This window comes from Netta rufina (genome assembly GCF_964035555.1).
Source record: "Netta rufina genome assembly, chromosome: 7".
NCBI classification, from domain to species: domain Eukaryota; kingdom Metazoa; phylum Chordata; class Aves; order Anseriformes; family Anatidae; genus Netta; species Netta rufina.
This window is the reverse complement of record NC_140130.1, coordinates 33,613,311-33,730,138: the sequence shown is the minus strand read 5'-3', so window position 1 is coordinate 33,730,138 and position 116,828 is coordinate 33,613,311. Positions and strand designations below refer to the sequence as shown.

General features: G+C 38.4%; 1 protein-coding gene across 1 annotated transcript; it reads left to right on the top strand.

Annotated features, from left to right (window-relative positions):
- Window positions 1–36,516: 36,516 nt before the first annotated feature.
- Window positions 36,517–105,667, top strand: CPXM2 (carboxypeptidase X, M14 family member 2; the record flags this gene model as incomplete). The annotated part of the gene is given in 15 exon segments (XM_084289724.1): window positions 36,517–36,844; window positions 43,720–43,739; window positions 43,741–43,831; window positions 59,730–59,839; window positions 64,563–64,702; window positions 78,207–78,291; window positions 78,834–78,984; window positions 86,292–86,380; window positions 91,559–91,682; window positions 93,075–93,271; window positions 94,146–94,325; window positions 95,230–95,527; window positions 98,967–99,106; window positions 100,064–100,163; window positions 105,414–105,667. Coding segments are annotated over 15 exon segments (2,307 nt in total).
- Window positions 105,668–116,828: the final 11,161 nt, after the last annotated feature.

Here is a 116,828-nt window from a genome sequence, read left to right as displayed (position 1 = left end):
TATGGCTCAGGAAATAATTCTACTGGAAATCTAGTGAAAGGAATAAAATCCACTTAGCTCTCTTATGACTGCAGGTTGGCAAAATGCAGAAGGCAGAGCCAGAGGGTGGATTTCTAAGGACTTGGAGCAGGATCTATGGTGTTCCCCCATTATCATCAACTTGGATGTTTTATATGCACAAGTCCTGTGCTTAGTGAGAGACTGTGCTGCTGCATTGCTTCCCAATAGCATGTGAATCCTTCCTGGGGATAAACCCCAAATCTGCACCACAGATTATATGGGATGGTCACAGAGAGAGCAGGAGAAGGTGAGGCTGTGCCAAAGTCATCTGTGGAGAGGCCAACAGAAGCTCCTGGGAAGCTCTCCAAAGCTCTAATCTGGGCCTCCTCTGTGTACTTCTTTTGGTAAAAAGCCCTTTTCTTTAATCCCTGCTGATGTTTAGGGTCAGGATGGCACAAAGCCTGATGTCTCGTCCTGTGGGGCCTCGTGCTTTGCAGGAGCAGGAAGTCCCAGCGGTGGGAGGCGTCTCCCTGGTGCTGATCCTACCATGTGCTGAGAGAAGGACACAACTGAGCAGGCCCTGGGCAAACATATGTGCATCCAACACATCTAATGGGGGCCATTTTTGAGGGGGGGGAGGTACTGGGCCATAGCTGGAGCAAAATCCTGTTCTTCCGAGCCAGCAAGGCTGAGCAGAAAGCATCTGCTGCTGTCTCAGCCGTGTGAGTTGGCTGACATGGCCTGGTTTTAATCGGAGAGGTGCTTTCAGGTGAAATGTTGAGTCCTCCTTAGCCCTGCGAGAACACATCTGATCAAAATTTTATACAGCCTTGGGATCTTGGTGTTTTATAAACAAAGGTTTTCCAGAAGTGTAAATGAGAAAAGACTGGAGTTTCAGAAATTGCTCGTCAGGTGAAAAAATATAAAGGAAGAAAGAAAAGCATAGGAACTTACTGATTTGTTTGTATTTATTATTTGCTTCCATGGTGAAAATAATGTCTTTCCTTAATATGAAAAATAAAATAAAGCAGTAATTACTATTTGTGCTCTTTGCTTGTTTGTTTGTTTTTCAGTTTGTCTATATATAAAATCATTTTCAAAACCTACAAAATGTGTTTCAAGTCTTTAAGGAAAGAGTAAGATCTTTGGGCTGGTGTTCCCAAGGTACTCCATGGTCTTTTAAAATGGTTGGACAAGATGATCTCACAGGTCTTTTCCAACCTAATAATTCTATGACTCTGAAAATCCTCAATTAATTTATATTAATTCTATCCATCCTGGATATCCTGTAATAGTTCAGATTATTGTCTCTGCTCTTTATTTCACCTGCAGTCACAGGTAGGGATGCTGGTGAAGAAGCAAGGCCTTGCAACACCAGTTGTGTTAACATGGAGTGGTAGAGGCAGCCCTACCTAGGTGTCCCACAGCCTCTGCACACACACAAGGGGTGATAATGGAATTTCCTAGCTTCTGAGGCTTTTTAATCACAGTGTTGTTTCAGTATGGGTTTGGGGTATCATAGAGCCATATTTTCCTTGGCAGGCAGTGATCCTGATCCAAAGATCATTGCCAGTTTGGGAAGAAAATGTATTAGTTTTAAAAGAACGAGATCCTTAATTCACTGGATAATCCACTGCTAATATCTAGTGGAGAGAGGCTGCTCCCCTCTTTGTTTCTGCTTTCATAATATTTAACAGGTACAGTTGCTCTCCCTGCAGTGGTACAACAGTTCCTGGCAATATTCAGAGCCCCTGATATTCTGTTACCCACTCAGCTACTTGGTGATCCTGGAAGTTATGGAGTGCTGAAAACTGGACCACTGCTTGGAAGTGTGCTTGCTTGCAAAGCCGGTGTGATTTCCATGTCCTGTTCCCTCCGAATCCCACTTGCTATTTGAAATACATCTGATTAGGATGTTAAATCGCTCTGATGTTAATGCACTCCAGGTGGTCCTACGCTGTTGGGAGCTGACGTGTTTCATCACAGAGAGACACCGCAGTAAGTGCTTACGAAATGGAAATACTGCAAAGGCTGCCAGTTGTCATTTGTTCAGCAAGCAGAACGGTCAGCACTGATTACAATGCACCAGCGCACCTACGGTGCAATCCCTGAACCACAAGCAGAGCCTCTGCAATAAATATAAATACAGCTGAGCAAGGGCTGCCGAGACATAAATAGATAAAACCATCTGGTAAAAATTGACCTCACCTCCCTTACAAGAGCCCTTCTTAAAACTGAGGGTGGCTGCCAAATGCATGCTTGCTGCTTGTTCCTGTGCTATGAGACAGACGATGAATGTCATTTACCAACTGGAAGTGAATCCTTCTTGGTTCAGGGTTTGAGCATCAGTCATACCACACTTTTGGTAGTATGGCGGACCTCTGGCAGAAGTCTGCAAGCCAAAAAAGGGCTATGTGATACACAAGCTGGCCACAGGCTGTACGCTGTACCTGTTGCAATAGAAAGCCTGATGTTTTAACTTTTCCCTAAGATGCCTGTTGGCCACACCAAGTCTCTAGTCACTTTGCAGAAGACTGTTTTATGTAGCTATAGTGGATGCAGTGTTCCTCAAACCTGTGTTAAAATATATATATCTATATTTTTGACTAAGATTTTCAAAGACATATAGGTAACAAGGAGGATACTTGGGATTTCCAAGATGTACCAGGCAGGATAAAGAAATGAGTTTCCTATGAGTGGAGACCTAAGAAGCAAACAGATCTGACAGAGAGTAAAGAAAGTTTTAATGTGGAAAGTGTGGAGCATTTCAGCCTTTCTCCTGGCTGAGAGTTGGACCTGGAGAAGAAGGTCTACCTGGTAGAAGATCGGCTGGAGGATAAGGAGACAGAAACAGGCAATAAAAGGCTGAAGGACTCAGCACCTTGGGGCTGAAAGATGGCGTTAAGTAAAGCCTTTCAACCCTGCATCCTTTTTTATTTTTATTTAAAAAAAAAAAAAAAAGATTAAAAATAAATGAATTGAACTGATTTTTTTTTTTGGGGGGGGAGAGGGGTGGAGTGGGTGATGGGGGAGGGAGAGCTCTTCTCTTATAAAAGCAATTCCTATTGTAAACTTCTGGATGACAGAAGGTGTTATACCAATATGCCCAATATCACTTCCCTTTAATGGACAGTGCACAGCATAATTTTAATGGCAAATTTATTATAAGAGTACTCTTCTCTACTAAATCTCATACCACAATCCTAAATACCGATCTATGTTTTCAGCCTCTAAAATAATCCTTTCCTTTCTCAAAGTACTAAAAATGTCTGTTTGAGAGAATAAGTGTCCAAACATTTTCAAACTGTTTTGCTGAATTGCTCAACTTGAAGGTAATGTTTGCCGGAGTCACACTGGAAATTCATTTTTCATCATTTCCTTTATGCTTATTTCTGACATTTTGTCTACTAAATTTAAACTTCATTCCTCTGTTTGTTTGTAAGATACTCTTTCTTTTTTTTTTTTTTTTGGCTTCAAACTGTTATATTACCTAACTACTACAGCTAACTGCTATATAAACTATTGTGCTAAAACTAAAAATAATGTTTATGTAACTGACCTCAGAATTGGGAGAACTTTCAAGCAAAGGGATGTGTTTCTACTCAAATTTCACCATTGGATAAATTTGTCACTGTTTTTGTCTTTGTAAAATTACAGACAGGTTTAGTTTTCATAAGAAAGCAACTTTTTCAGGTTAATATTGTCCCATTTAGATTTGGGCTTATTTGTGTTCAACTCTGTATTATCAGATTTTAAGATTCAACTTTTGCTGTTAAGAATCTTTTTTTTTTTTTCCTTTTTTTTTTCTTTTTTTTTCCATCCATTGTGTTGTGCCTTTTCAGCAAGAAAAAGACATGTTCTGCATCAGTTGTTTTTTTTTTTTTTTTTTTTTTTTTTTTTTATGTTACCATTAATAAGAGACTTGCACTTTTATTTACAAAGACAATTTATTGTACTGTATCTACATGCTAAGTGGTTGCTAGGAAATCCAGTTTAATCCACTGCTTGTGAAAGAGAATCCATCTAGAATTTTAAATAGATGAAGCAAATGTGAATTATTTCTTTGTTTCTAAGTGCACTGCACACAGGTCCAAATTAAAAAAATGACTTTGAAAGATTTTTTGGGGACTGTTGATTCTAGATTGATTCCATCTATCCATTCAAACTACTGGATTTTATTAATGCTATCAAGTAGAAGGCTGTTGTCTCTTACTGATCCTCTGCTCCTAGCAGTCTTTACTGTCATGCACCACATCCAGGTTTGTATGTGAAAATCCAGGAAGGTATTTTAATTTCCACAAGAGACATGTTTCAGCAGGACATCTTATTTGGCAAAAATACTGCTTCAGACCTCTGATAAATATCAGTTTTACTGATCACTCTGGAGATCTCTGCTCTTGGGCAATGGTGTGTCTCATACCCATGCAAGAAAACAGAAGATTTCAAAAAAACATTCAGTCACACAAGAAATCCTGTACTTTTGGTTAATTCAGGTTTAATTAAAAGAATAAATACTATATATTGCATGTGCACTGCTGCTAATCCCATGTATTGAAAAATGCGAATCCAATCCCATGAAATGTGAGATTAATTAAAATAAAACATTTGGGCTTTTTCTGAGGCTTGCGTTTTGATCCACAGGTTTCCTATTTCATCTTCATGTTTGCCTTCCCGGCCATGTGGGCTAGAAACTAACTTTTTAAGGGAAAGTTGAGACTCTAGCACACTAAGTAAGTTTAGCTGGTGGGCCTCTAAAGAAAATATTCATTACCAGTTGACTCGTAATAACATCTTTCAGCAGCTGCACGGCGTGTGCGGTGTTCTCCATGTGCTGGCTCAAGTGCTGGGTGCACGTTGCTCTCGGGCAGCTGGCTGATCTCCAGCCCTCTGCCAGGGTCAAGGCAAACACTGAAAGCCTGCACGGGGATTGCAAGTGAGTGCGTGGACCCTGTTAGTGCTGCAGGTGAGTTGGTTGCTCTACGAGTAGTGTTCCCACAGCTTTGGGAACTCGTGTTTTTCAAAAGTCAAGAATTTGCATTCATCTGCTTATGCTTTTGACCTTAAAACAATGCCTTTCTATGCTTTTGCCATGACAAACACTATACAAATAAAAATGCATTTTTTTTCTAACACCTGAGACTGTTAGGAAATACCAAATCTATGGTGACTTAAACAAGGAGGAACTGCCTACATAAGAAAACAAAGCGGGCCTTGAACCAATTAGCACAGCATGATTTCATTTAATATATTTATTATGGTTTCTATTAAAGAGCCATTGCTTGCCTAGTTACATAATGCTATCATTTTGATAGAGTGTAACGCTCTTTATAAAATATGATATTATTTTGGCTCATGATTCCAAGAACAAATTTTTCACTTAATTTCTGCTAAGTTTAAGGAAGCAGAATGAAGCTGGTCCTGACAGTCTAGAAAGAAAGGGGTAAAAAATTTGTATAACAGTACTCGTGTACTAGCTGTCCAGGTGAAGTGAAGTGTATGGGGAAGACATAGGCACATTTCCAGTTGCCATCACATTGGCTTGGACACCACTAAAAGAAGAAATGGAACACATAGACAAATCAAACAACTTTCCTGCTGCTCAGGGTCTGCCATGGAGCCCAGGAGGGGTCCTGCAGCTGTTTTCTCTTCACACTTTGTCTCACTCCATGTGGAACAAGCTCTTCGCCTCTCAGCAAGAGTGGATTTCAGTGAAGGATGGATATTTTCCAACACTAGATGATTTCATTGAAGAAAAATTCCCTTTGTTGTGGTTGGATCTTGCAATGAGGCAATTTTCTCCAGGCTGCAAAGGTGACTGTAGTGCATTGTCCTGCAATGATAGGCTAGGTTTTCCTCAGACTCTTATAGTAACTTCCCAGACCCTCAGACGATCTAAATGAAGCACCATCCAGGGAGCTTCAAACCATTAAAATCTAAACCTTCCCTTTAATCACCTCATGTTGCTGTCACAGCTCCTTTGCTAGTGCCCTGAGGCAGTTTCCTGAAGGATGCAGGAGCTGAGGAGTGACTTGCTGAGAGTCTGAGAGCAGAATATTTAGTTATCTAAATTGGCATTGCTGAAGTGATATCAATGTACATGCACAGTTTTATGTCATGTGGAGATCAAGGTCTGGAAATGTTTCCATGTCTTAAAAAAAAACACAATACATAGCTTATTGTGCTCTTTCCCTTCTCTTCCTCTTTCCTCATACTCTTCTTTATTTATCCCAATGTTTTGTTCCACCTTCCCCTCCTTTTGACACTATTTTCTATACAAATTCTATTTTTTGTTTGTTTTGTACTGCTACTTATAATCTCACCACACGGATTTCCATATATGCTTCTAGATGACATACCACATGCATCTCTAAACCCTGGCTTTAGAACACAAAAGCACAAAGTTGTAAGTTTGGTTAAAACTTTCAAAATTTGATATAAAAATTACAGGAGGAGATCAAAAAGTAAACAAACAAACAAAAAAATAAAAACAACAGGAGTGTAAGAAATTGCATTTCAACACATCATTCTGAAATCTCTCGTCTCTTTGCCATGCATCATGGTTGAACCTTTTGCCAAGACCTTATTCAAAATGGTCTTCTGTGGATCTCACCTCTATGCAGATCAATCTGAAAACAAGAGCAAGTATTAAAGTTTGTGTTCCTGTTGAATGTAGGATCAATTTCACTGATTTCAATGGTATTACTTGAGCAATAAGCTACTACTTCGTATAAAAGAAAGAAAGAAAAAAAAAAAAGAAAGAGAGAAAGAGAGAAAGAAAGAGAGAAAAAGAGAGAAAGAGAGAAAGAGAGAAAGAGAGAAAGAGAGAAAGAGAGAGAGAGAGAGAGAGAGAAAGAAAGAAAGAAAGAAAGAAAGAAAGAAAGAAAGAAAGAAAGAAAGAAAGAAAGAAAGAAAGAAAGAAAGAAAGAAAGAAAGAAAGAAAGAAAAGGAAAATTTCAATTCTACAATCTGAAGTCTATTTTCCAATGAAAAATACTTTTAATGTCTAATGTTATTCTCCTTGATACCTGACAGTGCTATATAGTCATTATTACTGAGAAATAGTTCATTTAAGTCACCACAAAATCACAAATGTCTTCACATTTGAGATTTTTTGTTGTTCAGGACAAGGAGTATACCCACAAGCTCCTGAGTTTTGAATACACAAGTTCTTGCCCTTCTCAATCTAAGCTAGTTAAAAAGAACTATGGACTTTTCAAGATATTGCCTCTGGAAATTCCTGTGATAGTTACTGCACATGACATTACCACAGTCTTGTAACTGTTAATTGTTTTAAAAAATAGGATAAAGACTATATTCCTGACACACAACCAACTAGAAAATTACCCTTTTGTTAATGTTCTAACCTGAGAAGAAAAAACTTTGACTCAAGACTCATTAGAACATTAAGAAATATAATGGGACCTTTCCTTCTTTTTAATTTTCTCTTTCCTTCAGTAATAATAATAATAATAATAATAACGTAAGGTTAGCCATTTATAAACCTGAATATATTTTCTTGATTGTAATATAATGACTTTGCTTAGATTGCCTGGAGTCAACGAGGCATCTATTCTTCTAGTTTTTGTATGAGCAAAGAGATTTTTTTTTTTGCCTTTTTTTTTTTTTTTTCTTCCCCCCGTTAATCTGAAAAATTGATTAATTTTTCTTCTTTTCAAATGAAAGCCCTATCCAGGTTAAGTCAACGAGATGTTCTACTTACTGCAGCACTGCCATATGCACACCATGTCCAATGTGCTTGATGTGTACCGTGTGCTACACAGCAGATACAGCATGGGGAAGTGGTAACTGAGATGTCAGACACCAAACTGTCATAGGTCTTGCATCTTTGGTGACACGTGAGCTTGGTGTTAAGTGAAATCATGGACTTATTCTTCGGCAGACAGCTTCTTCTACTGGGGACCACATGACGATGGTAATGGGTTCCAAATGAAGGAAGGCTTTGGGGTAGGTCATCACCTCTGCTCCACAAAACTTGAACTCTGTGGGCACCACCATGAACTCTTCCCAAGAAACCTTCACAAAGGCCAAGTATGCATTTCCTCAGCAAGATAGTCAAAGCTGTACAGATTGATGAGTGCTGTTGAAGTCTCTGCTGGGCTGATCTTGCTTGTTTTTCTTTATTTAATTTAAATAATGTATTTGGATGTGCTCTTGTTACTGGAACAACTTCTGGAAAGCATATGATGACTGCAAGCAGTAAAACATACTTTATTGATACACCATGGGTGATTACCAAGACTTGGAAATTTGGAAAAATCTGTTCTTATTTAAGTATAATAAACAACACAGGCTTGAGAATTGCAAAAATTGTTGAATAATATTTCTCTCTCTGAGATTTGTCTGAAATGCATTTGTTCATGTTGATAGATATGAAGAATAACCTCATGCAAGTTGCACTGGAGAAAAATGAGTGTAGGAGGAAAATTAAGGAAAGGAATCTGAAGCAGAAACCACAGTTTTATGGTATACGAAAAAAAGGAAGTATTGTTGCAACTTTTAAGGGAAATGTATTTATCACACTGACATTTTAAGGCTGTAGTTGGGGGTGCTTTGAGAATAAACATTATTATACAAAGAAAAAGGAATCTGTAAGGTCCTGACGAAAGTAGATGCCAGAGACTTGATTCATTGCCTCAAGCAATTATTTCATGTAAACAGAAGCCCCCAAACCCACTCCTACATACTACTGAATATGTTCACTGTTTTGTTTTGTCAGTTGTTGAAAGTCATATTGCAGTTTGTTTAAAGAAAAAGCTTTTTGTTTCAGAAAACATATTCACCAGGAAACCACAAGAGACCAGTCTGTACAGCAGAACGTACTACAAACAGATCTAGGGTAATCCTTACCCTGAGAATATGAGGGTAAAAAAAAAAATACATTTTCCGATGTATGAAGTTTCTGGGTTCCTTGGATATATTGTGTGAGGAAGCCACAATGGTTTTAGTTTCTGAAATAAAAACAGAGTTCCTTAAGGAAAGAAAGGTTTCTATTAATTTTGGTTCTTTTGGGTGTCTCCTGGGGGTGTTATTTATTCTTTCTGTTGCTGGATCCACACCAACAGTGTTTGAATTCACTGATATTTTCACACAAAATGTACCTAACATTTCTGAGAACTCTAAAGATGTCACAAATATACTGGTGATTTTTTCTTGGGATTTGGGATATTTTTGTCTCCCTACCCTTAATATTTAAATTCACCTGCTCTGTGAGATATGCCATATACATTTCAGACCTGCTGTTTACCACTTAGTGGTGATGATAAAGAAGGTTAATCAGCCAGAGATGTCCAGCTCCTCAAAAAGAACAGTAAATAGGACAACTTAGCTTCAATTACCCTGTTCTATCTTGGCAACAGTTTGAATACTTCTGGTTTGGTATTTTTCCAAAAAGTCAAAATTGTCCAGACATGCTAATAAAAAGTTGAGAACAATATATTTCATTTCTAGCTAGAGCAGATCAGGAAATATTCTTGCATTTATTTTTCTTGTCTAAGTCCCAAACAGCCCTGTGTTTTGCTTGCATGAGACTGAAGTCAGACAAAGAATGAAAAGCAGCCAAATATTGAATAAATATTTCTCAGGGAAGGTGACCATGATAGGTCATCCATGATAACTCCCTGGGTAACTCTCCTTCTACACTAAGGGGAATACTTTTTGTTTCACAATACTTTTCTGGTATTAATATATAAAAAAATCATTAAAGAGTCAGTGAATTTTAGATTTCATTGTAAAAAATTGCTTTTTTACAACTCTATCAAAATTCCATAATTGCTAAAGGAGTCTTAAATACTCTCTGTTCAGCTGAAAATAGAGTTGTTTGAATATTATTTTTTTTTGCAGTTAAGATATGATTTTTGCTAATAAGTGGATGCTTCTGTCAAAATATTTCAGCAGCTTTCTCTCTTTCTTTAAAATTGGCTCAACATCCAAAAAGAAAACTGTGTGCCATGGGCTGCATGGTATATAACCAGGGACAGCATTCTTCCAGTTTATCATACCACTGAAGCACTTTTATTAGAGTATAAGATACAGTCAGGCAAAAAGAACTTTATTTTGATGTTAAAAAAAAAAAAAAGCCCACAGCAATTGGGACAGGTAACCCAGATCAGGAGACAATGACGTAATTGAAAACATTTTATTTTTACTCATTATCCCCTTATTTTGGAAAATTCATCCCCGTTGGAAAAATTTGGTGAATTCCATAGTTAAAGCATTGTAACAGGAAGAAAAGATAATGGAGAATAGAAGGGCAAAAACCCTTCATCTAATCCTTATTCACCAACAGAAATGCTTATTGCCTCATATGACCACACTTTCATGCCACATGGCTTGGCAAGATCACAGCCTTTCTCCCCAGCCACATCAAACATCAAAGAACATAAATGATGCCAGCACACATGGTCTCCCTCTCCATCATTGCCATCTGCGTGGCGATCATGCACTTGGATGGGTGATGGGAGACCCTGCTTCATTACACTTTGGGGTCACAAGTGAACATGCCACAAGTCTGAGAACTGCTGTGAGTGGTAAAACCATCCGGTCTTAGCTGAATCCCTGTCCTGTCCTGCAGCGTGGGAGAGGTGAGACGTGGTGTGGCATAGTGGGATGCTGCTGCAGTCCCACATTTACTCCAGCTGCCAACAGACTTGGGGCTGCTCCCCATTGCTCATCAGCTGAGCAGGAATGAAAATCACACCTTGGAAATCTGGGGAATTTTCACAAATCATGAGGAAGGAGGAATTAAGACATTGGGCAAAAACTAAGGTGGCTGCTGACAATAACCACAGCAGCACGAGGCTGGCAGTGGCTGTAAAGGAAGATTTCCTGCACATTGCAAAACCTACACCACTTTGACAGAGGTTGCTATTTTATTTCACACTGGCTGATGCTAGATGGTCCCTGGGGCCCGCTAGGTCTCCAAGTTGGTGAGCTCATGATACTTTCAATAATCAGAAGGTATTCCTACGTGGCTGCACTAATAGACAGACTGACAGGATCTACCTGCAGGGAAGAAATTGCTCTGAAACCATAACAGCAGCGTTGAGGGATTGATGGGGTGAGGTGCTGGGTTTTCACAACTCCCTGTGGGTAGGATTGCTCTGTGCTAGTGCAGGAGGATCAGTGGGCAGAGAAACTGAGCTAGAAATAAACTTGCCTTTTCTGTTCATTTTATTTATTTTATTTTATTCTATTTTTTATTCTTCTTTTTTATTTATTATTATTCTATTTTATTTTATTTTAATTTTATTTTCCCTGCAACCCCTCTTAGATTAGAGTTTTGTTTCTGTTAGTCCATGTATTTTGTGTTTTAAGTCACCTTTTCCAGATCTCTGCCCATTACAGCTATCACAGTGCCACTGTCAGGAGACAGCTCAGCAGTGACAGCCACCCTGTGGGTGCTGCCAGTGTCCTTTGGGGGTCTTCAAACTACCATGAGCTTCTTCTAGGGTGGCAGGACAGCTATCAACCCTATCTACATGCTGGGTACCATTTCAGACACTGCAAGAAGGGGAAGCCTCTGCTTTGCAGCCACTGCTGCTCATGGATGCAGATTAACAGGGGGGACTCTGCTCTTTTCCCCTTCTTCACTGCCTTTGTGCTCAGTCCTGGACGCTGGAAGCAAAAACTTTGTTTCTTCTATGTATTCCTCTTAATTTCCACCATATTTGAGATGTGGAAATTACTGTTCATCTTATTAATTCTTCAGCCATGCTGTTTTCTTCTTATCCCTTGAATTTCCAGTGCTTTGCATCCTAGAGAGGTGGCTGCACGCTTTGTTTGCGCTGGTAAACCTAAATTACATTCCTAACCCCATTTGTATGGAAGATTAGTAACAAAGCAAGCTGAAGAGAAGCGGTAAGTCAATCAATGAATTAACCTCCTGGTTAAATGCCATAGTATGTGACAGGACAAATGCATCATGATCCCTCTTTGGTTTAGAAATGCAAATTTCAACAAGGGAGATTAGTGCAGTTTATAATGACCCAGAATGTTTGCCTTAAAAAATGATATCCCAGATGTTGGCTGGCAGACAAGGATTCAGCCTCTAGAGTTTCAGCAATATGCTTGCAACATGAAAAATGTGCTCTTATCAAGGAGTGGAGACTCCAGGCTCAGTATTGATTTAAATTTATGAGCATATTTCAAAGGCAGCGCAGGGTTTATTTAGTGCAGGCAACTGGCTGAAAACAATATTTACCTTGCTTCTCAGGGCCAGCAGAGGTACCAGCTTCGTTTCCAGCTTCCCCTCGTGTTTGTGCAAAACTGCATGTCTTCCATGCTGTACAAGGGGGAAATCCAAATCTGCCCACCCAAGTGAGACAGCAGACAGATCACCCCTCATCCTTGAAGGATCAGATCTGGCACAAGGGCTTCACTTGGAGTCCACCTGAAGTGTCGGGGAATTATCTGAGGTGACAACTAGTATCTGGACTATTTCAGTTTTACATCTGGAAGGAGAGAAGACAGCTGATCCTCACTGACCCCTAGATGAGCTTTTTGCTTATTAATGAAGGCTGAGGAGGACCCCATCTCTTCCCTTGCATTCTTGCAGAAGAGGCAGTTTATGAGAATGACTAGTCAGGACTGGAGATTTACTGTAAATGTCCTAGTTTTCCTGTGGGTTGGCCAACTGTGAAACTCTTACTGAAGATGTATTCTTCTATAAATTTCCATCATGGATTGTTTTATGATATCCTCTTCATCTGGCCGATTCTGTTTACTTTAGCTGCATATAAACCATCTCACAGGTCAATGTGGCAAGAAATTAAGCTAAGACAAAACATTTAACTTAAAAAAAAAACAAAAACTTATATTTTACTGTTCACTGGCCATCACAGGCTTCTTATTTCTATTTTAAGACAAGCTTTATGTATTTTTTAGGAAGGAATATCAATTATTGGAAGCTTGCACATAGTTATATACATTTTTAAAGCTTAAGAGAATTATTAGATTTTCTGTAAGAATTAGAACTTTCCCTTTCACATTTCAAGCTCTCCAGTTATTGCTTTCCCCAAGCTCTTCATCTTTCTAGATGTTCCTTATTTGATGTGCAGCTTATCTAGATGTACCTCCACTAGATGATATGCAGGTTTATCTGTGATAAAATACTGGAGATGAGTTCTCAAGGATTAATCTGACAGAATTTTCTTTCTTTGATTTGCATTTTAATGAATTTATATAACCTTAGGGTACTTTTTAAGCATCAGCAGCATTATAAATGGTTTTAAGATATACAAAAATCTGCATTTTGTTAAATACAATGACTAAAAGTTCAGATGTCGTTAACTCTGTAGTTTGTCTATCTATATAATACACTCTGAACAACATTTAGAAAGGTGACCTTGATGTGTGAGCGTATCCATGACAGACAAATCTAGATGCAGTTTAGTCATAAAGTCTTAAATAAAGCCTCACAAGTCTTCCTCCTTCACCAAGATAACACTAAGGGAAAAGAAGAAACAAAAGATGGAAGTTATAGGAGACAACAAATATATCTCGGGGGGAAAAAGAAAAAAAAAAAGGGACAGAAACTCCATATAAACAAATTATTAACAGAACAACCTTGGAAAAAATGTATGAACTTTTAAAACCATATAATGGTTTTAAAGAACATAATATTACAGAATCACAGAATCACAGAGTAATTGAGTTTGGAAGTGACCTCCAGAGATCATCTAGTCCAACCCCACTGCTCAAGCAGGGTTGTCAGCATTTAAGTGAGATTGAATTAGTCATGCTATAAAACTGGAGATCTGTAAAAAGAGATAATTATTTAAAGGAATTCAGTTCCTAATGGAAACTTCCTGGAGAAACAAATCCCAGTTTTGCTATGGTCAGAGCCCTGATCCACACAGCCAAAATTGCCTGAAGGAGTCCAAAGCCAAAGCATAACCACTTCTGTAGGTCTGCCATTGATATTCTTCAATATCCAAAAAAAAAAAGCATCCAACCCAAATTGTAGTAAAGTAACTATATTTAGAGTTGAATTAAAATCAGAATAATAATAATAAAAAGCCATAGAGTTAGAATTAAAACAAATAAACAAACAAACAAACAAACAAAAAACATTTAGGGAGAGACTTGAAGTCACAGTGATTTGGTGTGCAAGAGTAACATGCCAGGTAGCAAGGTCAAGAAAGAAACAGAAGTGAGAAGTAATACTTTTCTACAAATTAAAACAAGGTGGACGACACTGAGTTTGTACAGAACTAAGTGGAGAGTTCCTCGCTCCATGTCTTCTGTGAGACCTCAAATGGTGAAGCTGTTATTTTGCAATCAATTCATCTGTATGTACATCGCAGAACATATTGCTACAAAGTTCTGCCTAAAGTTTTGTAGATTAAATATTTATGAGCTCTTTTGCAACTCAAAAAACACTGAATAAAATTGGACTCCTGATCTGAATGGAAATACATTGCTACTTAAAAGACTCAAGATTTGCTGGAGAAGTTGCTTTTACATTTTATTGTGAAGACTTGTACCTGTCCTATGTGTGAAAAAAATTCCAACCATCTTTATTTACATCAGAGGCAATTATTGCAAGAAAACACAGGAGAAGACTCGTGGTTTGGGTCTGAACTTACATTCAACATCTGGTACTATAATCTAAATGAAAGCTTTTTGGAAGGAAAAAAAAAAAAAAAAAAAAAAAAGCTATTGACTTCTTTAGGTTGTTCTAGATGATTTTAAAAGTTTTAGAAGTATTTGTTTCCATGACTTAAAATTAGGAAAAAAGATCTGTCATTTTTTTTAAAGACTTTTTTGTTGTTGTTGTCGCAGATGCATCTGTAGTTAATACAAACCAAAACAAATTAAACCAAACAAAGATTCCTCATGGCAGTCTAGCGGAGATTTAGAGGAATTGACAAATTGAGATTAAAAACTTTGCATAAAACATTAATCTTCTTATTTAACAATTTCATAATAAAAGTCTTGGCTACTCATATGGCGCTCATGATGGGAAAATACAACAGCTCTGTGCAGTGGTAAGTGCAAAGTGTCTGTCATTAAGCTGGGGCCATTCTCTGAACCTGAGAAGTGCTATGGGGTAAGGACGATCCAAACTGACCTATGCAGAGGTGTGTGTATTACATGCTACACTATATTTTACATATGGATCCTGAAGAAAGAATTTCTCACTTAAGGGGAGACTAATTATATGACCTTTGTAATTTGAGGATCCTTCTGGAGAATTTTAATCACTCAGACAGCATGAACGATTCAAGTCAGCTCTACTTACAATCAATTACGTGTAAGCAGATTTATCATCAGAACAAGCCATCAAAAAAGGCACCTTGATAGAAATAGTGCTGCTTACATTGCATGCTAGAATGCATGTTATGATTTCATATTTTCCTGATATTAATCAGGAAATCAGGATACCAACTCTGATGAATTTATAGCAGCAGGGACATTGCTAGGACAAGATGTGACTGATGCAATGTATTTTCCACTTTAAGAACACGAACTTCAATTTTTTATATTCATTCGTTTATTTTATGTTATGTGGGACAAGTTGTGATCTGTTATGCTGCAGTTCAGTGCCATAAACATCTTCAGCAGCTCTAGTGAAATCATCTGTAAAATCGGGCCATAAAAGCCAAAATTGCCCAGAGGAGCCAGCAATGGTAGCACACCTTACAAGTGAGGCAAATGTACTCCTCGAGTTTTGCTCAGAAGGAGCTAGAATAGGTGTTTTAAGGTCATTTGTCAGCTACAAAAGTTCTAGGCATCTTCCAGGCTCTATATTACACAGAAGCACTTCCTTTTGGTCTCTTTTGGACAGAGAAATGTAGTAAGATGAGAAAGGTAGAGAAAGAAATGAGATGTTAAGAAGAGAGGCATTGAATGGAGAAATTACAGTTGGGATAGAAATAGAAAAAGAAGATGAAGACAAAAATCTTAGTGGATGAGTTCGTCACTGAACACTTCTGTCTTAACTCTATGGAGATTTTATATGCAGCTGTACATTTCTCATAGTTATTTATAATCACCAGATTCAGAAAAAAAAGCTTTATGTCTTTTCATAGGCTTGCCAGCTCAAGAGGACAAGATCACCTATCTCCTTTCCAATGGTAGAATAGATTACAGATAACTTTACCTCTGTAACTTGCAAAGATGTTTTCACTACAAACAAGTGACTTTCAGTGTTGTGTTTAGCTGAACAAACATGAAGTTTATCATTATAAATCATCTCCTCTTATTCATCACCTTTAGATATTTGCTATTCTTTTTAAGAAGTTTTCCTTCTTTTTTCCTTCTTCCTTATTTTCTTCTTCCTCTCCTTTTTCTGTGAAGCAGTTGATTCCCAATTCCCATTACAATTAGAGCATCAAACCAATTTGAAGATCCTGATTTAAAAGCTTACATGTTTTACCAGTGACCTGTGTGTTCTTCCTGATTAATCTTTCTCTTCTGATACCTCCTTTGTAACATCTGGATACCTCAGCCAGGTGCTCTGAGATTCACTGAACAGTCACTGTTTACCTTATGGAAAGCTGTAACAGATACCATTATAGCCACTGCTTGATGATAGGCTATTATGGGTTTTCTGCTCTTCTCAGGGGTTTTGTTTCTTGCTAAAAACACCAAAAGTGGTGATCTCTACTGGGCAAAGAGCCTTTTTCACCATCAGAAATATAAATTTGACGCATTCTTGTGTTCTGGAGCACTTCTGTAATTTTCCACGAAAGATTAACTTCCCCATATTTATAAAGATGAAAAGACCTCAGTGTGATGTTCATTATCAGAGAAGCAAACATTGACTCAATACTGACTATCAGATGTAAGAAAACAACACAAAAGGACAGATAAAATCTTTGGCATGGGGGACTTCAGGCATAGAACCTATTGCATTAGTATTGCTGTATGGATGAATACAGATTTTAAGAAGCACAAGATGGGCAGGGCTGTATCTCCAGCCTGAGCAGACTGCATATTGAAGTACCGAAATTGAGGTCAGCTCATCAGCAGCAATTATCTCACCTTCCAGACACAACAGATTCTTAGACCTGAGCTCATTTGATGCCTTTTCTTCCAGGGTTAATTTGGAATAACCAGAGAGAATGTATTATTCTGCTTGCACCATGGGTCAAGAATCAAATGAATACGTCACCCTTGAGCTTTTAGTAAAATATTACTTACACAACGTGTATTACCAGATGCAAGAAGGCCTTTTTTTTTTTTTTTTTTTTAGTTTGTCCTGAAGAAACAACAAGAAAGCATTTTGGAGACACTACTATCATTAGAATCATAGAATCATTCAAGACTTAATTTTAATTCTTGGATCTCAAACTGAGCAGAAACATTTCCTTTAATTATAACTCCCATGTGAAGATATTTTATCATTCTGTAGGTAAAATAAACTGACACAGAACCAACGAGCCTCTACCTCTGAATGTCTCTACTGTTTTCTGCTTTTCTGCTGAGAAGATGATGAGAAAGTACATACATTAAGAAATACAAATACCTACAGATGGTCTCTGGAAATTCACACGAAGTTGAACTAAAAGATCATTTCGATAACTGGCTGCCCAGCAACACCTTTTCTCTAAGACAATTCTATAGCATGTAACAAGGTTTTTGCCAGCTCTGCTATGATGATGGTGCTTTTTTTATTGGTTGTGGACCCAGAACATCTTGATTCATGCAGAGTCCATAGGCTGGAAGTCTCTTGGAATCTGCTGGTCCCAGGTACTTACATAAATGCCACCAGTAAAAACAAATTTAAACATTTCATTGGTGTAGAATTTCAAAACTATTCAAATCCAAAGAGATGAAAACTTCCCCTTACTGAACAAGTGACTATGATTTGATCTGCTTCTGTATCCAGAAATACTTGTTATGAGCTTAGGGATATCTATAGTAGTAATAAAAATAGTAACACACTGCTAATTTGAAATACATTCTGATTTCCTTTCTGGAGACAGAATCTGCTGTCTGATGGCAAAAGACATGAGTGTAGCTGGTGGGGGGTTAAAAGCAACATTTGTAAGATAAGCATTACCGAGGCCTTATGCCCCTATCTTGTTGAAAAACATGCTGGTATAGCTGGAAGCCTTATAGAGATTTGAGGCTTATATTCCTATAGGGAAAATTTAAATAAATAATTTTCTCTTTCAACAGCTGTAGGAAATGCTTAGATGTACCCTTTAATTTCTCTCATCAATCAGTTCAGATTGCTTTTAAATGGGGATCATAGGGAAGCCATATGCTCAGAGATATTCTTAACACATTGTTCAGCCTAACAGAACTAAGCTTGCTCCTTAGGAGGTTAATTTTTCACTGTAATCTTGTATTCTGATCGAATTTCCTAGCAGTAGGTGGTCAGCTGCATTGTTAAAGGGCCATTTCAATGAACTCCAAAGGAACGTGGCAGAACAGCTCTCATCTCGCTTTCTTCTAATTGCTTAAAACATCTCCACGTGTGAAAGGCAGCACAAAGGCTTTGCAGCGAGCAGTGATCAAGGTGGCTGCTCAAATCAAAGCAGAAGATTGTTGTGAGATACTCTATTCATTTTGTGAGGAAAGTCTTTCCTTTTTTACACAGACTCAGAAACATGGCTTGACCTGCCTTTTGCTCTCAGGGGGACAATTGGTCCCTTTGGTTCTCACCCTCCAAGCACTCACCAAAGTCAGTGAGCTCTTTGCCTTTAATCCATAAATTCCTTTTTTTGTGGAGTACAAGCTCTGAAAAATTAATGATTTGAAAGAGATCATATGCACAGGTCCTGTCTCAGATCCTTTTCTGTGTGAAAAACTGTGTATTGAAATGGCAGAAATATACATATATGTGTATATATATATTTTTTTTTTCCCCTCAACTTCTTATTGTTTATGAAGAAGGCCCTCAAAAATAGAAGGGGAAAAATCACCGTTCAAGTCAACTGCAAAGTGCCCAGCTCTGTTCCTGAAAGCTGCTGCTTTGTCCTGGGAAGGCCGAAGACCTCCAGCCACCTCCTGCCTCAGCAGGACATGGCACAAAGGCAGCAGCTCTGCAGTACATCGAGAATGTGCCAACTGTGGAGTCAGGTCATCTATGGTGAAATGCCTTGAAATGGAAGATCTTTCAGTTTTAATGATGCTATTTCTTTGTGTGAAAACAGAAAAAATGAACTCAAGAATATATATTAAGTGGATCAGTAGCAAAGGCAAAGCTTGGGTCTCAACTTAAGGCCAATAACTTGTTCATCTGGGGAGACATGCATTTGCACCCTGTTGCCTGGGCAGGGTATTTTGGGAGAGAGGGACAGCAGTTCACTTGATGTTGCTCTTGCAAGTGAACAGCTTTTTGCATGGGCCTCAGCCCAATGGCTGGGAGCTAAAAGGTCACATTACCTCTAAGGAAGAGGAGAATGAGCAGTCTTCAAGGCTAATGGAAATGCTGGCACTGGGTGTTGCATAAAGAGAGCCTGGTTCTTCTTTCAGGCGTGTGTAAATCAATCTGAGTAAGAGATAATGCATTATAAACTGTTGCACACAGAAGGAAAAAAAAGAAAAAAACACTAAGAACACTGTTTCTTTTGCTAATGGCATGTGCTCTTTGCAGCCTCTAGTAACAGCTCTCAGCATGGGAGATATTTTATATAACAACATCTGGTTACATAGTGCAAACAAAACAACAATTTACACAAGGGCATGTGAGAAGGTTTGACATATGGTATTTATTTATGAGTTTCAAAGAGTTGCCTCTATTTAGTTTCCATTCGCATATTCCATATATCCCATGAAGAGACCCCACCTGGGTTGTATACATGATCAGATCATTTTGGTGTATTTAGGCACGATGCTGAGTTAAGGGAACCTCCAATTGGCAGGCTCAGGTGAAGCAGAGATTAATCACAGTTTCTACTGAGAGAGATGGCAGTTTTCTACGAGAAATATTAGTGAGAAATTCAGAACTGAGAAAAAAATATCACAATTCATCAATAAGGATTAGGCACCAAATATGTGTCATCTGATTTATTGCAAGAAACTTCCTGTAATGACATTGAGCATCAGCCATTAATGCCAAATTTTGATCCTGAAGTGTTGTGGAGTCTCCTGTTAAGTAGGGATACTTTTTAATGTTTAGATGGAACATATAGCAGAACATTTCAATGCTTTTCTTGCTTAGAGTGGAAAAAGTATGCTTAATAATATAGAAGTCATATCTGTGCCAGTCATTTGGTTCAGATCATGATGAACTCAGCCATGACAAGCGTATAAACTCTCTGTGTCTACATGCACATCCGCTCATTTCTGCTCTAATCTTCCAAGATCCTGAGTGCACAAAGTGGCCTCAGGACTAAAAGATGCATGACTAGATTACTATATTACAGATCTGTAATGTCAACTTCATGTCCCTATGGGAAAAAAGTATCATTTTCCAGTGACCAAGAACAGTAAGCTAGCAATTTCAACTACTTTACACACTGATTTATTTCCAAATCATATATCCAAGCCTCAGATGGGATTTCAAAATACTTTGTAAACATATCAAACCAGTAAACTTGCATAGCTAAAACCCAACCAAATGTGAAAAATCTGCAGACAACAATTCAATCAAAACAAATTTCTAGAATACCAACATATAAAGCCTAAAAATTAGAATCATGTTAGTCTCATATCCTCAGGTCACGACATTTTCCATAGAGGAATGAGAAGATGTAAATTTGGGAGGGATTTTTATGGTTACTCAGTTTGACCTACCACATGGTACAGACTAGAAAGAGAGATTTTTTCGATTATTTCTGCACCCAAATTCATATCTTTTGAAGACATTCTAAAGTCTCTATTACATCTGTCACCAGTTACGTTCCAATAAAGTTTAGCCTTGCCATTAAAAATCTGCAGCTCGTTCGTGTTCTGATTTTTATTTATTAGTTGGTTTCAGCTACCAGAGTTGATAATTCCGGAATTTGCTGAGCCAAAAGAGCCCTCTGCTGTTGGAAACCTACTTACACCCAGGGGACTTTTAGCCCACAGTCAAGTGTTCTATTGCATAGTGTAGAAAAACAGAGTTTTTTAGTTTTTGGAAGGCAGTATTTCTTATGCTGGCATCCTTCTTGCAGTTCTGTTCTGAAATGTTTCTAAAATTGCCAACATTTTTTGTGGGTTGGCATCGCAAACACTGGCATCTCGATTGTGGTGAAATTAAAAAATACTTTCTTCCCCTCTCAAGTTTTTAAGTCTCAGATTTCACCTTCAGGTAGTTATTTTTCAAAACAACATAAAGAAATACGGCTCAAATTAGACATTGTCTTTGGTGTGAGCTAGGCAACCACAAGTAAAGAGGGACGTGTGACACTGGTCAGTCTTATAGGGAAGGCGCCTGTCTGCAGTCTGTTTTGGACTATGTCTTGTGGCACAACCACTTCATCCAGCACAGAAGAAACATTTTTATAAGGCAAGATAATAGTGCCTGCAAACACAGTCAAGGCTAGCAATGGTCCAAAGACTGAAGTTTTCTACAAATGCAATTTACTTTCATGGCTTTCCTAAAAATGTGGCTCTCATTAGAGGTATGGAAGTAGACTTTTTAAAAAAGCTCTCTCTCTGCAAAGTGAAAGCAGTTGGCTTGTTAAAATGCCATGTTTTTGTCCTTTGAATGTTAGTTGTGAGAGTTATTTTTATTTGGCTGCTTCTCCTCTCACCCTGACCCAGAGCTGGGTCCCCTCTGGGCTCTCCCTTGCATCTGCAGGATGAACATGCTGTGCAGAGCAGACCTGCTGCAGCTTGCTTGTGAGGACCCTTTCTGACCAGCAGAAGATAGGTCACAGCTATGCCCTTCTACCTTCCACAAGCATAAGGGGATATCAAAGAAAAGAAAGGAAGAGAGGACAGGGCATGCAGGCTGCCACCGTGGTGGCTGCAGACACATCGTTATGGACAGGTTTTCTTCCTTGTGACAGCATAGAGTAAAATCACTCCATGGAAGCCAGGACTGGGTCATCTACTCCAGAAAACCCTAGGCTGACAGGAAGAAAAACTAATTTTCTCTGCACCAGATTTTCAGATTTTCAGTTAATCGCTTTTAAGCCAGCGTGCCCGGTGTGCGGAGCTGTGGCAGTGCTGATGGGACCCAGCATGAGCTGTGCTGGAGGCTGGGTAAATGAACCTGTACAGTTCTCACAGCTGCTTTCATTATTAATTATAGCGGGCATTTATGTACGATCTCATTTAAATACATCCATCACATATGAGATAATTTCAAGGAAATGCTCAAGAGGCTGAAAATAAATAGGGTCTCTCGAGCCAGATGAGCTGACCCTGGCTCAGTCACTGGCACTACAGATGTCTCTGTGGATTTTACCTTACAGGGCCTCCTGCATTAATTAATGCCCAAGAACCGATCTGATCAATGGCATGGTCACAAGATCTTCCTCACCTTTGCTTGACAGTCAAAGGATACCCCAAAGTTAGAAATTATTGGCCCAAATCTTCACAGCATATTAATTGTATACACATGATTAATTTTATTAGTGCTCTGGATATTGTTACCAAATCCCAGTTTGATTCTCTAATTAGCCTGCTTTGTTAATTAATTAGGCTTTTATAGCCACACTGTGAGAATGTTGCCTCCAATACTTTTTGTTCTTTTTGGACAGACTCCTTTGATTTTGACAGGGAACTTGGAGTTTGCAGATATTTAAAGTTTCTACTGACTTCCTTTCCCACATTCTTATTTTTATGAAATACAGATTGCTGATGCTCTGGGTGAGGAACAAGCCATAACCTGAACTGACTCGTTAACAAACAACAGAAGTTATCTGGAGAGGCACGTGATAAGTAGCTCGCTCCCTTCCCTCCTAGTAAATATTTATTTAATATTAAATAGTAAATATTTATTTAAATTTTATTAAGTAAATATAAGTAAATATTTATTTATTTTTTATTGCAATGGCTTATTATGTAGTGTGAACTGCCATAGCTTCTGTTCTAGTTTCGAAACAGATTTTTGGCCTTGCACTGCAGCTACTTCCTTTTTTTATGCAGCTCTATCCATTGTGGCCCATGGAACCTGAGGGAAATCAGAAAAGCTCAGACACCTGGAGAGCTCCACGCCACTGAGAGTCACATGGTGAATCCCGAGAGACCAGAGAGTTTTACACAATAACATACCGATAGAAGAGAAGGGAAAAAAAAAAAAAAAAAGTAAAAAAAAAGTATCAGAAGTCACCATTCCAGCAATATGAGGGAAATGATGGAAACCAAGTGTGTTTACCAATACAGACCTTAAACTGTTATGTTAATTGCTCTGGAAATAGTCAGGAATTGTGATGTGGTCTGAGACCCCTGGCAGTGACTGTTCATAGCACAGTCTACCCCCAGAATCCCATTTGCTGTTTAAATGAATCAGTCAGTCCTGGACTTGTCACAGCATCCAGGCTGGAGGCAGCCGGGGACTCAGGCAGGTCTGGGCAGGAGGGGTTATTTTTAGGACAGGAATCAACATGATCCAGAAACAAGAATTATAACAATTTTTACTTTCCAGATCATGAGCTTGTTCTTCAGAATTAGATGAAATTCATGATAAGTCTGGAAAAAGGAGAAGTTTTGTATCATTATCAGCTCCACATTTTTTCTGGTCAAAAATAAGTAAATAAATAAATAAAAATCACTGACACCATTTTGAAGCCCTCATTAGAAGTACCTGTAAAGCAGATCAACCTGCTCGATGCCCAGCCACAGAGCTGGCCCAGCACACCAAGGGCACACCGTGACATCCATCAGGCTCTTGGTGCAGCACCTCTCGCTGATGCTGGGCAGAGCACCATGCATCCATCTCAAGTCTAAAGTGACAGTGATTTATGACAGGTGCCTCTAAGAAATCAATGCTTAGAGAGCCAACTGCTTTTGAAAGTGCAATTTATACAAATGTGGCCCTCTTCAGATATTAATCTTAAATTCTGAAACTATGAAGCACTCTGAAAACTCCTAAGCTTTCCTTTCCCGTCCCTTTCTTGTACCCATCCCATCCCAATTTTGAGGTCAAACAACCTGTCTTATGGCAGCTCTAACATGCTGTGCTGGCAAGTACAGTCTCTGTGTGCTCCAAGCTTCACCCATACTATTTAGCACAGAAGTCTTTCCTAATAGCCTGTATTACCTAATTGTATATAGTTGCATACAGCATAAATTACAATACTAAATTTACACGTATATGAAATAAAACCACCATTACACAATTAAATAATTAAGAACACTACATTTTAACAACTTCATAACATCCTTATAAAGGTACCAACTAATTCTATACATTTCTATAAATTATATATGTATACATAGCATAATTGCTATACACAGACCATATTATGTTGAGTGTTACTCCAAAATTTGAATGCTTGTAGTTACCTATTAGGGAAATATTTTAATTTCAGTGAAAACTATTGAAAAAACAGCTTTGCCTGATTTGCTTTGAAAAGTGTCATTTGTAGGAATCAGCTGTTAATATAGTTTATATCTTACCTCTTGCTTTTTCCTTCTGTGGCAAAGAAAACACATGATTAAGCTTTATCACCTTTTTAGCCAGGACATCTTATTTGAGATGAGACCTTAAAAGTCTTACTCACAGGAGGGAGACTCTTACAATCCCTTTTATAAATGGCTTGTTTGTAAAACTGGTAGCTTACAAGCTGTAGGTTCTTTAAGAAATAGTTTGGAGAACTGACTGCAACCAAGTAACCCTTTTTAAACAGATGCCAAGGTTTTTCCATCATCCTGCCTCCTCCTTGCTAGGATGGTGGAGCACCCTTCATAGTCAGCCTATTAATGAATCCTATCTGCATGAATTTCCAAACAAAGTTATGCGGTCATACTAAACATGTGTGTTCAATACACACAAGCACATGTAAGTACAAGCAAATTAAACTTGCAGCTCTTATCAGCTGCACAAGGCTTTTTCCAGAGAAGACTAAATGGAGAAAGTGAGTCACAGAAAGCTGGAGCAGCATGGTCAGATTGACAGAATATTGAAGAACTGAAGGTAAATCTTGGCTCTGCTACTCCTCAGCTTTCTGTGCTCATGGCTGGAACATGTGTGGCTGCCTGTACAAAGAAACTGGACAGAGAGAAAATATGCGAGAAGGGCCTCCGTGCTTGGGGGAAAGGGAGAAATGTAAAGAAAAAGTTTTTCTCTCTCTGAGATCCTAAATCTAATCTTGAAAGAGCGTGGTACTGTTGTTTATATGTTTAAACATGAATATGCACTGCTGATTCTCTGGGATGAATAGCTTTTGATTTTTTATTTGTAGAAACACAATTACAGTCCACTCCGAAGGGTCCAGAATCACAACTATCCCATTGTGAACCTTTCTTTATAGCACAGACATCTACTTTCTGACACAGAAATGAAAGAGACTGACAGGCCAAGCAGAAAGATCCGCCTGTAAAGACAGTGTTACCTCAACAGATTGCTGTTGGGCTGGTAATAAAACCTGCTTGCACCCTCTGGTTGTTTTCTCAGCAAAACCGGCTATTTGAAAAATCAAGGTGGTGAAAACACCAACTCTGTAAAGAGTAAGGAGTTATATGAAATGATGTCATTAAGGACCAAGCAACAAAATAACCGGGTTGCCTGATGGGGAGCTGAGGCAGAATGCAGGGGACCATTAATTGCCTGGCCTGGATAAAGGCTTTTTGGCCTGAGCTGGCTGCACGGCACGGCCAGCCGTGGGGCTCCCACCGCTGCTGACACGCACAAGCAGGGCTCTGTAAACACCATCTCATTAGGGCTTTCAGAAAGGGAATTGTTATGAGCTGGGTCTGGGAGCGAAGCCTGCACGAGGCAGGTCACGGGCAGGATGGGGCTGAGGGCTGCATCCCAGCCTTTGCATGGGGCTCATGCCTGGGTGACTGCAGTAGAGGAGCAAGGGTGAAGTATTTAATGCTAGAAAGACTGATATCAAAATCCACCACCTCCACCACGCTTCCAATAATCCTAGAAATTGCAAGGGATTTTTTCCCAGATTAATGAATGTCCATGGAATTGGGCTGTCTGTCTGGAATGCGGTGTGTCTTGCTTTGCCTTTCTCCATCCTACTGTTTTTGTTTTAAACTTCTGGTGTTTTCCAGGGCATTTTCAACATTGCCTTATAAGTATTTTTTTTCTTTCATGACAGCCCTAGACAAGTAGGCAGGAGGAATTTACACATGATTGGGTGAAATAACACGAAACAAATATTTTCCATTGCAATTACAAGGTTGGCCTCCTCACATAAATTATTTATGGAAAAGTGTGCTTAATACTGTTACCCAGATTTTCCAAGATAAAAGAGGATGAAGCTAAAGTTGCTACACTGTAATCCATTAGTCTGGTATGTATGATGGATCACAGCTAGATGGGAACCATTTACAGAGTAGCTACAAGTGATCCTCCAGCTGACCCTGACTTTTGAAGCTGATTTTCCACTACCAAGGTGAAGATATATCTGCAGCAGCACAACAAAACTTTCTAGGCACGTTGCATCCATCTTTCTGGCCATGCTGGCCCTCGGCTTGTTCAGCATCACTTCACTGTGCAGCCCTGGACGCAACAGATACGTGTGGATATGGGAAGGTTAATGACATGAGGCATTTCACACTGGAAAATATGATACTGGGGAACGTTTAGTTTGTCTGAGTGGATTCCTGAGTGACTTGACTCACTAATGCTGCCCTGCAGTAAATTGCTGAACGTGCGAGGAGGTGTACAGACATGCAGGGGAGATGACCATGGCTGAGCAGACCGCTCATGTCTACCAGAGCCTTCTCCTAATTCCCATGGCTCAGGGCCCTGCCACATGGCTCAGGATGAGGCAAAACATTCTCATGCAAACTGGACTCACCAAGGGCTCAAAGCACCTGCTGAATCACGAGGCAGAATTGCTGTAATTCTGGGATTAAAGAAAGAAGTGGCTGACAGCTCAGCTCATCATAAAAATTCAGAGAATACAATCTGCTGCCAAAGACTGTATTCATATTAGTTGATGAAACTAATCACTGTGCATACTCATAGCTGCGAGAAAGCCCAGAAATTCTTAGCTGCAACCTGAGTTCCACATATGGCAATTTCATTGGCAGGACAAACATTGTGAGTGAAGTTTCTTTCTTCCTCTGTGTTTAAGATGAATATGTGTGATTTAAAACAAATGTGCTATAAAACTCCCCGCCATTTGGTGATGTGTTGCCCCCTGCCATTTGGTAATTTGGCCAGGCGGGAGCAGGACTGGAAGGTCATTGCAGCCTTTGGGACAAGGAGGGCTGGTGGAGAAGCAAGAAGAAATGCTGAGCTTGCAGCAAGTGTCCTGGAGGGACTGGAGGTACCAGCATTGCATGCAGGCAAGAAGGAAACCGAGCGTGATTTCCTCTGGACCTCCATCCTGTGTCTCTCTGTAATGACTTGATGCGTCTGATTGCTCATCACAGCCAGTCCAGCTTTTCTTCATGTCTCCTGCTCCCTCATCCAGAGTGAATACCCTTGGCTCTCTTCCATACCCCCTAATTGCCATCTTGGCAAGAGGATTCATGTGCTTGGGTTGGTCTGAAGCTGTCTGTATGTTGGTATAACAGCTAGCTAAACATAACAGAAAATCATTAAATTCACAGAGCAATTTTCTTCTCGAGTTACTAGTTTAGCTGTCTTTTCACTATTCAGCCAATTTTCATGCTATGTGAGTGGATTTTTTTTTGTCATCTTGACTTTAATGTTGAGTTGAAATGAAATCCATCGGGGACTCAAACATCACAAGAGATGAAGGCACTGCAGATGGATGAATTTTGGGAAGACCAGTGGACAGACAGCTTGGTGACAATGCAACACAATGGGACAGGCATTTCCAGATACCCTACTACAAAAATTACCTTCTGTGGGGCTTCGGGGTGTAAAGAAGGACTAGTGATGCTTCTGTAACACCTTAGGCAGCTTGAATTTATCAGAGATAAAATAATGCATGGGAAGGGTGTGACATTATTGGTAAAATCACAGTTTTCAGATGAGTGTTTGCAAGTGACTTCTACCATTTGTGAAAAATCATGACCTTACATGACTGTAACCTCAGTTAAAATACAAAGTGCCCTTGAAACATAAAGCTGTCACTCAGCATTAAATAATCAAAATATCTGAGTACATGACAGAGTTCTCTGGAGAGAGAGAAGCTAAGTTTTCATTTTTCCTCATTTGCTGGCAAAGAAGCCTTCAGTAATGTTCTCTGTAAATGATCGGAAGTCTCTGGTGAATTTCTGCTGGGATTTTGTCCGAAGTGAATGAAACCTGGATGATGAATGGGTTTGAAAATGCTTGTTTATATTCAGAAAAAGCATCACATTTAATATCACTTCAAACCACCTGTGAAACTAAGCAGGAAAGATAATCATGGTGTAGTGTTACACCTATTTAAATAAGAAGACAGCCTGAAGGCTCAGAAAATGTACAGGTCCCATTCCCAGGTCTTCCAGCCTTGCTGCTGGTTTGGTCCAGAGGTCTAATATCTCATTTTAAAATTTCTGCAAATCCTCTCAGCTTTCTTCTGAAATGGATCCCCAAGAAGCAGACAAGACCAATGAAGCAGAACACAAACTCAAGTCTTGGTAGCAAAGTTTGTGTTCAAATTTGGAATATTTGAAAATTTTACGTCTGAGGAAAAGGAGGCTCATCTCAAGGCAGATGTGCAGAAAATATGGATGGGAGAGGAAGAGAAGGTCATAGGCAATAGCTGCATCTCTAAAAACCCCAGGAGAATGCAGAAATTGCTTTGTGCCAGTTTGGTTATCAATCTAGATATAGCAGTAACCAAGAAATATGAAACTCACTTGTCTGGATACTGTTGCAAAGGACGCGGTAGTTCTTGACTTTATTCACCAATAATTTCCTTTAAAAATATTATTATTGTTTTTATTACCATTTTTTAATGACATAAGATGTTATATCCTGATGGATGCTTCTGGAAATGATTATCTGTTCAGCTGACAAGCTTATCTGGCCTCAAGTGAAGCTGAGGTATTTTACTTGAGTGTGTTTGCCATACCCAGTATGAAGGAAGCAAAACTAATCTGAACCGCACTGTGGGGTGTATTTGGCTACGTTTCAATATTTCTGAAATTCAAATTCAGTAACCCAAATGTTAAAGACTGTCTGAATGATATAACTTAACTGAAGTCAAGAACATCTCTAATAGTGATGATTCGATTAATAAGTGTGACTGTATAAGCATACTGTGAGAAATAACCCACTTCTTAGAAATCTTAGTCTAAATATTCAGAGGGCACAAAAAAGGGGGAAGCTGATCTCTCAAAGATCCCTTTCAACCTAAATTGTTCTGTGACTTTAGGAACCAAAATACTCAAGATAGATTAAAAAAATGAAGGCATCAATGATTGCTATATCAGACCCCTGACCTTTTAACCATCCTGCTTCCTTGACAGTGTGCATTTCATTCTCCACTGCTGTGGAGAAATGCGTTAATGAATTTCTCATAGTCAGGTATTTGTGATTTGAGGTAATTTACATTATGCCATATATTAGTAAACATCTGCACAGCCTTAAAGCTTCACTGTATTTTTAGAGCCCCTCTGGCCACCTTTTGACTAGCTTTATCCAACAGGCTGGCACAAGTACTTTTTTAACAGCTATAAGTCAGGTTCAAATGAGTTTATTACACAGCTGTGAAACTCTACTGCCATATCCAGTAATGTAAGTCTGACATGAATCTTTGATGCCTACTGCATGACAAGTGAAGACTCATTTTGGAACTTATCTTTACCATAAATTCTTGCATTTTCACTGTTTTAATAAGTGAATGCATTATGGAAGGTATCTCCAGCATTTTGTCAAAAACATGTGATTATTACAATTAACAAAATCAGTTCTTCCAAACTTTAAACAAATACATTAGCTGTAATTAATGAAATGTCTCTAAATTAATGTTGAGTCTGTTCAGATTTGGATATAAACTATGTAGGAACGTAGTTATTATGGAAGTACCACATTATTTATGAACCACAACCATGAATACTACTTTAGTCTGAAAGGAATCACTCCTTGCTATTGTCTTTAAAAAGCTCTTAAATATAATAATTTTGATGACTGCTTTATGGTGTCACATTTACCCACTCTACTGCATTTGGCATGGCAAAGACTGCTACATTTATGTGTCGTCTTCAGTCCCACCAGATTTCTGTCTGTGACTTCTCACGCTACACTTAGGCTGTGGATATTGAAGAAATCGTATAAAGAAAAAAAAAGGCTTTTGAGTTTCATCAATCTCCGCATTGCATTTCCCTGCTGCTGCCTGGGATGTGTTAAACATACTGCTCACACTCCACATGGCACATGTACAGCAATTTTGGTCCAGGAAATACCAGACAGAAATGTGAGAGTCATTACTTTTTGAAATTCAAATGTTGGCAGGTAGGTGATGTCCATGGGAATTTGCTGGAAGTGGCTGTTTTTGTACAAGTAAAGCGAAAAGGCCGCTCCTGCCGCACATCACCCATAGCCTGTCTGCCTGCAAAGCTGGGGCATTTCTTCCCATTTTCTCCAACTATTCCATAAAACCACCATCACCCAGTCATCTCTGTAGCCCTAATGCTAGCTTGGCCTTACAGTTAAAATGAAAGGCACACAAAATTGATCAATGCAAAAAACTCTACTTTCAACTATTGACTAATGCAGACCCCCAGTCTTTCAAATGCTGATTAATCAGCCAAAGGAAAATAATATTAGGAAAAAAAATATTGGATCTTCTTTCTCTAGTGCTAGCATTACAGACTTTTGAATCACATGGCAGCTTCTTCCGTCCCCTTTCTGGTGATAATCCTGCTGGCGCTGATCCAGCAATGACTGCCAAATGCCAGGGCAATGTGTTGTCAACATTAATTCTACAAGCATTCTGGGGCATGAAGAAATGTAGTTCCCATCATAAAAAAATAGAACTATTACATTCTTTGCAAAAATGCCTGAAATTCTTTTTGGCTTTGTTTATGTCATGGGTTAATGTTGTCTTTCTCAAAATTCTGCTTCTTCTCATCTGTTCAGCATGGTAGGGAAAAGAAAACTTTGGAAAAGAGGATGCAGAGATTTTTCACTTCTCCAGCACAAATGGAGTGAAACAAATTTCTCTGAGCTAAGTATCCCTAAATAATAAGGATGATGTGTGAAGCCTCTGATCCACATTCAAAGCATTTCTGCCATGAACTGAGCCATCACCTAAGATGACTTTGGGATGCTCAAAACACAAAAATCCCACAGTTCCATTTCTTGCTAAGAAAAGGGTTCATACAGCAAAAATGATATCATAGCACAGGGAAGTATAAGAGAACAAGGAACTTTTGTTTCCATGGCAATCTGAGCTCCTTCTTCAGAGAGAAACACAAAGGCAATATGCTGAATGATTATCTGAAGGTCATGTTGTTCTTACCAGAAAAGTTAAAGACAATACACTGGGCTAATTTCCCCAGGCAGAATGCATGCTGTATTTCTAACCAGTTAAAATAAACAATTTCTAAAGGAAATAACTGCTATCATTGATGTCATGTGTTTATTTTAAAATCTATTTTCAAAAAAGAATACCAGCCTGCTCATGAGGGAGGGGAGCATAAGTGACTGTTCTTCAGACTCACGCATATTTTTTGTCATTATTTGATGTCCTCAGAAGACAAAAGTTGAGATCCTGCACATTTTTGACATCCCACACCTGGTAATATAATCTTATTCCCCTTTAGGTCAAACATCTCTTAACAATGAATTAAACGTCTCCCTATCAGAGCTTGAGTTTGCATCCAGTCAGATCTTGGAGGAAGAGTGACACTTGTAAGCAAGTGCAAATAGGTTTTTAAGAGCCTGGGTACCACAGGGGTGCACGCAGTAAACACAGGTATGCCATGGAAAAGCAGCTAGCTGTTATTCTCCTCAGTTACATACATAAGAACCAGCACTTAAGTGACATATAAATGTTAAATGCAGTTTACTTTGTGTTTCCCAGTGTTAGTTTTAGGTTTCCATTTCCTCTGATATGTTTTGACCTTGTTGACAGCAGGAGTAAAATGATTTATGAAGAGAAAAAGAAGACTGCTTAAAAACTAATTCTATTTTCTTGCTCCACTCTCTGCTCTGTGATTTACTACAGATCTAAAGTACAAAGGGAGAAAAAACTTTTCTGGTGTTCAGAAGAAAAGTTATTTTTAGTGTTGTTTTGTTGCCAAGACATATAGAAACCTTATGTGCTACCTCAGAAAGTTACCGAGGAATGGGAACAAGAGGGATGCCTATTTCTTGATCTTTTCCTTCCCACCACTTAGCTTTTCTCCAATTAAAAATTGCACATGTTCAAAAAGAGAAATTGCAGGAGTCACTGACCATTTTGAAGTAGAATTAAGTAAGAAATTTGTGATCATGCATTGTGTAAATATAAAGGAAGATTTTGAAGCAGGACATACTTACACATACAACCCTACCTATCTTCAGTAAAAACACCTTCCTGAATCAGAACTCCTAGAAGGTAGGGTTGTTGACATCCAGGTAGGGACAAACAAGGTTGCAGGTGCTGGAGAATGTGATGGAGCCCAGTTCTTCGAGACTTTAACCAGTAGTTCCAACAAAGCTATATAATTCCAAACTGAAATAAGAGCTGGAAAAACAAACAAACAAACAAAAAACATCTCAAGGGACAGGAAAGGTGGGAAAGGGCAATGCTATTTGACTGCAGCTGGGGTGAGGAGGAGCTGGAAGTGTCTCTTTTTCCACAGGTGTTGATGAAGCTGGCTCAAAGAACATGGCTTGAAAAATGTTAACTCGACTTGGAGGGTAAGCCATAATCTTGCAAATAAATAATTCTCAGGAACAGAGGAGGAAACCCCTGCTCATTTGCTGATAACAGCATGCAGTGTTTCACTTCAGCAGAACAAAAATTTATGTAGAATGACTTCTACATTGTCATGGGCTTTGTTCCAGGAGGGAGGATATGGCTAGCTACAGTCGTTCTACAGAAATATTAGTTTGCTTAATCTCCTTTCACATCAACTGCAAGTTTTTAAAAGCTTTTGTGATACTTTACAGGCAAAAATAAGGAACAGCCCTTCTTATGCCAAAAACATCTCTCAGTTCAACTAATGAGACTTCAGTGAGGTTAATACTCCCATGGTACTCTAAGAAGAAAAAAACATCTCCCTTTCTGTAAGTTGTATATTGCTAGGATGCTGACTTAGAGAAAAAAGGGTAAAGACTTCTTATACTTAGGGAGACCTAAATTCTACCCACAGACAGGCTTTGCCATGGCTGGAGCTGGCTGGACGCATGCATACCCTGAAAGCAGAGGTGGGTCCACTAGGAACAGCAATGCTTGCAGATGGAAACCCACAGGAGGAACAGCCATTTCTTAGGAGTGCTCCCTCTGTGCATTCTGACCAAGCTGTAGGAAATACAAACTAGCAGAAAGTATTAAAGTTCAATAGAAAGAAATGTAGGCAAGCTAGGTGCAGACATGGGCAGGGACGTAGGAATAGATGTTGGTGGGTATAAACATGTTTGCGAGTGAGTCTCTCTGGGCGGCTAGGAGTCAGTGATTGCTGTCGAGAGAAGGAAGGTATGGATACATGGAGAAAAGGGATAGAGTTATCTGTGCTGGCTCTGAGAGGTGAGGAATGATTGGGGCCCATCCTGAAGTTCTGCAAGACTGTTACTTGCAGAAATGGAGGTGTGCAAGCAAACCTGCAGCTCCTTGAATCTCTTAATGTATCCTGCTGGATGTATCCTCATGGCTGACCATGAATTCCTAACCAAGACTCTCTTTGGGCTTGAATGTCCCCAGAGGCATGCTTGGGCATGGCTTCTCCTGTTTCCTGCAATGTGCAAGCTCGTGTTGTGGCCTCTCACCACAGATCATTTGTGATGAGGCCCTTGCAGGGACTCTCAGATAGCCGCAATGCATAGAAACTTTGTTCAGACCTTCACTGCTTTGATGAACTTACTTGTAATTTGCCAGAGAATTCAGAAATTATTAGGGGCAAGAAGAAAACACACAGACACTTCTTGGAGAAGATTTTTCCTGCTCTACTAGAAGTAGCTATAGTCATGCATCTACTTATATATAGACAATGCGTGATTATCTATTAAAGAGGTCCAAATCATATGTGACACATTGCTGTAATATATAATAAATATATGCTATATAACATATAACACATAATATATAATATATAATATACATAATATATAGTATAATATAACATATACAAATATAATTAATATAATATAAAGTAGGATGAATTAAAATAAAAAAGTTGACTCTTTACAAGAAGGTACTATTTTATAGAGCAGCTGTTGTGTACAAAAGGATATGCATGGTGTTTACATGCATACATTATTGAAATGTGCATTTATAAAGTTGACAAAAGCAAATAATTCAAAATTCCCCTGAATCACATTCCTCAGACTTTAATGAATGTACACATGACTCTACATTGCATTAAAATACTTTGTTTTGCTTGGAAATGTAAATCCTCTTCTGTTTCTATGGAACATTTTTGACCACTGCAATGACTTTAAGAATTTGCAGCTAGGGCTCCCTTAGTTACCAAAAATGTAGGTCATTAATGATGACATGGAAAAGTCAACTCTACAATGACTTCTGTAGACATGAAAATGTCCACAATATTCACAAAAATTGTCTGTGCTGCAAATAGTAACAAAAGTATGCAAATCTTCTGTACCTCGTGCTCTGTCCTTGGAAGTTAGGATGAAGGGAGAAGAGGACTGAATAGTTTGGAAAGGGAAAACAAAGTATGAACATCTGTGAAATCACTAAATTGGGATATCCAGGATATTCAGCCTGCCACTGAATACATAGGACAAGCAGCCTGTTTTGCACACTGTGCTTGGTGTGTCTGAGCTCCCACATTTCCCCCATCACTGCACGAACTGTGCCAAACGTCACAAAACCTCATATTGCAGATAAAACTATATGAAAATCTTAATTTTTAACATTAAACGCTTTTTTTTTTTTAATTATAATTTAGTAAAGCAGTGGAAAAGCAAAACATCTTTAATTCTAGTTTCAGAAAATGAAACTCTCTATCTTCAAAAGAGAAACATTCGCAGTTTTGAGTTTTAAAAACATGTAAAATATAAAAATCGGACTGAAAATAAAATCAATGGTGAAATCATGTTTTCATTTGTTTGTGTGTCAGTAAAAGGGAGGACCATAAACACAATGTATTCACTAAATTGCTATTGGAATAGTGATTAAGAAAGCAATGGCAATAATTAAATACAGGGGACTGGATCACCCAGCGTCTGGAAACCAAATATTCCAAAAGATATAGGTACTGAGATGTGAAATTGTGTTTATTATGTTATTAAAGTTATGAGAAACACACACAAAATGTGATTGCAAAGGCAGAATGAAGAGCGGAGTAACAGATGTAGTACTTTTTCCTAGGTGACTGGACAATGGCAAGAAATTCAATATACATGATGAAAATATAAGCTGGTATTTTCAACACAGGAGTGAGGATTCATATTTCATGTGGGCCAATGGCTGCACATTTCCTTCAGCACTGAAGATTATTTTGGAGGTAAGAAGAAGATGAAAGACAAGATTTTATCCCCAGACAAATTGATTCCATTAACGACACTGGGTTGCACGTGTGCTGCTGCTAGCACAGTGCAACCTAATCTGCTTGGAAGATGTTTCAGAGAGAACAAAAGTCAGGATCTTTCCAAAAGGAGTGAGAAAAAGAGCTTCCTGATGTTTTGTTGGGCCATGTTCAGTGAGCACCCCTATGTCCTAGGAGAAGCCTGTAAAAAATTGGTGCAAGTTATGTATTTAGTTATATTGTTTGGGGCAACCAGGGAAGCTGAGATCGATGCTGGAGAGGGATGCTACTGTTGTAAAAGCTAGAAAAGAAAAAATAAAAAGCTTTATAATACATCATAAATGGCATGAGGACTCTTCGACACTGACTGATCACACATACGTGTGCACGCTGAGTGTCAGAGCAGGCAGGTTCGCCCAGGGCTGTGTGTGCCCACCCCCATCCCGCACAGCATCTCCCAGGGGAGGGAAACACTTTTACACGCAAGCTGGGAGGCGAAGGCTTGCTGCCAATTTTACTTTTCTCCGACTAAACGCTCACTTGGATCGGCTGTATGTGGGAAGACTAAAGAAACTCTTAGGGGATTTAGCCAGAGCTGCCTCCTAGCTGTGTTTTTGGAAGAAAGTGACAACAACGGAAGGAAAAGCTGCAAGAGAGTTGTGCTGGAGATCACACCTGCCAGGCGCCGGCAGAGCGAGCACACTGCCTTCCTCGCGTGCGCTTGTCCGTCTGTCTGGCTGGTAAGCCCAGCGATCACATGCATCCCGCTCCTGCCCCCTCCCTCCGCAGCCCTCTGTCCCGCTGCACGCCTCGCAACTTCTGCAAACTAGCCCAGAGCAGAGGCACTTTCCGCAGACGGGCTCCCTTATCCCCCTGCCAGGGCTTTCTGCTTCCCCTTCTTCCCAAATAAAGTTCAGGGGCTTGCAGAGGAGGAAGCAAACACTAATGATCGCCCTTGGCAAGGAAAGCTCATGTTCGTCTCAGCTCTGCCTCGCTCTCTGTGCCTTTGGGCTCCTATTGCTGGGGGATCTGTCCCAGGCTGTACCCATGGACGATCAGGATTATTATCTGCAGGAGATTAGCAACAGGGATCATTATTACTCCTTTCCGTACCCCGGTGAAGAGTATTTTCCTTTCACGGAGCAACCTGGAGAGGAGGGAACTATCCGTGCTGCACAGCCAGAGGAGCACCCAGGGTTCAAACCGAGCAGGAAAGAGTTAAAACCGAAGAAAAGCAGCAAAAAAGGAAAATCCATTCTTGAAACTCCACCAGGTAACTTTCCACCTCCTCCTCCAGAGCTTGGAGTCTGCTGAATCTCATGCTGACTGTGACTTTTAACATTAATGAATATCCAGTTAATGGGAGTCTTGGTAATAATAACAATAACCATGCTCGCGGTGATGATGATGAAAACACATTAATTTTTAATATCCTGCAGAAAAAGTCGTCAGAACTTTTACAGGCTTTTTAACCCCCTCCTCATCAAGTAAAGAGCTTTAGGAGTGCTAATGTACTAATTATGCTGCACTGTAGTTAGTGCATGGACTTTTCCTTCTTAATTACACTTGACAGCTGGATTGTTGTTAAAGTTGCAGTTCTAATAACAAATGAAGGGAGACAGATTCTGAAGTACAAGCGGGTTGTAAATGCTAACACCTTACTTTGTCCCTGGTAATTTTAGCGGAAGAGAGACTCCTGAATTGATTGTACTTACAAATATGAATATCATTTGAGATTTCACTTTAAAGCCCTCCAGAGGAAGATATGTAGACAAAGATCTTCACTATAAGAGGCAGCCATAGCAAACTCAGTGTAATCATTGGCCTGTAAAATAAAGAAATTAAGTGACAACAAAAAATCCTTATAAAAAAAAGGTAACTTGTTATTTTATTTTCTGTTTTCTGCATGCGATTTAATGAAAATATGCAAATATTAAAATTTACAGAATCTCAGTTAGCAATTGTCATCCAGTTGTTCCCATTGAGAGCTAGTTGCACCAGCCTGAAGGAAAAGTTTATTCTTGTGTTTTCTGCATGTATAGTAGTTATTTTTGGTAGGTTTGGGGCACACTCGAACTGAATTTAGCCCATGAGATGAACTTCAGATTTATACAGTTAGGGACCAAATCCTACTCACTTAAAAATGAACTCCTCTTTACTTCAGAAGGAAACTTTTAATGATAAAAAACAGAGTACAGGGCACAAAGTGTGCAATCCAAAGACATTACTATGTGCAATGTAGCTAAACAGCTTCAAAGGTTGTATAGAGACATTATTTTTCTCCGTTTACATCTAGCCAGTAGCAAACATAGAATTTTCAATTTAAGACTAAGACTGATAGAAATCAATTAGTCGTTGATTAGAAAAGTTCTTAGCTGTTATAATAATAAACAGTGGTAAGGAAATACCATTTCTGAAATCTTGAAAATCCTTTGTGGGGCAGCCAGTTTGGACTGCCAGTGTAAATCAAGGCAGAAACCACAGATGAGAACAAGATCCATCAGGGGCCAGAAGTAGGCAACAGTTTCCAGGTCTCAAGTACTGCCCCATTTGTTATCTAACCATGGGCTTTTAAGTTGCCTCATTAGGTCCCAGGTTTTCCTTATTCAAAGTGGTAGATGCAGCACAGGATTCCCACTTGTAGTGGGGTGTTGTGCAGTTCAGCTCTGCTTTCACCTTTTTGGTTGGCTTTTTTCCCAGTTTCCCTGGCACCATGATTTCACACATGCTCCAGAAAGCACAGAAGCACAGGAAGAGGAATGACTTCTAGTCTTGAAGGGCAATGTTCATTTACTTTGGCAGACAAGCATCATTCTTGTTCCCCACCTGGTGTGCTGAGCACCTTGCAGGTGCAGAGGAAGCAGCAGCTGTATTGATGTCAACCTTCTTCGTTGCACAGCACTCTTCCCTTCCCAGCCTGGTTTGTTTTATGCACTGTGCATGTGCAGCACAAAATTCCAGCTATGCTGGGAGAGCAAACTGAGTTCTTACAGGCATTTCCTAAAAATGTTTGATTTTGCAAGTAGAATTGCATTCCTTTTCTACATAGGAAATTATGGAATTAGATAAGAAAAACAAACAAACAAGCAAAACTCTTCCTTAAACTCTCCCCCAAACATACTCCATTTTGTGCCAAACAGTATACTAGTACAAGATTTATCTTCATTTCTAATTTACTGCTTCTTGATTTCCACCCTACCTGACTCTTTTATTTCTGTGTTCAGCCTGGCGAGCTCCTCCTCAGTCTCCTCCTCTTCCTCAGTATGGCCAAGCACAAGGCCAAGGGAAGCATGGGTAAAACTTATGACACACAACCAAAAGCAGCTGGAAATAGCTCTGTTGCAGCTTTCACAGCAGGCATGTACTCTTTTGACACAGCTACCAGCTTCCAAGCTTCCACCAGCCACCTGCAGTAAGAGTCTATGACTCTTACAGACTTTTAAAGTCTATGAGCTTTGTGAGGTTAGCCAGAGGTAACCCAAACTGATTTCCTCCACCAAACCTTTGCTCCTTGCTCCAGCGTGTGGAGGCTTGACACCTACTCAGTAAGGTGGTTGTTAGATCTACTTTAATATGGTGAAATGCAATGCGTTTCCTCGGGAGAAGTTGAACTATATTAATGGAAATAGCCATAACAAAACCTAGGGCAGACACACAGAAAATGGAATGGTTACCATTTGTTGAAGATGCAAATAACTGAAAACAGGAGTCATTTAAAAGGAAGTGTCAGGCAATTTTAACTAGAGACAGTGATAAAAATTCTGGCTCTAACATATGAAATCTCTCCTTTTCCCTCTCCCAAAGGCAGCCAGTTACAACAGGCAGCAGCAGTCTAACAACGGCATGGAGTAGATGTCCAGATCCCAGTAATGCAGTGCAGTGCAGTGACACCAAAGCCTAGTGCCATGTCATTGGGTTTGAAATGAATAGCTGAACATCTGGCCCCACACAGAGGTGCCTAAATAATAATCCATAATTATAATTTCTCACATTTGGCCAATTAGGAGGACAACTAGAAATAATAATGGTGGTTACCAAATAGCCAAGAACAATAACTACGTCTGATTGTAAATACATGTGTGTGTTGTACATATGTGTATACATCCATGTGCTTATACATGTATCCAGAACTGGAAATAATTTACTGGACATGCAGTAAATACAAAAATCTGCTTTTTGTGAGGCTCATTGGAAGCCGGGGCATGTGGGATTAATTAGTTGTAACAAACAATAGGCTGGCTCGGAGCTGGGATGAAGAAGGCGGAGGACCGGGAAAATGTGATCTGCCCTTTGGCTGAGCAGCTGGTACTGATCACTTCTAGCTTTGAATCAAAGCTGAAATCAAACTTAGCAGTCTGAAGGATGCAGCACATAACAGATGACACGGGCTCAATTTATTTAAGCTAATTACTAAAGGTGGTGAGAATATAAATGTTTTCAATCTGTGAAATATAATTGTAGGAAGAAATCCTATTGATGTCAGTGGGGTTGCAATATATGTATATATTTGAAAAAGTGTTGTTGGAATCAGTATTTGTAAATATTCAGGTAGCAGCAAAAAATACCAGCCTGCCTTCTTGCCTTTAAATGAAGGGCAAGAAGGCAGAATGACTTCTAAATGAAATGGTACTAAGTCATCGTTGAAAGGTAAACGGTCAGATTGACGGGTTTCTGTATATACAAATTTCCCTTTTCTAATTCCATCCTTGCTTATTTAGGCCTTGATCCAAAGCCCATTCAAATCAGTGGAAAGAGTCTCATTAACATCAGTGTTTTTCTTTTATGAGTTCTTTAATGGAGTTTAATAAATGCTGCCTCAGCTACCACCTGTGTGGCAGACCCCCACAGATGGTTTGGGGCTTTGTCTGCCTAGAGACCAAAACTCACCTCAGAGAGGTTTATGGGCTGAGGTGCCCATGAACACTGCTTAATATTGCCTATTGCTCAGGGTCACGGTTAAACCTTCATTCCTATTGTGCCTGAATATGCCATAATTATATTTGTAATTATATATTCTTTTTTACTTTTGCTGTTTTTCAGCATAGCTATGAAATATCTTCAGAAAGGCAGTGCAAAAGATACTCTATTCCATATTGCCTTTCATGTCTAACATGATATCATTCTTTCCAAAGTGCCATCTACACAGCTTTTTTTAATCTGAGGCTATCAGGTTCGTGGAAAGTAGAGAAAGGTGGAACTTACCAAACATTAGGTGGAACTTACTAAACATTAGCAAAAATTCTTACTAGGAAACAAATCTGACTTACAAAATTGCATGTGTTATAGTGGTTCTTGTTCTGTCACCACAATTCTGACTGCCACTGGAAAATAAAGGAGCTGTGTTTGGGTTTTAGTCTAATTTTTACACTAGGTTTCCAGCTAGAACAGAAGGAAAGGCAGAAGAAAGTGGTAGCCTGTGAATTAGCATTACTTGCCAAAATTGGGTGGGATTATCTAGAGAAAAGATGGAAAGGGAGCAGACAGGGAAGAGATTGACAATAGGCAGACATGCTGGATGCATACCTAGAGAGCTTGGAGGAAGGCTGGGAGCAAAGGGAGTCATCAAAGTCAGTTTTCTGAAGGCATTTGAAATCCAGCATGTTGAACTTTGCTGGCACGTTGAAGATGGGGTAATGTCTCAGAGCTCCAGCTAGGAAGAAGTCATTAGAAAGATTGGCAAGAAATGTTTTTGTGGAATGCAAGGGCTGAAAGCCAGATGGGGCGGGAGGCTGGTGAGGGTCTGGCAGAGAACTGTGCCAGCAGCAGCTTTAGGCAATGCATCAGGGAGCTTAGAGGGGATGGTGTGAAGGGAGATGGGGCAGTGGCTAGTAATACAGCAATTCAGAGGAGCCAAGAAACAGGTTTTGGTGTTAAAGAACTGAATCAGAAGGTAAAGTGAAATTTGGGCATAACTGCATAGAGAAACTGATATCTAAGTGAAGACTATTCAGTTGTAAATGACCAATATAGCAACCAAGAATATTATCGGTGTTGCTGTTATCTAATCCACTGATATCTTGTCTTCAGCCTGGCTCCCATTCCTGAGAAGCCCAGAGAAAATGGAGCACTCCTGTGACCTAGGATGTAGATTGTAATTTTAAAACTTTTGCTTAAACTTCTTATACTGGCACCTTCTGTGAATGAACTCATTGGCCCTACATGCTCTTTGGAATATCTCCCATGAATTTTAATACGACCTGTATCATGTCCTAATTGCCAGATGTGACAAGCAAAGATGAAAACAACTGGCTTTTAATGAGCTTTCTTTCATCTACCAGCTTCTATTTTCTCCTCAGCATTTCTACAAATATGTAGAATAATAAGCCATAACACAACCATTCTGTTTAAGAGCCCATCCTTTAAAGAAAGTCACAACAAAAGAGGAAAGAGATGACTAAGAATAAATAATGGGCAATGCTTTCAAAATCATCCAACCCTTTTTGATTAGCTATGTCTTCAATGAATAATATAACATGAGAAAAAATTTAGAATAAACACATTTGATTATGCTAGAGAACACCATTTTCTACGACAATTCTCCTAGCAAGCTTCTCTGAATTCAAACTAATTTTTAAGGTGAGAAAAATACCTTTTTAAAAAAGGGAATGATTTCACTGAATAGATTTTAATAATATGAATCTGAGCCTAGACCCGTCCCTGAAATGCCAGCATATTCTGAGTCAGTCATTATTTGAACTCATTCTTGTTTTTTAATGTTATTCTCTGTTCAGTGAGCTGGTTAGAGAGGTCATTCCGATGGTTCACAATCAAATTTCAATTATTTCTTTTGGGTTTGGCAGGAAGACTTCTATCAGCTATGTGAACTTAGAGTCTATCAAAAAGATGAAGTATTGGAAGTTGAAGATATGGTGCAGAAGAAGCAATTTCTTGAATTTTTTAAATATGAGCCTTTTCCTCCAGGGATTTTTTGAGCCTTGTCCAATTCATTGTCTATGTAAAAAGCAGACTTCTGAAAAAATTATTGTCTGGATACAGAGATGAAATTTGATTGTCATATTCACACAAAATAGCTGCTTGTGATTGTATTATCAAAAGGCGGGGAAAGAGAGGGCTGCACTGCCACATTATTATGCAAAGTATGCAATAAATCTGAATAAATCTGGCCTTCTTGTCAGGCCTCCGGTGAGGTTATGTCTTGTGGTACCGCCTGTCTTAGAAAGTAGGGCTTTTTGAAACAAACATACAGCTATGTGCCCTCAACACTCATTGCTGGTTACCTGTGGAAAAAGGAAACAAGCAAAACTGTGATGCAGCTGAAATGTAAAAACAAGTGATTACACATGCAAAACACTCCCACAGCATTTTCTCAGCTCAAACAAACATTCCCCAAGAGAAAACAGAGGTGATAGTAACAATCAGTCATGCTAGGAGCAGGCAATCACCTTTAAGCTTTCTGTCCCTGGGAACTACCTTAATGGATGGCTTGGTCCTTCTTAATTCAATAAGCCATGGATCAAAGAGGGCATTAGAGTCTCTTTGCAAGGGATTTCATTTGAGGCTGATCACTGCCATCATATCTGTGCAGTTATGTCTCTGATGCAGAAGCTACTTCTCTGTAACCTGCTTGAACACACTGTCCATGTCCTGACAAGAATAAAGCACATTGACAGTGGGTTAAGGGTCTTTAGATGCCACCATGACCATGGCCATCTAACACTGCTGCTCTCTGATTACTTTGTTGATGGGAGCATCATTTCCTGAGCCATGGAGGATGCTGATCACTGAACACCTCAGCTCTCTCTTTCAGGGGTTTACCCAGCCTCCCTGGAAGTTTTTCTCTGGCTTTCTCTTTACTTCAAGAGGTGTTAGATGCTTTTTATTTATTTATATATTTTACATATTACTCTCAGTGAAATGCACTGAAATGCTGACTTATTACTTTGGAATTAAATACATTTCTAATTTCCTTGTAGTACAGCAAAAGGAACATTTATGATTCTGTCACCTTGTGGTTTTATAGACACATTTTGGGGAATAATAGGATGCTCTGGGTGTCTGCTGTGTGCAGGAAGGGCTGGAGCCCAACCAGAGATGAGCAAGGCATTTTGTTCTCCATGCAGTCAACAGGCAGTGCTAAATCAACTTGACAGGTGTAAAAGAGAAACTGTTTCTCTTTTTTACCCATAGCTAAAAATGGCAACAACAAAAAAAAAAGGTGAGAAAAACAAGAGGGGGAATGAAAAGATGCCAGATGGTGACTCTGAGAGTCAGAGTGCCTATGAAGACATCAGAGAAGCATGTGAGGATCATTTAAAGCATCTTTGGAATACTTGGGCTTAGTTAACAATCTCTCTAGCCCTGTTTGAATTAAATTAAAAAGGAGATTCTGGAGAGTCTGTTGATAGATATCTGAGTCCTCTTATGGATATCAAACAGTTCCTTTCTGCTGGGTAACATACTGATATTGGCAAGCAAGGATTTGTACCATGTTATTAGAGGTTAAATGGAGACGAGTAAAGATGAGGGGTTTATTCTTTATTTCCATAGTGAACTACGTCACTGTTTCTTAATCAAATGAGGCTTTAGTGTAACTTTCTGATTCTTGAGTGCTGTTTCAAGGAGCTGTCTTATAAATGGGAATCTGGCTCAATGCACTGTAAAATATATTCTACAAGAATGTCTTGTAAAAATTATATGAAATACTACTAGTATATCAGAAAAACGAAATGATTCCCTGTTCTGACACATAAATGAGCTTCAAACCTGCACTGTATGGTCTGTGTGGGGCTGAGTCTCAGAGTGTCAACTGGGATTCCATATTGAAGAAGATCAGACAAAAGCTGAAAAGCTTCAGCATACCATAGTGAGTTCCTGTAACTGTTAATCACTCATGAAGTTGAATATCTGATTTAGTAGTGAAAGCAACCAAAGGCTTAATCTTCTGTTTAATTGCAGTTATTTACAGTATGAAAATACTTGAAGTATACAGTTGTGTTATCCAGTAAATAATATAGCTCTGCTGCTCTGCTTTCACACAAACGTTAGCAGGATGTTGAATTTGCAAATGTGCTACTGAATCAAACAGTCCAAACAAGGAATGTAATAACTGTTATTCTATACATAAGTTAAACATGGTTCGGGTACTGGCAGCATACACTTTTTATTCCTTTCTACTACAGAACTTACCTACTCTGAAGTTTCTAGTTACCGGCATGGAAAATTTAATATTCAAAGTGGATAATGTATCTGAATATTTTTATTTATTTATTTAATAGCGGATACAGTGGACAGATCTTGACTATTCAGAAGGAGACACTGTATATGTCTCAAAGGTGAACTGCAGGTACCAAAAAAGAAACTATGCAGTGTGTACAATTTTTCTAGTTGTCTTAAAGGCAAAATAGTACTTAATTGGAGATTTATGCATCTAAAAGGGAACTGAACTGCAACTTAAACACCAGAGTCCTCTATTCAGCTTGTCTTTTTTTCTTTTGGTCCTCAATACCTCATCCAGACAATGACTAATAGTTTCCTAAATCTGAATTGTTTTCTTGGGTTACGGGGTTTGAGTGCTTCCTGTAGATTATTTCTTTTTCACACTCCCAAGTGTCACAAATGCAGTACCTTTCTTGGCATTTCCTTTCTTGTTGCCTCTACAAGACTGATCCTTCTGTCTGGACCTAGAGGGAATCTGAGGGGGAAGCCCAAAAGTCCCAATTTGACTTACAAAGTTTTCTTTGGCCTATAGAGGGGCCCAAGAGGTCTGATCTCTCTTGTTCCCAGATTTGCCTTTTCCCTATTTCCTTATAAGATCTTTGGAGAGTAAATCAGTCTTCATGATCCCATTTCGTTGGGAGTTCTGTTTGACAAGAGTCAAACAGAGTGATGCCAAGTGTCTCCTGCTTCTAACACATGTGAGGTTTACTGTAAACTGCCCGAGTGCATTAGTCATCACAATGTGCTGGGAAACATGGTGTTTGCAGTGGAAGCAACTGAAAAGTCTCTCTATCATTCTTTCCCAGAAATTAGAGTATTTTTATGTTCTCTTCAGAGAGACTGTATCTGATGGTGACAGGTTTATGGCTCTGCTCTACTGTCAGTGTGCTCATATAACATGTGTCAAAGGAAGGGAAAAGTTCAAAGTTTCTTAGAAGAGTTGATTTCAAATCTGGATGTAAGCAGTCCCTGCCACCACCATTACTACTGACCATAATGCCCTAATTGGTTTCAATATACAGTCCTTTTTCCCCAGAATAGTTTTCCATAGTGTAGTGAGTTTGCCCGATGCACTTGACAGGACATCTGAACATAGGACCAGATTTCAGACCTCCCAAAGATTTTTACTGATCATACAGGTTATATACAGGTGATACATATGGAATTTCTCAGAGTAAATCTGGATTTAGATATACTCCTGGATGCAGGTGACCCAACAGCATGGGACAAGCCCCAGTTCTCAGTGCATTTTGCACAGCCCAGAAAAGAAGGTTTCTCCCATGGTGAGACAGGGCAGTCCAATTCTTTTCCAGACTCCTCTGAAGACTGCCTCACATCTGGTCCAGTTCCTTTGCATTGGATATTTCATTAGATATGTGTAAGTGACAATAATGGGCCCCAAAAATATTTTTTCCATCTTATAGAGGAACAGATGACTGAGGGATAATACACAAAAAGCAGAAAGCTGTGAGTGACGACTCACAAAGACCTTTGTGAATGCTTCCATAGTGAGCCCAGGCACTGAAGAGATCCAGAGATGGGTGGGATGCTCAAGTCTCAGAGTAGAAAATTAGGCTGAGATAAATTCCTCAGCTGCCAAACATGCTGCACAGGAGGAATGAGGTATCTGGTCACTGTAATCACAAGGTTTAGCATCTGTTCTCTGCTTGAATGACTGAATTGTTTATTGAAAATGAAAAAAAAAAAAAAAGGGGGCTAACATATTCTATTTATTTAATTATTTATTTATTTATTTTCCTGCAAGATTAAATGTTTGTTGCTTAGGGTCTGAAAACACTTCTATGAAGAAAAAACGATGATGTCTGTTTGCAAGCAGACAAGTTCAAGTACACAGTGAACAAAGAACAAAGCTCTCATCCAGCAACTGACGGCATTCAATGTTATTTTAAACTATTAAATGAAAAGAGGGAAAAAAATTCTTGTGGATCTACTTTCTAAATAATCCAAATCATGATGAATGCTAGTAATATATGGAATACAAAATATTGCAGACACATCTGAATTGTTTGATGTTGCTAATAATATGCAAAGAGCAAATATGTACTTTGGATTTTTAATACTTGAAATGCTAGTCAAATGGCAATGACCGAGAGAGAGACCATACACTCTTACAAGAGAACTAGAATGGGAAACTTTTCAAAATACAATTAAAAAATGCTAGTATGGGAGTTATGCAGCTAAAATGCCACTGAGGTCTTTGAAAGCATGGAGAGAAAATAGCACAGAACTATTCCTCTGCAAAACTGTTCCATATTTCTAGTCATTAATCCTGAACCAGATTTTTCCTCCCAATTAACAAGTTGAAAAACATTTTGTTATGCTCAGGGAAGCTTGCCTTGAAACTTTCTCTATTCTACTTCTTTCCAAGTGCAGAATACCTATACCCTCTGAATACTTCCAGCTCTTCTGGGTGGCTGGGAAGACAGGCTCTGTAGTGGCTGAGTAAGTGATAAATCCTGGATCATGGACTGAACTGTTCACGTTAGCACATTCAAGCTTTACAGCAGAGGCAAGGACTCTGTTGGCAATACCACCAGCTATTTATTGCTAGTACAAGACTGTTCAGGTAAAGGATGTCAAACCCCACTGGGCAGGTAGCATATATTTGGGTTTATTTGAATGCATTCCTGAGGAGTCCTCATTGGATCCACAGGCTGGTAATCCTTTGGTGTGGATCTCTGGGCCTTGAAGAATCATACATTCATACATGCATTCAATTTTAAACTCACTAAAAGCTCACATTTGATGGCATTTGAAACTTCTGACACACTTAGCTTCACATCGGTTGAGTCCTACGTGCCAAATGTTTAGCTTGTGATTATGAGCCTTTGCTGGACCAAGGCTGAGTCATTAAACAAAGCACAGAAGTTGTTTAGAAAGAATGAATTTTGGGAATCTTTTTGGGGGCTGTGCAACGTTTCAAGGAGGCTTCATAGGAAGCTGGAATGAGGAGGAAGGACCTCTGGACACGCAGTCATTTGAGTTGGAGAGGTGCCCACCCTTCAAGATGTTTGTCTGAACCTTGCTTGAACTGTTTCAGATCCTTTGCTCTCTAGCATGGAGCTCGAGTTTTGCAAGAGCTTCCCTGCTGAACCTCCAGTCCTTCCCTCTGATCAGTTGAGAAATATTGAGTGCCATGTCTTTCTCATGGTATTTTTAGCATTTCTCTTTCTGCAGGCAGGAAGCTAGTGAAAATGCTGAGCACTCAAAATGTAACAGATATTAATGGAACTTCTAAAACCACAGAATTCTGGTGCTGGATTGGGCTTGAGGCATTTATTTATTTAAGTTTTGTAAGTTCCCTAAACTGGCTCTCCCATGACTAGTTCAAGGGCAGGTAGAGATGGGGAGGTAAAATGTATGGGCTATCGGATGTGCATGGTGCCATCTTCACAGTGGACAGCTAAAAAGCCATCTGAAAACTAAAATCCTTTGGGAACATAAGCAAAAGCTCATGAGAAACAGAGCTGGTGAAACGTGGGAAAGGGAGAGCCTGACTGCAGGGTGCTTGTGTGTTTTCTGAGTTCCATAAAAGTCTTGCTTTTTTTCTGAAATTGCTTTAAGGAATAATTAATTGCCTGTGGGAGCTGGGCTCTGTGCTTAGATCTCTGCACTGGTGGCACATTTTCAAGAGGTATTCTTGTGCTGCCCTGGAGTTTGTGTCCCACAGTGAGCCCAAACACCATCCTTGGACCTGTTCTCTTCTGCACCCCTCCTGCATCCCTCCTGCACCCAAGCAACACTCTCCTTCCTTCCTTCCTTCCTTCCTTCCTTCCTTCCTTCCTTCCTTCCTTCCTTCCTTCCTTCCTTCCTTCCTTCCTTCCTTCCTTCCTTCCTTCCTTCCTTCCTTCCTTCCTTCCTTCCTTCCTTCCTTCCTTCCTTCCTTCCTTCCTTCCTTCCTTCCTTCCTTCCTTCCTTCCTTCCTTCCCTCCTTCCTTCCTTCCCTCCTTCCTTCCTTCACTTTTTAATGTGAGTAGTCACGTTTCAATCGAGGCCTGGGGTTGATTTCTTCAAATCTTTGAGATCTAATTGTTTTTTGAAGTTTTACTTCCTGCAGTTTTGAACCTTTAAGCAGTCTGCTTTCAGGGTGCTTCTCAAGGGTGCAACAGCTAGGACTTGAAGTGCTCTAAAGGAAGGAAGAAAGCTTTGTTATATGAGTTCCTAAATCTTTTTTGCTTTTTAGGACTTCTGGGTATATCCAAAGAGCCTCCAGTTATTTTCTGTGTGCCCTTGGCCAATTTTTCATCCTCTTACTAAAACAGTTTCCACTGCTCAGGATTTTAAATGTATCAGCTACTTCTGACTTTTTAGTACAATATTAGAGGTGAGCTTGGATCAACTGTGAAAAAAAAAGAAAAAAGAGCCCATCAAAAATAATAATTAAATAAAGAGCAAACAAACCAACTAAACTTATTTTTTTCTTTTACTGTGCTCAAGGAAATACAAACATTTTGTTTTAAGGGTTGGGAAGGAGCACACAGTTTGAAATCAGGTTAATTGTAACCACACAACTTCCTTCTGAAATCATTGTCTGAGCAACAGCTCCAGGCGCTACGGAGACTTCTGTGCTTTATGAGGAGTGTTTGTTTTTATTCATTCATCTTATTATTTCATATAAAATAGTAACAACAGATGTGATTTTAGAAAAAAAACACTTAAATATCTAAACTCACTGCTAGAGCAGACACACCAGGTCTCCATAAAACCGAGACTTACACCATATAAAAGGTTTTAAAACCAAGTTGGATAGATTTTAGGTATTTCCTGTCACAGGCTCTCTATATAGGTCAAGTATTTAGCCCAGATGTGCAACCTGGAGGAGGCATAGGCTGCAGCTGAGACCAGCCTGCACGGGGTGACAACTCACAAACAAGCCCTGTGCCCCAAGCAGCATTCCCACCACTCGCTGATGCTTCCTTGTGGTGGGCAGCTCTGCTACTGCTGCTATAGGAAGAGAGACGAGTGCCAGGGGATGCTATAAGCACAGTTTGGTGCTGGGGTGTGATGGTTTGCTCTGCTGAAGTGGCCAGCCCACCTTCAAGGGTCTTCTTGCTTTGTTCATGGAGGTGTGTTTGCAACTGTGTGCTTGTCTGCGCACTGGGAGGCAGATTTTAATGCCACCTCTGATTAGCCACATACCCTTTGGGAAGATTTAAAAATGTCAAGGACTAATTTTTCACAGATCAGCAGAGGGAGGGAATGACTCTAAGAAAGATGATCCTACACTGTTCACCTAGGTATCACTGCAGACACAGATTATTTCTATTCTACATTCTGTTGGTAAATGCATATTTTTAGTTTTAATTGTAAAAAAAATGAAAGATGACATTTAAACTTACAGCTAAGATGACTAATGACTATCTGCTGCCTAAAGGCATAGCTCAGACTTGTGCTGGCTCTGAAGTTTGCTGGCTACCACCAAGAGCTAAGTCTGAAAGCTAAACTGGTAGAAAACAGCCTACTGTGGAACCCAACAGGGGACAGCAAAGTGATTCTATCTTCATCTCTCATTTGCTTGTCTTAAGCTTTGGACTGCTTCATCAAAGGAAGCTTATGTATCTGTTTCAATATCACATTCAGAACATTTCCCACCTTTTAGGAAAGTAAAACGAATACAATCTGGTCTATACTAGGACTTGAAATTGATTAAAAGTATAATGGCATTACATAGTGCTGCCTGGTAAGTAGCTGATTTCAGTTTCTCAGCTGTAAATTTGGTACTTGGGAATGGAGGCAACAATAGCAGTGGCAATAAAATTTAACAGTTCAGCAGTACAAATGAGAACTCTTTTACAATCTTTTTTATTGTTGTTGTTGTTGATTTGTTTTCCTCTGTGTATGTGTGCTTCATGTGTGTGCTAGGAAGACAGAAAGTGAAAACTGGTTGATAATATAGTGGTGCCATTTATTTCAGTGAAATTATGAGTTTGGAGAGAATGACTGAAGCTGTTTGTATCTTCTTCACCAGTAGGTCTACAGTAGCCTAAGGTGTGTAATTCTGATCCTTGTGATGGGGAGCCTTGGATCCTCGCTTTGATGCAGAACTGGTGGCTCTGCCCCCAGATCATTAAAGCTGACAGAATCCTTGGTATATCCATATTTCTGGGACCCGGAGTTTAGGCAATTTTCTAGTTTATGTATGTTTAAAGAGTTTCCTGACTAAGCTGTTACACTGTACATCTGCATAGTGAATGTGCTATACTGAGCTATGGGTGTATTAGATTCTGTATAGAGTTACTACTGCAGCTTTCATAGGAGGGAGAGGAAATTGATTGTATCATAAGATATTTTTATACTTATACAACTGTTTGTATGCAGTTATACTATTTTTGGTAAAATGTATTGAAATTGAGTTGTTAAGGTGGTTAAATTTTAGCACTTTAAAGGTGTCTCATTTTTTGGGCCATCTTAAGATAGTAGCTATTTTCTGTCTTAATTTTATTGTAGTTAATGGTATTCCAAGTTTCAATGTTTATTTTTAATAGCTGCAATTAAGTTTTTATTGTAAAATCTTTAGTCTTGAACTATACCTCAGTGATTTGATATTTTAAGCTATTTCTGGCATGAGCATATTGGATAGATATGCATTTTAATGGTAATTTTAGTCCTATACCCAGCCAGTCTGCAAGCAGTCTGACTTTTTTTTTTTTTTTTTTTCTTTCTCCATTGTTTGGCTAAGTCTATTTGTTTGGATCTGGAAAGAAAAGAGTGGTTCTCATTTTTGATGTCTGTACTCAGTTTTGTGGCTTTAGCTGGAATTACAGAAAGTCTTCATCCCATGCTTCAGAAAAACATCAGAGGAGACATTTTAAAATAAATAGCACATAAGTCAGTATTACTCAAAGCTTATAATAAAATGTGAAGAACTGATATGTTATTTTTCAAACTGTATTTTTTTTTCAGCTATTAAAGGGAAAAATATTTCTTTTTCAGGGTGACTAAGCACACATATTCGTTTGTAGGGAAAATGGAGGACTTGTCAGCTTTGGATACAAACAAGAGGGTACCTTGTATTATGAACAACTGAAAATCTTTCCTGGGGCTATGTCTACAGTGAGACTTAACACCTAAATACAGCGATGGTCCACACTGAATACAGCTTGTTATCACATCATTTCTTTCATTAGGGCATTGTTGCTATGACAGGGCTTGGAACACGAAGCTGTTTGATTCCCACCCAAGTCAGGTCAGTGTAGGTGGTGTTCCCATGGGCCAGCACAGTGGAAACTCCAGGGTGCCTACCTAAAAACCCCTCTTTCCTCCACCTTTTTCTTCTACTAGAGGGGAGAAAAGAGAGGGGAAAGGGAGACAAGCCCAGTTTCAGATATGCAAGAGCTATGGGCAGTATTTCCATACCACCTGGAGGAGGAGGATGCTTCCAGGCACTTACAGGCATGGTTGCTTCTTCGCCGCTAGTAGAAGAATCACAGGCAGCAAGATCCAGTTCCAGGAGGAAAACTGGGACAAGCTTCTTTTGCTCAGTCACACTGGCTTTGTGCATGGAGGATACAGCTCCTGTACTGACCTTGTCATAAATCATGTCACCTCCTAGGTAGACTGTATGATGGCAGCAACAGGCAGCTCCAAGAAGGTTATATAGTGTCTGGAGTTTAGCTGAGCCTCCTGAGTCTGAAAGCTTGGCCAGAAAACTCCCAGAAAACAGGCTTTCTGGAAATTCCTGCCTCCAGCTGTGCCAAGAATAACAGAAACTCTTCCGTCTTAAATGTCCTCTTTTGTTGCATCTAGAATCAGCCACAATCTGAATGTATGAGGGAGCAAAACTGTGAAGAGTGATAAAAAAGTGTACTTTCTGAATACCCAAAATGTTTGATTTTATGTCAGATCTGACATAAATAATCAGGATAATCCCCAATTTATTCTCTATTTGACTTTAACTGCTGAATTTTCCCTGAACCTCAAAAACATAAGAAACACTTTTACTCTTGCATAGAGCTGGCACCCTGCAGCCTTTCAGATGTCTGCTCTGTCCAATCCTGCCATCAGTTCAGCACTTAGGTGGCACAAAAGAAACATGGAAGAAGTATCACAGAATCACAGAATCACAGAATTTCTAGGTTGGAAGAGACCTCAAGGTCATCGAGTCCAACCTCCAACCTAACGCTAACAGCCCTCCACTAAACCATATCCCTAAGCTCTACAGTAGTGTCTTGGTGTCATGGAAAGGCTCTGTGTGTATCAGGTATCAGGTATCAGGTACAGTGCGGACATAACTTTGATGGCCTTGAAGCCCCTGGAGAAGATGGTTACAAAGGAGCAGAATATTTGATCATCAAAAGTAGCTTAAAGATATCAGATGGGTCATATTTGTGGGAACCTCACGGAGGTTTTGCCTTCACCTACAGCCCTTCAAAATGCTCCTTTTTAATGAGCATTTATTAATGAGGCTTTGGCTCTGACCTGGGTTTTGTGGCTTTTATCCAAAACTGTTTTGTTTTGTTTTGTTCTGTTTTGTTTTGTTTTAATCTTCAACAGCAACCACAAAGGGAAGTGTATGTTGCAGTGCTGTGATAAATACTGCTCTCTCCTTCTCATATAAGTCACTGACATCTTAAACTTCTGTGCAGTGTTTTCTGATTGTGCTAGAAAAATTATACAGCTTTGATGCAATATTTTTGAGAACACGTTTAACATAAGTAATGTCATCTTAGGACATAAGATTTGGCATCTATTTAATCCTTTAACTGATCTTTGATCTGGGACTATAATTCAGTATTTTAGCTTATATATAGGGGATTTGTTGTAAGTGTACATTGCTCATTTTATTCTTTTAGTGCCCTGGGAATGGGTTTATAACAAAAAGCAAATAAAAGCGAAATGTGTTTCTTGAAGAACTTTCATCTGCCTATACTGCTTCAATTAATCTGGGGCACATGGGGGCTAGTGGTCAGAATTCAGGCCAGTAAACAAACTAGCATGCATTGCTAGCAATATTTTGTATGTGAAAGAAGTCAGAAAACTGCTCAGACTGAAATCATGGAGCTGCTTCCAGGGAAAAGCTGGGACATACCAAGTATAGAGTGTGACTCATGAACATCTGTGAAAATTTCACACTTCCACAATCACATCTTCAAAACAGCAAGATTTAGCTAAACCATTTTCCCCCTACAAATGGCTTAAGACTGTAAATATAACAAATTTTTTAGAAAATGAAGAACATTGTTCTGTTTAATTCAGCCCCCACAAAGGCTGTCTGTCACAGTAAAGCAATCAAAAGATATTTTCAGCAAGTAGCAGGCCAGCAGAAATGTGCTTTTACTGTTATTTCACCTTTCAGGTGCATTACATTTTTAAAATACTTGGCATATCCATGACCTAAGTATCTGAGACACAGGTGTTAGACTGCCAGAATTTCCATTAAGTTTCCACTATTGGAATGAATTATCAACAACATGTTTCATAGGAAAAGCTCTAAAGTTTGATGATAGGTTTAAATTTATTGTATCGACTTCATTAAGAACTTTTGTCTAAGACTACAAAGATCTAAGATTTAGGTCAAAATAGTGTGAATAATGTAAGTGTTAAAGTTTTCATCCTCCCCAGATATATGTTTGTGTGCTTATTGTACCAATATCAGTAGCTTCATAGATTAGCAGTTTCTTCTTTAATTATGTTTAAGTGTTTTGCTTAAATGAAGCCTAAATTCTGCATCTACTTTGGGATGGCCCAGAAAAAGAAATAGGGAATCAGAAATTAAAAGTACATCTACCTTATGAGATGTGACTTTGCCATGAGATGCCTGAGCATGCTGTGTTAGCAAGGGTATGTTTTGGGTCCCCAGAGAACAAGATCTCTAGAGAAGAGACAAGACTGTTGTTGAATCTAATAGGCAAACGTGTGCAGAAATAAGAAACCGGTTTTGATTATAGCAATAGGTTGCTAATTAGAAATAGAAATAGCATCCTAAAGCACATCACACTGGCACCATACTGCTTTCCTTCCAAGCAATGATAGACCTTCTCTGTTTGGTGGATGCCTGCTGGTCTCTGTTATCCCCCTACATGAGCAAACTCTGGCCACGTGAGGGCCAAGATATGCAATATGGGCTTTCGACCTTCTAAACTGAGCAGAATCATTTTAAAAGATAGTTCATTTGTCCATTGTTGCTGTTGATGACAGAGAGAACTTGGGCTGTGCTGCATTACTGGAGATCACAGTGGTAGCGTATGTTCTGATGGAAAATGAAAAGCTTAAAGATATGCTGGGAGGTTGATGAGGTGAAAACCTGATCCAACTTCCACTTGAGTCAACCGGAGTTCTTCCATTGACTTTGCCTCAAGTGCAAAGACAGAAATATTAACAGTAACAAAAAAATATCCTGGCTCTAAAAAATTATTTGTATAGAGAAAACTCTGTGTAAACTCATCAGCAGTGCCGCCTTGACTTCCTCCTGTCTTCTCTGAACTGCTGTATCTGGATAGTGTAACATCCTTTCTCCCCAGACAAATGTTTGCAAGTGCAAAGGGGCTCTTACATATTTTAAAATGAGAAAGATCTTAGAGCTAAAACACATTTGGAATCATAAAAAATAAATTGAATACACTCTGTCTCCAAATGTTAGGGAGACTGTCACACTGCACGATGATGATATTTCTCCATTTCCAGATCTGAGTGTGATGAGTTAGACAAGCACAGACTTGTGGGGATTGAAAAGGATTATAGGTATGGCTCCTAAAAAATAAGTAAAAAGAAAACTGCTGCTTCTGTTTTCTTGCCATTTGAAAAACTGAACAAATACTTAAATTGATGGAAAATTTTCTTTAAATAAAACAATCATTTCTCCACTTTGTCTCCAAAAGGACAATACAGAATGATTTACTAAATGCATCCTTATTAGATACAAGAGCTATAAAGATAATCTGTGCTTACCTGACAATCTTTATTTAGATACAAAAAATAAAAATAAAAAATAAATAAAATAAATGAACAATTTAGGCAATAAAGATAAACAGGAGTGTTTTTCTTGCCCTGTTCATATATATATCTTCTACTCATGACATTAATTTGTGTTTTTAAGAATGTCTGCAAAAAGTTTTACCATAAAGAACAGCTAATGTTGCAGCAGAACAACTATAATTATACTGCACATATAAAGACAAACAAGCTGACTCTGCAGAGTTGTTTGTCTTTTTGTTTGTTTTGTTTTTGATAAGAGTTTTGGTGGAAGATGTTGCATCATTAGGGCATGCAATCATGAGGCTAAAACTACTTTTGAACCTGGGCTAATATCTCTGTACTCTCTGTACAAACTGAGACTGCAACCTGAGTTGGTGCTGGCTGGAGAAGGGAGCTCAGTAGCTCCTTCAGGTAGTCCTCTTGTTATAGGTAAGCCCTAAATTATAACTGTAAGGTTCAGATTCCAAGAGGTGAGGTGGAGTCTGAGGTATTTGTAAAGGGTTTCCCCCTCCTGATTTCAAGGGACAGGTGATGGCTAACTGTCAAACTATGAGAAAAGTCTTTCTGCCCTTAGCTGGGATACAAACTTCCACCTGGCTAGCCCAAGCAAAATTGAAAACCATAGACATGTAGATATAGCCCTTTTTCAAGATGCAAATGTTATTAAATCTGTACTCATGCCCTGTCTCTTTTTAGGTCTTGGAATTAATTAATTTGATCCAGACATCTTGTTAATGATTTTTTTCTAAAGTGAATACCTACTCATGGTTGAAAATTACAAATGAAATCACAGTTGGATACAGGCCAGAAAAAGAGAAATGCCCATACCTCGGATTCTTCCCCAAACCTGCAGTATTAAGGCTTGCTTTTATGTCACTGTAAAACATAAATGTGTTGCTGGAGTTTATTACTAAGTTTTTATGTAAATAATATGTGGATTTAAGTGTCTTCCAAAGCCACAGATAAATTTTCTGTATTTTGTAATAATTCGTTTTCATCAAAATTATCTATACTGCATACCATAGATAGCTCCTGCCAGCTCTTAGAGCCAGTCTTTTTTCCATTGATAACTCCTGTTAAATTGAGCATTTCATAATATTGGCCAGTTAATCTGAGGCATTCACAGACAATACAAATAACACATACTTTAAAAATATAGAGCAGTCAGACGTTTAACTGAGATCCATATGAACATTCTTGATCCATACAAACTATTATTGGGCTTCAGTTTCTCTAGAAATTGAGATAATACACACAAACATATGCAGGCAGGTTTTTTGCAGCCTGTGACTAGCCCGTCCTGGAGTTTAAGAAACATTGCTTGAAATCCACAGGCAATGCCAGAATATTGCAGTTTCGTAATAAATTAGGAACATTTCAGTCTGCTGAATAAAACCAAATCCGGTTCTTTGTACGTACACTGGCAAGTGCACGTCACTCCAGCAACGTCTCAGTGGGCTGGGTAACTTCATCCAGCTCTGGCAGGCAGCTGCCAGGCTCAAAAATAACAAGTTTCCTATGGTTTTAATGAAAATAGGTCTTTGTATGGAAGACAGCAATTGTGCTAATAGCCCTGCTGAGGAAAACGAGGCTGCAGATTGTGTGGTTATGAGTGATAGGGAGATATTTGATAACAGAACTGGGCTGTGAAACACAATCTGGAAGAGGCCAAGCTTCATTGGATCCTCTGCTGATGGAACTGACTATTTGCTTTGTGGGAAATTTTTGACTATTAACTTCTAGCTGTACCTACATATTGTCCTCCTAGCCTTGAGTTAGGTTTAACTCTATAAACATAGAGTTAAATGATCTTTTATGAACTGAGTATGACAAAGTGTCTTGCTTTTGATACTTCTTCATAGTGGTTCAGTGCCTTTAGAGAGTGTTTGCAGACAAAAAGACACTGAAACAGAAAAGAGTATGTTGGATTACCCCATGAGATTGATTTCCAAATCTGTCTTGAGGACTGAACTTGTTAAAGGGGGGCAAGCAGTTCCCAGCTAAGTACTCTACTGCTGGTGGAGATCTGTCAGAGTTTGAGATTTCTTCCAGTCAGAGCACAATGAAAGATGAAGCACTCTGTAAGGAAATGCAATTAAAACAATCTGCCAATGAAACAAAAATCCTCTGAGCTGCTTTGTCCTCTGGATTTCCTTATAAATCCTGTCTCTTCTCTGTTTTGGATAATTAGATTGAAAGCTCTTCAGAATGAGGAGCTGTCTACATCTTGTCTCTTGTGTAATACTAAGATCACAGTTGGTACTTCAGAAAATACATTAGTACTTAACATTTGTCTTTACTGCCTCTGATAAAGACATAAAACTTTGGCCTTGGATTTCTGTGAGAACTTTTCTAAGGATAAGCAAAGAAGAGCTAGCACAAATAAACAGCATGTAATATTTTTCCTGAGGGATTTTAGGTTGTTATGAGCTGACGAGGAGCATAGGGTATCTCATATATGTTTTGTCAGTTTGTGCGCAGCAATACAAAACTACACGTGAGAGTCAGACACAGTGAAATACTAAGTGTGGCACAGTTTGCTGCTTCTGCCCTACATAGGCTTTCCAATCCCAGTTGGTGCTGACTTTGGGGGTCTCTAAATTGTGCTCTCTTGTACAATTTATATGCTCCCCAAGTGATACTCTGTGGTTTGTTCACCTTCTGTGAAACACTAATAGATTTTCCTTCAAAAATGGCCATTGTATTTCTAGGACTGGGGAATGTGAGGGACTCAAAAACTGGTGGCTGGACTCATCTTAGACCACAAAGTTTTTTATGATAATAATGAAGTAGACTCTTTCCAATGTCTTCTCTGCCAAAGCTAGAGCTCCAGGCTGTAACCTGCTCACGGTTGAAGTAATATCTGCTTTTCATTCTTTAAGACTCTGTGAAATTTGGAGCTTCGAGAGATGTCCCCTTGTTTCAGATTTGCCCTCTTTGTGCTTTTTGTGCTTTAACCTGGCAGGCAGCTAAGACCCACACAGATGCTCATTCACTGCCTCAGCCCACCCAGTGGGATGGGGGAGAGATTTGGGAAAAAAAAAAAAATAGGTAAAACTTGTGGGTTGAGATATAGACAGTTTAATAGAGCAGAAAGGAAAGGGGAAATAATAATAGTAATTATGATAAAGAAGTATACAAAACAAGTGATGCACAGGGCAACAGCTCACCACCCATGGACTGATGTCCATCCCATTCCCAAGCAGCAGCCCCCACCCCAATCAATTTTCCCATATTTATTGTTCAGCATGTCACCACGTGTTATCAGATGTCAGCCTGGGCCAGCTGTCCTGGCTGTGTCCCCTCCCAGTTCCTGGTGGACCCCCAGTCCCCTCACTGGCAAGGCAGCAGAAGCAGAGAAGTCCTTGGCGTTGTGCAAGCACTGATCTGCAACTACAACACTGGTGTATTATCAGCATTACTCTCATCCTAAATCCGAAACACAGCACCATGCCAGCTACTAGGAGGAAGATTAACTCTATCCCAGCTGAAACCTGGACAGTGCTCAGTTATTACCTCTGCAGAGTTCAGCAATCCAGCCTCCCAGCCCTCTGTAACAGATGCTATTGTGCAATGTGAGTGACTGTGACTGAAGTTTCCAGAATAGATTTTAATTAGAACCAGAACTTCATACAGTAGCTTGGAACGAGTACAGGGGGAAAATCAAAACAAGAGATGAAAAAGAAAATGCCAAAAGACAGAAAAATAAAAGGCCATTTTACTGGCATTTTATACTGAGAGGCACTTGACAGGAAATACGCTGCATATCTGTGAAAAACAAAAGCATATAGCAAGCAATAATAACTTTTTAAGAACCAAAAAAAGCCAGATCCTCAACTGGTGTAAATCAGCATTGCTTCATTGATTTCTTAAGAGCTGCTATTTCTCATCAACTTCACTGGTGCTGTGCTTGTTTACACCAGCTGAGAGCCCTGGCCAGCTTGGCACAAGTGAAATCAAGAAACTTGTAATACTTCTATGGTTTGCTTTTTTTTTATTATTAAAAAAAAAAAATAATAATTTTTTATAAATCTTTTGTTTTGTAGATTGTCCTCCACTTGGTTTAGAGACATTAAAAATTACTGACTTCCAGCTCCATGCCTCTACAGCAAAGCGATATGGCCTTGGGGCCCACAGAGGAAGGCTTAATATTCAGGTAACATCAATTTTGCTCCTAAGTGGGAGAACGGCTTCAGGTTGTACGGCTGTATAAAGCGAGCCAATGGATGGTTATTGGTTCTGACTTCTTTGTCAGCTCATGTAATTCAAATGAAGGGGAAATGCTAGAATTAGAGCAGTGAATAAGGTTGATGGATAACCCTTAAAGTTGTGGGGCTTGTTTCCTGGGTTACAAAATGCTCCAAACTTTGTGTGGTGAGGGTACAAATCCACACAGACCTCAATGTGTAAGCAGAGGTGGCAGCACCCCAGAGTTGCTCCCCTCCCAGCTGTAGAAAATCACCGCAGGTCCTCAGCAATACACCTATAAGGAAGCTCCCAGAGCAAGCTACATTTTATTATTTTTTTCTTTTTTTGTCATTTGCCTGTAGTTAATGACAGCAGTTAATTGAAAGTGTGTAGTTCTAAGTGAAGCACTTGCCCTGAGGCAGCTTTTCTAAAGCAATGATTATGCTGCAAAAAATTCTGCAATTCATAAGCTACTAGCTTCAGAATTGTTTAGCTGCTTTTATTTAACATTAGAGATGTGCTTAGGTGCTTTGTAGGACCAAATTCTGTTTTCCTACTTCTTGTGTTTATGTTTTCAACTTCAGGAGTGCTACTTTCTGAATTACAATATTTTCCGATGTAAAAAGTGTGCTTTTGCATGAGAAAGCACAACATTTAAAGCTCAAACTCATAAAGAGGATACTATCACCAAGTCAGCAATAAAAATGCCTAAAGATTATTTCACTTATTAGTTATTTTTTATTAGTAGACCCCTCAGTAGATTTTTTTCTCTAGCTAAAGGGAGCTGTCTGCTAATGAAGTAAGACTAAGACTGGGAAGGATGGGCTCTAATCAACGGTGTAATTTCACCTGCTGCCCACTGCAGGGTAATGGTGGGCAGCTGCTGGGAGGTGGCACCACTCTTGGATAAAATTCCCCTCTGCAACAGCCTTCCTTTCCTTCAGCTCCTTGTAGTGCTTCTGCAGAAATCTCTCTGTGAATTTCTCTAGGGGAAGAATGTTTCCTTCCCTTCCCTTGTGTGTTTTAATGGGTTAATTTTTGTCAGCATGCTTAGTAAAGCAGTTTGCAACCACAGAAGCAGTAAAGGCAGCTCAAGGTGAGAGGTATGGGCCTGTGGGCAGTGTGGAGCTGAGAAGGAGCTCTTCCTTTCCAAGCCAGCGTGCAGGTATGGCAGGATGGGTATGTGCAAAGTCTCACTTGCAGGCTTTGGGTTGAATTCCTGTTGAGAGATGAGTGGGGTATTTTGTTTCTTCACTTCATATTTAATGTAAATAAGGGGGAAAAAAAAAAGGAAGAAAGACACTAATGAATTCAAAAATATATATATACATAATATGATATTCGGATTGATCCTATAGGAATGCTTAATTACTTTATTATAGTGTCCACATGGTGATATAAAATCAGTAATATATATCAAGGACTGTGATCCAAATTTGCATCGTTAATTCTTTGTTGGGTGTGGTTTCTCATTTTCCATGCTGACACTAAAGTCCAGTTTATTTAAATACAAGAACATCTATACTAGCTCAGACTGGGAGCCCAGTGTCCTGTTGTCATCAATAACACCACCTAAAAGAAAACAGAGGAGAGCATTTTACCTCTGAGTAATGTTCTTCCTACTGCCCAGAGCCTCCAGTGGGAGCTGAAGGAACAGTCGGTTCTTCCTTCCCAAAACTATGAGATGCTTGGCTCAGGCTGGGTTTCATTCTTTTGGCGTCCTGTCTTCCAGGATCTTGTGGCTGTACTTGTCTCCTCCTACATTCACCTACTGCTTAGAACAATGCTTCTGCCTGTTCTGTGACAGAGGTTTCTTTTTCCTTTATTGTGCAGAAAAAGGCCTCCACCTCTGTACTGCTACAGCTCTGTGTCCTCCCTGCAGAGCCTTGGGTTAAAGGACCTTCAGTCTAGTGCCAGTTTAAATACGGTTTTTACTATTTGTTTTTTGGTCTGAGATTTTTATTTAGAAAGATCGCGGGGGTATTTTTGTGTTTTGTTTCTTTGTGTGTGGTGTTTGTTTGTTTCCATTAGCTTCTTCACTCTCCTGTTTATGACGAAGCATTAAAAATGCATAGCTTTTTTTTTTTTTTTTAAGTTGTCATAAGTTGAATTCATTCACTTTGTTAATTTAATGCATGAGTTATAAATTCAAGTAAACATCTCACTGAGACAAGGTAGCTTGATCTATATGCTTTGATTAATATTTGATGATAATTGTTCTCATCTTTCAGGAATGAAAGGTTTCCAATTAAATTTAACAGCAATTTAAACTAAATATTTGATTGCTATGAAAACCTTATAACCTCAAAAATATTTTGAAGTGTTTATAGGACAAATTCAAATTTTCCTTCCCCTTGAGGGGAAGAAAAAAAGAAATACAATTCTAAAAGAAACCTTAACACAAATTCCTTAGGATTATTTCCCTTTGGAAATATATTTGGAAATATACTTACTATTGATTAAATCCTATTTCAAGTATTACTTAGTGATAGATACGCAAAGACACCTGCTTCTTTTTAACCTAGTAAAAATATTTATTTTTTTAGCTTTGGAGAAGCTAGCATTAGGAAACAAGTGCAGGAAGGAAAAGCAACAGTGTTTATTCATTTATTTTATTATTATTTTTTTTAATTCTTAATATTTGCCCCCAATTTAAGGTAGGGCTTCTTAAGATGTGCATAATTGTAAATCAAATCTGGAGAGTCTAAAGGCTATGTTTACAACTTAAGTATGTGAGTAGCTTTTGATTAAGTCCAGTTGAAAGAGTAAAGACATGAATATGTAATTTAGTGTTTCAATTTAGTGTTTCTTGTTGCTGTGATGTTCTTGTTTTTTTTTTTTTGTTTTTTTTTTTTTTTGTTTGTTTGTTTATTTTGGCTTGTTTGCTTTGTAAATAAGCTGTTCTTTCTCCTCTCTTTCCTTCTCTCTGTAATGCAGTGGAGAGGTTTATGCCCTGATGAGCATCATGCTAATTAATGGACAGCAACCTCAATCTGAATGAGGACTGAGATTCCCAGCTGAAGCACTGGGAGATATGGGCTTTTGTTCTGCAGAAATTAGTGGAACTTCATCAGGGATTAGCATGATGCTGGTTCAAGGTGCTCTGCAGGATTTTAATGCTTCCTGGCAAGTGTTGGTCTTAAACCCTAAGGCTACATCAAATTCCATCTTACTTTAAAATGCCTTGAAATATTTTCTTGATAAAGGTTAGAACTAAGGCTGTTACCATATTTATTCTCATTTCCCATTATTCATGTCTCCTTGAAGAGTTTATATTCCACTGTTAATAGTGTTCCTCCCTGTAACTTGCACATTTACTGTGTGTGGAAGTGTGTGCTCACTGTATGTGAGCTTCACATTTAAAATATTGAAATTTGAGTATAAAATCAGGTTGCTTCGTGCAAATTTGGAAAACGCAGGAAAACTAATAAATTTGAAGCTGCCCTATCTCAGGTTTGAATGCTGAGAAAGATTCAGTTCTTAAATTACCTGTTTTGCATTACTTCCTTCAGATGCTACCAGGCTCAGACTAGGGAAAGAAGGGTTGACATCTGCATCCCCTTTTTGCAAATTAGACTACTCCAACACCCATTTAGGTAGAAACTGTATGTAAAAATGGAAATAGACTTGTCAGCTTCTGCCACTGTAAACCAGCTTTGAATGTAATTGAATTAGCCATATAAAATAGCTGTACAACAGAGCTTAAAAGTGTCTATAAAAATTTACAAAGTTTTCCATTTTCTTCATTTCTCTTTGGGAAATATTTAAGTATATCCTTTCTTGGAGTTACATGGATGGCAATGATAAATCCATGTTAAACACAGATGATATAACAAAAATAAGTGTAGTCTCTGAGAACCATATGGAGAAGCTTCTGTGCTTTCTCTGACAGTAACCAGCTTAGTGCAGAACATTTCCTGGCCTTTAGCAACAAGATAAATATCTGAAAACCTCAGATGACGTGTTTCTTTGAGTTTTATTTCTTGTGTGTTTAGAATACACAAAATATCTTTCAGCTATTTCTTCTATGAAAATGTTGAGAAGGGGTGTGTTTGAGGGGTGTGTTTATTGCCAGTAGAAATTGGTATGCAAGTTGGAGTACAGCAGGGAAGTGGGTATTCCTGAATCCTTAACCTTTAACATTAATTTGCTGTAAGGCCTGAAAAATCTCTGATGAAAAATGAAATAATTCTTGGAATGATAACTGGTGGAAAACAGTATTACAGTTTTCATATGCCCTGCACACTCCATTGCTGCTTCTGTGGAACAAAGAGGTTGCTCCTTCACTCACCACTATTGAAATGGAGTGGAGTTTTTTTTTTTGTTGTTGTTTTTTCAGAATTTCATAACTCTGAAGACCATGTGGATAATTCCTTCTGGATAAAGGATCTATTATGTCACAGGCACAGACAGGTGGACTGAAGTTCTGTTTGTGCTTTATAAGTTAAATTTATATTTAATGGTTCTTAGTTTTTGAAGGGACTTGCAAAATTCTTTCTCCCTGCCTTTGAGTAAGAAAATATTTTGGTCTCTCCATGTAGCTGTGGAGAACGACAGTCTCAGGGGTCTTAAAATGGAGCCAAAGGAGAAAATGAAATGAATGATGACTTCATGTTTTCTTTTCTTTTTCACGTGAAAGACCTTTCGTTTCTTGGTTCTGATTTATGAAGACAGTTTTGCCTTCTTTTCAGGCAGGTGTTAACGAAAATGATTTTTATGATGGTGCTTGGTGTGCAGGAAGAAATGACCCGTTTCAGTGGATTGAAGTAGATGCTCGAAGGCTAACAAAATTCACTGGAGTCATCACACAAGGAAGAAATTCTCTCTGGTCGTAAGTACATTCTGGTTTTTCTCACTGAGATCTGAGCTTCCAAACCAAGGAGTTGAGTTCTTAAGAAAAAGAATGAGTGAAGATGATGTATGAAGTCGAGTACTGAATAGAGGAACAGTAAAAGGCAATGTGTTTATGTATGGCATAAAACAAATTTAAAGGTCTATAGTCATTATTCACATCTGGCGAAGGAAGCAACATAATTCCCTCCAGTTATATGCCTTTATGCTTACGTTATTGAATTTGCTTGTGTTTACCTTTCTAGTTCTTCATCAGTATTTAGCTTGATCAGTTTATCATGCTAAGGAATAAATGGTGCAACTCTAAAACATGACTCTTAAATGAACAGTTAAAACAATTATCTATATCCCACATTTTTGCTCTAAGGAGGAATTATATTATAACCAAAACCCACACAATGTGGTGATGAGTACTGCAGTATTTTTGTAGCAATCATGCAGGGCTGAGTTTATGGATGGTCAGATGACTCCATGCAATTTGAGCCTGCTTGCTAAGAAGGCTTTAGGAAAGAGTGCTTGCCATGAGTATGTCAGCTGTCTTGTTCCCTTGTTGCAAGGAGGAATGCAGCTACCTGTAGCCTGGTCTTACACATTTGGTCCCATAATGTTGTCCATTTCCAATGCTGAAAACATTTATGAGCTTTCTGGCTGTTTCTCCTGTTATGTACTGAATATATTGCACAAGGAAAAAACTGTTTAGCTCAGAGCTGTGTGCAGTCCGTTGTGATCTGCTTCTGAGTATAGGCACCCAGGTCACTCTATAATATAACGAATGTGAATGAGGTGAAAATTATTCTTGGCATTGGAATATAGCAATCAGCTTGCATACACAGGAACTGAAGGTGAAGGCTTATTTTCTTCAATTCAGTTTCAATTAACTTCTTGTTTGGTTTAACAACATTATGTGAGTAAATAACCCTGCTCATGCTGCAAGATCTTTTTGACTAAGTATGCAAGAGATGCATTGCATTAGTCCGGTTCTGGTCAACTCTCACATTAAGAAAATTGGTGTGCTATATAATGAAAGGCAAAAAAAAAACAAAAATCACTTTAGTTAAGAAATATGCATTTTTTTTCTTCTGCAGTTTAATCTTCTGGTTTTGTTTCTTTTAGCACTGGTGTGGGAGCCTTTTTGGCAATAGGGTTTCTATATTTATTCCACATTGTTCTGTGTTAAATAATTACTGTAGAAGAGTCTTATTCTTTTCGATATTCATACTCTTGACATTGCTGTTCCCATCAACGCCACTGTTGCACTGCTTCATCGTATTGTATTGCTATTTTCAGTTCAGCTGTATTGTCAGTTTACAGCTGGACTTGATGCTCTATTTATAGTTGTTATTCACTGCCTATCTGTTTTTGTTTGGGAGGGAAGTGGTGTGGTTTTTTTTGTTTGTTTGTTTTTTTTTTTTTTTTTTTTTCCTTCTTGCTTTCATCCTCTCCTTCATGAAGATTTGGAGGGCAGGAGGAGAGGTGTTGGTGCTGGGATACCAGGTCCAGGCTCCTCCTGGGTTGTTACTCAGGTCACAGTGAAAAAAGTGCACTTCTACCTTGTAGGAGCAAGGCTTCCTGGAAAACAGGGCTTCTCTTGTCAGGATCTGATGGCCTCCATCTAACTTGGTTTCTGTTGGTGTAGCCTTGGCTGTGGGAGCGGCCTCCCTGGAGTCCAACTCATGTTCTCTTTCCTTTTGCTAGATAAAACATATGAAACCAGTTTAGTTTATGTATGTATGTTCTTTATGTGTATAAGACCTTAGATTTTAAAAATAACTTGTATAACAAGGCATAACAGTATAACTTCCTTCCTCAACTCCTCCAGCAGTCAAGGAACTGAGTAGAAAGAAAAAAACATGAAGTCCTTCCTGGTTTGGGCAGAAGTTGAACAAAGAAACTGGATGTCAGTAGAGACCGTAGAGAGCATAGAGCAGAGCTCATCTTAGAGAGGAGTTCAGGGGCATTGCTGAAAGTTTTGGTACCTGTGACTTTTGGGGTGTACGCTGTGAATTTCTTTTGTAAGCCAGCTGAGTAGAAGCAGGCTGGTGGGTCTTCTACTGATGTAGGCAAGATCTTTTGTGGCTGTTCTGCTACAGTGGGCGCTAGATATGAAGGAGATTCATTATCTTCTTTCTCTTACGTTTAGCTACTGGCTGTGATGGTATCAAAAAAGAGTATTTATGATAGAGTACAAAAAGATTCCATTATGTTGCCTGAGGCACCTTCCCAACTTCATGAAGTTACATGAAAGGAATATAGCGCATTTGTAGCTAATAGAAACATATATTGGAAAATAAGCTTATTTCAGGTAGAAGAGCTAGAAAAAAGCCCTCTCTTCTGTGTTGTATTACAAACAAAAGCCTGCCAAGCTTGGGAGCCAAGGTAAGATTTTATTTAAGCCTTGGAGACTTTCCCAGCATTATATAAAAGTCAAGGCACTGGGGTACGTCTTAGGTTCACCAATGCTATTATGTGATAAAGAATCAGAAAAGCAATTTTTCTCTCTTCATATTGAACAAGGAAACTTTAACAAAACGGAAAATTTTACTTAAAATTCTCTCTGAGCTTCCGCCTAGATCAGATTCATACCTTTCCTGGTCCCTTTAGCTTCCTGCTGCTGACTTAATGAGGACATGTAAAATGACAAGGAAGGACAGCTGAGGACACCCAGCTGAATGCTGCAGCAAGTGACTGCTTTTCATTGTAAGGCTGTACAGGCAGTACCATTGTAGTTACTAGGAGTATGGCCTTTGATTCTGCTGCTGTTTCTGATGCTGTAGCCAAAGTTAGTGTACTGGTGATGGGAACAACCCTCTACTTTTATATAAGCTCTGGCAACTGCTGTCAGGCTTTACTTCTTGCCCACTCCACCAGAAGAGCGATGGTTTCTTTGCATCAGCCTTGCTTCTTGGTTTTAAAACTTCAGAGGGTATTGATGAAATAAAGGTTATACCTGATACAATGCAAAGAACACAAAAATGCATGGGGTTGTCACTATTTCTATGCAGGCAGGAACTGCTTCACCTCAGTTCTGTGATTCTGTGAGTTGTTTCTCTCTCAGTCTCACTTGGACAGTTGTTTTTTATTGTCCACATTCCCCTGTGGGCTGTGGCTCTGCTTACTTTCCCAGGGCTCCTGGGCCTGGGCTTGAGACATGAGAGCCTTGAGGAGAAAGAGGCCAAGGTGTGGAAACAGCTCTTGAAAGCACATGTGACCTGACTAGAGAAAGAAGGAAACCATGCTTGGTTAGTAATGAATATTTGAATTGTTTAATCACTTCCTTTATAGAGAAAAACACTTCTTGAAGTCAAATGTTGTACTTGAACTGTGTGGCTGCAAATTCCGTGACAGTAACTTGGAAACAAATCTTTCTGCTTTTCTCTTTCCCTCCTGTAATGAGCAGAAATAGCCTTTGAATGAAAACTGAATTTGAGGAGTCTTTCCTTTTACCAGTCAAAGCAACCATGTGGACTCGATAGCTAGAGCTATTCAGGCACCTCAGTCATTCTTGAGAGACCCAAAATGGTGAAGCACAATTTTAATGTTGTAAATAGCAAACACTGGCTAGACTGTCCAGATCTGCAGATGTTGTATTTCTGAGGTAATGGGGAACAGCTACAAGAAACAGGGCTCCTTTCTGACTTCATCCTGATGACATCTGAAACTAACTAATGTGGTCCAGTATAAATAAGATCTAACACCTTGAAACTGAGCAGAACATCAGTTCCTTCCTATGAACTGAGTATATTTGGAATTCAGTCTCTTGGCCATTACCATGCTGTTTCACTATGACTATCCCATAGTCAATAAACGGATGTTATTGATATCTCTATGCAGAACAGTTTTGTTTGCCTTCAGAGAAGTTGTGTGAGTGATGAAATGCCTGGGATGTCCTCCTCTTAGAGACTGACAATGCCAGCAGAAAAGATTGACCTGGGCTACCAGAGGATTTACGGCTGAATATTTTGGGGATAAATATAGCGTATAATTCTCCAGTTCTGCCAATACATCTTTGACTTTAATGAACTGTGTATCTTTAAACAACTGTTCAAGGCTGAGTGGGACACTGGAACCATCACTGTGGAATTGTGCCATGTTTAAAACAATGATGTGATAGTTTAAAATATGTACTCTTTTGACAAAGGGAAAGAAAATATTAATCGCTCTTAGCAGTTTGGCAAGAATCTAAAAAACATAGGAAACATGTTTCCCACAACCCAAACAATCTTGATAACTCAACACCATCTCTTGTATCAAGAAAAAAAACATATGTCTAAATAGACTCAATGTGTACTTTTAATAGAATGCTTCAGACTTTCAATGCAGAGGATGTTTGGATATTAGAGAAGTTGATGCAATATTTCAGTTATCAAGTCGTATCTGTGATGGTGCATTTATTAAAATTAATCTTTCAAACACGTTAAGTTAAGCACTAAGCACTACATGTCATGAAATACAATGACAATGTGAAAGATTATGGGTGAAATAATAAGTAAAATGATCAAGTTCTAAAGAATTTCTGGAATTTTGCAGGTGAAATTCAAAATACTTTTTTTCCAAAAAAGCTCAAGAACTTGACCCTTATGAAAATATTGGAAGTGTTTTGAAAAACAACAATAGCAATCTTTTTTTTTTTTTTAAATTTAAGGAAACAAACGGGGATGTGAGACTGGGATGATTCCTACTTTACATACCTTATCTGATATCTCTCCTGAAGACCTGGCATGCCATCCCATTGCTCCTGTAAAACATGATAGACTCACAGACATGAATCTCATCTTATAAATAGATTTAAACCTCAGACTGTGGACCTCATCCATTATATAATTTCTTCAGGGCAAGATGTAGTCCTTATTAGTTTTATATCTTTACATACAATTTTTCAGTAGAACAAGGAAGCCACTTAAATGGACAACTTTCTTTCCAACACTTCCTGAACCACACTTGACAATATCATAACTTCTGTTTAACCACCCTGGCTAGATTTTTAGAGTTGTCTTTTGGCTGACGTATCCTGGTCTGAACATTGGATCATAGCTCTGACCCACCTCTAGACTGCCCACTATTTGTTCACTGCTATTGGAGCTATGCTTTAATTAGAACGTATTGTAGACACCATTACACTAACCCTACTGAGCCATTTGTTATCCTTGTGATACAGTATAGGGATAGCAAATATCCAGCAGAACTGATTTTTATTTTGATCTTTTTGTATCAGATCACTTTCTTGCTAACTACAAATACTTTATCTTTTGATAAGGGAAAAACTTTGCAGTTTCCTATAGCATGTTCTCAGGCTTCTCTGCATGGAATGCAATCCACTGTGATCCCCAGTATCTCTTCTAACAAATTGTCCCTAGGGAAGAGTAGGTCTGTAGCAAACAGTATTTTCTAGATATGTACTTGAGGATAAACTCAGGTCAGTACAGTTTACTTCTAATTTAGGTGGTACACCGTTCTGCTTTTTTTTTTTTTTTAATAACAAGCTAAATGTGCTGTCCCACTTTCTAACTTCTGTATTCACTGACATTTCCTCAAGAACTGAGATTTACTTTTATAGGCAGTCATTATGAGAGGGTTTCAAGTTAATAAACTTCCTTGCTTGCAGGAAGGTAGAATTTCTTGCTTCATTCCCAGTTCAGCAGCCTGTCATGGTCTTAGAAATAGTAACTTTATCTTCATGAGGAGGAAGTAACATCAGTGTCTTTGGTACTCCAATAATCAGGAATTAAGCAGTGATATCCCAGTGGAGCCACAGTGGCATTTGGGGCAGCATAGTGGATAATCATTGGTATTTGACTTGTTGCTACAGATATCTAAGAAAACAATTTTGCACCGTACATGGGAAGAAGGGACAAAACATGCACAAAAAGGCACAATGCTGCTTTTGAAAGCATCGTGGGATAATTGTAAATACAGCCTAGTTCACAAGAACAACTGCCATGGCTGGCATTGTCTTTCAAAGCAATACGTTGTCACCATGCAGAGGTTGCTAAAACAGACCCTGATTAAAGACTTCAGCAAATTCAGTGAAAGTGTCTCAATGTTTTATCCAAGTCCTGTAATAAAACAAGCAGCTGCTGTGTACTGACATGAACCGTTACAGTGCATTAAATCAGTGTGAGCTGTTATTTGCCCTGACTGGATGAGGACTGCAGAGATTGTTACAGCCTCACTGAAGTCACTCTCACTCAGTGAATTGCTCCAAATCCACTGAAATCATATCAAATATACGATGGGAGTTATGCAACAATCTGGATTCCGTGTGGAAAAAGCTCCCTCAATACGTTGATGTCGCTAGTTACCTACTATACTGGTGTTTATCACTGGCTTTATTAGTAAGCTATATTTTTCAGTAACTCTGGCTTGGTGGAACTATATCTTGGGTTTTGTGTTGTGGTACCCGGGCAGCTTTTAGCATCTTCAGCCTCAAGTGCTCTGTATCTATCTACTTATCTTCACTCCCTTTGCTAGGTTCACCTTGGTCTTTGTGCCCTGTGCATGGTGTGGCATGCAGCCCAGCGCTTCTTATGGATGCTTGCTGCCTGCTCCTGAGGTTCGGGAGCTACTCTGTGACCACCTCTAGTGATCCTGCGTGGGTGGAGTTTTGCAGCAGTGCACCCAGAAATGTGCTTGTGCTTTTGCTACTCTGCTTGACAAGAATGTCAGGACCGCTGACATTTTGCTGTGGGTAGGATTTGTCACGGTGTTCGCGCTCCAGTTAGGACTGTTTTGCTGGGTACTTAGTGACTCATGGTGCAGAGGCTGGGTCACTGCCATCCCCACGAGGAGTGCTCCTGGCTGGTTAGCCACAACTCAGCTCTTGGAAAGGGCAACATTGTGTGGAGAGAACCTACTCTGCAGTGAGGCTGTTAGGGGTGTTCAGAAGGTGGAGGAAAGCTTGTTAACTCCCATGTAAGGAACCAGACCGGGAAACTTTAAATCAAATGAGCTGAAACAGTTAGGAAAAGGATACACCAGATAGGACGCAGGCAACTGCTTAAACCTGTTTATCATTCACAGCTTTGATTTTTATATCTTTGAATGTGAATTATGACTCGTTGCAATGAGTGACCACAGGGGGGTTACTGAAAGGCTGTCTGGCAGCTGCTGCTTTTCCCTCTACCTGAGCATCCTTCCCAAGCTAGTGTCCCTTTTGCACACACACAACTGCACTTGGTTGTGGTATTGTGTGCACTTGGTAGGCACGAGCCCTATCAGCATTGCTTTAAATATGCTCACAGCTGTGCACACAAATGGCAATATTTGCTGGTTACTGTTGGAGCTTTTTATTTTCCATTAATTTAATATTCACGAGCAGGAGACAGTGCATGATGTGGCAGTGGCTGTATAGTTTGGATTTATCTGTAGTATGTAACCAATATGAAAAGGTGTGGTGGGCACAGAAAAGAAAGGGACAATGTGAAATATCACAAAGGAAGGTTTAAAATAAAAAGAAAAACACCTTGATTGTGTTCAGCAGGTATAAAAGATATGAAAGGGGAAGGTCTGATGTAGGAAGGATTTCAAATGCATGCAAGAATTTCAAACCCTTTGCAAGGTTGCCTTGTGAATGGTAGGTGTTAAGACTAACATCTTAGAGGCAGAGGATGTTTTTGACTCTACACAAGAGGCCTGGGACCCTCAGGTTTTGTTACAGTCTGAATATGAAACAACAACAGGAAACTGGATTTTCAAGGAAGGTTAGAAAATCAGAGAAAAAAAAATAATCATAAAAACACAGCAGTAAGTAGCAAACATTGAGTGTGAAATGTTCCCAGTTCCTACTCACTTGAGAAGGGAGCTTTGAACAAATTCATGCTTAATTCATCCACAGCAAGTGAAATTCTGGCCCTGAGCTTTTTTTCACAAGGCCTCTGAAGAGCAGATTTCACAGCAGTATATTCATTTAAGTCAGCTAGAAGCAATTTAAAAAATTAAATATTAAAAGATTTCAATTATTAAAAAAAAACACCCTTGCTTGCTATTCAAGCTCCATCTCTTAAATCATATTTATTTTAATTAGTTTGTAAAACTTGATGGGCTACCTGTGGTTAGCCAGAGCATTTTCTGACTTGGTTTGTTCTGGAAACTGTTGGGCAGTAGGTGATTTAAAATGTTATCTGCATAAATGTTATTAGATTATATTAATGGTTTTATATTTATTTGCAAGAGACTACAGATTGCTTTTTCAAGCAGAAAGTCATTTAATTGCCAGCATGCTGATTCTGTTGCATCGTTAGAGATTAATCTAAAATTTGCCTAACTTTTTTTTTTTTTCCTAGAGATATTTCTGTTTCAACCACTTTGGAATGTCAGTTTATACATTATTGGAGGATACAAATCTGTTTGCTTGCCTGTTTCTATTTTCTATTATTTCTGAGGTTTTATAATGCAGGTAAATCAGGTTATCCTGACAGTAGCAAAAATAATATGGTCAGCTGGAGCCAGGTCCACTGTAGACAGTGCTAGCCTGAACTCTGCCAGTGCTTGCTAGTCTCATCTCCAGCATCTCAGCTGCTGTGGTGTCCAGTTTCTACTGACAGGCACCTGCCAACCTTCCTCATTTGTCTTAAGTCATGGGGCAATTTGGTGATGTGTACAAGCACGCTTGGAGACTGAGATAATTTTACTTGTTCCTTATTCAGCTTCCCATATTTGAGGAGCCTGGCCTTAAAATAGGTCATGTAGCAGATCCTGCTCAAATGAAATAAAACCATATCCAAATAGTCAGAAGTCTCAATTAATGTACTCACCTGCCAGAGGTCAGGCAGCCAAACTGCCTGGCATCTCTTTACTGCTTCTCATTCAGCACTGTCTGTGTGCTATGCTGCATTATGATATCAGTGTTTCTTACATAAAGAAATAAGAGAATTATGTTGAGGAAGGTAAGGCAGAAAGATGTTCTATTGTTGTCTGTCTTGATGTCCTTACCTAAGCTCAGTACCTGCCAAGGCTGTAGGAGATCTGCTCTCAAGCCTCTGCTTCAATTCAGGTTTCACCTCTGTCCATAGGCAAGTTGCTTAAGCTTCCCTCAGCTTGCCTTTTTTGGATGGAAATGGATAAGTTGGACACTTCCATACATCACGGGAAACTGAATTGAAAATGTTTAAATAAGCCTAATCTAAAGACAATTCATCACAGATGAAAATCAACTAATTATAGAGAATAACTTTAAGAATTTCATTACAGTAAGTGAATTGGAATTGTGTTTTGATTTTTATATTTACTTTCTTTGAAACAAGTTGATTAATCTTGGCAAAAGATAAAGAGATTTTTCAAATAGATTTCTTGAAGAGATGAAGCTGGTGTAATTTTTAAAAAGGATTGTTAATGGGAAACACCTGGATCCAAACTATTCCTGTCAAATCTACATCTTGTGATCTTTTTATAGCATAGACGAAATTCTGAGGAAATCATGTAGGTAGCACTTAGGCTCATCTTTGTGCTAGAGTGCGATGAACTCTTAGTACTTGAAAAGATACTGTTAACCTATACCTTCTGTATTGCCTAGCTTCCTACCAAGAAAACCTTGATAATTAATTTGTTCCTTTTTGAATGCTTATGTACGACTCTTCCCTGAGTTCTGTCTCCTTGACTGTGTAACAAATGCCTGTGTATTTTGTCTCAGAGATATAATAGTAATGTCCAGGGAAGTTTTATAGACTGAATTCAGAAGAGCTTCTCTATAGTAAGTGTAGGGACATCCTAAGTACTGTAAAACTTTATACTTTTCTTTCAAGTTTCCTTAGATGGCTTTATTGTTCAGTGCTGATAGGGCCCAAAAAGGATTTCATGTGATGTGCTGCAGAAATTGTCTGCAACTCCAAAACCCAATGAGATGAATCTTTTTGTCACTAACAAAAGAAAGCAGATGACATTCCCCAGTACTACTTCTGGCACAAGGCTTTTCTTTGTGATGGGTTTCCCTGAAAGCTTTACATTTCCGTGTACACATGAACAAACCAGACACCCTGTAAGAATTAAACTCTTCGATTCCAGGAAGCACTGTGCTTGCTGTAAACAGGCTGGCTGTTGATTCGAGCATGTGCAATGCATTGATCCACTCCCTGGAAGTATCAGACTTCCCTTGCTGCACATGGATGGGAATTTATATGGAATTAATATGGAAAACCTGCAGCTTTCAGGAAGATTTAACATGTAAATGTTGCTTGCTGATCTGGATCTGTAGAAGTGCCTGGGGTTTAAAGACACTCAGTTGGGAATGTGATTTCAAGGCAGAAGACAGCTTTTTTTTTTTTTTGAGGGGAGATTGAATTTACAGCAACCTCCTTAATAGTGGCAGAAGCTTTTTATTTCCTTCTTATGACATGTAGGGGGGAAAAAAGGAGGAGGAACTTAGACCCGTAGAGGCTCTTTGGCTATTTAGTGTTAGTGGGAGAAAGAGCTGGTCACCTGTGATTTGTTTATTTTGCAGCTCAACAGATGCAAAAGGGATGTTTATTCCTTACAGGCAAGCCCGGTTAAGTCTGTGGTGTGTGACCTAATACATCACACTGATTTATCTCCTCCCACGACCCTCTGTAGTCCTTCGATACTGCAACCATACAAGATTGGATGAAGTCCCATTTGTGTTTTAATTGGCAGACTGCCTCTGAAAAGCATGTTACTTGTTATCACTCAAGATGGATTATGTGTACTACTGATTAGTATACATTTTCCTTCAGGAGAAGTTTGAACTTTTGTGAGTATATGGAATGAGAAAATTAAAATATGGTAAATAAGTCCTAGCTGGGAAACATTAGTATAACAACAACATATTTTCTTGTGCCAGTAAATTGACCTGGTTCTTTAAAAATAAAAATAAAAAATTGTATAAGTGCTGTGACTTTCTTACAACGTTCTCAATTATAAAGAATGCCTGTTTTTATCTTGTTTTTGTGTGGTCTCAGTATTCTCTTGGAATTTTTTTTTTCCCAGCGGTAGGGTAATGAATATGGATGCATTGTTTGTCCTGATTTTAATTATGCAGCTAGTAGTGTGGTTGTTTTTTTGTTGTTCTGCATTCAGCAGTAAATGGTATCTTCCGGTCTTTAACGTAGACTCTTTGGTTAATCCTGATTTTAAAAAACGGCCATAATTCAGTTGTGCACTGAATATGCGTGCCCCTTCCTCCTCACCCATTTAAACTTGTAAGTCTTGCTCTTAAGCTTGCTTTATTTTTCATTTGAAAAAGTTGTTTTTTCTTCATGGAGGTTTGATGTTGCCCATTTCTGAAATTCTTCCTTTTTATCTTTGATAGATGTAAATCTGCCTTCCTTCAGCTTACATGTATGAGTGAAAGTGAAATATTTTGATGCAACTACCACGTTATTGCCAAAGCTGAGGGAAGAGTTCTTTTCAAGAGTTGCTGGGAACTTGTGTAGGGCACTGGAGTCACTGTCTACCTTATTGTATATTCTTTCACAGCCACAAAGACTTGAGATGCCAGCATGGCACTTCACAGATCTGCTACCTCAGGAGGAGCCTCTACCCCAGGAGATCTTCTGTTGACAGGCAGAAAATAAGTATTTTCAAGGGCTGCTAACTTGTTAAAGTCTTTCAACAAATGTTGAAGTAATGTGTTCATTACAAGCTATGTACAATAAAAAAAAGTTCAAACTGCACGGCAGTAGCCAACATTTTTCCATTTAAAATAACATGAAGTGCAAAACCTTTTCATCTAAAAAGGATGGTCAAAGGTTTGCAAACTACAGATACCAGTGTATAACAGTTGGATTATTTCAGTCAGTTCTTTCAAAAGCACATATTTACCCTCTTACTTTTTCGGGGTACTTATAGGTTGCATGCAGAAGTACATCCTACTAAGCACTTTGGTTTTCTGTCATTTCAAGTCTAGACCTCAGTTAGAATCATTCATACAAATGGGATAGAAAATGAAAGAGTTGGACATCTAAAGCTATAAATTTCCTGCTTCCATACCTTGACTTGAATGTTATTTGGAGGTCATTCTTTTTTTTGAAAAGGGAGGTTAAGGGATCAATGTATTTTCTTACAAAGCTGGGTGAAATTGTGTTGATCCTGGGGCTGCTGAATTTGCCCTTATACGTCCACTGGAAGCCTGAATACTTTCTATAGAACACATGAAGGCTAATTTGCCCCTTTGAATGTTCACATGTTGACAGTTAAGTCAATATGTGAACATTCATAAGTAGCTTGTTAATGTTTTTCTTATTTAAAAGAAATATACATATACATATAGTTGCATGTGTATGGTAGAACAAGAAGTTCTTCTTAGGTGTGTCTGTCCCTCCAGGTCTTCCTGTATCTCTGATCCATATGATCTGTTGTTTCTCCCACAACTCCTATTGCCCCTGTTCTTTCTAATCCGAAGAGCTTTCCTTACTCTGGTTTCACTCTCAGTAACTTTAATATGTAGCTTAGTTAAGAGCCTGGTTTCAAGAATGACTGCTCTAGAGGACAGGTAGTTGCAGGTGATTTGTTTTCATACATGAAAACTGGATTTAAACATCCTGGACTATCATTACAGTACAAAGATATCTCTGAGGCATGACTCTCCTCCAAGCTACTGCCTATTGAAACCAGCTTTTATGCAGGGGGGAAAAAAAAAAAAAAACTCATGATGGAAGAGTCAGGGTGTTACCTTCCCCATAGATGTATACGCATTACCATGGGAAATGCCTAGACGGTGTATGACCTACATTGATGAATCTCCTCTCAGAATAGGGGAAGTAGGAACTTATTTCTCTTCTAACTCATCTTTGGATTAATACAGACAAGGTATTACCTTTGTATGAATGAAGATTTTACTTTTGAGATTAAAGGGGATTTTCCTGTAAATCAAGGAAATAGACCACTAGAAAGATCAAACTATCAAAGACTGATCTTGTTATATTGCAGTAATGCACAAGTACTGTGATCAATTAGACTGCTGTGAAGAGGCAGAATTATGTCTGCGTTCCAACCTACTGCTAATAAAACTGGGAATGACGGCAGGCTCTGGTTCACAAGCTATGGGCTATTCAATATTGGTGCCAGGTGAAAGACTAATGCTTGTACAGAGGAATGGAACCAGCTTGTAAATAGAAAACAAGTGAATGAAAAAACTGATGCTTAAAATTCACAGACTTCTCATTGGGGAGGTTTTATTTTTTTCTATCTTCTCTGATAACAATCGTAGAAATAATGTGTTCTGTGCCTGAACAGATAAGAGTTCTGAATGCTGGAGTGAATACATCTGTTCTAGACAAGCCATTTAACCTGAAAAGGAAAGGAGAGCAGTATTCTCTCGCACCCTGGAATCCTAGAATATTTTTTTATTTTTTTTTGTCTGTGCACTAGCATTTCTTAATTATCTGTTAAATCTAGATCCGCATGTAACTCTTTTAATCCAAGTGTTGGCATGACTGTGCCAAGTGGGGTTTCCAACCTTAGAAGCTTTATTACAATGCAATTTGCAGTCGCTGTTATCTATGGAAAAAATAACTTGCTGCTTTGTCTTTTTCAAGGAGTAACTGGGTGACTTCTTACAGAGTACTGGTGAGCAATGACAGTCATGCATGGACAGCTGTCAAAAATGAATCTGGAGATGTGGTGAGTATCACAAAACAATTGTTCTGTGAAAAGAGAGGGGGGGGGGGCTGCCTATGTGGGATTTTGACTTGCCAGATTAATAAGTATAAGGGTAAAAGGCAATATCTCTGTAGTCCCACTAGCCTGATGTAACTTTAAGAGCACATCATATAATATGGAGAGGGACTCAGAATATTCTGTATGGCAAATCTGCATGAGTCTGCCTATGGATGTGGATAGCACCCTGGTAGTAGTCTTACCTGAGATGAGAAATGTCTCTAATTGCATGTCCTGCACAAGGGTTAGCATCTCTCCATTGATACCTGGGGACATCTCATGTACATGAGGTGCCCATTACTAGAGGGAGGGTGTGGAGCTTTGGCTCTTCTGCCCCTGCTCTGGGGAGCACGGAAGGACTGTGCTCTTTGAAGAGCAGTTCTGGCCTGAGCCACCATTGACCTGGGTCTGTACCGGGTGACTTTATCTGATTCTGTTACCAAAGGTGTAGAAAGCCTTTTTGAAGAAATGGTCTTACTATTTTCATATGTTTGTTGCCTACGCAGATTTTTGAAGGAAATAGTGAGAAGGAGATCCCAGTTCTCAATATGCTGCCAGTGCCACTGGTTGCACGCTACATCCGCATAAACCCTCGGTCCTGGTACGAAGAAGGTAGCATCTGTATGAGATTAGAAATCTTAGGGTGTCCTTTGCCAGGTAAGAGTCTTGCTTGGTTGGTGTTGACATGGCTGGCTGTGCCAAGACACAGAAATTTTATTTCCATTGGATATCTTGATATAATACCTCTCTTTAATGGACAGCACTATGCAAAAAGAAATGAAAAATATCTGTCCAGACACATGGGCAATATTAGGATAGCTCATTTCAAATGCAACTGCATAGTATATATAAGTGGATATATTAATAAGAACAAGTTGGCATGGATGATCTAACAAGATTTTCTCTGTTGTTTGGGCTGAAGTGCAGTGCAATTAATCTTACTGAGTACATATGTACTAGAGAGGCAATAGAATTATATATCAAGGCAGTCACTTGCAGATGTCTAAAGCTTTTAAGACAAGAAAGAACCATTATAATTATGTCATCTGATTTCTTTTTATTTATTTATTTATTTTAATTTTGTTTCAAAAGCTATGGGACTTCCTTGAATTAATTTGAAGTCAGAAGCTGTGACTGAACTAGTGCTTATTTTGGGGAAAGAGGAGGGAGGTATTGGGGATACATTTAAAAAAAAAAAAAAAAAAACAAAAAACCATCTAGCATATTTAAAGTGTTGTTGAATCCAACGTGACTCCTGGTAAGTTTCAGATGACGGTAAATGGTTTTGTTCTTGATAGAGAATGAAACAACACAACAAGATATTTATCAGAAATGTTAAGCATTATGTGTTTCTTTTACTACATAAGCTCAAAATACAATTACGACTTTGTTAGTATATACAGATGACAAACTTATACAAAGTCACTTTAAAAAGAGGCATTCAGTATAGCAAATTATGGTGAACCCACGTTTCTGCTAAGCATATCATAAATAGTCCCGTGGTCGATTCACATTGACATATCTGTATCTACATAGATATTTGTAGAACTGTTCATTCAAACCTTTTTTTAAGTTGTTCGCTACTCATTCCAGATCTTTCGTCTGCTTTTTTTCTTTGCTTTTAAATTCTGGCACCTTGGGGATAGCTCTCTCTTTTTTTTGCAGGGGGCTATGAATAATCTTTTCAGAAATACTAGAACCAGAAAGAAAACTGCCTTTCCAGTGCCTATCATTGCTACTTTAACTGTGACTGCTGCTGTTCAGAGACTTGCTGCATCCAATTCCACTGTTGATGTAGGGTCTTCACATACCAAGCAGAGGTAGCCTGATTTTTGTCCTTTAGATGTTTAAATACTCATGGGAGAATAAAACCAGTGTGGGTCATGGAAGGGGTAATTCTCTAAAGAAAAGTATGTAACAACTCTTGTCATAAAACTAAATTGGTATCTTAAAATGAAGCAGTGCAAGTTAGCAGCACTTAGGCAACTGCTTTTCTGTTGGTAACAAATCCTGGACCTGAATAGCAATGATCAGAGGAATCTCGTGTAAGAGACTGTTCACTTTTTTGGTAGGATTCTGACTTATTTCAACCATGGGTTCAGAACTCCACCTCCACATGTTGTTTGTTTCCCACTATACCTCTTACCACGGAGGAGCAATTCCAGAGCCAGCATTTCCTCTCAGCTTTTGGTAGGACAGCTGAAATTGCCCCAGATTCCCATATGTGGTTGCAGAGCTCCATTCTGAATCAGCTCCATTCTGTATAAAATGGTGTGAGACTGAAGGAAAAGAGGTTTCATTGTCACCATAACTCTACTACAAGACACGCATTGAGGTCTCCAGAGAATAATGGACATGACACTCAAACTATTTTAAAGAGCAATTTATAGAGAATTACTCATAATCCTTTTCAATTCCATATAACAGTACTTAAAGAAATAGAAAATATGTAGATATTTTAAGTTTTGTTCTTGTTGTTGTTTGCTTTGTAAATGCAGTAGTTTTACCCTCTATTATTGCTTATACATCTTATCAGGGTCAAATTCTGCTTTCCAACATTAACATTTGTCACCCTTCAGCTACCAGTGGTGGTGAAGGTGTTACTGAGATTCGAATATATCTGCACTTACTCCACTGTTGAAATGAGTAGTGTTACAGCTTGTTGCAGACCTTGGATTAGCATGGAAACAGCATCAGTGTTTCCTCCTGGTAGTCATTTATTGAGTTAATTGTCTGCAGTGACTGATTCCGTTTATTCTTGAAAGAAAATACCATAATCATTCATTGAGAAACACAAAGGGATTGGGGGTGTGTTTATTCAAAATGTAATTGGACTGAAAGAACTAATATGCTTTGATAAGCTGCTGAGCCATCCTTTAAGTTAAGAAAGGATGGATATTTTCTTCTAGCTTATTTTATTCGTCACACAAAAAGCTCTCAAAACAAAATTACCCAGGTTGCAGAGGCCTTTCCATGTATACTTTCCTCCTGTGGGACTTTTTTTTTTTTTTTTGCAGTTCCCTATAACTGAACTTCCTCACTCTTTATAGGAGTCACTTTACTTGTTTCCAGTTAGATCACCAGATGGTTTGGCCATGGGTCCACCTTCTTTGATCATACACTGATTGTACAACTACAAGTCAGTTTTCAAAAGAAATGTTTTTTTCTGACAGAGGCTTCCCACACAAAATTGGGCAAAATTAAATTCATTAAAACCAGTGAGTTCTCACAACCCTATTCTTTCAAAAGCCCAATGATCCATGAAAGAAGTTATGCTATACTTAGTTTTCTTGAATACCTGGTATATTTGTGACCAGATCTGTACCTGAATGTGGCCATGCAAGAAAACAAGTTGTCAAGAAGAGCAGCTTGGTCAGATTTTAGCGCTGCTCTGCACTGTGCCCTCCTGAGGCAATGGCAGCGAGGACAGAAAGGGCATGGGGGAATGCATCAAGGAAAAAAAAGTGGGTTGTAAAGAAAGAAGAGTGTTCTGGAAATCTTTCATGATTGAATCTCATTTCAGGTCTTTTTAACTTGTAGTGTAAGGCTTTATGTCTTTATTAATTCCTGAATACATTAAGTGGTTTGCATTCAGCCTGTACTGTGTATCAGCTTTCCATCATGCATGCTCAAGGGGGAAAGGAAGAAAGGAATAACAGACAAAAAAGAAACCTGAATAAGATATTAATATTCTAGGAAAGCTTGTTAGCATTGGCAGAAGGCCATGAAAGTGGTTAGAGCCAGCTAGGACCTGTTCCTGTAGTAGGACAGTATGTGCTAGATAACCCAAACATTGGACAAAAAGTGAGAAACCTTTATACAATCTGTACAGAGATACTACTGATTGGATAATCTGTATTTCTAAGATTGTCATTTTTATTAGTGAAAAGCTTATATATTATTCATAATACATTTTTGCTGAACTGTAGGCTGGTTTTGACAAACAGCCTTTTCTGGACTAATACAGTAGCTGTACAAAAACAAAAGCTATGTTATTGAATTCTGTCAGTACCATCTTTCAGGCAACAGAAGTGATTTGCTGTTTCACCAATGGAAAAGCATTTAGCTTCAGAGGAAAGATGCCAGCAAATCCTACCTGTGGTAAAGGATCAGTGCTGCCGTTACTTGTTGGGGAAAAAAGGTGGACAAAAGCACCCACATTAAATTCTCTCTCCAGTTTCCAAAGATGGTAGTGTTTACACAGACGTAGACTGACACACAAAATGTTCTGCAATTGCCTCAGAGGGATGGATGTACTTTCCTTGCCTGCTCTTTTTCAAACCTAAGAATCAAAAAGAAAATGCATATGATCAAAAGTACCCAGAAGATAGGAGAGAGAAAATTAGCTGAACTCTTCATGCATTTATTTATACTGTAGAGTATTCAAGGCAATAGGCAATTCTTTTAATGGAATAAATTTGTGATAAAATTTAATTTTTAATAATTCTTATATGGAAAACTGTCATTGATATGATTATGCCATCACTTTCAACCCAAGATAAAAGACCAGCTTTAACTCTGTAATGGAGTACTGTGTTTTGCAGTGGATGCATCATTCAGTCCTATTTTCATTGCTTGCCTCTTTCTGCCAAGCTACCTGGTTAAGTCTAGGCATGAGCCCACCATGTAAAACTCTTCAGTTTTCTTCGGTTATAAGTGATTGTTCATTCAGCACTGCTAAACTCAGTGCATTACTTTTGAGAGTAAAGTTTTGCTTAGAATGCCAGTCTGTCCTTGTGTTCTGCTTTTATAGTTATAAAGATAACACTTAATCCTGTACAATTTAAAACTTTTTTTGAAGTTTTCCTCAGCAAAGAATGAATAAAAATGAGACCAAATTAAATAATGTTACTGGGGAAGGCTGATATATTGTGTTTCTCCATACTCATCGTGACAGGTATGTAATACCTCCCAGTCGGTAGTGGTCATCTTTAAAAGGATATTTTGTATTTAATTTCTAAAATATTTACTATTTTAGAAAAGTATTGTCAATGCTCAATTTCCCTTATTATTAGAATAAAACCGTAGGAACTTATTAGAAAGATTAAATGATGATAGAAAGCTTTTAACAAACATCTACAACAGGTTAAGGATTTGGTTTTTACCTTTCATATTGTCATCATGCAATATGTTTAACTGGAATTAGTTTTGAGGTATTTGACTATACCTCACACTATATGTAATATAAAATTGTGAGATTCTGTGGAGAACTAAAATACAACAGAAAATCCCATCTGTATGTCAAGCTTCTGAGGAATCAGTCCGCTCTGGTACTGGGTTAAATTCATGGGCAAGGCCCAGAGCTGACATGCTGGAATTTCTGAGCTGACCTCTTGCTTTCATGTAAATGCAGATTGAAAAATCTTCTGAGTTAATTGTCCATATTTACAAAGAATTAAGGTGTAAAAGAATCAAGCTACCTTTACCTGCCAACTTTATTAATTCTCTTGGTAATATAAAGATAGACTAGTGGAAGAAAATACTAATATATTCCTCTGTATAAACAGGGGTGCTTCCGTTTTGCAAAATCTTTCTTCCTTGGAAGAAAGAGAGGCTGTCTGAGGTGGTGTCATGAATAAATGAGCATATTTCAATTCAAATTCTTCTGTGGTTTGAGGTTCCTGGTCTTTTGTTTTACAAAATATAATTTTGCCAAGTTGGGCCTAGGAAACTGTGCATGAGATTTTATGCATTTCTACATTTTAGCCTGTAATTTTCTGAGCTGTATTCCTGCTGCAGCAGAAATCCAGTAATCCAAGCCAACTCAGAGTAGAACCTGGCAAAATATGAGTGTTAACTCTCTAGGGAGCTGTCAAATTGTGCAAGTTTTTTGAGGAAGGTCTAGAGATGCAATTATTTTCAATGTATATTTTTTTCAATTTCTTGACTTTTCACCAACTGTTCTCTATTCACAGTCATTCCCATGATATTAATGTTTGATGTATGGAAAAAGTGCCAGACTTTGAAGGAATGGGATTAAAGTATTAGGAAAAAATCAGCTGCTGTATACTTTGGCTTGTGGTGATAGAGAAAGCTTTCAATGTCCTGGCAATTTTTTGATGTTTCTTACTATATTTTTACAACAGTGACTTTTACAATAATGAAGATATTCCATGCAGCATTCAGTACATTGTATTTTTCTAGAAGAGGTGTTTTAATACTCTATTATTTGGTCATTGATACATTAATAAGTAATTTCTGTGAATTACCATGGGCTAACCTTTAAGAGTTATCTGCAGGGTTACAGCAGCATTGCTGTTGTGGGTGGACTTGCATGAATTTGGCATGCAGTTAGGTTAGAAAGAAGACTTTAAGTTGCAGGTGCGTTACCTGAAACTTCACCCTCTTGATTCTTCAAAACTTTGTCTTCACATGCAAAGGAATCTTGTTTACTCATCTGGTTAGGCTCTAATTTAAATTATTTTCCTGTTGGTTTTGCTATATAGTACTTTCTCACTGAAAATAACAGAGCATATGGAAAAAAAAGGTTAATTTTTTTGCCTTTTTTCAGTCCTATTTGTAGATCAGCATTCAATTGATCCTCTAGTGTCTCTGCTGTAGACTGGGAATAGAAGGAAAGAGTCAAGGAAATGGAAAATAAATATGTGGTAGGAAACATGGGCAAGGTTAAAACTTAATATTATTTATTCCATAAATAACTAAAATACTTCAAATTTTGCTTTCTATACACTTAAGAAAAATGCAGAATAAACACACTTAGAATTATATGGGGAGAAGAGTTTTGAGAATTTAGGCATGTTAACATCAGAAACATGAAACTTAAATATGTTAAGCTGTAATGTATTATAGGTAGTTTTCCATAATTTCATGAAGCATTAGTTGTTGCAGAAAATAAACACCATTATTCCTCCTACTAATACTTATGCTCTCCCCTTCCCCTCCCCCAAAATCACAACTCCTGGTACTGATTTTTTAAAAGAAAAAAGGAAAAAAAAATACTTTTCTCTAGAGGTGGTGTCTTTTGGCTGTCTTGAAACAAGATAGAATGACATTTAGCTTTTAATATTTGGCTTTTCCAATACTTTTAAATGAAATCGAGATGACTGTGGGAAGGAAAATGATTTATCATATCAACCTGACAACCACTGATTTGACAAAAAAATTACACATATTCCAGACATTCTGAATAGAACAAATTAAGGAATGATTTTGTTTTCCAAAAAGCTTAGTTTATTTCTAAAATCATAATAAATTTACCTGGAACATATATCAGGAAATATAAAGCTAAGCCCTGACAGTCTTAGCCTGTATTTTGTTTTTGTTTTTCCAGGTGAATGGCCAAAGCACTCACCTGAAAAGTCAAGGACAAAAAAATTGATTTTGTTCAAGCCATGTATACACCTTCGATGTTACAAAACATATGAACTATAAATTATATCAATACAGAAACAATTGTGCTCATTTTAAAGTAAAAAAGAACTTAAACTACCATAAAATTTTTTTAGGAAAACAATTAGAAATATGTAATTTGTGCAGCGGTTTTTCTCTCTAAGAGATGCATAGACAGAAACTACTCATCAAGCAATTCCATTCTCCATAATAGAAAATTAATCAAGTGGACACAAAACATTTACTGGTGCTTTCTCCTCTGATGTGATTTTTTTTCCCCACTCTTATCTTGCATCTGACTCATGATTTGCCTGTCTTTTGCCCTTCTCTGTAGCCTGAGGATGCCCTTTTGCTTTTCTGTTGAAGTTTAGCAGAGTAGCTGTCTAGCAAGCTGATGCCTGTTGCCTCCTTGCTTCTGTTTGAATCAATATGAATTGATTTGTGCTGAAACAAGAATTATTTCAAGTGTGTTGTTTCTTTGAGCTTTGTTTTTGAAATCCTGTATACAACTGTGGAACACAGATTTCCATGTTCTATGCATATGTTATGGTTAAGAATCTTTATATCTGAAATAGCTAAAAAGTACATGAAAATTCTTTTATTTTTCTTCTTAGACCCGAATAATTATTACCACAGAAGAAATGAAATGACAACCACAGATAATCTTGACTTCAAGCATCACAACTACAAGGAAATGAGGCAGGTAGGCAGAGTCTACTTACTTGATAATTTCCAAAATACGTTCCACCATTTTGCTTCAATGTGTAAAAGTGAAATTCTGTGTTCAGAATAGTGAAAATCTCCAATGGAAATTGGAAAATTTTCTTTTCTGGAATTGGAAATTCTCCATTGGAAATCTTTTGTTGACCAGAAATCTTAAGGAGAACAAAATAATAAAATCCTGTTGGTATGATTTTAAATCTACCAGCACTGTTAATCTTGTTTCTTTAACTTCAAATAAGCAATCTTTGTTCTTGTTTTTGTTGTGGTGGTGGAGTTTTTTTTAATCTTGCGTCATATCACCACAGAAATAGGTGTGGGTTGCACTAAGGAAATGTTTCTGCCTGCTTTCTCTCCAAATATAAAGATAATATGTTTGGACTTGAAGTGTGTGAATCATTTGCTGTGTGCTGAATTTTCACTATATTTATGCTGCATGAATCACCGTTCATTTTTATTGAGCAATTGTGTACTGAGTCACACACTTATTTCAGTAGAGATTTCATGGCCTATATTTCTTAGCACAAAGATTAGACAAGTAGAAACTCAATTGGCATAATTACTGTCAAGAACAATAAAGTAAAGGGTATTTTAGATTCTCTTTGCAGAAAGACAGGTTGGTCAGGTTAGAAAGATATTTATTTATTTATTTATTTATTTTTAATAAAAAGCAGCTTTAAAACAGGATGTTTTTCCAGTTTTCATGCAATTAGAAAATTTTCAGCTGTGGTCAAGAGCTGGTCAGTTGTGACCTATCATTGTGTTCTCCCATGGTTTGTATTTCTGTGGGTCAAAACAGTGTATTTAGAACTGATTGGATTCTAATTGGGTTCTGCTGCTTGTAGGTAGAAGATTGTGGGCTGGGTTGCAACAAGTCTTATATTCTCTAAACTGCTCTTTAGTGATAACTGATTTCTTTCCTGAGTATAAAATAGAACAGTATCTGTCAATTTCAGAGTTAACTCCATATTATTCTTTTTTTTTTTTTGTAACGCAGTGTTGTTATCAGTTTTATTAGCTGCTTCACTGCCAATCATCTCAGAAAAGCACAATTCTTTGAAGTTATTTATCATAAACATTGAGGAAGGAGGAGGAGAAGAGTGTTCCCTGGGCCATGTTTTGGAAGTATTACATTACAATGTGCTGAGTATTTGTGGGAGGGAGGAATTTTCTCAGTGTCAGGTTATTTTAATATAACTCTCTCTTTAGGAAGATGAAATTTATAGTACCAATTTTTTCTCTCGAAAGAGCCCTCAGGAATCTCCTTCTAGTCAATAGGAAAACTCACTGTATCCTGTAGTCAGAAGTAGGGATTATTTTGTATTCCAAGAAGTATATACACAATGTATTTATACTGTATAGCAAGGTTTTAAAATGGCTGACAGATATCCCTGGAAATAATTTGAAATGGACATTTGAGTACATCTTTTGCCTGTGTATACTCAAATCAGTTGTATGAAAGAATGGAAAACCCATCCCTTCTAATAAAATGAAACACCTGATTAAATTAAAGGTATGAGGGAATCCTGCGAAAGTATCTGAAACAAATATATTTTTCTGTATTAGGAGTACCTATTCTAAAATAGCTTTGAACTTCAGAAGAAGGTGAATCTGAATCTTGTCCGAAGCTTCAACTTTGTCTTTGTAACAGAATGAAATATCTAATTCCTATCATATCTGCCTTAGGAAATGAGTGCTAATTTTTGAATCCAGTTAACTGGACATGATTCTTACCTTTGGGAAAAGTCAGGCTACAAGCACTCCTGAAGTCCTGTTGGTCTTCATGGCAAGAGTTGTTTATGGAAGTGATGCAATGGTAATGCAGAAAGTTCTTCTATCTTGAGCTGTATATGTTACTTTATAAACATATTTATCAGAGGGTGAAACAATGAAATCTAGATAACTAGAGCAAAACCCAGGAAGCATCTTGGGTTGCATGCAAGGCCAGATTGACTCTCTAACTCTGAGCTCAAAGAGGAGGGAATTTCTGGTTTGACCCTAAGCAGAACAAAGAATGCAGAGTTTTTTGTACTTTGTTGCAGGACTCAGACAAAAGTTCTCCATACAGGATAAAAAATAGCCCTAAACAGAAAGTCATTGATAGGAGAGCCATTTTGCCTCCTCTAAGTTTAGATAGCACTCAGACTTACATTCAATAAGCCTTTTATTCAAAACTGAACAATTAGATCTTCAGACATCAGTTTTTCAGGGCTGCCTCAAAGAATGCTTGCAGTCTTCCTAAAGTGCTAATAGGATAAATAATAGGTAATGACAAACAAACAGGAGCTGTCAAATAAGAGCTGCCAACGAGCATAACTCTGGAAATGTTTTACAATCCTGCTGGCTGTTAATAAAGCCCTGATGGACTATAGTCTTCAATTGTCTTTGACAGTTTGCATATGTGAAAAGAAAACACTAACATTTCAGGTGACCTATTGTGCTGCTTGTAGGAAATAGGAACGAGAAAAGCAAACATGAAATATGTTTGTTTCCCATTTTGTATTTGTATATTAACACGTAGCTACCTTACCATATCTGCACTGTCAAAAAAAAAAAAAAAAAGGGCTGACATATAGCTTACTGCAGAGGCCCTGATTCAGGAAAGTTCTTCATTCAACTTAGGAAATTAGTCACGCTTGAAATTAAACAGATGGTTGGGAGTTTACTGAGGCCAATACAAATATTTTCACTGATTATAGTGTGTTTCGAACTTGGTTCTAGGCACTTTTCTCGCTAGGAATGAAATTTAACATATTCTTAACCACTTTCCTTAATTGATGCCATGGATATCCTATGCCCATGTAGTGCCAGGCACAAAAAAAGCTTCTGCACTGTAGAATGATTTCACAGAGATCTCTGCAAGGACAAGCTTAACTTCCCTATTTCAAACTTAGAGAGCTGCATGGTTGCAGGAATGCATCAGCCAGAGGGAAGCTTCCTGCAGTCTCAAGAGTAAGGAGAGGAATGGTTAGGCACAGAGCTGAGACAATTACATAATTTACACATTAGAGGAAGAGGATCTTAGCCTTATAGAGTAGACCTATTTTAAATTCAATATTTGTACTCACTGGCAAAGTGTGAGGAAAAAAATAATATCTGTGTGGAGAAAAAGATGATATCTTGTCCAACAGTGATCCTTTTCATCCTACTGTCAGGATGACTACTAATAATCCACACACAGTAGAACTTGGATTAATGATGGTCTGTGAGGCCCTAGTAAGAGCTCCATGGCTCCATATCCATTGATAGTATTTTTGGTTCATTGTGAGCAGGTTCAGGTGCAGTAGTTCTTGACCATGGAGATTTAAAGTGGTCTGTCTCAAAAAAAATAGGTTTTAACTTGTTAAACATTGTGCTAGAAGATGTATAACAACGTTCTCCTATTCTTATGTGTGTTTTAGCTGGAACAGCAAATGAAGGTATACACATTTACATACACCAAAATCATTAACAAATAATAATAATAACCAGTGGAAATAGCTGGGTATTCATAATACCAGTACATTAATGATAACAATATCTGGGTACATTTTTCAGATGAGTGCTGAGCTTAAGTTTACAAAAGAAATTGTTTCTCATGTGTATAAAACTAATGTACAAGATGAACAAACCTGAAAAAAAATCTCTTTGGTCTCTGCATGATTATAAATAGAAGTGAAGTTTTTTATGAGAGGAATTTTAATGATGTTCATTCCAATGTGAATTGTGTTTCCACTTTGATTTGTTAAATGGTGGCATGGGGATTGGACACATCTAATTAATGTATTTTTTTTAAATCATCTGCTTTGTTATCATCCAGTATTGTCTCTATATTAACATTGTTTGAGCAGAAGTTTTTTATCCTCCTGCAATCCTTCTTCAATAATATATTCACCCTTGTTTACGGAAACGTTGTCTAATTAATAGTGCCTCGGGTTCCAATTTACGGTAAAGTCCTTATTTCTTTCTTTAATCCCTTCCATTAAAAAAAATCAAAACAGATAAATTTTGTCATTTAAAGCTACTTGCAATAACTTCTTAGTAAGAACACATCTTTTCAGTCTCGTTTGTGAATTTTAATGTTCACTTGAAATGTCACAGTGAAAATTGGTTTTGTTTGTTTGTGGGATGATTTAGACAGCAGTTATCTTTATCTGGATGACATCTGTGTACCTCCATTGATTTAAACATAACTACACCCCATACCGTGACCTTCCTTATGCACTTTATTAAGCAGTATGGCTATTTGATTATGTTTTGATTATGTCATGCAATATCTGTAGAAATGATGAAAAGATTTTGTCTATAGATATGCCTTCAGACTGGTTGTTGGTATTGTCATTATTTTTTTCAGAAACCTGGTAAATCAATTCAGAGAAATCTGATATACCAGTTTTGCCTGGAGTATACTGTGCTATGTTTACAGGAGATATTCAGATAACACCTATCTTGCTATTTTGGCCACAACAACACTGCCTACAGTAACAATTTTACACCTATGAAATTTCATATTGTAATACAGGGGTGAGCTTGATTTCTGTCTCAGTGGTGGTGGCAGCTGTAATGAGAATTCTCTGGGACAGTGCTGTTTAAATGGATGGTATTCTTTATTTTGAATGAAATCATCACTACATAGGGTGAAGGGGAGAGAAATCTTTACTGGGCAGTGTGTCTGTGGGAACCTGTGATGTATGCACATTGTCATGCCATTAACACGCTTGGGTCATCTTGAGTCAATTTAGCTGTATTGATCACAGAGCATGTAGGAAGAAGTGTTGGGGTCTCTAATCAGCCCCCAGCATGTAATGTTTTGAGAACATGTGTTTTATTACCTCTTGGTAGTATAGGAGTAATGCAGGATGATCTTTATTTTGCTTTATTCTTATTCCTGTTAGACTTACCCATTTTAGTTAATTTTGTGATAATATTGGATATGCATAAGAAAGAGCTGGAACCCCGTCTACACTCTGCTGTTTCAGCAGACAGTATTCAACTTGTTCCAGCTGAACAAGCATTATGTTGTGTGATAGCAAAGCCATAATTTGTAAATTAAGTATGAATCATTTACAACTAAGAAATAAAATAGATAATGAAGAGTTTCTGATAAAAAACAATTTGGAATAAAATAATTAATAGTCAGTCTGTTGATGATGCATTGTCTAATTCTGTCTTTTTTTGGCAGTTGATGAAAACGGTGAATAAAATGTGCCCGAATATCACAAGAATTTACAATATTGGAAAAAGCCACCAAGGACTAAAGCTGTATGCTGTTGAGATTTCTGACAACCCAGGAGAACACGAAGTTGGTTAGGATTTAGTAAAACTAAATCTGTTGAAGGGTGTCGGGCTTTTTTTTTTTTTTTTTTTTTTTCCCCTTTTCATTCTCTGTATCTGCAGTAATTATCCCTGATGGAATTATATTCATGGCAGCAATGACTTCAAATGTATGTGGGAGGAACTTCAGTGCTAAATTTCTAAATTGGGAAGAGGAGGTAGAGCACAAAGAGAAAGCATTTTGAATGTGGGATCAAATTCTTTAATGATAATGAATTTTATTCTTTACAATTTAAAAAAAAAAAAAAAAGTGAATTTTAGTGCTAGGGATTTATTTAGTTTTGAATGAGAGTTTGCCTTTTTATATGGGAGTTTTTGCATTGCAAGCAAATACAGGTGAGATTTTTCACAGTGTTATTTCACCAGTGAGTGTTGGGGTATAATGTCCTACAGTAATATATAGTCCTTCAGAACAGAAACTCATTCAGTCTTCAGTTGTTCTGTGGAGATGAATAAAGAACTCACTGTGATCTGTTTTGGACAGCTGTTGGTATAAAGGTGACAGTGCTCTTCCTAACCTGTGAATGCCTCACTAGGTGCCCACCCCATGCTAGGAAGAGTGCTGCAACATGCTCCTAAGACATCTTTCTGCTCTGCTGTAGAGTATGAAACTGAGCAGATGACATCTCTCCCTAAACTTGGGGCTGATCTTAACCCCTGAATCTCTCACCCCCTGTTACTGAGGGTAGAGACAGAGACTCCATCTTGGGTCAGGCTGCTGGGAGGGTGGACCTAGGCACAAATTATAGATTGTGCATTTTGGATCTGTTGTATTTGATGTTTGCAAGTGTTATTCTTACAAAGGACAATTGAATTATGCTTTTTTGAATAGCTAGTGCTTTTCCTAATCATTTCTGACATATTTTGCTGTTGAGTGCAAGTATTGTAGAATTCAATATAATCTTGAAAAATATATGTGAACCTATTTTGTGATTAGTGAAGGAAAAGGAGTGTGTGAAGTCAGAGATCAATCAGATAATGTTACTGGCTGATTATCTTTTCAGAGCCTTAACATCTGTCCAAATGAATTACCAGCAAGGTATTTTTCATGTTATTTTTACACTATCAGAATGTCTAAGATCTACGTTTTCAACTTTCAGCAGGTAATTAAAATTTTTTTTTTAGTAGAAAATGTTGAGATTTTTACACAGTGGCTTTTAGACATTACTGATACTGATGAGCCTGTTGTAGAAAGTGTACAGAAAGTAATTATTTTTTTCTTATATATTTTCACCTATCATTTGTTCAGTTAAGGCATTTCTCTAACCTGTCTTAAGTGAATAATTGCTGGTTGACATCAATGAGTTTTGAGTAGATCCTTGATCTGCTGTTCTGACTACAATTCTGGCCCATGTGTTTGACAGGTGAACCAGAATTTCGGTACATTGCAGGAGCTCATGGGAACGAAGTGCTTGGACGTGAGCTAATCCTTTTGCTGATGCAGTTCATGTGTCAGGAATACCTTGCTGGGAACCCACGCATTGTCCACCTCATTGAGGATACAAGAATTCACCTTCTTCCCTCAGTCAACCCAGATGGATATGACAAGGCATATAAAGCGGTAATATGGAGGAATTAATTAGTTCAGTTAAGTTAATGAAACAAGCAATTTATTCTTATTTTTTTTCCAGGGATCAAATTTTACAAGCAATCAGAAGAAATAAGCTCAAAAGATAAAACCAAAATCATGCAAGCAAAAATAAACCACTGGAACTTACCTGGGGAAAAAGCATGAAACAATTTTTTTATGTGATGTGGGCTAGTATGAGGAAGTACATGGAAAGGAGGGGCACTAAGACTGCCAGAACAAACCATACTGAGGTGTACAGATCAGTGGAACACCATTATGGAAAACAGAAAATTCATGCAGCCTGTTTCTCATGGGACACCAAACTTAAGCCTATGAAAATTTGTGTATCTCTGCAGCTAAAAATTAATAGTGTACCTTTAAGAAGCGCACGGTGTGTCAGGCATTGTAATAATTCAGTCTGGAAGAAGACAGACAGCAGAAGGAAAAAATTCAGGGGCTCTATTCAAATGTACTGGAAAATCTTCCAGGACAGTCTATAGCTGCAGACTAGAATACAAAAGCTGCACTCACAGCCATAAAGGGATATGTTATCATCTCTAGTGCAACTCTGGAAAACCTGTCTTCAGTAGAAACCTTGAAAACAAAACAGAATGTTTTGTCTAGCCCCAGGTAATTTTTCCTGGCTTTTGTTTTATCTTATTCAAGGTTTCATGTAAAATAGGAAAAAAAAAAAAAAAAAAAAAAAAAAAAAAAAAAAAACAGTTAAAAATTAATTTGTCTTTCTAGTTCTCTGTATGGAATTACCTCTGCCACATCCCCAAACTCTTTTCTGGGGGACCACATGTTGTCATGTTCTCAATGAATTTTTCTCCTTTTTTTTTTTTTTTTTTTTTTTCATTCTAAGGGTTCAGAATTAGGGGGCTGGTCTTTAGGACGATGGACTCAGGATGGCATTGACATCAACAATAATTTCCCTGATTTAAACTCTTTGCTTTGGGAGTCTGAAGATCAGAAGAAGAGCAAAAGAAAAGTTCCAAACCATCACATTCCCATTCCTGACTGGTACCTGTCTGAAAATGCCACTGTAAGTAAAGCTGGTTTTGGAGAGAGGGGAATGCAAAGTCCAGGGCAGGTTGAAAGACTGAGCTTTATGCTTCTCAGGACCATGAGCAGCTCGTAGCTGAGGTTGCATACCTACTCCAAGCTAATTGCTTAGGCTTCCTTGATAGTCAATGGAAATAAAATTATACTTTAAAGTATAATTAGGTCCCATGCAGAAGCTGCTTGGGAAGGGAAGGGAGGGTCTTCCTGGAACATCATCTTTTCCCTGGGCTATTTGAAGAGCCTGGAGGAAGTGGTAGCCAAATTTGAGGCTGAAGCAAAGTAAGGGAAACACGCAGCAGGGCCCAGATCTGTGAACCAGGCTTCTCCATATCTTTGCTGCATGGATGAGCTCTATACCAACTTAGTCACCATGAAGGTTTCTCCTATTTTTATTTTTTTTCTTGATGTTGTTTAAAATAACATAATGCAAAACTACTGCAGTGGCTTATGTTAGCCATGTTTAAATTTAACTTACTTTTGCATGGCATTTTAAGTAACTGTTTATAGTGGCTGAGCTTCTCCTGTTTTGTGGGAAGGCACTTAACTGTGACAGTTCCATGGGCCTTAGAATTATTTCCATGCTTAAAATCACTCATTTTGAGCACTTGTTTCCTCTGATGCCAGTGGGCACAGTCTGATATCTTTCTTGGTTGGTGCTTTAGATTGTTCCTTTTGCACAAATTACAAATGTTAAGGTTGTGTTAGTTTTTGTAGATTGTCACTGGAATTGAAGATGAATCTGGCAGGCACCATAATTAACTGAAGCTTTTCTTCTTGGCCACATGTCTTGTGCTGGCTGCTCACTCCATGTTTAACAACTCCCTGTCTACCTTTGAAAGAAGATTATCAAAACGCACAGGTTAAAACAAAGCTCTTTCTCACAGGTGGCAGTTGAGACACGAGCAATAATCGCATGGATGGAAAAAATTCCTTTTGTGCTGGGTGGCAATCTGCAGGGAGGAGAGCTGGTGGTGGCATACCCCTACGACATGGTGCGGTCCCTGTGGAAAACCCAGGACTACACACCCACCCCAGATGACCACGTCTTTCGCTGGCTTGCATACTCCTATGCCTCCACACACCGACTGATGACGGACGCGAGGAGGAGAGCGTGTCACACAGAGGACTTCCAGAAGGAGGACGGCACGGTTAACGGGGCATCGTGGCATACTGTGGCTGGAAGTAGGTGTCTGTGGAAACTCCCTTGTGGTGTTACCCTGTTGAACGTGATAATGCCATCACTGCGCGCTATTCATAGTGGGGGTAAAGGTGGTGGAATGTGCTCCAAGAGGAATATTTCCTCATCTGAAAGCCTGTCATGAGGTATTAGCAAATTGACAGAGACTGTGTCACTAAATACCCAGTGACAATTTCATTTACTACGCAGGTTTCCAAAAGTTCATGAGCAATTTATTTTGTTTATTATGTTAATTTCTGTTTTCTATATGTTCTATATATTTAACTGGGGAAATAACAACACAGCCCAAACCCTTTGGCAAAATGCTGAGAGGTTTCACCTGCTATCTCAGAAGGTGTCATCAGAAATCTGCTGCCAAACTGCAGAGGTAGTCAGTGTTACAGCCGAGGTAGAGACTCCCAGAGGGGCCTGGGCCCCCTTGGTAATCCTCAGACAGGAAAACTATGATTTCAGCCTCTGTTCACTGCATTCAGTTGCAAACTGGCCCCCAGTGATGTTCATTTGAGTTGTAATGACGTGCCACAGAAAGCTACTGCTTCCTCGTGACCCTCCTATCTGTAAAAGACTTGGACCACTTGCGATTAAACTTTGACCAGGCTCCACAAGCATTTTTGCTGCCAGAATAAATTACAGACTGCATCATTTGCTGTGTGCCCAAGCCTGTCTCCCTGTCAAAGAGTGCAAAGGGGAAACTGTGTCCTGTAGTGCAGACAGAGCATCTATTTCCAGGGAAGCCCAATTAAATGCACATTATTATCCCCAATAGGTACAGTTATCTATGAGTGTACACTCAAACTGGCTCTGAACAGGCACTCTGCTGAATATCACAGTTCTACTCAAAAACTGCTTCTAAGTGACAACATTTTCTATGAAATTAAGAAGCAAGCAGCGTACCTGCCACCACTTGAATAACAGTAAGAGCCACTGCAGACCTAATGGCAAACAGCTGCAAGAAAGCAGCCGTGTGGACATGTTTTTGTTGGAGCTGGCTCTTGTTTGTAACTTGCAGGTAGTTTCACTGCATAAACATTTCTCGGTTTTGGACGTATCTTTTACATTGGCCTGTGTACAGTTAATGCTGGCCAGCCATTGATGGCTAGAGCCAAGAATTAACTTTTCAAATATTTTTTCGGGAGGTTAAAAAGTGCTGGGTGAAGTTGGGGGGAAGAAAGATTGAACTGCTCAGATCATAAGGCCAGTGTCCAATGATACATTTCTATGCATTTCTGCAAATTCTAAAAAGAAACAAAAAAAACCCTCCAAACTCTTAATGCCAACTTGACTGCTTAATTATCTAATTTATGAGCTTAATTTTCCTAAGTGCTACAGAAACATAATTATGAATCAATACAGAAAAGATGGCACTGGCCATGTCACTGACAGATATTGCATTAAGTAACATTAAGTAATGGTGTGCAATATAGATGGTGAATAGTATCTTGATTTCTTAGTAACAATTGCATATTGGATTTGGTTCATCTGTTCTGTTTTATTGAGTTAGGATGTTTCTCATTATATCGTACATCCTGCTTTATGCCATTATAATAAGTCTTCCAAGATTGTCTTTGAGAAAAATGCTTGAATATTGCTTTTACCTTTGTTCTTTACACCTTGGATTCTAGACTAAACCTCACAATATTTCTATGCAAGCTCACCCTACAACCTGCAGGATGGTTTTGGATGTTTTCTCTACATAGAGAAATGGAAGAGAACAATTTGTATGGCGCTTATATAAATATTTACACACATACATATACATACATGTGCACATATATATAAACACATTTTACAACAGTTATTCAACAGTACCTTGCAATGTAAAAGGTTATTCAAATATGATTCCAGGTTTGTACACAAATTTCTCATGGACGTTTTTCATTCCATTTCCTCTGTTTTTCTATGACTCTATATATGTAGTTATGTAGGTCACTCAGCTTTCTGTTTACTTACCCTTTAGTTCAATGCATAGCAGTTTCTTCTCCAAAGAGCTGCTTGCTTAATGCCTGATGTCAAGGTGACACACCTGCATATTGCTGGCAGTGGGCTGCCCCCATAGGTTTGCTGAGCTTGAAGCTGCCCTTCCTCTCCTTCCTCAACCACTGTGTTGTGTGGCCTTGCAGTGGCCATGCACATAAACCTTTTGCTGCTCATACCATGAGAAAAATTTGTAAGGGATTCTTCTGATTCCTTTTCAGCACTAGAGAGTCCCTAGAGCAGTTGGTACACCACAGATATCAAACATATCCCAGTGCCTTTGAAAGCCAACCATACCATTTCCTGCACGTATTCTGGATGGCAATGAATTCAAATTTTTCAGCAGCTTGACATTATAATATTTCTGCAGTGGATGAACTGCACAAAGACACAAAACAGATGAACATTTTTTTTTTATTTATTTATTTCCAGTGTTTTTGAGGCTGGATTTGCCTGTTCAGACATTACATGGAAAATTGCTCTTGGCAACATTATGCCATTTTCTAAAATATGTGTATTAAAACTGATCAATTACTGTGGGTTGCAAAACATCTCGCAATAGACTAATCAGGGTGCGATATAGTATGTGAGGGGAAAATAACTGTGACTGTTTCTCAAATGGAAGGGAAGCACATTTATGCAGAGTAGCATATGCCACTGTCTGATATTTAGGCTTTTTCCATCAACAAATGCAAAAAATGTAACATCTGTATTACATAATCCTCCCGCTCTGCACCCAGAAGGCACTGAGGGCTCGTTAAATACTTGGCTACTGCTATGTGGTAATTGGACAGGACAGGAATTTTTATTTTCTTTAACTCTTTCCACTCAAAACTGCTTGGTGAAAGCATTTCCTGCTTATCTTTGGCATTGTAAAGGATAACACCTAATGTCATTAATAAACAGTTATTTAAGTATTTTTATTATTGAATGTAATCTTCTTGCTGTAGAGAAAGACCTACTTTCCTAACATCTTTCTAGTATGCTCCAATCTTCACCAGTATCTTGTAAACTTATCCCAGATAAGGTTTCTATTTTATTTTATTTTGTACTGTTTTCTGCTAAATATCTAACTCCTTTAAGTTTTATGATGGCAAAAGGGCACAGCTCTATGCATCAAAGGAATTGAGGATGCAGTGCTGGGGCGAACCAATGACCCTGGCACTGACCTATGACACTGTGGTCTCGTGCCCTCTGTTTTAAGCATATAGAGGAGATGCTGTCTTTGCTCTGCCATTACTCTGGTGCTTTGTTACAGGAGACAAGGCATTCCTGAAAAAAAGATTTTCCTTGCCAGATCTGCAGACTAAGCCAGCTAGATAAAAATCTCAGTTTTTGCTTGAAAAAGTTGTTTACTGCACATAAAATCACCAGATCTGAATAATAGATTTAAATAAATAAATAAATAAAATTGTTTCTTTTTTTTTTTTTATCCCTCCTTTCTGACAGGCATAAATGACTTCAGCTACCTGCACACAAACTGCTTTGAGCTGTCCATCTACGTGGGCTGTGACAAGTATCCCCATGAGAGCGAGTTGCCTGAAGAATGGGAGAACAACCGGGAATCCCTGATCGTTTTTATGGAGCAGGTATTTGACAGAAGAACAACTCCTTAGTAATTTGGTGACTCCTTTCAGACTGAAAGAGTTTAAGGAATAGCTCTGGCTTTCCCTGAGGTTGCTGTGACCGTTTGTGTTGAGCTTTATTGGGGCTGAGGCCCAGTGGAGCAGTGATGTTGCTGTGATGAAAAGCAGGAGCTGAGTCACCTGCTGCTGCCTTCAGCATCTCCCAGCCCTTGCCCCTCATGCTGTACCAATGCTGTCGCTGAGGTTTTCAAAGCAGTCTGGGGTTTCTGATATATTTCTTACATGGCTGTAATTAATGTCCTGCTCTGGCAGAAGTTTCTACACAAGCTGCTAGGTAGCTTTAGGAAGTCAAATGTAGTTTTTAGGCTTCATGCTCACATTGTATCACCATGGAGGAGAAGCTGTCTGCATTGTGCAAATATTTCAGCTGTAACTGTGCTTATGTGAAAAACAGAAATGGTCACTATAATGTGAAGTCTGTGCCATACAGTCCCTGCATTTTTACTTGGATAACATCATCCCTTCAACTTCATAGGCTATTTCAAAGTAAGGTTTCACTAACACTTTGTGCTTCAAGTGATAGAAATTGCATGATTATTGATATTTATTAAAGAAAGTTTAACTGTAAGCAAAGCTGGCATATAATTTCTGCCAGACTGTCTTAATTTCAGAGGACAAAATAACAAAGCTTGTTAAAATTTGGTAAATGTGCCATAGAGCTTGCCAGAAAAGAGCACCTAAAAACCCTTTATGTTTGCTTTATCTGCTATTTTAATCTGTTTCTTGAATTTGATGTTTCTAGGATCCCAATAGACATTGTAAATTGATTCACAAGCGTGAACCCCAAAACAGGAATAAGACGCGCGTAATTGACATGAGGACTTAATGAATTGCTGTATCTTCCTGATGATGGCACTGCTCATTGCTGTGTAATGTTTATTTATTTATTTCTCCTAATAGGTCCATCGGGGCATCAAAGGCATAGTGAAAGACGTACATGGAAGGGGAATCCCAAATGCCATTATTTCGGTAGAAGGTGTTAACCATGATATTCGCACAGGTAAGAATAATAAAATAGTTTTAAAATAAAAAGTCAACACAAATTAATAAATTTATGGTTAAAAAACAAACAGAAAAAAAATAATAACTTCACTGCAACTTTGAAGTCTTTTTTTTTTTTCCTGAGGAAAACCAGCAGAGAGATAATCCAAGGAGTGCATTGCAGAAGGGATGGTATTTGGGGGGCTCTTTCTCTCCATGGCATAGCTGCATAGATGAGAATAGAACTATGGTTTCCTTTTGGACCCTGTTCCTCTTCTTCCCACCTCTTTTGAAGTACTGAGCAAATATCCCTGTATCTACCCAAAATCTACAGCCAGAGTAAGGCTGTGTTAAAAGAGAAGTCATTCTTCCTTTTCTCATGAAAAGATAATGCAGCTCTAACACAGAGTAACTGCAGCACAGCTAAACAAGGCTGTAGTAGTAGCTCGTTGCACGGAGTGCTTCTCTGGTTATGGGAATGTGTTGGAGATATGATCCAGAGCTGTGTCCAGAGGAGGAACAGCTGCTACAGGGAAGAAGAGTTTCACACGCTTCAGAGTCTTCTGCAAAGCATCATAAAAGATAGCCTGATGGGGCTCAGCTGAAACAAGGACTTGAATGGGTGGATTGCAGCCTGGAGAATTACTGTTCTATATGTATTTAAAAAAATAAATAAATGGACAAATGGACAGATGCCTTGTTTGTACAGCCTTGGTCTATACCAAGACACAGATGTTTATATTCAGAGTAAATTCCAGGCCTATTTAATTGCCTGGCAAGGAGTCATGGTTCTAAATAAAGTACTGCTTTAAATAGATACCAGCAATGACAGGATTAATGGTAATACCCAAAAACTGTTGTTGGCAGGTTGGGGGCTGGATAGTGTCCATTGGCTGCTGTGGTTGTGTAGGTCCTATACAGTCCTTTATGAAATGGTCATTGCTGTGCTTGTGAGCTCTGTCGTTAGAGGATCCAAAGAAAGTATGGAGCAGGGAGAGGAGCACGGGGAAGGAGATAGCCAAGCAAGACCTGTCGTTAGCAAGAGTCTGTCTAATTGCTTGCCGCTGAGGTACAGGATGGCACACTGATCTGTTGGCTGATTCCAGGTTATGGAGCATCACAGAGCGTTAGATAAGAGACTTCCAACTCTTCAATGTTTTATCTGAGCAGATAATAATTTTGAAATATCTAACTTAGTTTACAATTAATTTTACTTCAGTGCTACCATGTCTCTGTTGTTAAAGAAAACATTGGATGGCAGATACTTAATTAGGCAATAATGACTCTTCCTTAAATATTTCAAAATGGGACCAGTGGGAAATGATAGTGGGAATGAAAGTAATCAGCTGGTCTTCCCTGTCTTGGAAGACTGCCATAAACGGTAGGTTGCACTGCTCTGGTAATGGAATTAACATATTACTCTGCCTGAGACCAAACAAATGCAAGAGGAAATTAATCTCCAACTCTGTATGCTGGATTTCTACATGAAAGAAAGATCAACTGTTTAAAAACAGTGGACAAGCATATGGAAAGAAGCCCTGGTAGCATGGTAATAACTGTGCAAGGTTCCAGAATGCAGTTTGTAGCACTTGGGAAGCTTACAGCTCTTTGGATTAGGTGTTGAGCTGAACTTCTGTGGTTAAGGTCAATCTGAACTTCTTGGTACAAGCAAATGTAATTGGTTCATAATTTTTATTTAATGAGAAATACTGAATTTGACACTGCATTTGGGAATCACTTTATAAATGGGAACATGGGAGTTCTATCTTGTTTTATATTACACAGATAATGTACATGTTGGTTTTGAAACAGCAGAATTTATGGTGCAGGAAAAAAAAGCTAAAATGACACACAGCTTCAGAGAAAGAAGGCAAGTTGTCAGAATTTGCCTTTCATTTATACATTTTAAATGAAAAATGAATCAATTTAAAAGTCTGAGTTGCCTTGATATAAAAATAGTTCAAGTGGAAGAAAAATCGTGGCCACTATCTTTATTCATGTAAATTTTGTTTAAAGTGATCTAGGCTGTAAGGTACCTGCTTTTTCTTTGGTACGCTGATGTTGTTGATTACCCTGTACAGCAGACAAAATTGTGTGAAAAGGCCTTTTAATAATATTTATTTGTTTGAGAACATTTCTCTGCTCTTTTCTGTGGACAAAAAAAAAAAAGAAAAGTGCACAAAAAGTCCTTTATTTTCTCTTGAAAGTACAATATATCTTATTGAAAAAGGATACTGGTGGCACTAAGCTGATAATATTAACAGGCTAATTGAAATTATTGATTTAGAGAGCAAGAGCTTTATGGAAAATTATTCCATTTTCTTTTGATGTAGGTGTAATTATTGCTTCACTCTGATTGCATGGTGTTACAGTTAGATGTGGACTATGCTCTATGAGATAACCTTCAGAAAAGAGTTCATCGATTGGATGGATAAATGCACTAGACACCCTTTTTTCCCCACGTTGCAAGTGCAGGCAATTATTTGGGGTGCCTTCTCGATCCCACTAGCAGAGGTCAGTGGACTTTCCATTACCAAGAGGGAAAGGAATTTGTAAAATGTTTGTGACTTACTATGGCCTCTGGGCATATCAAATCATATGCCAGTGGCATCATCCCAAGTATCTGGCAAAAGGTTATATTTTTTTATATCACCTGCTTGTTTTTGCACTGCTTTAGCTCATTATTTTTTTTGGATGGGTAGGTCGAATGTGCCCTGTTACCAGAGTAGGAAGCAGACTTGAGGAAAGGACCTCTCAATACAGAAATTAGCCCACTGCAACCTTTTCATGATAGTACAGATCCTCTCCTCCCGCACCCACTGGGCAGCTGCAATAATTGCTGCAATAAAAAGTAACTGGAAGGTGTAATTTCTAGTGTTTTAACTACTTGTATATACTAACAGGAGGTAAACAAGCAAGCCAAATGTCATTACAGAAAAAAACACCTTCCAAAAGCACCATTGCCTAGAGATCTCTCTTGTGACACCTCCCATCACTGCCTGTGTGCACACATGCATGCACCCACAGAAACAGAAGCCACTCAACCTGTGGCAGCCTCTGACTGCTTGTAGTAAACAATTCAGACAATGCTAAACCTGGAGTATTTAGTGTCTTGATCAAGAAATGTACAGTTCCCTTCTAGTGAAGCTTTTCTGTACTGGAGCCTTCACCAGAAATCAAAGACAGATGCACATTTCTGTATGATTTTTGCAATTAAGCATAATTAATTTAATTTCACACAGTGTTCAGAGAAAGATTTATGAGTATTTTGGTAAACTTGATATGCTTTCAGCATACATTATGTAACCAAACTGAAAGATTTTGAAGTACCATTTAGTTAATATTTAATAGCATTAGTCTCAGCTAAGCATATTTCTAATGTTATAATTCTCCAGGTTTTTTCTTCTTGCTGACTGCCTCTTCAGCAGAGAAAAGTTAAGTTTTAGTTATTGTATGCACTGGCGATGCATCACCATGACTAGATTTCCTGGGACCTCTGTAGATAACAGCGTATTAGGATAATTTTTATAATGTCTTTAAATTCATAACATTTAGTTAAAGTCATTTAGTTGTAAAAGGTTGATTGATCCTATCAGGCTCAAAGAGCACCCCTCTTAACTAGAGTGTTTCTGGAGTTGTCTGACACATCTAATTTCTAATATGTATATTATGTATATATGCTACATTTTTATTTTACCTGAGTGGACATGAAAATTTCTTTCTAGACCCAGCTATTGGATATGGACTCAGCCTTCTTCCATTGGAGACTGTTATTTTAGTAGTCTTAATATTTGATAAAAGTGTCTGTATTTTTAATTGTTTCTCTTGCCATCTGCTCTGATTTTTTTTTATTTATTTTTTACCTTCTGCATCATTTAACCTAATTTAAAAAAAAAAAAAAAAGAAACAGAAAAAAACAAACAAACAAACAAACAACCTTACCCTTTTAGTCTGGTATTAAATTCTGGGTGATGACAGCTGACAGAAGCACTAATGTGTAGTTACTTGTGAATGAAAAGGAGGTAAAATGCATCGTGCTTAACAGCTTAATATCCAAATGTGTAATGGTTTCCTTGTGGTGTGTGAACCTGCAGATTTTTTCCTGGCTTTGTGCAGGGTTGTGATGAACTGCCTGCTAAACTTGTCAAAAAATTATGGGTCAGCTTTGAATCCCAGGGGCTAAAGCCAACATCTGAGCAGGGATGAATTCACAGCCACAAGTTGGGGGCATGCAGCCTTCACTAGGGTGTCAGTGGACCTAACAATAAAGGAGAACTAAATAAAGTGTTCCTCAGAGGATCCTTTCAAAGAGTGCTGTTCCTAAGGTCTTGAGAAAGAGCAAATCTAGACCTTGGCCATCACCAAGTAAGGCTGAAGTGGCTGAAAGAAACACCTGAGCAAGGTGGTGTGCAAGAACTAACAGTATCAGGTGTGCTTGCACACAATTTCACGGTTGCAGTCAAAGGCTGCAATATCAGGGTATAGTAGATATTGCTGTTTTGCTAATGCTTGCTGCTTGTAAACACTTTCTATTTTACAAAGGCCTAAATTAAAATAATTTTTCTTTAAACAGAAGCCAGCTAGACTGATTTTTTTCCCAAATATAATATTTTCATACAAATTGTCTTTAGTTTTTGCAACACTACATTGTAAGCAACCCAAGGCTAGTGATAGTAGGGCTGTCAGTAAATGTTAGTACTAAAAACAAACAAAAACTTTGTATGCAAGATGTTTTATTTCTATTTCTATATATATAATTGCATATTTGAATATGCACAGTGGGTTTTCCCCGGATAGGCTGAAAAATTAACTTCAGATATTGATATTTCATTGTTTTTAGTCCTCAGCGATGCATACTTTCTAGTTAAAATATTATTTTAAAAGAAGTCTAAAACCATCCTAGTGTATATATGGGTAAACCAAGATGAACGGAAAGGAAAGCCCTGATTCAATGAGGTGTTAAAATACAATGTTTTATGCACAAGTGATTTAGTTGATCACAGTGACTCTGTTCATGCATTTACAGGTAAGCAAGTGGTGAAGTACCCTGATGAATTATAGTTTGTAGGAAAAATAGCATAATAAAGCTCAATGTAAGATTTTATGGAAGAGGATGCTTAGATCTCAGAGTCGATATGGTACACACTCTCACATAGCCCCACCACCAACCTATGTGTGTACAGGTGGTCTGTCCAGGACCTCATGTAATGCAAGTAGGTCCCTGCTTAAGAAAGGAGCCCTGTCCTAAAACTTTCCTTTTTCCAAACAGGAGCTGATGGGGATTACTGGCGGCTTCTCAACCCAGGGGAGTACGTGGTCAGCGTGAAAGCAGAGGGCTACACCGGCGCCACCAAGACCTGTGAGGTGGGCTATGACATGGGAGCCACCCAGTGCGACTTCACCATCTCCAAAACCAACATGGCGAGGATCAAGGAAATTATGAGGAAATTTGGGAAGCAGCCGATCAGCCTGTCCCTGCGGCGGCTCCGGCAGCGGGCTCGGCAGTGGCGGCAGCGGAGATAGGCCTCGGCTCTGCCTTGATCAGCCCAGCTGTAGCAGTAGTGAGAGTTATGTAGTCCATCTCTTCATACGCATTTTCCTGCACGAGGCCTTTCTGTTAGGGGAGCTGGATGTGGGTTTGTCATTTTGGAGAAAAATTGGAAACAAAATTCAGTTTGAGTTGAAGAGAAATAAGCCCCAGTGTGTGGGGGGAGAGGCGGAAGGAATGTAAAAAGATGTTTTGAGTTAAACTGAAGTGATTTTTTTTTTTTGCCTGTGGATTATTTAATCCTTTGTAAATCTGTTTTCTTTAAATATAGAAAAGAAAAAAAAAAGAGATACTTGTACATGAGAAATGTTGTTTTGAAAGAAAAAAATGAAAAATGGTGTTTCTAAAGTATAAAATTGATATATTTTTGCAATTCAAAAAAGTTATGACACTCTTTACATTTTATCCACATATGGGAGGAAAGCTGAGAGGGCACAGTTTCTGCTGAACATTATTAAAATGTGTCAAATTTCAGTCTCTTTCCCTGAAAGAGACTTTTGGACAAGCATCATAATCTGATTGCTGAACTTAATGCCCAGAACATTTTCTCTTCTGGTTTAAAAAGCTGTATTTTCTAAACCTCTAAAAAAAAGTTGCTTGATAAACATCACTGCAGCACTGTGCCATAGCACATCCTCTCTAATCCAGGAGAAGGACTCAAAATGAAGCTTTCATCATAGATGCAGGCTTGGTCATGGGCATGTATATAGTTCACAAATCCCCTGGCAGCATCTCTTTTCTTGATTCTGGCCTGCCTATAAGTGCCTTTTGTGCTCACGCACACCTTGTGTCCCTGTCTTTCATAACGTGCAAAAGATTCCATGTTCCTCTACATGGTCTCTTCATCTTACCACTACAGCTACTGCTTTTCTGGCCTCACTACTCTTAGTGCTGGATTTCTGCTTTTTTATTGCCTATTAAGTAACAAAGTTGTACAGCAGAATAGGATTGAGGTTTGGTAAAGATGCAGATCAGATCTAGGAAAGAATGAACTAAATAAACACTCATCAAACCATCAGCTGGTGAAAATCAACTTTGCTCTGTCAGCTTCAATGTCATGACCTTAGTTATACCAAAAGAAGGGCCAGCTGTACCTTTTTAGCCAGTCAAAAGTCTGTGGATAAACAAACATTTTTAATATGCATGGTAGTGAGGCTGCAATGTACACTTTCAAATAGAGTTTGTTTAAAACTTTTTAATTGCTATTACAGTTCTTGCCTATCTTGATATGATTCTTGGAAAAGACGTTCACCCAACTATCACTCAAAACAGGAGAAATAAACTAAATAGAAAACTTACTGTAAAAATATTGCTTGCCATCTGTACTAAATCTTTTTTCTTGTCAGCAAAGAATCTTGTAAACACAAAAGGCAAAAGATTTCAGAATGAATAATATAATCATGAACCCTTGCATAATAAATAGTCCTATTATTAAATTTCATAGACAATTCCAGCCTATGCTTGTTCTGCAAATTCCATTAAATAACAGCAATGTATTTGACAGCAAAGGCACAAAGAAAATAACAGGGTGCACACATAATTTTCTATAACTGAAATTATGGAACTCCAGCTCCTAGTCAGCATCATTTAAATTAAATAATAGATGTAAACAAATAATCCAATCATCACATTAGCATTTTGAATGATATTTTACTTTTTTCACTCTATTTACCACCTTTACAACATTCTGTGTTCCATATTTTTATTTTGAGCTACAAACTTAACAGCAAAGTTGTCAAGAAGGTTTTTTTTTAGCATCTGAGAAAGGACAAATGATATCTTTTTTTTTTTTCAGGTAATGATGAGAAACTTTTTTTTTTTTTTTTTTTTTTAATCAGTGACAGCATAAAAATTTTCCTGCTAATTTGCCAGCATGCCTGATTATTATTTTTTTTTTGTTATGAACTGATGAAGTTCCTTAGGTAGCTTCTTTCTTGAATCCTGTGAAGTCCCAGTCATTTTGCTGGGGGGTTGTTTGCACAAAGATGCAAACAGGGAAATGAGGAGGCAAATTTAATTCACTAATATTCAGCTTGAAGGTGGAAATCACTAGCTGGATGGTCAGTCCTGACAGGTCAGTTCTTTCTACCTTGCAATAACTTTTCAGGCTGTTCTGAGATTAACTTTACAAACCTAGCTGTCCCTATGCTCTGTTCCCAGGTATCAGGTTATCTCTACAAACAAGACATTTTTTGTTCAGTAGTGAGAAGTGGATCTCATGGGAAGGCATTTGATGTCTGTTAGCAAAAATAAAGTGGATTCTGATTGCTGCAGACCTCACTAACATAAATGCTGAAGACAGTGGCCCTGGTGTTCTCTGCTGGCAGTGACTAGTGCTTGCATGTACTTGAGTGTAGCAGAACTATGACTAATGCAGGTGACCTTAGTCTGTTTTGGTCCAGGCATTACTAAATAAATGGCCTAATAGACATCAAGTATAGTCATCACTGCAATTATTTTGTGTTTGTTCAGCACCTTTAAACTGAACGCTCAAGTTCAAAGGAATTTTACTAGTAACTTCAGATACGTGAATATCTCATGCTGAGATAAGATGCTTTTGCCTGCCCTGAATACAATAATAGCAAAATGAAGTGTGCCCTATTTGCTACTATACTAATGCACTTGGGAGTTAAAATGTTCTTTCCTTTTTTTCTTTTTTTTTTTTTTCTTTTTAAATACATGGTACTGCTATTTAATCTCCACATATATCCACGCCACAAACCAATAAATTCAGATGCCAGTATTTTCTAGTTATCTACTTTTTCCCCATCTTTAAAATAGTATTTTATTCTAAATTCTGTGATTTTTATCTCCTTTCATTTTATTGTTGTAGGAAAATTTGTAACCCTAAAGAAAAGAAAGGAAATAAATCTTAAGATAGATACACTCCTTTTATAATTACAGTTTCATTTTAACAGCTACATATATGAGGATTTTGACAAGCTTTGATCATTCCTGATATAAAGGAAAAAAATACAATTATTTCAAGTAATAAGAAATTCAGCTCCGCAATCTCACCCACGCAGTAAAGGCTGAACAAATAAAAGGTTGTAACAGGACGTATTCCACTCTCTTTGATAATACCAGCCATCAGTCTTCTGCTCCCATGCAGAGTGCTGACAGTCATAAAATACAGCACGAGCTGGCTGGCTTCTCCTTGAGTCCCCATATCATGCCATCTAGTTATTCATTTTTTATCTGTTTAATTATCATAATTTCTATAACCACCTCGCAGTGTTTGTCATCCTTTTTAGTTACTACAGGTATGCTGACCACTGGAAGACAGGTCTTAGTATCTGCAAATTGGCTTGAGAATTCTGAAGCCAATAATACTGTATCTACTAAAATGATATCTACTTACACATGTTGGTATGAGTGTACTGAATCTTGGTAATCTCTAACTCAAATTTAATCTGCTGGCACCAGAAGACAAGTAGGATTATCTGAGTATTGTGATGCTGAACTCATTGTGGGTAAAATACACTGATAAAAATGAATGCAGATTAAGATATTGACTACACTGAAGAGGAAATGCAATGTTTCATTGAATGTTTTAAGCCTGTTGTGTATTTTCAACTTCTTTTACCAAATACTTTTCCTTCCCTTATCCATGTACAGTTGTGGAGGCTTTTTCCCTCTAAATTTAGCTCATTATTTTCAATGAATTTGGGATATCTTCACAAAGCGTGGATTTTAACTGTCAGTGACAGTTATACGACCAGATTTACTTGCCTCTCATCATTCTACAGTGGGTGCTGGACCTTTCTGAGAAACGCCTGAAGAAAGATGAGTTAACTTGAAACAGAGTACAAATGGTGTCGCACCAACACCTTTCATTAGTTAACCTTTAAAGTTGGTATGTAAAATATCCAAGTTTGGAGGCAGAAGTGCCTCATTTAACTTTGTAGGGTATCCATGTGAATTCAGCCAGGTTGCAGCCACCAGCCTGGCATGAGGAAATATACAAGCCTATGCCAATGGTATGGATTGGAGCAGTATCATGTCCTGCTGTGGTATGATGCTAGGCTGGCATGGGAACACCGCAGGATAAGCAGCTATGTATACACCGACCAACTATCCAACAAGAGTGCAAAGAAGCTCTATTTCTTATCAATAAGAGCACATACCTTTCAAATGCTTTTTTTTTTTTTCTTTCTTTCTTTCTTACTGTAGCTGTTGCACACACAGAGAGAGGGGCACTGCTTTTTTACAGTTGATTTCACGGGTAATTTTAGTACCGCTTTTGCCTGTGCTTATCTGTGCTACCACAATGGCAAGCACTTTTTTCAGTCCTCTCCATTAATATGTATAATAGGTGAACCAGTCCTTAATAAAAAGCTATGAATGTTTTTAAGCTTCAGGAGATTAACTTGTAGATGTTTAAGGTACTTCCTCATTTTGCCAAGCTTAAATCACATTTATACATAGTCGGATGTGCTTACTAATCTTTAATTTCTTTTTAAAGGTCATTTAGCTTGAGATGACATTTTTGTATTTCACTGTGACACTTTAATAAGATTTTTGAGCAGCAAAATTTATGGTCAATGAAGCCATCATGGTGAATGCAATCTTGTGCCTGGAACAGTAAGTCAGTAAATAACTATTGTCTGCTAACCTCCACTGATGTAGTCATCATTGTGCAGTGTATATTGCCAGAGTAAGTCTAGGTGAGATTTACAAATCCACCAACTCCACATTCAGGTTTGCAGGACAATTTGAAAGACAGGTAGCTCCTCTGTCTTCTTAACCTGGCAAATTACCTTTTTATTTATATATTTTTTTCTTTAATGGAGATTTGGATTATTTCTCTACATTGAATATTTTAAACAGTGTTCTTCCATTCATTGTATGCTCTTTGCTCATTAGGCAGCAAAAGGATGGGTTTATGCCTTTAAATTTCAGAGGGGCTAAGTTTATTGGATGATTTTTGGTATACCATTTTAACTCATTACTAGCTGAAAATAAAACATTTATCAATTAAAACAAAACAAAACAAACAAAAAAACCTCAGGTAATGAATATAAAGGTACATTATATCTGTTTTTCCATGCTATCTGCCTTTTTATTCATATGAACACCTTCAATAATCTGATACAGAGAGCCAGGCTCTAAGAGGTTATACACCCACCTTCACCTCCCTTGTGTCTGGTGGTTTGTATAGGCTAGGTTAAATAATATCCCCTGCAGTTTTCTGCTCAGGCCTCTTTGCTTGACTCTCTCTACAAAATTGATCCTCAGAGACCTTTCAGGCACTTACCTCTCCTCATCAGCCAGGCTCATTCAGATTTTTATAATTTCTGCAAGACTTTATGAAAAAAATATAGATTTATTTAAAGTTGAGTTCTGTACCAAAATGATCACTTGTCTCCAGTGGGTTAAATAACAAACCATCCTGCCCTTTGCTCTGCACTGAGGAACTGTGATGTTTCATGTAGACTGAGCCTGATAGCATCTGAAAGATGGTGTCTCATAAGATAAATCTTCAATGTTCACAGAGTGAATTCCAAAGCCAGAAAACGGTATATGGAAGAGGGCATATCCAGATCTAAAGAAATACATAAATGGAGTGAGCCAGTATGTAGTTTCAAGGATGGCAGCTTGCTAAGTGCCCAGACAGTAGGATCCCAGATAGGCTTGTGATAACATCAGTTTAAAAATACTTATTAAGAATGGGCAGTTCCATGAGAATGAGATGAGAAAAAATGTATATATTTTTTTTCAGCAAGCAAAATAAACAAGCAAAAGTCTTTCTCTGCATTTTTGAATAATATTTATCAATATTAATACCAAAACATGGCTGTGGAAAGAAAGCTTTCTCTTTTCTTTTAAATTAATTTCCATTCCAAATCTCTGTGGTGTATTCTGAAATACTGGTGTTGTTTAGAGAAAAATGTTAACAACAATTTCCACCTATTATCATATTCAGTTACATCAACCACCTGATATTTTAATTATTCTAATCATTAACTCTCACTTAATTTGCAGCAGCTGCTGTCTAGAATTCAATACACCACTTATGTCAACACCACAGTCATTCTTATTAACTCAGTACTCTCCCAAGAGCAACAGAAAAGAGCATTCAGGGTAAACCATCATTTAAAGATCTAACAAAATCCAGCCAGCATTATTGTCAGCAAGTAAGGTATGAAAAATGGAATTACTTTTCATGTTTTAGATGTGACAGAAATTCAATACCTAGGTTAATAAGGATCAATGACAGCATAATCTCACTTGAATAGACCAGAGGGATTTAAATTTGAGATCTATTTCTTACCACAAGGACCCGAATCTGATTACATGGCCTCAGGTGTTTTGTTTGTGGTTTGTTGTGATTTTCTTTCCTTTTTTTTTTTTTTTTTAGTGTAAAGGGCTTTAAAATCACATTCCTACATTCCTGTTTATTACAGTTTCCTGAGATCTCTAATTTGAAGGCAAATTGAGTCATTACTTATTACCTTGGTTGTCTTCCAGAAGCATGCCATAGCTCTATGCCAGCTCACTGATCAGCTCCTGGTGGCCTCAAGTTCAGATCAGATCTTCAGAAACAAAACTGATAGATTTATAGTAAAACCAGGAAAAGAGTGGGAAGTGAATGGGAAAACAGGCTCTGTGTCTATTATCTACCCTGTATCTTCCCAAATGCAAAAGCTTATTCTTCTACTTTTGGTAATGAATCACATCTAGAGCTGCTCTGATAACGTAATGCTTTCTGGCAACATTTCAGCCCCCCTATGTTTGTGTTGAAGGACCAAGGCAATCAAGTCAACAGCTACACCAGAAACTATGTGTAAACTGTTAAATCTACTTACTTAGTTTAATTCTAAATATTCTGCTATCACTTGTTGCCTCTGTTTCTATGCCACTTTAAAATCCTACACTATGTTGCTTAAATGTTAAAACTTGAGGTATTCTTGAGAGATATTTGGCATGTGTTTTTATTGAATTTTTGCAGTTATGTTTCATTGCATGGTTTGTAGCACTGTTGCCCTGAAAAGGTCACCAGGGACCATTTTAATGAGTCTGAGTCACTAAATTCAAATACTGATGGCACTGTATTGTCAATAACTATTCCACCTTCAGCATTATGTGATGTGCAAAACATACATGATTTGGAGAAAATCCAGCATAAGAAAATCAGTTTCTCACTAATGAAAGTGTCTGTAAAATTAACCGATGAATTTCCATCTTGGCTTCAGAAGAAATTTATCATTCTTAAAGCAGTATGGGTCTCCAGAGAGTGCTTTTCAGCTTATCACACTCTTCAAATGTATTATTAATTCTTTGACTGCTGGATGATTTGCTGTTGGACTGAAAATCAAACGTAATAAGCACTTGAAAATGATGGAGTTTCATCTGGCCACTTGTTTTGTGGCTTACTGGCACAAACTCCAGGGACAATGAAGTGCAACCTTTCCCCATTTCTGAAAATACTGGTTGAAAAGAAATACTGTGGACAAGATCTGCACAAAGTATAAATCAATTGAACTTCACAGACTCTCATCTTTGTAATCTGCAGGGAACATGTTAACTTCTTAGGTCTAATGTTTGGGTAATGAGAACAGAAAAAGCATGAGAGCAGCACAAAGAAAAACGAGAGAGGGAGAACAGATTTTAAGGGCAAAGCCGAAACATGGAAAAGAAGATTACAGTCAAAAGCTTCTTTTCACCTATTTGTCCAGAAAAAAATCTTCCCTGAACTTGCCTTTTCCTGACTTTTCAAATAGTCTTTTCTTTTGAAGTATTCAGTGAGATGTCCAACAAAGAACAGCCATAGTGATGGCATTTCAAGATTTCTGGCCCAAACCAGAGAGTTCAGAAGCAGATGCTCACAAATCATTTCTCCCTGAACATTGATAACTGCAATTTTTCAAATAACAGAAAATGACTCTGAATTTTCAGATCTGGTAGGAGGAGAAGTAGGGGTACTTTTCACACCAAGGGAACTGGAAGAGAGCTGGTAAAAGCTCAGGATAGGAAATCAGATGGTCAAGGAAGCATTCTACTAACGAGTTAATCATTTGACATGAAATTCTTATTTGTTGTGAAAGAGAAAACGGTGTAATATTCTTATAATGGCAGGAAGATGGACAGCCAGTGGAGCAAACGTGAAATAAGGCAAGACGGGACTCCATTCAACTCTTGTTTTCCAGAGCTTTTGCCCATACCTGGCACAGGCACAGCTCTGAATTACCACAGTCCCACATCAGAGAATCTGGGGAGAGGTGCTGAGTTTCTAGAAAGATGTTATAGAACTGTTGAGGATGCTGAAATGATCCATTCACAAATTAAAATAAAATAAATGTGTATTATTATTGTAGGGATAAAATATACGCTGGAGGGGGACGAAGGAGCAAATAAGGATGCTGAAGATGGTAGAGTAGAAATGAGTTATTATGACCCATGACAATACAAGTGTGTGTGTGTTTATATGCTTCTGTGTGGGCATATAGTGTACACTTCCCATGCTTACTTGCAGTAGACAGAAGCAATCACAAGAACAGGCAGCCCTCAGGGGGCATCAGTGCTACAGAGCTGCCAATTGTTTGACATTAGGAAAACCAAACTGTAAAGATGTAGCCTTATTATAGTAACAATCAGAGCAGAGTGTAGGAGTCTATAGTATTTATCAGCTTTCCTGATTATATGTTGTTGAATTTGTTTCAGTGATCTAGCTGTAGCCTAAGAACTTGAGATGGAATATACTTGTTTCAATATCCCTCCAACCCTCCAAAAAAAGTAAGGAGAAAAAAATAGAAAAAAAAAAAAAAAAAAAAAACCAACAACAACAAAAAACTGCTAAAGAAAAACCCAATGTCTCATGTGAATTCTGCATCTGAAAATGCTATCTTGAAATGTGAAATACCTTTGCCAGGTTTTTATTTTAGCCAGGTTATAAAGAGGCTTTAGGGAGGTAACAAGAACAAATGTTTACCTGTTGAAGCCAAACCAAATCTACTGATATCAAGATAAAATTGCCCAGACACTTTGTCACTGCATTTGGTAGACTTCCTTATCAAACATTTAAAACAGTGTCATGGCTCACCAAGAGTTATTTTTTATCTGATTACTGCTGTGAAACTACGATGATTTTCTGCACAAGAATTTGTGACCCATTACCACTTGAATGCTTGTAAAAGGTCCAGCACATCATGGGTGCTGCCGTAAACACACTACTAAAAAATGACTTGTAATTTGAGTTCTGATAAAATACTGCCAACTCTTGTAGTTATGTTGGAGATCTCACTGAAGAAGCTCAGCTTTTCTTTTGTTAGAAGAAATTTCTAGCCTTCAGAGGTGTAAAGGAGAGCCCCATATCAGATGTTTACAAGCATCTGGAGAAGCCATAGCCAAATAACAACATCCTCAGTTATATTTTCTCCTCATTTTTAAGCTGAACTCATGACTTTGCATGAGACAGAATAAAAATTTGAAGATGATGACTTGATATTATTGTGAAGATATTTTATTTTTTTCATTTGTTTCTTCCTAAGGTTGCTTTTTTTATAAGAGTTCTGTGATCACCATTAACATTGAGCTTATAAGTGCATTTTCTGTACCCAGGAAATCACTTTAATAAGCTCTTTAATTAACCAACAGTGCCTTTGCTCCTTTGCCCCTTCTTGCTTTTCTGTGCTCTCTAAACTGTATGCCCAATACTTTAAGGAGGAAGCATTAGCCTCCCAGAGACAGACCCATAGTCCAAGTCACTGCTGAAAATCACCATGTTTTGGTGAAATAAGGTTTTGTGATGCTGTACTGCTGCAAGAGGGAGAAATGGAGACCAGCCATGGGGTCCCAATAGAGGTAGGTGGCACTGTAAGGAAATGTGGGGAGTGATGTGGATTGCATATCCAAAACTGTACATTTATTATGGATTTTCTAGAAACTCCACAAAATTCAGCTGTAAATGCCTCCATCAGCTAAACAATTTAAAAACAAACAACAGAGCAGGAGAGGTCTTCATGGTCACTGTGGTAGCTAGCATTTTTATAATTTTTTTTTAAATCACGGATTCTGAAGAAGTACTAGAAGATATCTGAGGCTGTCATCTTCTTCCTCTTGCTCTGAGGCAGGAGCAGCACTTTCACATCTACCCACTGTGTCTGGGTAAGCAAGATATTTAAAGCTAGCAATTACATCAACTGACATTAACAGCTGCCTGGAAGCTTCCTTGTTTTATGCACATCAGCCGGTTGGAACAGAAGGCTGAAGAGCAGTGTGGAAAGACAAAAATGTGCAGGTTCCACACAAGCAGAAGGCAACACATATATCTATTTTGATGGCTTATCCCTATCCACGGAGGTTGCTGCTGCCAAGATGTCACCAAGGCTATTTCTGTTATGTTGCTGCTTTAGGGACATCCAGTTCTTCCTGTCTCAAGCATGCAGTCAGGATTAGGAAATCTCAGATACCCTGCTGAAGTCCAGGGATGGCACCAGCATAGATGCTAAACATATGCAAAGAAGTGTGGAAGGTGCCCCACCACATTTCAGAAAGTGGGTGCCAAGATCAGCTCACTGTGAGGAACAGTGCTTGTGCCCAAAAGCAACAGATACCTGAAGTATGTTAAGTTTCGGTGAGTCAACATCTCCATAAAACTGAGAACTATCAGGGGATGATTTGTAAACAGCAAACCGAACTCAATTCAATCAGCTGTTCACAACAAATAATTTGAAGAGCTCTGTGTATGCAAAGCAGATAATTTTAATGTGAAGATTATGGCAAATACACAATCATTTTAATAGGATGATTAAGAGCTGCAGGCTCCTGGGGAAACCATTTCAGCAGTGTGTGCACCTGCATCTATTGAAAGAAGAAAAATATACGGAATAACAAGCAGTATCTCATCAGCACATCTGCAGGTCATAGCATGGGCCAGTTGGAGCTGAGGTAGAAAGAAGGAAAAAACACATTGTTAGACAGCTTGGGACCATGTACTCAAAGTCTTGAGCTTAAAGCAAAACTGAAAAGGATGTTGCAGGTTTGCTGTGCGGGCTCATGAGTGCTGAGGATGATCAGCACAAGGAGCGAGACTGGGGAGTCATTTGGGCCATGCTGAACACTTAGCTCTCTCCAGGAAAATCCTCAAAATTGGGGATTTTAGAACATGCATGCAACTCGGGGTACAGAGGAAGA